This window comes from Lathamus discolor, chromosome 18 (genome assembly GCF_037157495.1).
Source record: "Lathamus discolor isolate bLatDis1 chromosome 18, bLatDis1.hap1, whole genome shotgun sequence".
Classification (NCBI taxonomy): domain Eukaryota; kingdom Metazoa; phylum Chordata; class Aves; order Psittaciformes; family Psittacidae; genus Lathamus; species Lathamus discolor.
Window position 1 is genome coordinate 2,044,384 of NC_088901.1, and position 138,813 is coordinate 2,183,196.

The following is a 138,813-nucleotide window of genomic DNA, read 5'->3' on the forward strand; positions in this document are numbered from 1 at the left end:
AGGGTCAGTGCCAGACGTGGTCTCTGCACCCAAAGCTCACTTCAGCATTGCCCTCGCCGTGCTCCCGGCGCCAGCAGCACCGCGCTGGTGGTGCTGCCTCTCAGGAAGGTGCTGGATGCTGAGCAAGAGGGAGGCTGAGATGAGCTCTGAGGCAGAAGCTCTTCCCTGTGAGGGTGCTGAGGCGCTGGCACAGGGTGCCCAGAGAAGCTGTGGCTGCCCCATCCCTGGCAGTGCTCAAGGCCAGGTTGGACACAGGGGCTTGGAGCAAGCTGCTCCAGTGGAAGGGGTCCCTGCCTGTAGCAGGGTTGGAGCTGGAGGAGCTTTAAGGTCCCTTTAACCCAAACCAGCCTCCCTCATCCAGGCATTGCAGAGCCCCTCCAGCTCCCATGGGCAGACAGGCACCAGTGGTCCCTGTTCCATCATGGTCCCCATTCCACCACTTGCATCCCCAGCAAGGTGCTGTGCCCCCACCACCACCAGCACAGACTTGGAGCAGGCACAGGATTCCAGCCAGACCTGCTCGGAATCATTAAAGCAATGGTTCTGCTCACGCTGCAGTTTTTAGAGATGCTCTTTCATGATTAAACCCCCCAAATCCCTGGACCCTCCCCTCATCTTGTGCCTTCAGGCACCTGGAGGCAGGGAAGTGCTGTCTCCACGCCTCGGGAAGCTTGTCAGCGTCTGAAGGGTATTTAAAGGATACGACTGTACACCAAGAACAACCTGACTGTCATCTCCTGCTGGCCATCAGTGCAGGAGCCACCAGGGACCAGCCTGCCCATCCCAGGGCTCCCTGCCCAGAACTGCTGCTGGACACGGCTCATCAAAGTCACGCTGGAGCAGAGCGCCTGCAGCATCAGTATGGGAGCACAGTGAATGAAGGACTGTCTGCAGCTGCACTTCCACTGGGGATAGCTTCAGGTGCAATGGTTTCAATGGTATCGTTTCCAAGAAGAGACTCCCATTCTCCTGGCTAACCTGAGGTTAACTCGAGGGGTTTCTCAGCAGCAGGCAGCTCATCAGCTCAGCCCCCAGCAAGGACAGCTCCTGCAGAAGCAGGGCCTGCTTTGGGGTTGATTCCCAACAAGAAGCAGGGGGAAGCTGCTCCCTACTCTCGCTTCTCTTGCAGAGCCACCCATGGCAGCTGCAGCACCCTGGTACCCATTGGCCACCACGAGTTTGCCTCCTTTGAAGGGCTCCAAGAGATGCCCAGGTCTTGGGTGAGGTGGGGAGATGCAGCGCAGAGAGGGACCCATCCCATTCCCTCTCCATGGGCCAGTGTGCCCCACGTGGGGCAGCTGCCCCATGAAGGAAGGGCATGAATTGGGCCATCACGGGCCTGGGGCACTCAGGCCATGAGACCCTGTGGCTCCCACAGGCTCAGGAGTTCCCCCTTCCCCAGCCACCCTTATCACAAGCCTAATGAGAGCCTGCAGCACGGAGTAACCAAGTAATTGCACTTGAGGGAGCTGCAGCCAGCCCGCTTCCCAGCTGCTGGTGGGCAGAGTTAATGGAGAGCATCCTCACAGGCAAAGGGGAGAGCTGGCTCCTGAGTAACAACAGCTTCATTGCATGGAGGGGGCTGATCCAGGGCTTTCCCTATCCCACAGAACCCCTGGATCCGTGTGGAGCTGCAGGCTGGCCCCTGGGGCAGCTCATGGCACAGCATGGGCAGCACCAGCTCCTGGAACCAGCCCAGGGCTCAGGCTGCAAGCGGAACCTCTGCCCCTCGGCAGCGGCAATGAATGAGCAGCAGCAGGTACCATTCGCTGCGCACAGAACCAGTTGCTGGGGACATTGAAGAGAAAAAAAGGATCCAATTCAATGAAAATGTAATTAAATGAGTTGTTAATTTAACAACCCCGCAGTGAAAACCCCTAGACCTCTGGAGCCATCCTCCCTGCAAGCATGAGCTGCTCATCGCTCCAGCACTCGGCCTCTGGCACCCTATCCCTTGGGCACATCCCTACCTCAACCTGCTCTGCCCAAAGCTCTTTCCCTAAGGATTCACCCTGCGGCCATCTCCAAGGCATCAATCCCAGAAAGGCCAAATTACAGCCTCTTTGGTAAAGGGAGGGGGAAAAAGCAATGTGCACGCACAGACCACGTTCCCTTTAATCCCCTCAAAAATCCCACTCCCGGTAAACACTTTAAGGAGCTGGAAAATGGGATGAAGATGAGCAGCATCCAGGTGGAACTTCCTCCACCTAAGAGAGCTGAGGGCAGATCTGACAAATGTGTCTGGAGTGACTTGGGAGATGCTGTCTGGGAAGCGGGTGCTCCAGATGGCATCAAGGTCCCTTCTGTCTCTATCGTCTCTGCTTCTGCCGGCTAATTCCTTAAACCAGCATCCTGTGGAAAGGTGCCAGGCATCGCGCCAGCTCCGGAGCTGCAGGACACTAGAAGAGGATCTGCACATTCAGCGTGTAAAAGGAAGCTGGGTTTTGCAATAGGCCCCTATAATCTCCAGAGGTAAACTCCAAGGAGCATTTTAGAGCAGCTTCCTCTTGAGACAGCAAAGCCCTGGCTCAGAGGTGGGAGCACTGTGTGTTGGAGAGGCAGAAAAGCCCCAGCCAAGGCCTGGTCCTCTCATGGATGCCCCTTCCCACGTGCTGCTCCACAGACCTCTCCTGTTACACTCACTGCTGCAGCTATGAAATGCTCTCAGCACCACCACCTCTGCCACGGAACAGTTGCACAAAGTACACACGGGTACGGGAAGCCACAAGCTTTTAGGCACCAGCTGCAGCAGGAATGGCGCTGTGGACACAGGGAAGCACTCAAGAGCCATCCATCGGTAAGATCACAGTGAGAAGCAAGAGCTACCCAGCAACCGCCCAGCATCAGGCAAACCCCATCACCCATCCAAGGCTTCCCAACACAACACAAACCCTGACAGCACTTTGCCCCAATGGCTTCCACAGGGATGGAGAGGGTCGGACACTCAGCAGCTTCACCCCTGATGCCAACACAGCCTGGTCTGTTCCTGCTCATTGGAATCATCTCGATCAGTTTGAACCGGCTCTGCTAATGAGGTTCTAAAGAAGCATTTTTACATGGAAAGCAAGCGCTAATTAGAATGCAAGCCAAGTGGTTCCTGCTCGGAGTGCTCATGCTGATGTGATTTCCACAAGGGTCACCCTCATCCGTGAACTGGCTGATGGAAGTGTTTCCAGCTCCACCACCAAGGCCTGGAAAGGCAGCTCTCCACTCCAGCAGGATCTGTTTGTCCCTTCAGCATGTCCAGGGCTGTATTTACACACCATATCTCAGCAGACACAGCCTGCAGCATCCCAGGCACTCACCATGGCTGCTGCTCCCGATGCTGCATCCCTCGCACACTGCACACACACCTCCTGGCACAAAGTCACTCAGGATGGCAGCTTTGGAAAGCACCAGGAACCTGAATGAGCAACAAAGCCTGGGTTTGCTCCATGCTGATGTGTTCCGGAGGTGCTGACAGTGCCCAAATGTTGGTCATTTTGGCTGGTGCTGAGTACATCACACTGGAGCTACAGCAACCTGCAGCCACCCAGAAGCCAGAGGAAATAGAGGGATTTACAGTGCCTGCATTTCCTGCATGGGAACAAGGCCAGCAGCTGCCTCACCCGCTCTTAAGTGTGGCTCAACCTCTTGGTGCCGGTGGCACAAATAAAGCTGCTGCTCGCAGGGACACTGAGCACCAGCAGCATGGGATGCGCCAGAAGCAGAGACACATCCTGGCTGTGAGGGCATCACCTTCACCTTCCAAATCCCCATGGAAAGAATGAGCTGCTGCAGCACAGCCCCAGCAGCCAGGGAAGCAGCTCCTGGGAGGCCCCTGACCCAGCATCCCTGTGCCTGTGGCAGCGCAGAGGTGAGGAGCACGCTGCACCCTGGTTATTGATGGGGCCAGATTAGCTTGTCTGAGCAGGGAAATACATCACCGGAAAAATAGGAAACATTTGGAAAGTGGATGGCGGGCATGAGAGTGATGAATGAGTCCTGGAGGAGCCTGGTGAAGACCAATGAATAGCTGATGAGCTGAGGAACAAGACAGAGGAAGGCTCGCCATGCAGATCCAGAGAGGGAGCAGAATCGGCAGGGAAATTGCTCGCTATGATGAGAAGTTACTGCGAGTCCCCAGACAGCCTTTACATCCGTGCCCGGGTGTGGAGGAAGCCAGGCATCGGGGCAGCTGGTTCTGGCTCTGCTTCAGCATCAGGCTGGGGAGAGCAGAGCACCCAGTCTGCCTGCCGGGCTCCAGGATGGACCACCCCCATCCCCATCAAGTCACACCTCTATCCTGCAGGATACACGGCAAGAGCAAGGGCTCAGAGAAGGGAAAGCACCCAGAGACCCCTCACGCACACGCTTTGCAGATGACAGAAACTCACCCAGCCTGGTGCTTCTGGCCTTTTACAGCAGAAGCTCCCCAGACAGGCAATTTCTGTGAAGACATCATTTTGGGGGTCAGCTCCGCGTGCATTACAGTCCATTAGCAGTGACTGAGACAGCTGCTCACGAGCAATAGGTACAGAACTACTGCACGGCACTGGGGAAAATCAGCCCCATGTGGGCTTTGCCAGGACCAGGCACAGGCAGGAGTGGCACCAGGTCCTGTTCCCCTGCCTGCAGCAGGCAGCTCAACACACAAACCACACTCTGCACTACAGCAAGACAATGTTAGCGCAGCCCCAGCCCAGCACTCACTTATTAATGCCTTTAAGGAGCCATAGAGCCGGTGCAGTGCTGGCTCCAAGGCTCCCTGCAGTGGCCGGAGCTCGCTCTAGTGGTGGCAGACACTGCTCCGGTGGCTGGGCCACCCTGGAACCAAAGGGCTGGGTCCTGCTCAGCATCCAGAACAAACCTGTATGGATGGAGGCATCAGGGGATCCAGAGTTGCTCAGGACGAGCAGCATCACCAGCAATGCAGTAGTGAGAAGGGTCCTGGTGCGGTGGTTTCTGGAACTCCTGGTCCTGGGCTTTCTGCACGACAGGGCAGTTGAGTCGGGTGGGCTCAGGAATGGGACTCCAGTAAAAACTGATCCTTGCCATGCGGCTGAGCACACATCACACCGCGAGCAGGGAGACCCAGCCTGAGCCATGCAACCAGTTCACCCAGTTAGACCTGGCTGTTGGACCTGAAGAGCCTGACTCTCCCCTCACACTCACTGCTTCCAAATCATTGTTATTTGGATGGTTCCACCCTGCCTTCAAGCTCCTTCACCTCATAAATTCTCACAGACAGCTTCTAGAGGCCCTGAACTGGCAGAACAGTGACAGCAAATTCACTGGGCTGTGGGTTTCTGGGCAGTGTCTTTGTCCTTGACACCAGATAGGGAAAGAGAAAGCAACTCCCACCTCCCTGGAGCACCCACCCTCGGCAGCCTGACCTCTGCAAGGAGCCCAAAAGAAGCTATTTGGAAAGCAAATGACAGCAGCTGCTTGTGGGATGATGGGCTCAATAGAGCCATTTAAAACCACCCATCAAAAAGCAGCGCCATTGAGCCCCACCGCCTCCTTCCCTGCAGGCGGTTCCTGGAGACACCACCTGAATCCTGGGCCAACCTTCTCATGTCATCAAGACTCCCACTCTCTCCACAACACCGCTTATGATACTGTATTCATAGCACGGCTGGTGGTGGAGGGATACAAGCATGATGTCCTCTCCATGGGATACAACGGTATGTACATGTACTCTGCATCCAATGGTTTCTCTTTTGGCTCATGCCACCAGCACTGGAAAGCAAACGAAGACTTTCTGTGCCTCCAACAACCTGACGTACATCCCCAGGGTCAGCCCGGGCTACATCAACACCAGCATTTGCCTCTGGAACAGCCACAACACTCAGAGCAGAGCAAGTGGGAAGTACTATGAAAGCTCTGCGGGCTGCTCTCAGAGTCAGGCCAGAGATCATCTCCTTCACAGAACAGAGTTACTGTTCTCCCTGAGCACCTGAAAGTGATGGACAACGATGTCCAAAAGTAAGCATTTATAAGAAAATCATCCAAGTTGTTTCAAATTAACAGTAGCTCCATTAACTTTACTTTTCAATGAAGGATAAATACCAACAGACACTTCCATCTATTCCCTATTTACTTCCCTGCTTAGCACTGTTTCCAGAACAGAATCAAGAGAGGGAAGTCCACATCTAAAAAACGAAGACCAGCACACCAAGAGCTTGTTTCATTCTTGGTATTAGAAGGAAGCCAGGTCCTTCTGAGCCCTTGTCTAGACAAGGACCATTGGAATACGTTAATTTTCAAAAGCATTTCTAGCTTCATCTCAGTGGCAGGTTTTGATTACATTTAGAACAGAAAGAAACAGCCAGAGAACACCAGGGCTATAACATTGTGAAAGCTCAAAACCATCTTCTCCATCTTTGCTTTTCTTTCAGTGCAGATACAATAAACCAAGACATGGAATAAGTGGTATAAGTGGGGGGTGGGTCACACACACCCCCCCCATCCTGAGAACAGGCTAATGTGCAAATAGTTGTATTTCAAAGGTCTAACCGTGTTAACGAAACAGACAGGTATTTGGGAATGATACAGCAGCACAAGGAGGTCAGCACTCATGTCTGGGTTGGTTTCTCAGACTACAGCAGATGTATGAAGATGATCCAAGGGCTGGAGCACTTCTGCTATGGAGACAGGCAGACAGCTGGGCTGGTTCAGCCTGGAGAAGAGAAGGCTCCAGGGAGACCTTATAAAAGTCTTCCAGTACCTAAGAGGTCTACAAGAAATATAGAGAGGGGTTTGGTCAAGGGCCTGTAGGGACAGGACAGGGGGAATGGCTTGAACCTGCCAGAGGGGAGACTGAGATGAGCTCTTAGGCAGAAGCTCTTCCCTGTGAGGGTGCTGAGGCGCTGGCACAGGGTGCCCAGAGAAGCTGTGGCTGCCCCATCCCTGGCAGTGCTCAAGGCCAGGTTGGACACAGGGGCTTGGAGCAAGCTGCTCCAGTGGAAGGGGTCCCTGCCCGTGGCAGGGGTTGGAGCTGGATGAGCTTTAAGGTCCCTTTAACCCAAACCAGGCTGGGATTCTGATGCTAATTAACAGATACTCACCAACTACTATTTCCAAATTTTCTATCTTTATTAACCCTGACAGAACCCATCGACCTTATTAAACAAGGCCATGAACGCCCATTTCCTGAATGCACAGGCACACGGTGCCCAGCCTCACCAGCTCCTCCGAGCCTGAAGTCTTAAGATGATTCTGGTACCAAGCCATACTTCTGCGTCAGGATTTCAACCGTAGGTGTCAGCGCACTGCGGGGTAAAAGAGAACCATCAGAAAACAGGTTTTTGAAGGGTTAGGCTGCATTTTGGCAGGGGGGAAGCAATCAGCCAGATGCAGAACTGCATTTTGAAGCAGGGAGAACACAAACTCCAGAAACCAGAGTGTTTCACTAGAAGCTTTTAGAAAGGGTTGTCCTACACTGGGAATTTGGAGTGCTCTTTTAGGATTGCTGAGTGAGCCGGTCATTAACCTAAGCAGTGTTAATGTGCAGGTTCATCTGCTACGCGAAAAGAAGCAAACCAGGACCCACTCTAAGTTGAAAGCTTCTTTCCAATTCAAGTGAAGCAGCAGCTCAGATACATGCAGCACAGCGAGCTCACCAGCCAGGCCGAATGATGCTGAACTTCCCCGACACAGATAAATCAACCACAGTTGACCCCAAGCGACACTCTGGGCTCTGAACGTCTCCAATTGGGCCTCCATCGATGATTAAGGACAACTGAGGCCACAGGTCTTGGAATTCCTGGGATGAAGATAAAAGAGATGTGGCAAACAGGCCAGAGGGTGGTTTGTGATCGTGTTTTCATTGCTGGAAGTTCTGGTGTTGAGGGAAAATGGTCTCTCCCCTTGCCTCCTCTGGTCAGCTCACATCTTTGTCATGAACACATCCCAGCTTGATTCCTGAGAGCAGATTTATCTCAGACGTGTAGGGAAGCCACAAGGATTCTTTGGTTGAAGCCTTCTTACCTGCACCACTGTTTAAGGGTGCACAAAAGCAAGCCAGAAGCCTGTCAGGACACTGGGGGCAAGGACGGGGCACCTGCCTGGTGCTGTGCCACCACCAGGGTCACAAGCTTTGCACAAGCTGGTTTCTGACTGCGGGAGCCCGGGGCTCTGACAAACTACCACAAAAACATCCCTTACGTGACAAAACCAACCTTACCGACACCGTCAGCGTGCTGGCCTGCGAGCTGATGTTAGCACTTGTTAGAGCCAGTGGTCCAGAGCAAGCTCGTGCCAACTCCCTGATAAAGGGGTGGTTTGGAATACGAACACCAACCAGCTACGAGGAAAAGAACATGGTTTTACACAGAGGAACCAGTTTTAATCTTGTGCTGCCCAACGTGCTCTTAAAGCTGAGGCTCTGGAGAATGACACATCAAGAAGCACTGAACCAGCAATGATACAAGACGTAAATCAGCTGCATTATGCCGTGTTCAGTAAATCACAGGGAGCACAACAGCACAGGGACCAGCTCTGGGAAAACACCCATCACTGATAAGCACAGGGAACAGACTCGTAAAAGTAAAAACTACCGCAGCAGAAGCACAAAACACCGTCCCTCGAACCCAGCTCCACCTCCTGCAGCCAGGACCTACCGATGTGAAGGGATTCAAGTCTTTATTGAGCTCCTCCGAACGCTGTAAGACCAGGGTCACGGGTCCAGGCAGCAGGTCCCGCAGCAGCTCGTCCGGCACATCGACACGGCAGTACCTGCACAGCGGGAGGATGCGGCTTCGCTACGTCCCCCGTGGCCTCGGGCTCGCATGACAGCACCGTGCAAGGGCTCCGGAGCCCAGCGGAGCCGCTCACCCACCTGTAGAGGCGCTCCACGTCCCCGAGGCAGATGGCGAGCGGCTTCCTCCCGTTCCGCCCCTTCAGGCTGTAGATGCTCCGCACGGCGCCGGAGTCCTGCGCCAGGCACGCCACGCCGTACACCGTGTCCGTCGGCACCGCCACCAGCCCGCCGGCCCGCAGCGCACCGGCGGCGGCCGACACCGCCTCCCTCCAGCCTGCGCGACACCAAGGCGGAGGGGGGGGGGGTTAACGATGCCCGGCCCGGCCCACCCGGGCCCCGCCGCGCCGCCACCGCCTCCCCCGGGCCGTACCTCGCGGCTGGGGCTGCGCCGCGCCGCCGGCCGGCAGGAGCAGCCGAGCGCTGCGGGGGCGGCCCAGGCCCAGGCCCAGGCCCGGCTCCGCCGCTCCGTCCCCGGCCAGCGCGACCCGCGCCGCCCGCCGCATGCACGGCCCGCTTCCGGCCCGCCGCGGGAGACGCGCTGACGCACTTCCGCCGACGTTGCGGGGGCGGGCTGCTCCCATGGCGACGCGGGACGGGCGGCCGGACGCGGTGAGGGAGCGCGGCGGGTGCCGGGTGCGGGCCGGGGAGGGAGCGGAGGGCGGCCCCGGGCGCCGGCGGTGACCGCTGTGTCTGCGGCAGGGGCAGCTGCGGGGCCTGCTGGAGGCGCGGCAGCGGGGGCTGCGGGACCTGATCGCCGCCTGCGAGCAGCTCAGGGCGGAGATGGACGCGCTCCTGGCTGAGCTCCGGCCTCCCCTCGGCCCGGGGGCCGCTGCTGGAGGAGCCCGCCCGCCTGCCCCTGCCCTGGTGCCGAAAGAGCCGGAGCAGTAGCGAGGAGCCGCGGCCGGCGCTTCCCGCAGCTGTGGCCTTGGAGCTCCTCGGAGCCTTATCTCACTGACCTCACCCTGCAGAGCAAAGCGGGGCGGCCGCTGCCTGGAACAACGGTGGCCTTGAACAGATCGCGCCGGTTTGTCCAAGCATCGCCTCTTCCCTCGACGGTTCATAGGATCGGCACTTGGGAATGATCCACTGCACGGTGGGGAGGCTGGAGAGGAAGAAACGCTCTGTGTTGCGGGCAGAGACTCGGTCCTGACGCTCCCTGCAATCCCAAAGGCAGCATCCAAGACATGCACAAGCTACAGGGGGCCCAACTCTGTTTTCCTTATTGACACTATCTTTCCCCAAAGCTCCTCTTCTCCTTAGTGGGGAGCACTTGCTACCTAAAACTGTCAGAGCTGGAATGCTGAATCTCTCATGTTAACCAAAGGAAGAGTTGCGTTTCTCCCTGCCCCTACAGTGTCGGCTGGCTCCTGCCAGCTCATAGCACCTGCTTGGGTGTTTGCATGAAGGGGACCAAGCAAGGCTCTCCCCTCTCTATAAATGAAGAGCAACTTTAACAACTTCTGTTCCAACTCCTGAGCGTATGGAGTTCATGAAGGGCATTGCAGGTGGGGAGGAAATACCTTCACATCCTGACCAGTTCCTAAGGGGGCAGGGGAAGGATCCTCATGCATCTCCCCAGGAACTCATAAATACTCTTAGGAAAGACTATTGTAACACAATGTTTAAATAAGCATTTAATTAGGATTCCATTAGTATTAATATTGCTTTCAATTCCAAAAAAGTTAATTTCCACTTCTTTGCAGATATTTCAAAGTACAATATTAACTTCATACAAAATGAGCAATTAAGCAAACACCATTATTTCACATTTTACATTCTTCAAAAAATACAAATTCATATTTACTCTTTGTTTGGGGGTTTTGGAGATGCTCTTCCTTTGGAAGTACTGTACCTGTAACTAACATCTTCACATTGCTCAATGTAAGCACTTTTTTTTTTTTCCCCATGTTTCATAGTTAAATAAAATCCTTTAATACCCATACACACACTCTTGGAAAACTGGGGTTCTTTTATTTTGCCATCTCCAAGCCCACTGCCCAGCTCCTCACGCATGTCAAACCAGAAGCAGTCAGGAGACAACCTATGGTTCTCCTATAATTCCTGGGCTTCCTAATGATGCCAGTGCCAACTATGACTTGGGTAACGAACCAGGCTCGAGGTTTGCTCATCCTTTCCCACCACACCGCTCCGTGTGAAACCCAACTGCAACTACAACTCCACAGCAAGGGCCAGACCGATCGCTCCGGTTCAGTAAGCAAGTGGAAGGACACAAAGCTACACAGCAAGAAATACCAGCTACTGTAACTACGGTACTGCAAAAAACAGACCCTGGTTTCTGATGAAAAAAGATCATACGAAAAAAATCTCCTGTTTTTAAGAAAAAAGTAGAAACTGCATTTAGTTTGAGAAAGTGTACACTGCATAATGAACCAAATTTTGGCCAGCTTGCACACCACCAAAAGCATGGTGTGGGATTTTTAAACTAGTTCCAAGAACACACACACTTCGACTACGTACACAACTACATAAATATCCAGTTTCATTTGCATTTCTCAGTGCAGACACAGAACCCGACTTTTAGAACAGAGGAAATACACCAAGACGAGACGCAAGAAAGTTAAAAGTTCAGCCCTGTCCGTAAGTATCAACTCCAGGTAACGCTTATAAAAACCTTGACATTGGTTCCAAAATATGTCATGGAAAAAACAGTGTACAATTAAAACCTATGCCATCAGAAATCTGCAGGGTTTATTAAACACATGCTTTGCTTCTTGTTTTTGCCTTACAATACAGACGGACTCTGCCTAGCTAGCTCAGGTCACTAATGCCAACGACTATGCACTCAAAGCATTCCACAGAGACAAGTGGCACTGTCCTCGTTACACAAGGAAGAGGCTGAGGCACGGGGCAGTTACATGACTTGCCCGAGGCCCTGCAGCCAGCCACTGATGCCACCATGACCCTGTCTGCTCCACATCACAGACCTGGCTGCCTCTTGTTTCAGTTGCCAGCCATGCTCCCCCCAAACCAGGAACAGCTTTGCATCACCCATCAACTCCAAGGGCAACTACACTTTAACTGATTTCCCCCAGCAGTTCCATAGCCAATGGGCCTAATTCCTTCTCCAAGCCTTATTCCCAACCGGTGCAGGAAGAGTACTGTAAACAGTTTTAACAACGTTGCTGCAGTTCCAAAAAACAATACCTTGGATGGCTGCAGAGGCACCATCCCCCATGAAGTAAGGCAGATAACACGACATCAAAACGATCCTGAAGACTTTAAAGGTGCAACATGCCCATTTCAGAACAGCTTGTCACTTCTGCTCACCCTCATGTGGCAGAAGGGAGCGGAGGACGTGGGAAGGAGGGTGTACACCAAGGAGCTTGGCTGTGTCCAACAGAAGTGAAAAGCAGCCCACCAGAAAGCATGAGAGAAAAGGCCTGCTACAGCACAGTGCTCTCAGTGGAGTATTTGCATAGATTGGACATTTGCTAATGATGCATAATTTAGTTTGGGTACAGACAGGGAAGGGCAAGTACATCACCAAGCCCGTTACTACACATACTCAGTTAGACAGACACAGACAGACCGACCACATGGGACAATGATCTTTAGCTACAAGTATTGCACCAAGTTAAGTGCTCTTCTTTGCACACCCCTGTTAACTTTTACTCAGAGCAAAAATAAACTTTGTGAAAGTATATATACAAAAGAAATTGCAGCAATTGGGTTAAAGATAAAATAACCTAAAGTGCATTTTAGATACCAGTATGAGGTTCTGTGAGCTAGTCTTTCTGGGCACAGTCAGCGTTATACAAGTGCCCAATTCGTACTTTTGTTCTATATAATTCAGTACCAGCATTTAAACAGTGCTGATTTTCCATCCCTCTACCATCTACAAGCATGAAAAACAACTTCTACAGCCTTCAACTGTATGCCAAGTCTGCTTCCCTGGGTCACTGCCTGGTGACTGGAGTGACCGATGTTGGCAATTCGACCCATTCAGTATGTTTAAGCTTCTGCACCCATCCAGAAACTGTACAGAACCAAGAAAATCCCCAAAAGCCACAAAACAGCCAAACCTTTAACACAGAAGGACCCCGAGCAGTGCAGCTTTGCTCTCTGACTGATAGGTGAAGGGGTTTGTGAAAGGTGGATTTTGCAGAGGGAGGACACGCTGTTCTGAGGCTCCAGCGTATTAACAGAACATGTCCCATCCTGGGAACCCAGTGTCTTACCAGATCTACAGCAGCAGAAACTCTCCCCTTTCCTTTAACAATGTTATTGTGAATACGCGAAATGCTGGGGCAACAAGGGGAAGACATTTCTGGCATTGAGGACTCTCAGGGCAACTGCCCTCTCTTGCCAGCTACTGATATTCTGCTCCCTTTGAAGCGCATTAACCACCACCCCAGCAGTGCAAGGCCTGAGGATGCAAATGTCTGCTGTGAAACACATCAGCTACATACAGCATGGGACACTCTGGAAAGCAGACCATCAATGAAGCAACAAAAGCACACATCTGTACAACACAATCAGGTGGGATGTATAGACCGTGGCGCAGTGGCCTATGCAGTCACAGAATCATCACACTGCTCTCGCTTCATTACAACGTCTAATTAGTTTCACCTAAATTGCAGCCTGTCTGATGCATGTACAAGAGGGTAACGGCAAAACCAGTGCACCTAAAAGTCAGCATGAACTTGGAACACATTGCTTTTCCTAGAACACAACAAGAGAAAACAGTAGGTGTGAGGAGAAAACAGCAGAGAGGTTAGCTGCTGACACCCACCCAGAGAGGATGGCAGCAGCAAGGTGCTGCACACAATCACACTTCCAAATCAGCTTCTGATTTCAAAGCCTTTGGTAGATTCTTTTACTCACTTCTGTCACAAAGCAGTTTCTGAAGTTATCGGGCCCAGTGGAAAGGTGGTTCAGGTGAACTAAGTCACGAGCAGCAAAAGCAGCACAGAAAAACACCTTCCTGAAGGACAGAAAGGCTCAGAAAATGCTAAATCCAGGCCACATCTGGTACCCTTGTACCCATCACCCCGCAACTCCAGGGGAACCTGCATGCTCCTGTGTTAGTGGAATTTCTCACACACACGCATCCACTCACCCTCAAACACAAAAGGCCTCCCTGCAGTGGCCTGTGCCCCACAGGGACACCCCAACACAGCTCCAGGCACCACTCACACTCCTCCAAAGCAGAGCTCTTCACTGGTGGAGATTACCTCTGCGAGGACAGCTGAGCCACACAGGCTTGAGACTGTTTCTTTTGTGTTCTGAACAGCTCTTGCTGCCATGCAACCAAACTGCATCACAAAACTAAGATGTAGGAGGAAAAAAAAAAACCAAGGACCACTATCTCACTACCCTCTAGGGATTACCATTACAAGAACCAAACCTAGAACACTCTTAATCCGCATTTCATGGATGCAGACCTTGTTGCTGCAGGACCCACATTCCCACTGCAACACACACCAACACAGAGAGGAAATAATCAGCATGCTACAGTTCCACTGGTGACCCCAAGCTCATCACTGCAGTTACCAAAAGGGAGCACCTTGCCCTAGCACAGTAAGATGACACTTCCCAGGCACAAAGCCTTCTTGGCACAGCCTCTCCTCCCTCACATTCACCTTAACAGGATGTAGCGTCACCCTTCTGCATTTCACAACCGGGAGCTGTCAGAGGTGAAAAGCCAATTCCATCCATGCTGCTGCAGCACGTTCACTAAGGCTACACAAAGCACATCACCAGAGGGTCAAAAAACCTGCTCATCATCCCACATCCTGGGGAGGTCTGGCTGCAGCCAGAGGGTTCTCCCCCCAGCAGGTACAGACAGCAGCTTTGATCAAGTACAAAGGATGAGAGACCTCTATCCACTGGGATTTCGCATTCCTAAATTTAGTGCGCAGAGACACTCCGCATTAAGTGGCTTACAGTCATTATCTTTGTATCTCACTAATGACAACACTGTAAACTGAATAAAGACTATTTAATATTCTTTCCTTTAACACAAAAGGACTGACAGCCAAAGCCAGAAAGATGGATAGAACACTATAAAATTACATCTTTTAAAATAATGCAGCATAAATAAACCATTTAGAATGAGACTGCATTTATTGCAACATTACAGGCTTTTTGGTGGAAGGGGGGGTTCGTGGTTTATTTACCCTGAGTAGGTTAGAATATAGACTTTCAGTTTGATATGAAAAACTACTACGTCGTGTAACTTCTTTTAGTCAAGAAATAGCCCCGTGCACAAAAAGCTGGCATTGCAGTAGGTTGGAGGCAGATTCAGGCAGGAATCATAGAGCTTAACAGAAAACAAGGGAAGCATTTGTGGACAGCTGAAGGATAGACCCACTGAATTCAAACTGAATTTCGGCTGAATCATTCTGAAGAGTTGCTCTTGACAAAAGATGAGAGTAACCAGCAAAGGCACCATGCTCCTGATTAAACAGTCACGGGGATTAAGAGGATGACTTGGTTCAGAGCCAAAGAAATCAAAAGAGCAGCAGGCACTGACCTGACTACACCTGGGACTCACTGCATCCTTCAAAGAGAGGCAAAGGAAACAGACTCTTGAGTCTGAGTAAGCAGGGGCTCCAATTGTGTTTCCACCTTGTGAAACAGTGTCTGCCACCACCCTTTGAAGTCCTAATGCAATTAAATGAACAGATCCATCAGGAGCACAAGGTACTTGTGCTCTTTTGAAATTAACTCCCCAAAAGCTTCTGTAGGCTTTAGTAACAGCGTTAGTACAAAGCTCCCAACTCAGTGGTGCGACAATCACATTCCAATCAGATTGCAGATAAATCATCTTCTACAAGAATGCCATTTTCTACTACAGCAGATTCCTTTCCTGGGCTCCCCTTATAGTGCATGGTTAGTATCAGACAAAAGAGACAGAAGAAAAATCATAGACCCAAGGAGTTGTAACAAAGACCCACTTGCTGCCAGTACCTTAATCCCAAACATAAGCGATGTGCAATTGGAGACAAACTAAACCCCCCCTTTTCTTTTTAGAATCTTTTTGCACACGAGTAACCTTAACTTCTGTGTTCACATATGACAAGCAAAAGTGACAGACAGTGCAGCCAAAACAGTTCATATATAACTTAGCTTTCTCTTTTTTTCTTAGTTTTTTTTTTTTTTACCTTTTTTCTTTTAGATAGATTCTCAAAGATGGATGTACCTGGGACGTGACTAAGATGACATCTGTGAAGCAGAAATAAGCCACAAAACTTCCACAGAGGAAGGAAAAAGAATTGATCCTTCAGTTTCTGCTTCTAAACGAGAGGGTTTTACCCTCCAGGTGCAAAGGAAAATCTGGAACATCTTCACTTAGAGAAGCTGTTATTCAAACCCATTTCTTCCTCACCCTGCAGTAGTGCTTCAATTGGAATTATATCAGATGGGGTTTCAGGGCTTTGGAGGGACAGGAAGTCCGATACATCCATGGCACTTAATGTTTCAGTCTGTGAGTCTGGAGGGTTAACTATCTGACTGCTCTGCCCACATGAAGGAGAAGAGGAAGAAAAGGTCTGAGGCTGCAGCTGGGGAGCTGGCTGCTCCAAAGCTTTTGAATCAGGTGAGGAACATTCCTTCTTAACAGTGGCTTTGTCCTTGGCAGAGTCTCGGCAGGCACACTGACACTGGCAGGCCTCCTCCTGCTTTATAATAATGACAGGAACACTGAGACCAATCTGCTGAACAGGGTTTCCTGAAGGTGAAACAGAGACAAAACACAATGGAACTACATCATCTCACAGCAGGGAGAGACAAATCCTCTTTGTTAAATTAGACTGTATGCGCCTTGCAGCAGAGATCACAGCTCACCTTCTCCAAGCACGAAGAATAGCAAAAAGTAAGTAAGAAAAACGTGGCAAGAACTCTCTGCTGATGAACAACCTGCTCAGGTTGAACCCACGCTCAGCACACTATGCCTTTTCTCTGACAAGCATTAGAACTTCCACAGCATCAAATCTAATACAGAGTGGCACTCAGATACCCCAGTCCCTATGTACCGATCTTTGAAGATGATTGTACAACATCACACCAGCGATGCTGCTCCTTAACACCAACACAGGTATTTTCCTGTTCATTTTCCCTAGTCTGCTTTCCTTTTCCAACTTGTTTCTCATGCTTCCTCCTCACTCTTCCCATGTTGCTCTATCTGCTTGGCTTCCTTTCTTTAAGATTTACAGTTTAAACTTACCTGATCTCTCTTGACTCTGATTCATCTTTGCAATATAATAACATGGTGTAAGAACAGAACTTCTATAGTTGTTTCATTTTGATGAATCTCATACATAATGCTCACTAAAAACAACTGCTATAGAACTGATGAAGTTTACTCATTTATTACCTGTTCCATGTCTTCTTTCAAAAGACAAGAAGACATATCATGTCCTTGCATTTCTGTCTTTTCCTCTACATAAGTTCCATTAAAATACTACTTTTATGAACGCTGGATCAAATTTATGATCTAATTCACAAGTTGTCACAGAAATAACTATATGACAGATCTCAGCACAAGCCTCTGAGTGCATGGAAAACCTCAGAAAGGTAGAAATATGAAAAGATTTTCTTCAACGTTTCTAGAAGCAATAAATGCACCACAAATGCTGGTCAAGCCAACAATACCACAAAGAAACAGAGAAAGAGAAGTAAGTTCAGTGTCCAGCTTACCTGTGTTGCCAGCTACTGGTAATGCGGTGGTAAAAAAAACTTTTTCTACCACTTTTGGAACTTGTGGCTTTAAAGAAAAGGGAAAAAGAAGAGAGAAAGTGTGAGTTCATTCCAATCCCAATTCTATTATTCAAATTCTAAGCAGCTTCAAGCAAAAGAAACAGCTATGAACATATTCCAAAGAGAACACACAGGAAACTAATCATCAATTATAACATTTAGCTAGGTTCTGTGCTATGTTCTGACTATCCCAAAACTCAGAGTGTTATTTCAGAGGTCCTAAAGATTGGCAGCAATGACCCCCTACACCACAGGCTTGTTAACATAGCTTGTGGGTTCTGACAACTGAATTCAACAGCTACTGCGCTTGCTCATCCTGCTTGTACCCACAGCCATTGATGCTTGACCATTTTCAGCTATGAAGGCCCACAGATGGCAATAGTATCCTGAATGATGAAACACTTTTAGTCTCAGCTACCCAGATTTAATGGAGAACCAGAAACATTCTGTTTTCCCAGAAAATTTCAGTATCTTTATCAGGCTACACCAAGAAAAGACAGATGACAAAATGCCTAGACACAACTTTAGAGTCTTTTGTGCCTCTGCTTGTCAAAAGTAGTAGATTTAAACCCACATATATTCTCAGGCCATGTGGCACTCTGGCTGACACCAAACTGATAACTGCTGTGCCAAGCCTGTCACTGGGGAAGAGATTAAAGATCTCAATCTATTTTCTATTTCCTTATCTCTTTTAGGAGCTGCACTGGGGGCATATTTATATATATTAACATGATAAGCATTATACAACACTGCATCCTGGTTTCTTACAGTTATCTTACAGTTACAGGGTTGATCCTCTTCCTTTTCAAAAGGACTCTAGGAGGAAATGAGATGATTCCAACTGCATGTAGTGGACATACTAACCATTTGTTCTTGGCTTTGAGGAGAACCAGTGGCACCATTTAAGATCCATTGTAAGTTTTGCTCTCCCATGACAATGCTGGACTGCAGAATAGCAGTGCTCTGAGAAGGAGTAATTGTTATAGTTGGATTACTGGTCAGAACAGAGTTCGCACCAACAGGCACAGTCTGAACGACAGCTGGCAGGGGCTCAGTGGCGCTTGATGGTGTTGGGGCAGATGCCCCAGCAACCACTGAAAGTCCTTGCACAAGGGGCTGTGGTGGGGTCTGAGTATGCTGCAGGAAGTCTTGGTGACTGGCTGCAAACTGTGTGCTGTGAGGAACAGGCACTTCTGGGGATTGTAAAACAGTTGCAGGATTTCCAAATGCAGCTTGCTGTGAGCTGGTTCCTATGGAGGAGGGAGCAGCAGGGGCTGCTGAGGCTTGTAGTGCTGAATGTGAAGGCTCAGAGATGCCAAGCTGCAGTACAAGTGGAAGAGACAATGACGCCGAGTCTCCTGCAGAAGGCGGAACAGCAGTGACAGAGTCTGCATCGCCATTGAAACCATCAATCAAGGCAGCTGCCAAAAGAAACATGGAAAAACAGAAATACATCACTTCCCATAAGATCTGATTTTTCAATGAACTTAGCAGAAATCCCTCAGCTAGTTGCTAAGTCAGGCATTATCACTTCCCATCTTCAGACAAGTGCTCAAAACCATATAACACTACGCAGTGAAATCAAAAAGTGGGTCCAAATTTAGGAAGCCAGTAACACTCACTACTACACACAAGCTGATCGGCCTCATTAGCTCCAAGAAGCCTTTTTATCAGCCAGTTTGTGCAGCTACATCAAGTGAGGAAGCTTGAAAAAGCACTTATGTGGAAAGCCCCAGAGCATCAGTGTCAGCATTGTATGACAGCATGCTGTAAATGCTCTGTCAGTTCCTCCATCACCATCCCAGCACAACACCCTCTATGAATACATTTCAATACTGAAGTTAAAAGTTCTGTTTGCTACTTAAGAGTTATGTGGGGCAGCAATCTTCAATGTGAAATGCTAAGTACAGAAAAGGAAAACTGTTAAAAAGCTCTCCTGAAATAGCATAGATACAATCTGTACCTGTCTGCTGAGAGTCATCCTGATTTGCAGTGTGATCTGGGCTCTGAAACATCGACTCAAAGATGCTTGCTGGTGAGATTGTGCTAAGGTCTTGTCCATGTGTCTGGCAAATAGAAAATACAGAGGAAGGCATCAGATAATGTTCCATCTCAGGTCTCCATAAACTTGGAACAAATCCCATTCAAGTAGTGTACGAACGTCAGAAATACCTCTCCAAATAATCAGCCACCTTCAGGAAAGGCAACGTATTTCAGTTCCCTAGTGTAAAACACCACTGAGCTTTTACTACCTACAATCAAATTTACCAAATGCTCACAAAAATAAGTCATTGAAAAGGAAAACACATTCTTCTGCATCCACACTTCGTTTAACCCTCATTTCTGTCAGAAACAGACATTGATTTGTTCTTGGCTATTCTGTGAAACCTTTTCTGGAGCAGAAACAAAATGGCTCCGCTTAGATTAGATCCCAGACTATGTACTGGTTGTCATCCACAGTGCTCTAGGATATATCAAAGTACTGCATGCTGCTTCCACATCAAAACACAACAGAATGACCCTGTCTCCTTAGTGTTCAATTTCACTGTGTCACATTTAAGGTCAGTCAAGAGCTATCAATAAGCAAGAACACTGTTATGGTAAAATCAGATGCAGAACCTTTAAAAACCTGCTTGAATTAAGCACTGCAGTACTTTGGAGGAAAATCTCTCTCTTTCACTCAACTATGCTGAAATATTGGGGGTTTTGTTCCAACATTCCCAGAAGAACAGCCGTAATATGTCTGTCAATTTACAGGCTCAATAGGGTGTGTAAAAACCACATTTTTGTCAAGATTGAGCCTCCTGCAAACTCCCACGAGCCACAGGAAATAAAGCAGCAGCATTCAGTACATCTAAACCAATCTCATCCAAAGTCACGTATGCTGTGGAAGAACTCATCTCCTCCATCTGCAGTAGCAAAATGAAAGCCTGAAGCAGAGCCTGCTGGAGGCCCAAACAAGTGAAATAGAATCCACCAGCCACACATATCTACTCTGCTGAGTTCTAGTTGACAGGACAAGCACCCTGCCAGAGAAATGCCAAACTCAAATGATGGGTGAGGCAATTCCAGGGCAGTAACTCACTGGATTAGAGTTTTCCCGCAATTCTGAATCTGTCGATATGAGGCTTAAGTCACTCAGACAAAGCGAGTGGCTTGTATCCTGTAAAGAAGAAAAAGAGATGAAATTACATATTTAGAAGTAGCATCAGAAATGTTTTTTTCATTACTTGCTAGACATACAACTCTGCTTAGGCAGATTTTTTACCCATATGTGATCCAAATCTCAGTTCTAAACTCAAAGAAGCAATATTACTAAGCAAAGGAGATTCGGCAGCTATCAAGGATTCTTAACATTGTTTGCACATTGCTTCCAAGAATTTAAACAACAAATCAGCCTATAGAAGATAAAAAGTTCAGCTTTTAACAGTTAGTATTTATTTCACTTCACATACTTGTTACATAGTTCTGATCAAAACGCAAGAACCTATAAGGAAAGCACGATAACACATCTAACTGCCTATAAACTCATGTCAGTATTGGACATATTCAAAGCAGGAGCAGCCCAAGCATTAATTTTGGAGTGATTAAAATGAACAGACCAATTTAAATGAGCTTTTCTAAATAAAACCTGCTCACCAAATACCATGCGGGAAGTTTGGGAAATACTGATCCCTCTGTTTATTATCAACACGCTGTCAACACGGCATTTGAGAATAAACCCTACACTGCCACCCTGAATGCCAGCAAGTGCAGGACTTAACCTGAGTTCTCAGTTCAAAACAGAGGCATCTATGGGAGACAGGGCACCAAGTACTCACAATTAGCTTTGCAAATCCCAGTCTTAAATATTTAAACCTTTAGAAAGTCTTACAAGTCTTAAACCTTTAGATCAATGAATTTCTTCCCCACAGTTATGTTTTTATCTCCACCTAATACAGAAGCATTAGGAAGAAATGCTACTAACCTCAGACACACTGTTATTGGGAAGTGCATTATAGGAATGTCCTTTCTCATGACCTTTCATGTGACTCTTGAGACTATACTGTGTACTAAAAGTCTTCTCACAGCCATTACTGGGACAGAAGAAGGGTTTCTCCCCTGTAGGCAGGGCAAAACACATGTAACAGACTTACAAACATTATATCAGACACGTACTTTCAAAGCACCTAGGAGATTAGTAATATTTCATACAAACAAGATTATTTAATGCCACATCATGCATTCAGCATTCTTTGGAGTCTTGCAGAAAAAGCTTCCATTTTACCACGTGAATTGACACAGGAGCGTGACGCTTCATTTTGATGCGTCATTACTGATACGTTTGTGAAACATGTTAATGAAATTCAAGACCTGTCAAGCATACAGGGAAGTGCATAAATGGAATATCAGGAACTGCCCTGACCTGGGTGCAGGAGTTTGCACTTGGCCTTGTTAAACTTCATAAGGTTCACATGGGTGCACTCCTCCAGCCTGCAAAGGTCCCTCTAGATGGCAGCCCTTCCCTCAAGCATATCAACTGCACCACTTAGTGGTGTCAGTGTGGTGTCACCCACATATTATATGTAAGTATAAATACATACTAGGATTCTAAGAGTTAATATAAACTGATTAAGTTCAACTCAGGAAGAAACAAACCCTAGGGACTTACCAGTATGTGTCCTAACATGTGTTTTAAGGTGGTGGCTTGCAGCAAAAGCCTTCCCACAGCCGTCATGCTCACACCTGAAAGAGGTGTCAGAGAAAAGATAGCATCAGGCTTACCTGATAAGTTAGTTACCACCTTAGATCATGCTTTGCAATAGTCCCAGGACTCAGAAAAGCAGGCCTAAACTAATCTGTTTTAATAATCAGGCGTCTCCCAACAGCTCCTGTGCATGCTACACAGACCATAGCAGGGCTTTGAATAGAACTGTAAAATCCAAGCATGAAATCAGCCTTTGCAGGGGGCCTCCTTCATGGAATAAACCCTGCATCACGGCGGAGCAGCAGCAGTATGTTTTAAGAACATGCTCACTGTGGCACACATTTAGGTTTGAAAAATAGCTCGACTATTCTTGTCTTCGAAGACAGTCATTTCACCCACTTCTCCAGGCAGCTGAGGGAGCTCTAGAACAAACATGCTCAAATGCCAGCCGCCTTCAGCTCTTTTCTCCCAGGAACAGCTTCTCATTCAGGACTGTCAGAGCTGCCTTTTGGCACAGGCAGTCCATTACACAAGTCCCACAGAGGTAAAAATGGCCATCCAAGGACCTACCGAAATGGCTTTTCTCCTGTGTGTGTTCGAATGTGCTTCCTCAGGTCGCTGTGTGTTGTGAAGTATTTACTGCAGCCTTCTGATTCACAGTTAAATGTCTTCCCTGTGTGAAGCCTCTGATGTGCTTTCAACCTAAAAAGGATACGACCAAAAACCCTGGATTTTACAATTCAAGACTATTATAATATAAATAAGCCAAGTACGTCATCATAGATTCTGTCATCCTACTCTTGGCACAGCATTTCCATGTTTTGGGAGGATTTATATTCATATCTGTACCTGGAAGAAGTATAACAATTTCAAGGCCAGGTTGGATGGGGCCTGGAGCAACCTGGTCTAGTGTGAGGTGTCCCTGCCCATAGCAGGGAGGGCTGGAACTGGATGAACTTAAGGTCCTTTCCAACCCAACCCATTCTATGATTCTGTGATCCAGACACAAACAAAAAGCAGATGCAACCTGCAGAACAACAGCCACGTCTATGAGAGGAATTAAGCAGAGGCCTCCTACCTGTACAGTGTATTGAATGCCTTTTCACAGCCCTGCACATCACATTCGAACGGCTTCTCCTTAGTGTGCACTCGAACGTGGATTTTGAGGCTGTAGGAGGTAAGAAAGGCCTTGCCACAGCCTTCTTGATTGCAGACAAAAGTGTATTCCCCACGATGGGTCTTTTGGTGAGTGCGCAGGTTTCCAGCAGTGCTGTAGGTGCGTGGACAGCCCTCAAAGGTGCACTGGTACCTCTTTACCTAAGAGACAAAATGCTGCATGCTTAACCATTCTTAAGCATTTCTGGAATCCAGACAGGGTAGGTCTGCAGTTAAACATCAAAGACAATGGAAGAGATTTTGACCCCAAAGGAAAAAGAACATTTAATGATCAGATAACTCAGTATTTCTGCTTCACCACCTGAGGAAGGGGTAGCACGCGTCAGAAAGCAGGCTGACCTTATAAAATAATCATCTAATAGAAGAGGGAGGAAAGGAAAAAAGTGATTTGAAATGTTTCTAGCTAAAAAAATCTACTAAAACAGTAGGAAAGGATGCTAAGAGGCTATCAAACCTATCCACTATTCCCATAGAGTGCCTGCCTTTCACCTGGGTGCTTCCAGCAGAGCTGCTTACCTGTGGAAGAGGACAACAAGGGAAAATGTACATGCACAACCTCACCCTCAAAAGCACAGCCTTGTGTGCTGAACTTCCATTAACACCTTGAATGGGAGCTACGGTTTTCACCATCTCCTATGGCCTACCCATCAGTCCATTTACTACTTCATTTTATCTCAAAAGCAGCCTCCACTGTGCTTTGTTGTTCTCTCCTGTGGTTACTGAAACAGGCAATGTCTGAAGTGTAGTGAATCCATTGGGATTTCTCAGCCAGCTATCTGGATCACCAGGAAGCAATATTACACTGAACTTGATTTCATTGCCTTCCAGCTACTGCAACAGGCAGAGAGACCATGCAGAAGCTTCCAGTGTGCCAGTCCTAACACTTAATTAAATCTCATTCTCTCTTGTGAAGTAAAAGGAATGAGCCATCTGATACACTTGAATAAAATTAGCTTGAATGTTAATTATCAGCCTTTCATTTGACTGTTACAGTTGAGAAACTTTAACATCTAAAAGTGATTACAGAGCCCAAGAGAGGACTTGGCAACTCACGCTGGGTATAATTTGGGTTCTAGGCAGCTCTCCACAAGGAAAGCGAAAGGCTCTCAGTTACTTCCAACCTGTTCTGTAGGGGACAAAATTGCCAGTAGGACCCCTTTAAAAATGCTTTATAAAATCTGAGTATATAGGAGTTGAGTAATCTCTGCTATAATCTCTTGTTGATAAAGTGACAAACAGCACCATGAAAAGCACCATACAGAGAAGGAAACAGTGATTCCACTATAAAGCAACTTACCCTTGGTTTATGCCTCAAATGAGGTAAGTTATCACTAAATACTCCAGTGTTACAACATCATTTAGAGGTTCGGTTGTGTTGAGTCAGCCAAAACCCAAGAGCAGAGACCAATAAGAGACAGCCACAAGGTCAGAAAGTACATTTTATTACAGGAGAAGAGGTACATTAACTTCACCAGCCATCACCCGATCAGTCCAATTCACCTATCAGGGCTGAAGTCAACTTCCCTGTTCCAGATTTAAGGCAGCTGGAAATTAACACTTTCCATGCCACACTACAGGATGTTCTCCACTGTAATCCCCATAACGCACAAGCGATCTGAACTACCTAAAAATCAAGTGAGGAGTCTGTGAAGCCTTCTAGGTGTTTCTATTTCGATCTAGAAAGTGATTTAAAAGGAGAGAACTAATTCTAGATGAAGGATTTGGTTCTCAGATGCTAATGCACATCTTTAAAGGAAAATGGCAGGACCACTTTCAGTTTCAGGGCCTGAAGCAGGCCAGAAGCCTTGCAGCCCTTCCCCTTTACTCAAAGGCCGAGTCTGTTGTTTCCTAAGTCATTTTGAGAAGGCTACTGCAGACAGAAGCAGTGCTACCACCACATTTTAGGCAAAATTAAAGCAGTAAAGCATTTAATTCTCTTTTCCCATTAGGAACATTAGCACATCAGACAAGCGCTGATCATACACATAAATTATGTAGCTATTGACCACGAAAACCTCACGGTTACAGCAGTAAATACTCAAGAGTATCCCTGTACACTTGCAGCAACAAAAGAGGCACACGGCAGCCCAGGAGAAGCCACAGATGTGTATGAGGAGTACAGAAACAAGCTGCTTTGAAGACAAAGGACAACGTGCTGTCTCTCCCAGGAAGATGCACCAGGGGGAAGCTACGAAAGCTGTGATTAAGCATTAACTTAGAAGTAGGAACTAATTGTCCAGTAATCAAAAGAGTGGCAAAAGCAAAACCTGCCACACTGTGCCAAAGTCTACTTCAACTGCTCAGTTTGCCCTTAACTCATCCTGAGTTGAGGAGAGTCCCCTGCAATTGCTCCTTTTTTCTATGTTATCATTGAACAAAATAATGCATTTGAAATACAAGACTCTGATCACGTTTATTCTCACCCACAGAACTACAGTGAGGAACGCAGAATATAACAAGAGGAAGTTGAAGGTAATAAATGCAGCGTAAAACTATCTTTTGCTTCATAAATGTCTAACACTGCCCTGAAAACTTAAGACTTTAGAAGAGTTCTCTCAGGTGTTAGAACCGTGACAGATGCTTTCAAAGTACCAAAGAATTGGACTTTCAGAGATGAGCCAAACATCTGAGGGCTTTGGAATGTTTCCTTCCCCATCTCCAGACAACCCACCAAGCATCTGGAAGAGCAGGACCAAAGAGGGGTTTAAAGACTGAGGAGTGCCACCTATGCTTATTTCCACTGCAACTCAAATAACAACCCCTCCACTCCAGAAAACTAAATCAAGACATGGAAAATAAATTCATTTCATTAGGAAATTCCAGGTCCTACCAGCTCCCTTTTTTAATAGGGGAGGTGATGGAATAAAATCAGTTTAATTGCATGTGCAGTCACCAACGCCGGTTTAGCCAGTACACACTGTTCTCAGACACTACTGATTACAAGCTTATTATCCTACAAAAAGAAAAGTACTGACGTGACTAACATACCAAAATCAAGTATTTAAGCAGCTCAGAACACAGGATACAGCAGTTGCTGATCTGAATAACAACCGAGCAGAGTTCCTTACACTGACATGGGCTTATTGGACAAACCTCAATCCAGAAGTTCCATGATTACAGAACCAACCTCCTCCAGCCCCGTTTCCTCCTTGCCAAGAGAGTGCTAATGAAGCTTCCCTGCTAACCTGAATTATTCAGCGTTCAAACCCAGCTTCCTTTCTTAGCAAGGGTCTCATTTCTGCCATCCTCTCTTACACTCAGTATCAGTTACACAAGCAGTTGATACTTCCACCACTGACACTAGCAGGGACACTTGTACAGATCATCCTTTATTTAACTAGGAAGGGCCAAAAAGGGAGCACAAAGTCATCGCTGTGTTGATATTTCAGTCAGCTTCACATTGCTTTTGCACCTAGAAAGTGAGAACGCCAAGTACACGCCCTCAGCACTTTGCATGCAGGTAGAATCCATTAAGGAACCAGAACTGAAAGTAACTGCCATTTTATATGTGTAAGCTGACTTAAGAGTTCAAACAAGAGCAGATGCTGCTTTAAAGCTTCCCTTATTTCCCTCAGTTTATTTTCACAGTTCAACTACCACCACCAGCCTGGAAGTGCAGCCAAGGCCTCGAGAACGTGGTTAACCAAGAAAAAACAGAGTTTGGGTTATCTGTGAGGACACAAAATAATCACCCAACCAAAAGAATAATAAATGTCCACTGAAGTTCCACCCACCACTAACACAACCATGGTTTCAATACCATGCTCTCCTGCTGTCTATCATGTCCCCACATGTCAGAACGTGCTTCCTGACCACTTCGCAAGCGAGCAGCAGGATATCTGAGTGAAAACTGATGACACTCGCAGCTTTTTCCACTGTGGGCAGCAGCTCTGCCTACCAGCACAAAGCATGACTACCACTGAGTATACCATTGGACCTAATGGAGTGTAATTCATTCCACCCCACAGTAACCTTTAAGAACAAGGGAACCTTCTGACTGCCTCCCAGCAAACAGCTTTAGAAAAGCCCCACATCCTCAAAGCACTTATGGCACCAGGTGAAAAGCACTCGCAATACAAATCACATTCAGAATCATATTTAGCTACTTACTTCTTTAAGCTTGGTTTCAGGGCATTCAGACTGCAAAGTGAGCGTTGCTCCTTCGATATTTCTTGGCATAGGAGTTGAACCAGGATTTATTGTCAGGTGAATCTGATCTGGAGAAATAATGTGTTGCACGTAACCCTGGGACATTCCTTCATGATCTGCTATTAAATGAAATCCTTCTTCATGACCCTCTGGTAAAAAAGGCAAGTGATCACCACACTGCCCTTCATCCTCATCATCTTCCAGCACGCTGTGGTCCTGCTCTATCAGAACAGTCGTCCTGTCATAGACCGTCCCAGACGATGAAGAAACCAGCCCGTTTTTATCAGCAAACCTCATCATATTGTCATCTTGGGTTAAATCGTCTTCCTCCACTTCGTAGTAGATAACGTTGCCTTCGGGACTGTTCTCCCCCATGGCTCACCGCCTCTCAGTGCGATATCGTGCACTTACACCGGAGCGACTCATCTGCAACACAAGGACGGGCGGGGGGGGGGGGGGGGAAGTCAGGCGGCTCTGCCCCGGCCGGGCCCGCAGCGCCCGGGCAGAGGCCCCGCGGCCCCGGCCGCACGCCCAGCCTCAGGGCGGGCGCTGCTGGAGGCGCCGGGCCCTGCGCCACGGCCCCCGCCCGCGGGCTGGGGAAGGTGCCCCCTGCCCGACCGCGGCGCTCCCCCCGCCCGGCCCGGGCCCGCACCGGCCCCGCCGAGAGCCGCCAGCGGGGCCTGCGCGGAGCCCCCCCCGCCCCAGCCCGGAGCCGCATCCCCCCGGCCGCAGCCGGCCCCGCCGCGCTCACCGGGCTGCGGGCAGCGGCGGCACCTCCTTCCCCGCCCCGGCGGCACCATGATCACCAGCGCACTCACTTCCGCTTCCGGCCGCGCGCCGCCCGACGGGAGCGCCGCGCCCACCGCGGGGGCTGGCGGGAAGTGGGAGGGGGGGGGCGCCGAGCGCTGAGGTGGCGGCCGGGGCGCGGCGGGCGGCGTTAGCGCTGGCGGAGGGCAGGAGCGTTGAAGGTGCTGGATAACGGTGGTAACGGATCGGCAGCGCCGGGGTACAGTCACCCGGGGGAAAAGGAGCTGCTGGGGAGGGTGCGGCGGAGCCCCCAAGGATGCTCAGGGGTCTGGAGCGTCTCATGAGGAGACGGTACTGGAGCTGGGGCTGTGCAGCCCAAAGAGCAGCCTGAGGGGGGATCTCCTCAGCGCACATAAATCGTGGAAGCAGCCGCGTTGGGAAAGCCCTTGAAGCTCATCCAGTCCAACCGTTCCCAGCACTGCCAAGGCAGTCACTGACCCATTGCACTGAGGCCTCGTCTCCATGGTGTGTGAGCACTCGCAGGGCCGGTGCCTGCAGCCCTGCCCTGGGCAGCCTGTTCCAATGCTGAGCACCCTCTGGGGCAGGAATTGTTCCTCAGCTCCATCCAAACCTGCCCTGGGGCAGCTTGAGGCCGGTTCCTCTTGTCCCATCCCTTGTTCCTTGGGAGCAGAGCCCAGCCCCTCCTGGCTCCATCCTCCTGTCAGGCACTTGTAGGGAGTGATCAGGTCCCCCCTGAGCCTTCTCTGCTCCAGACTGAACCCCCCAGGGCCCTCACCCGTTCCCCATCACACTTGGGCTCCAGGCCCTGCACCAGCTCCATTGCCCTTCTCTGACCTCACTCCAGCCCCTCTATGTCTCTCTTGCAGTGAGGGGCCCAGAGCTGAGCACAGGATTCAAGGTGCAGCTTCACCAGTGCCCAGTGCAGGGGCACAATCCCTGCCCTGGCCCTGCTGCCACACTGGTGCTGATCCAGGCCAGGATGCTGGGGGCTTCCTGGCTGCCTGGGCACAAGCTGCTCATGTTCAGCTCCATCAATCAGCACCCCCAGCTCCTTTTCCTTAACTCGAAGGTGGATGCCAGGAGGATGGAGCCAGACTCTTTCCAGTGGTGCCCAGTGACAGGACAAGGAGCAATGGCCATAAACTAAAACACTGGAAGTTTCACCTCAACATGAGGAAGAACTTCTTGCCATTGAGGGTGGCAGAGCACTAAACCAGCCAACATCCAGAACAGGCAGATCAGCTGATAAAAGGCACTGAGAACTCTTTATTTAAATAACACAGGCTTAAAAGTCTGAGTTTTAATACAACATAAATAAAATACAGTGTTAAGTATCAGCTTTTATATTTCTGCTTGTCTACGTACAGCTTATTTAGAAATCTTATATACTTTACATCTTAAACAGTGACAGCTGATTCTAACTCCCTGCTCAGTGCCTTTCAAAAGCCATAGATTGTATAAAATACTGTGATATGTATTAAAAAAAAAGCCAGTAGACTGTACAACCCCAATATTTTTACAGTAATTTGATACCTAAAAATACGATTAGCTGCATCTGAGATTCACGGTAGATTGTCTTCTCTCAAGAGGAACTGATGGATAAATTGCTGAGCTTTACTCTTTTCAGTTATATCAGGTGGAGGGTGTCCAGGAGGAGGTCGAAGTAACAAGCCACCAAATATACTGGCTGTATTCATAACAGAAAAGAGAAATCAATAAAGCAGACAGGAAGAGCTGCTCAGCAGCAGGGCAGCAAGGGTAATTCCCCCAACCCCAGTCAGTCAGAGACAGCACCTGCCTTCAGAATGGGGTAAGATAAGGCTAGTGACCCACACACCTCACTTAGGCTGCTGCAGTGACTGGTTTTCTATGGACTGCTCACTGCTATATACTTCAGAGCAGTGAGGCCACGACTGTGCTCACATTTGTTACACCACTGCCCCCCTGCTCTGAACAGAAGGGGTATTCTGCTCTCCTTACCGAGAATATTCACATCCAAATGATTTTTCCCTGAATTCTTCAGTAGTTCTCGTAGAAATGCCATGAGATAGTCAAACACATTCTTATGGCACGCTGGCAGGTTAGAGATAATCTGAGGAGGGGAGAAAAAACAGCATTTACATTGAAGACACAGGAATGGCTTAGCAACATCTATTACCAACACCACCTTGTCTGCCCTTCATAACTAAAAAGCACCATTCCTGAGAGCAAAAACTAGGCTGGGCATAACCCAGTCTGCCTGCCTTCCCTCTGGAACTAGAGAACAGTGAAGAGAGCAATACCTGGCAGCTCTGAGGGTAGTTGCTGGCACTCTCCAAACAGCTGCTGTAGAACCTGGAGCAGATGACCGGCTCAGGCAGGCTTTCCAGGAAGAGCAGCAGGGCTTCTGCTACCGAGTGGTTGCTGCCAACTGATCCAAAGAGGGTTAAGGAAGAGGCAAGTAAGTACACTGTGATCTGGTTTGGTCACATTTCTGCTGAAACATTAATCTTTGCCCAAGTCTCCAAAAACCTCTCCTATTGTTCACAGCTTTGAGTTACATCACTTCACATAGCAAGCTGTTTCCTTTGGCAGTTGGACTCTTACATGATTCATCGACACTGCAAGGAATTAGTGGAGGCATTAGTACTGACAACAAGGAGTAGCAGGAACTGCAGAGCTCGATTACCCCAAGACAAGACACAATGATTTAAAAACCATAGTGGAGCACAGCAGATTGATCAAATCCTTTCCAGCTTTGATCACTGAGGTGTAGTGAGCTTTACCAGACATCAGGCTGAAAGGATACGGAGGGTATCGTGCATTCCTTTGTCCAAACAATCTCGGATTTGCTCAAATTCAGATCTGAGGCCTGGTTGCTGAAAGAGATCCTCCTGCAAAGACCAACAGTCATTCTCAAGTGAAATAAAAGTTATTTGGATAAGTACAGCAATGTTGTTGTAATCTGGCTGGAAAAATCTAAGTTGTTAGGTATCAGCACAAATCTCACCATGAGGACCTCTAGAAGGGCTGCTGTGCAGTAACAAGCAATGCAGGAGGGAGGCTGGTGGTGCAAGCCACACACAGACAAGGTCACCAGCCTGAAACGGTGCAACCTAGAGCACCAGGACCACTTACCTCAATGTCCTTTATCTCTCTCTACCATTGGCCACAGTTCACAACGACTGCTATTACCAGTATCTTCTTCGAAACTAAACCTAATGTAAACCAGTTATTTTGAGTTTACAGTATGAATGCTGCCCACCTGCTGGGAAGCGTTGCGGTACAAGTGATCCACCATCATCCACAGCTCTTTTGGGATGTCCATTGGCTTTTCAGCTGGAACAGCATCATCGCTCATTTCTAGTGGCATCAGGGTCTGAGAGAAGGAGGTGTGGGGAGAGGGGGAAAAAAGAAAGGGAGAAAAAAGGCAGCTAGCCAAGTTCTTGCTAATACTTCAGAGTTAAGACTTGCTGAGAAACTGCAGCTTCACTCACAACTTCATGCAAGACTAGTACAACGGGCACATTTGTATCTGAAGTCCAGACAAAAGAAACAAGCTGCTCTCATAACATGCTTCATGTGCACTTAGCTCTATAGAAGCATTACATCATGCCTCACATCTACACACACATCTCCATTCCATGCGGAGAAAGCCAAAGGCTTGGGGAAAAGATCCATATTTAGAAGTTGCACACCTTTTTTAAACATGCAGGCAGAGCAAATGGATCTTACTTCCAGTGCTCTCTATATGAAATGGGTTGGTTCCTCCACGTGAAGAACTAGGGCAGGGTGTGCAGACGGTGCACTGGAGAGCACAAGCTGCATCAGCATTCTCAGACTATGGACCAGGGAAGTGGAAGAAGGCTCTTTAAGGATAAAGACTTAATATCTAGTTTAACGGTTCTTGTGGGTTCAGAAGAGAATCTTGTCTGAAACTCACAAGTTTCCAAATGGATTCTGCTGACATGTCCTGGATTGGTTCCCTCATGTGACACAGCGTATGAATGGGAGACCCAAAGCAACTTGGCAAGTAGTTGCCTGTTACAGATAGAAAATAATCCTTCCCCCTGTTCAGGTGCAAGACCAAGATATCTTCAAGTTTTTCCTCTCCAGAGTTTAAGTGTGTAGCTGTAGATTTATTAACAAACACCTCCAGCTCAATTGTGATCTCAGCATCTGCCAGAAGACAAAAAACCCAACATATTTCATTACAAAAAGGTATTAAACCAATAAACCTGCAAACAGGCAGAGGAGTCTCAAAACAGCAGAGAGAACTAAGACAAAAGGTGACAACAGTAGCTCATTGGCAAGAGATGAACAATGAGGAGCTCACCTGAGAGCAGAAAGCCCTTACTGGGATTAGCAATGAGCCACTCCTTACTGTAGCTTTCCTCATCTGGTTTGCTGATAAATTCAAACTGGCAGGGCACTTGTCCATTGCGGATTGTAAACCTCTCCACCTGCAGCTGCATGTATTTCACATCCTCAAAATGGAACTAGAAACAAATACCAGTCACCATTATCAGCCAAGTCCACCTTGCCAAGCACCAGCAGCAATTCCTGTCCTATGGTTTAATCATTAAGCAGCAAAATACTCAGATTAACCCCCTTGCTCCTGCATCCCATCTCTTCCAGGACTACACAGGATTAACATTTGCTTACTCTATATGCTGTTACCTGTATCAGTGCCCTTTAACTGTATCAGGGCCCTTTAAAACAAACGTTCCCCTCAAATAACCTCAATGAAACCTGAGAACAAGATAACTGAAGCTCCAGATGTATCATTTGCTTATCTTTTGTAGGCCCCAAAACAAAGCAAATGCCAGGTTTGTGACCTTCTCCAAATCCTCCAGAATTTACATTTTATGTTTCAAAGAACAAGTCAGAGCAAGGGCCACAAACTGTCCTTTTACTCCCACCCCACCTCAAGGAGCAGCACAGCCTATGTTTCAGTCTGGTACTGTGGATGGAATTTACCTGCATCTAAACAGAGACTACTATTTCTAGGGCTTGTAAACAGAGACCAGTTGGAAGACACATTATTATTGCTCTTTGGAACCAGACCCCATGGTCTAGAATCCATCTTCTACCAATGGAATATGGTTCTGGAGTCTAGGGAATCACAGCACAGGAACATACCCTACCTCTCTCCGTGAAAGGGTCACCGAGGGAATGTTGGCATTCTCCAGCTTATCCAAGGAGCGCACTATTTCCTCGAAGGCTTTTCGGTAGAGCTCCTTATCCACAACTTTCACCTGAAAAGGACACACACTGCAGCAACAGCCACTGACTGCACCTCTGTGGGAGAGCTGTAACACAGCTGGAAACATGAAGCAATTTGATTTTAGCAGCACACCAGTGTATACAACATGTGTAATGAACAGAGCCACCTGGAGCACTCACACTCTAAGATCCCCCGTGGATCCAACAGTAAAGGACCTTGCCATAACTAGCAAGTAGTAGTAGAGCAGCTCTTGTGGGCTTTCCTTAAATAAAAGCCTGAAAACACTCTGCTGTGTTATTTGATGTAGAATTCCTGCACTGCAAGTTTCTATGTTATTAGGAAAATAACAAAAAAAAAAAAAAAGGCAAAAGAACACTTCTGAACAAACACCTCCAGATATTCATGCATTATTCTGCTTCACTGAGTCATTTAACACAACCCTGGCTTGCTAGAACCACAGTCCTACCTCAGTATCTTATCTACCCCACCTTTTAAACCATTGTTCTCTGTGGATGCCATAAAAGCAAGAGGAGAGGGAATGTGGCAGGAGAACCTGCCCCCTCCTTCCTGCTCTCTCCACACAGAGCACAAGGTCAGCAAGTTATTTCTTTCAGCACTGATGTACTTACCCCAATTTCAAACATGGAGCTAACTGGCTTATGATCGCTGATCTTCAAAGCCATATGGCTGCGATAGCTTAGCTGGGTGATGTTCTGCCCTTTCCAGAGTATCCGATCACACCAGGCTGGAATGCGACACTTCTCACTACAACAGAGGTCCAAATGAGTTTCCGGGCACAGTGCAGGTGGGGCAGCAATGCAAGGCACAATCCTGCTCTCCCACAGACTTGGTGTTTTGTTGATGTGGTGTGGAGCTAGGTCTCTATCAAAGTTGTATTTTCTACAGTTGCTTTTGCTAGTTATAAATGTCTACTATTAGGTATCTCTGTAGCATGCTTTACTTTCTACTTCTTTACTACCTCTAGTGGAAGGTGTCCCTGCCTGTGGCAGGGGGTTAGAACTGGATGAGCTTTAAGGTCCCTTCCAACCCAACAGCTATAACCTCAGAACTGCTCCTGTTTATAGCCATTAGCTCTGCAATTCTTTTTAGCTTTATTTCCTTTGGTAGCATCACACATGAGGCACCCACCGTACCTTGTGTCCCAGTCATCACAGCCAGCATCATATTTGTATGTTGGCTGGAAAGAAATCTCTCCCTCTGTAAAGCCTTCAAAGGCTGCATTTGCATCCATTTGCCTCTTTAGCTAGGAAACAAAAAAAGGATAAAAAACGTATTTTTCAGTAAGCTCAAGCACAGTTCCCATATGAGGTAAAAGGGAGATATCCAGCACTGCAGTTTCTAACTAGCACCCTCCAGCACCACCTGCAGGTAGGTGAGACATCAGTACCTGGTCATACCGGCAAAGCTCTAGAAATGCCTTCTCATCTACCAGCTGCTTCACTTTTGCCACATCCAGATCCTCCAGCCGATAGTTGAGGTCACCCAACCATAGAATCACACTGAAAGAGAACGTACACCAGAAGTCTGCACAGAGGCCTGAGGATGTCCAAAGCACAAGCGGGCAGCGCCGCAGCCGTGCCTCAAACCACCCAGTGCCAGCAGGAGCTCTTCAGCAGGATCAGGTGGATGCTTCTCCATCAGAGAGAACAAGACTGAAAACTTGAAAGAGAAGCTACGTTTTCTGCCTTCGCTGGGTTTAATTCCTACTCTGCATGCTTGTCACTAGCTCTTAATAACTGGTACTTTTAATGGTCCACACTCATTAAATCCCACAACCCGCTTGGGAAACTGATGCATATTATCACCCCATTCCCACTCCATGCTTGAAAACAAAAGAACCTGGAATAGCATAAGAAGGCAAGTGACTTGTCAGCACTGTATGGGTACCACTCTCAAAACCAGGCTTATGGTAAAGCATTTCAGGCCCCTGCAGATCACTGGGCACCCTTTCTTACAACCCTGCTGAGAGAACATCATGGCCCAGTACATTCAGATGGTTCTTCCTTGCCACATGCAGCAATTCCCAGAGACAGGAAGCATACTCATGTTTGCCAATAGTGAGAGGGGGCAAATCTGGATCCGACTGGCAGAATTGCATCCGAGAGCAGATGTCTTTGAAGTCCTGGTTCCTCCGCTCGTATTCCTCCATGTGAGCTGCGAGGTGGGAATTCACAATGCACACACTAGTGTTATGGAACTTAAACCTTATGGCAACACCACCTTTGTTACCCTGAAAGATAAAGACAAAGACATTGGTCAGAAGCTTCGACGCAACAGATGAATCCACAAAGGAGTTACTCGAAGTGGCTAAGCCAAAAGACATTGAGGCAGATGGTTTAACTGCAGAGGAAGGAAAAGGCTGAAAATGCTACTGACAATTGGTGCATGAACTGAAGCCAGTAACTCACATGAAGGTTGCACACAGCAAGCACATAGAGCTCAGTTTCTCAGGAATTAGCTAACGCAAAAGGAAAGTAAAATCACTAAGATCTGCTCCATTACTTCAGCAAGTCCTGAAACCAATTTAGCCACAAACTGCATCTTTTAACACAAACCAGAAGAGAATTGTAAATGGAGGGGGAAGCCATGGCTTAGCTGGTCAAGCCCACCACTGACAAGGTATAAAAACTACAGAAACTACATTCAAAGGGCATGGATTTCATTCAGTGGTGTGGAACGTGCAGGAAGTCCTCCTCAGGAAAACTGATCTGGATAGACACGTTCGCGTTTCTTCTACTCATGTCTCCCTCTGTTACTTGCTTTGGGCAGAATCACAGCCAGCATCAAAATCATGTGAGAGCCAGGCTCCACAGAGCCCAGCATGTGCAATCAGGAAGAAAAGACCTTCAAAGATTCTCCCTCAAGGTCTTTGAGCCTTTGCAAGCAGAGGGCAATTCCCTCTGGCAACACCTGGAGCTGGCAAGAGGACAGGACTAGGTGCTTCCAAAGGCAGCTGCATCCCTCAGCTGGAGGAATAACCACTACATTTAAGGAGAGGGGCTCTCCAGGGCTTTTCTCCATCTCACACACAGTGGCCATTCTTACCATCCTCCCCATGATTCCAGTTCCCACAGTCTCAGCTTCCACCTCGGAGATGTTCAAAGCAAGTTCCGCTTTCACATACAACAGAAGCATGATTCCCACGAGCCGCACAAGTTTCACCTGAAAAACAGATCCTGTTCCATTAAATACTTGAATGGGAGAAGTCTGGAATGAGAAGGAACGTCACCCCCCAGTCCAGAACACAGGTCACCAAAATACAGATGGAGAAAGAGAGAGTTCCAGGCTCATCCAACAGAGCAGCTGGGCCCACAAGCGCTCCCAGCAGCACAGCACAGGGAAGAGCCAGGGACCAGCACCCCAGTAAATGAAGCTAAAGCCCAAAGCAAAACCTCCAGCACAGGCACAGCTCACGGAAGGAGCTTCCCTTCAACAACAGTGACAAGAAACAAGAAACCTAAGGAGCAGGAGCCACAACATAAGTAGCATTCCTACCAAGATACCTTCACAACTCATTCCACCATGCCCTGTGGAGACAGACATGGAAGAAGCTAAGATACTTCTTATTCTCTTCCCCCACAATAGCAGGGGCTTCCTTTATGCATGGATGCCTAGCTCTGGTCTCCTGTCCTGCCCTCACCTTGGTACCCTGCACAGCAACCCTCCCTGCTTCACCTTCAGAGTGCTTCTGCCTGACCAAGAGCTATAGACAACAAACCTCTGGATGTTACAGCAACTGAGAACTAGAAAAACCAACGAGAAAAGAGGCTCATGTGGAAATCAAATCCTCCCAAAAGCCGCATGTACCTTTGCGTATTTGGCATCTGGGTGAAGACTGTCAGTTACAGCTTTAAACCACTCTTCTTCCTTCGGTGTGTCATTGAAAAAGAAGGCTTCTTTACTCAGATCAAGCTCCTGGAAACTGTGTTAAGAGGAAGGAACCCATGGATGCATGCACTTGTTTATAACTTTCCAACCCTTCCCTCTGGGAAAGAACTGAATCAATTTATACACACTACATTTATAACTGAAAACTCGAATTCAGTTATGCAGATTTTAGAGGTATGTTAAGTGTAAAAAGCTCAATTACTATCAGGATTAAACTAAACGGCATTAAAGATTTTGGAACACTGCAGTGCCAGAATTCAAGCACTAGCAGATTTACAGCCCTTCCAGGCTATGCAAATACACACTCTAAAGCTGTGCAATGGAGTCAGTGCAAACATTCCTCAGCTGTAGTGTCTTGGCTAAACCTCCATGCTACCAATTCACAGGCAAGCAACCCATAGTTAAGGTGTGGAAGGATGGGCCAGAAAGAGACACTCACCCCACACAATAGATGTCTGGAGGCTCAGCATCACATCTCAGCCAGGACTGGAGGCTTTCTTTGGGTGACTGACCATTCACATTGTAGGTCCCCACAAAAAATCTGCAAACAGAGTCACTAAATCCCAGCACTGCAATTGTAGAGCTGATGGAAATACCCCTATTAGTAACCCATGTAACTTAACAACTGATTAGAAGTAACATGTTTCCAGAGGGGAATTAGGAAAATGTGACAAAATTTAAAGCCCTAAAATGATTTAATTACAGCAGCATCTTTACAGACAACATGCATATTTACATGTAGTGTAGAAAAGAAAGAAGACTACATGATAAACAGTGAACAGAGCAGTGAGAGAAGGCCAGAGGTGCACAGAACTGATGCACATCCAGACACAGTCTGAAACAAGCACAGGAAAAAGGCCATTTTCTCAACAAGAACAGGAGGCCTCGACATAGACATGAATGAAATTCTTCTCTGCTAATGCCTAAGTGAGGAAAGCAGGCTCTTCTGGGAAGTATGGATCACACTTTTCTAGTGTACATCAAACCTAGATGAAATAACAGCTTATGCTAATAAACTTACACCCCACAAGAAGAAGTCCTTCTCAGGAATGACCATTACCTGAAGTTCTGGATGTATGTGTAGGAACCCTCCTGTTGTAGAAGCTGAGATTTAACAATAGTATCTCGTAGTCCGAACTTTGGCTCTGATAAGATTGAAGCCTTATCTGACACCATGACGCTGGAGGACCGCACCATTTCAGTTGTCACTTCAAGTCTGGGTTTGTTTTGCCTGGAAACAAAAGCAAAACTGTGTGATGAAACCCAGGATATACACACACCCTGAACAGCTTCCTTCTGCCACCACGGACTTGATTCACACTTATCTGTTTCATGGACGATAATTGATGTTTGGGATAAGCAAACAAGACCAAAAGGAGCATTTCTTGTATCTATAGATAAAACCAGCGTAACTGAAATAACAAATGGTTTTCACTAACGTGGTGCAACCTGTTGGTTCACAGCAGGCCTTACTCATACCTCAATGTTGATACAAAACCTGTACACCTTCCCTGCTTCCTGGAGCAGGGAGATGCAAATCTCCTCTCCTGCTGCCCCTGCTCAGCCCTTCTGACCTCAGCAGAAGCAAAGCCTCTGGTGGAAAACTCCCAGCTCTGCCTAGAAAGGAGGCGGCACAGAATGGGTGGAGGTAAAGCTGGTTTTATTTAGTATCCCATGGCTCTGCAAACTCCTTTTGCAATAGCACTAATGCCACAGCTTGGGAGTTCCCACACCAAAAGGATGATGATAAGAATTTAAGGTCACCAAGTCGCACACCAGTGCCAAGGACAGCACACAGGCTTCGAAGGATACACAGCGAGGTCCACAAAGTCCTGGGAACTGGAAAATGAAACTGTGACATTTTAAGAGTATATCTATGGGACAGGGTGGCCCTAAGCCAAAGCTCTCTGAATTCCAAATAAACAAGGCTAGCGGCTCCTGTTCTACTAAACTTCCAAACTATGCCCAAATAGGGGACTAGCAGGACTGTCCCTGAGAGGCTGCACTGAAATTCCCACTAAAGCTCTGACAGCATCCTTGGGCTGAACTTTCTCCTCTCCTAACTACAATCTGCAGACTCTAATCTCAAACAGTTGACAACTTCTGCTCTAGATTCCACCCCTCTGGGGACTGCAGCCGATGCAGCCGCTCCCAGATGGACCCAGATAATGCAGCCACAAGATTGCTCGAGCACTGGCGTGTGCACAGACCTCACGTGCTGCCACCAGAGACAAACTTCCCCAGTTGGTTTCCCACTGAAAACAAGGAAGCAGAAAGATCGCTGCACTTTTTCTTTCTCTAGACATCAAAGCATCAACAACCTGCTCATCGCAGTTAATTCCATCTGCATGCAAGATTACCCAGAACTTATATGTATTTACTGTCACTCTACAGAGATCCTTTGTGGAGGAGAGCCATAGCTAAACCAGCAAAGAAACATTGCCAGCACATTGACTCCTCACTAGACCTTCCACAACGAGCTGACGTGCACAACTCTCCCTCCAAGTGAATGCTCCCTGGCAGTGTTCAAGGCCAGGTTGCAGGGCTTGGAGCAACCTGCTCTAGTGGAAGGTGTCCCTGCCCATGGCAGGGGGCTGGAACTGGATGAGTTTTAAGGTCCCTTCCAACCCAAACCAGGCTGGGATTCTATGATTCAACTGCTTCACCAAAAACTACACAAAAAGAGAGAGATACCATACCCAGGAGCACTTCTATCAGTGCTGTCGTAGCTCCGGTTCTGGGTAACCACAGGCTTTTTTCCGTTCTGTTTGACACCTTCAGAACCAACCACTTCTGCAAAGAAAAACAACAAAACCAAAGAGTTTCACATTTAACACAAAATGGTCTTTAATTTAACAACACACTCATGCACACACTGGCAAAAATCTGTCAGCAGAATATTAGATCCATGTGGAGAAACAAAGCACCCCGCAGCCTCTCTCCGTTACCCGAGAGATCTAACTTAATGTGACAGAACTCTTCCGTGACAATGCAGCTTCCCCTCTAGAGGAAGAATTGCCACTAGGATGTGGTGGGGTCACAGAGAGCAGCTGAGCTGGTGGCTCTCCATCAGAGCTAAGCCAAACCAGGACTTAGCAGCACAAAATCCAAGGCTTTATCTTAGGAATCTAAAAAATGTAGGTTAATAACAGGGTTTTCCTTTCTGAAGGAAAGCAGGAAGTACAAAGAAAGGAAAAGGAATTAAAAACAACCCCCCAAAACCCACACTGCCATTTAAAGGGTTTCTACTTATCTACATGCAGACAGCAAAGCACAAGCATCTCCCTACTGAAGACCATGTAGAACATTCATCACATGAGCCTACTGTACCGCAGCAGAAACAAGTGCCTCAATGCGAAACAACCACCTCAAGATGCTGCCACTTAGCACACAAATCTAATGATCATAGAGAAACTGCTCTTAAGATTCTAAGGTTCCAGTCATTGAGCTGAGCTGCTCTTTCAGTGAGCACAGCCCAGAAGAATTAAAATGTTATTGTTGTCATAATACACGCTCCAGGACAAGAGCACAAACCAGAAATAGAACCTGAAGTACTTTTACTGAGGCACTCAGGATATAAACAACTTGACAAGAAGTGGCCGTTTCTCAGCTTGGAAAACCTCTTCTGCCCAAGAGCCCTCTGAAAATAAAGACTGTGTAAGAGGATTTATCAGAGCCTGGCTACAGAAGAGCCCGTGACTCAAACCTCATTACTGATCATGCAGCTCAGAGATGTGCTGCGAAACTCGGTCTTGGTGAGCTGGGATGGAGCTCACCACAGTACTTCATACAGGCATTAAATACTGCACCAGTGCTGCCTGAGCCTCTGCAAGCTCTCTGAGTCTCTGCAAGCAATGTAGAGAGATAGGACAAGAGCTTTAAGCTAAAAGAGAGAAGATTTATTAGAATAGATATTAGGCAGAAGCTCTTCCCTGCGAGGGTGCTGAGGCGCTGGCACAGGGTGCCCAGAAAAGCTGTGGCTGCCCCATCCCTGGCAGTGCTCAAGGCCAGGTTGGACACAGGGGCTTGGAGCAAGCTGCTCCAGTGGAAGGGGTCCCTGCCCATGGTAGGGGTTGGGACTGAAGGAGCTTTAAGGTCCCTTCCAAACCAAACCACTCTAGGATCCTACGATTTGTGTCCTGCTCAGTGCTGCTGACACAGCCACTACATGATCCACAGATCACAGTCATGGATCACACTTTTGCATTTTAACCTCATGAGCAGAAATCAGTTCCAGCTAGGATTCTCCTAAGAAAGTCACCATGGAAAAGGGCTGTTTCCCTGGGACAAATTTATATCTAGATACAGATAGCCAGAGGGATCTGTGGGTTAGCAAACTGAAGTGGAATATTTAGCAAGGTAATGACCTTGTTCAGTAATTGAACTGGGCACAGAAATGAAGAGCTATATGCAGAGAATACAGAACAGCAGGAAGTACACGGTCTGAATCAGGCAGGATTTGCAGCTAAAGGAAACTGAAGCAGGAATAAAGATGCTCTTGTTAAAAACATGCACTGACATTATAGTGCCACAGCAGGAAAATGTATTGTACCTTTTAGGTAACACAGAATTTGCACTTAAGTGTTCAGAAGGGAGAATTAAATTAGCCCTGCCATTGGTTAGATGAGCCTTAGCCCGTCTGCTCTCTCCTTAACAGAAGTGTAAGCAGCAATCCATGCAGGACTGGGCTACTCCAGCCTGGAGGGAAGTTTGTTCTCTTCAGGGTTCCAAATGAAGCAGCACCACGTCTGTGACTGTGACTGCACAGAGACAGGTTGCTGGGTAGGGGCTTTAACCAAAATTGCAAACAGAAACCATACAAGGTGAAGCACATTTAAATCCCTCCACAGATGCACACTCATTCACCAGCCAGCTTTAATTCATAGAGGAGGTAACAAACTAATATAACTTTACTATCTATCAAGTTGCACCAGGGAAGGTTTAGGTCGGGTATTAGGAAAAATGTCTTCACCAAAAGGTTTATCAAGCACTGGAACAGGCTGCCCAGGGCAGTGGTGGAGTCACCATCCCTGGAGGTATATAAGAGCCTGTGGATGTTGCCCTTAGGGACATGGTTTAGTGATGGACTTGGCAGTGCTGGGTTAATGGCTGGACTCGATCTTAACGGCCTTGTCCAACCTAAACAGTTCTATGATTCAACTAGCAAATGGCAGTATTTATACAGTATTTAAATGTGCTTTGATTTGCATATCAAAGTTGCTATCTCAGCATGCATGTTAATTTAAGGACAGAATGAGACACAGCTATTCCTGGAAGACAAACCTCATTCTATACTGATTTATGTTCCGAAAGACCCCAAAGGATGGCAGAGAGCATCTTCCTCTGCTAATACAAGAGGAAAGAACCAAAACCAAACCAACCAAAACTCCTGGTCCAAAAAGCCTGGACTCCTCTGACTCGAGATCATGAAATCACAGAATCCCAGGTTGGAAGGGACCTCAAGGATCACCTGGTCCAACCTGTCTGGGCAAAACATGACCGAGACTATCGTCCTAAACACAATGAAGCCTTGAAAACGCAACTTGGCCAAAGCTCAGAGGTACGATTTGATAGGGGAACTACTTCCCAAGGAGCTCACCATTCATAGGGTGTTACTGCGCTCTAGAAACAACAAAACCACAATAACAAAGGGCCGGGGTTGTGTTTCGTTCAGCCTGTTTTGCCTCCCAAGATACGCCCAGGTCTCTCCCAGCCGGTTCCAGGCTCCACATTCTCACACGAGGGGCCCGTCCCGCACTGCAACCCCCAAGTTCGCCCCTTCCCTCCTCTGCTCTGACTTCGAGGAATCGCTGCGGTGCTCCGCGTGTCCCCACACCTGCGCTCCGCAAACAGGGAAGCGGCCGCCGGGCCGAGCCGAGCCGATCGATCCGCACCGGACCCACCGAAGCCCCGGCGATCCGCGCCGCGGGCGTCGTCCCCCGCAGAGCGGCCGGGCCGTGCCCGAGCACCGGCGTTCCCCGCATAACTCCGGGCTACCGGTCAGCGCAGCTCCCCCGCCCGCCCCGCTCCTTCCCCTTCCCTTCCCTCCCCGTCCCGTCCCCGGTGGGACCCGCGCTCACCTCGGCGGAGCCGCCCGCCCGCGGACATCGCCGCTGCTCGGCGCCGCCACCGGCCCCGGCCCGCCCCGGCTCAGCACCGCCCCAGCGCCCGCCCCGTTCCGGCCGCAGGCAGCGGCGGCGGCTCCGAGCGCGCCTTCCGCGGGGGTCGATCCAGGCGCTCGGAGCCCCGTGCGACGGCGCGGCGGGAGCGGAGGCGAGCCCCGGGCGGAACGGGGTGAGCGCGGGGCCGGGCAAGCGGCAGGGCTGATCCTCGCCTCGGGGGCGGGCAGGGCAACGGGAGGACAGGGCGAGAGGGAGGGCACACGCCGGGAGCTCTGCTTGGCCCTCTCCGGCTCCAGACGAGCTCCGGTGCAGCCTTTGGAGAGCAGGTACCGGCATCTGCTCGGCGAACACACCGAACATCTCTGCCGAGCTGCGTGAGGAGCCGCCACGCTGCGAGCTGCAGCAACTGTGTGCAAGTTTCAGGCACCCCTCAGCAGGGACCAGCCGAGTGCCTGCACCTCCATCTGCCACCAGCCCCGAGGGTCACATCCAGCCCAGCAAGGGGATGGCTCCATCCAGCCCAGCAAGGCTCCATCCAGATGGAGCTCGTACCTTCCCGGCACCGGCTGACCTCCCGCAGGAACGCGCGCGTGTGGGAACCGAAAGGCAACTGCACCGTGAATTCATCATCTTCTGAAGTGATCAGGACAGTCACGTCACAGCCTGAAGACAAGGGGAGAAAAAGAGCTCCTGGGGTCAGCCCTCAGCATCTGAGCATCTCCTGCGCTCTGCAGCAGCAGGTTAATGCATGCAGACTTAGCAACAAGCCTCTCCAAGCCACATTTTACATGAGAATGCCATTTAAAACCGGAAAAGTCAGCATTTATAATAATTTTTACCCTGTTCATTCAGTGACAATGATTAATCTTCCAGCAGCAGTTTAAAAGCCTCTGGAAAAAACATTCCTTTGGTTGAGTGGGCGGGACAATACTTCTTAACATGAATGAATCACAGCAAACAGCACCCCAAGACCCCCAACAGGAGCCAGACAAGATCCCCCCACTCCATAGTCCGGACCACCAGAGCCCCTGCTCCAACCCCATGGAGTGCATCTGCTTCAAGGGCCCAGGAATGCTCAAAACACCACAAGAGAACTCACCAAGGACGTGAAGGTCAGTGTCAATTACAACTGCAAACATAAAACACAGGTTTGGTTACTAAGCAAGGCAAGAGGTTCGCAGCCCACGCTGATGCGCTGAGGTTAGCAAGCTCAGTAAGTTCCTCAAATCCCAAGTACTCCTGGTATGCACAGAGACAGGCAGAACAAACCTGCTGGGGCTGGGAAGGACATGGGGCACTCTGGAGTGGAGAGCAATTCACGTAGCAGGACCCTGGCAGTGGTGTGCACAGCACACAGGAGTCACCAGGGATTACAGAATGAATTAGAAACGTGAAAGCTGAATAGATCCCAAATGTCATTAAGTAGAACAACAAACTATGAACTCTAAACTCTTCTTTGGAGGCGGCCGCTAAGCCACCCAAGTGTGTTCGTACCTTCTTCCACTGCAAAGCCCTCTGTGATGGGGATGACTTTCTCCAGGCAGACATCCTCAGCCTCGATGGCCATCCGCCGGTGAGTGTATATGTGGATCCTGCAAGCACAGAGCAGACACAGAGGCAATGCCTCCTTGATTCTGGCATCGCTGCAGGTACAGACAGATCCCAACCCACCCGGGAGCACCTGTGAGCACAGCCACACGCCAACCCCAGAGCAGTTCCGGACTGTGCAGCCAGCCACCTGCTCACCCATCATCTGAATGCGAATGAATTGCAGGCTCGTGGAATCCCAGGCTGGAAGAGACCTCAGGGATCTCCTGTCCAACCTTTCTAGGCAAAGCATGGCCTAGATTCGATGGGCCAGCAGCCTGAACAGCTGAATCATAGAAGGATTGGAAGGGACCTCAAAGCTCCTCCAGCTCCAACCCCTGCCACGGGCAGGGACCCCTTCCACTGGAGCAGCTTGCTCCAAGCCCCTGCGTCCAACCTGGCCTTGAGCACTGCCAGGGATGGGGCAGCCACAGCTCCTCTGGGCACCCTGTGCCAGCGCCTCAGCACCCTCACAGGGAAGAGCTTCTGCCTAAGAGCTCATCCCAGTCTCCCCTCGGGCAGGTTCAAGCCGTTCCCCTTGGCCTGTCCCTACAGGCCCTTGTCCCAGGCCCCTCTCCAGGTTTCCTGCAGCCCCTTTAGGCACTGGAGCTGCTCTCAGGTCTCCCCTTCAGGAGCCTTCTCTTCCCCAGGCTGCAACCATCCCAGTGCCCAGTGCTGGGAAGCCCAGCACTTCCCTGGCGAGACCGCTCCCGTGGCCGAGTGTGCGCGACTTCCCTCTCGCGTCCCGCAGCACATCCCCAGGAGCAACCTGTGCCAACACCCCCGGGCCCCCCATCTCCATCTTCTTCAGAGCCCTCGGAACGAGCGCGTTTGTGCCCTGGCCGGCCCACCGGAGCGCAGGGCCCGGGCTGCCCGCAGTGACCACCCGCAGCACGGCGCCTCCGCCGCTGCCCAGCGGCGGCCTTCGGGGGCAGGACGCGGCTCCCAAGCGGCCTCCGAGCCCCGGAGCCCTCCCTGTACCCCCCCCCCCCCCCCCGGCGGCCTTGTCACCTACGCGAGCCCGCGGCGGGTCTCCACCAGGCCCAGCAGCCGGCTCCCCGCGGACAGGACGCCCTGCACCGCCTTCAGCTCCGCGTCAAGGAACGGCCACGGCGAGACGGGGCCCGGGGCCCCCCGCCGCAACCCCGCTGCAAAGGATACGATCCGGCACGTCGCGCCCGCCGCCAGGCTCTCCTGGATGACAACCGACTGGTCCATGCCCGACCCCGCTCGGCACCACCGCCGGGCTCGGCCCACGGGCCCCCCCCCCCCCCGCCACCACCTCAGGCGGGGCCTCCCCCCGTGGCGGCCGTTACCGGGCCCCGCAGCCGCCGCTTTCCGTTACCCCGCCGGAAATAACGGCACCGCCCCGGGAGGGCCCGGCCCGGAGCGGGGCTTGGCCGAGCGGCAGCTCCCGGCCGCGGACTCGGGCCCTGCAGGCCGGGACGGAGCCGCACCGGCGGCTCCATGCAGCGGAGCGGGCAGGGAGGGAGCTCCGGGGCAGAGCAGGGCCAGGAGGGCTCATTCCCCGGGAGCACCTTGAGCTGGTTCCTCGCTGCACTTCAGGACCCGGCTGGCGCAAGGCTGCTTGTTATTAATTACGATTACATTAATAATGATGGGACTTAATTAACACCGAGTGTGTGAAGCATCACCAGTGTTCTGCATGGAGGTGGGGGAGTTTGGCCAAAGTCAGGTCTTCCCACAGATGTAGGAGCAATAACCAAGATCGAGGGATCAGGAAACCCCGGCGCAGTCCCCATTAACGTAACTGCTCCCATCCCTGTGCTCCAGCAGCCATCCAGAATGGACGAGGGACAGCAAAGAGGCAATGAAAGAACGGGCTGAAATAGTCACTGTCAACCCCTGCTCTTACAAGAAACAGCTGGGAGCTGGGTTTGAGACAGAAAACCCCTTGGTTTGGGCCTGTTCTCACTGCTGTTGGGGCCTGAATTCCAAACACATCCCTGTGCCGTGTTTGGGATGCACTGGACCCAGGCCCTGCGATGTGGAACGGGCTGGGTACAGCTTCTGCGACCGGCTCCCAGCCCACAGCCCCTCAGCAGGGCTGGCAGAGCAAACCCCTTCCATCAGCGAACCCCCCCACCCCGTCCAGGCCCTCCCCTGGAGCCCCGGCGCGCTCAGACACGCTCCAGCCCCTGACCAGAGCTCTGTATTTGTGCAGTCCCGGAAGAGACAGCGGTGGCGGAGGACAGCGGAGCGGGAGCGGGCACCGACACCGGTGCGTGCTGCAGCACAGCAGCTCCGGCTGATGCAGGAAGAGGCTGGAGGTGGTTCACGTCATGGCTCCGCTCGGCTTTAGCAGCAGAGAATCACAGCGGTGAAAGGGGATCAGCTACAACAGGAGATGCTTTGAGATGAATCCCGTTTTCCTGCTTCACAACTGGAGAGGAGACAGCTCCTATTTTCACCTACCCAGACAAGAGGTATCCCAATACCAGAGCAGTTTTCAACTAACAAGTAAGAGGATGCTGGAAAGGCCGCGCTGTGAGCAGATTAGCAACTAAAGCAGGCTCTGTGCCTTCAGTCAAGGCAGAACTTTCTGGGGTTTAAGCAGGCTTAACCCCATCCTGTTCCTGCGCCCAAGGTCACTCATCCAGCACCCATAGCCCCAGCTGCAGCAGCTCCCAGAAACCCTTTTTAGCTTGCAGATCTCCCAAGCCTCCAGGTTTTTGGCAGCACAGGGACCAACGGCCCTTTGCAGCTTCCTTAGTGCATGGATTAAATGCTTTTCCTCCGGCTACACTGGGGGAGTCTCAATTACAGAGAGTTAAAACTCACTGAATGTAAGATGCCAAACAGGACGTGGGGCTCACCCATCCCGGGAAGGTGCAGGATTTGGAGTGGAGCTTAGGGATGAGAGGTGGGATTTGGGAATCAGCATCCGGGGCCTGTGCAGGGCAGCAACGGAGCCAAGCTCAGGGGCCTGGGCTTGCCCTGTGGGCAGGAGGCACCTGCACAGGGGAAGAAGCAGCCACATGCAACTGGGCCACCTTGGGACAGGGATGGAACAGAGGGTGTTCAATAGCGGCCTTGGCTGAAGCCAGGGAGAGCAGGGATGCTGAGGAGCACTGCAGAGCATCCGGGCTGCTGCTTACCCCCAGAGGGAAGCAGAGCCCCTGGAAGTGAGGAGAAGAACCACCCCACACCCCATGAGCATCAAGAGCGGGGCCGCAGTCACCCGCCCAGCACCGCTGACGTGGACTTTGCCATCCAGCCGCAGGCAGCTGGCTCTCAGGGTGGCTGGGCAGCACTCCTGGTAACAGGCAGCCTTCGTCCCAGCAGCACAGACTGGTTTGGCAGCCTTGCAGGCTTTGCTGCATCCCGCCATGTAATTCAAGCCCATCTTCTTCATCTGGAAGGAGGAGAGAGACGTTAGCCTGGGGGCCCGGCGAAGCTTTTAGTGTTCACATCACAGGAACCATGCAGGCTCCTGGGCTCTCCTGCCCTTTACCTCACAGAAGTCCTGCCCAACACTGCATCTAGCAACAGCCTTCTTGCCTCTGAAACATCCATCCCCGTGACAGGAGAACGCTGCGCACACCTTCCCCTACGAGAGAGGAGCAGACACTGTTCATTCCTCAAGCAGGACTCCCAGGACAAGCGCTGAACTTTAGACAGCCCTTCTTTCCTAAGGGCTCCTTCCCAAACCCCTCTCTGTTCTGCCTCAGGCATTTTAGATACAGAGATAAAAAGGCAAACAGCACCCATCTGACACTGGAGGAAGCCTGAGTGAAACACCGGCAGCGCAGATGAGTTTCAAGCCTCCTTTTCTTTCCTCTTCAGAGGCCTCTGCAAAGATAAGCACCTTCCCCTCCATGCAGGTGGTGGAAAAAGGCTGCAGTGCCCCATCGGTCCCTGGGGCCGCAGGAAAGGCTCCATGCAGCCAGCTCCAACTGCTTGAATTGATGTAAGCACTGGGCTTGGGAGCAGGCCCGTTTGACAGGGCTCATGATGGACTCTCCTCTTTCAAAGCTGATTGAGGTTCCCCTTCCAGAGGCTGCTTTTGACCCCATAAAGCAGGTGCAGGAGGGGTGCAGGCAGCTTTTGACCCCATAAAGCAGACCCAGGACCCACAGCCACAGCAGCATCTGCCCGGCTGGTACCTACGTTCTGGGGGGGAGCTCTGGAGGTGGTGGTCATCAGTGGCGTGGTGGCGGGGGGCAGGTCACCTGCAGACACAGACAGAGCCCTGTGAGGCTGTGCCCAGCACAGAGCCCATGCAGAACCCTCCACAGCCACACACGGGCCATTCACCACCATGGTTCACGTGCGGAGGAGATGCAGTGATGCAGCCCCAGCTCTCTGCAATGGGTTTTACCCATCATCAACTCCCTCCTCCACAGCAGGATTAACCTCAGACCATTGCCACTGTGGGCACTCACCATAGGAGCTGGCGTTGAGCTGCAGGCAGAGGGAGGAGTTGCAGCAGTCCAGGGCACACTCCCGTGTGCTCACGCTGCTGTTGGTCCTGCACATCCGCGAGCCACAGGCACTGCTGCACCTGGCTGTGTAGTTTGTGCTGGAGAAACGATACAGCTGCAAGAGCAGAGTCAAAGGAAGGAGGGTGAAGAGATGCCTTTATGAAGGAGCAAAAGTAACTGACAGGCTGCCACAGAGAGACAAGGGAAACAGGAGAGTCATGGGTTGTTGCTTTGGAACTGGATGATCTTAAGGTCCTTTCCAACCCAAACCACTCTGTGGTTCTGTGATTCTATGACACAGACTAACAGGGTACTGTGCATTCCCAATATAAAGAAAGAGAAAACAGACTTTCCCCTCTCACAGCCCCGCTGCAGCTCCGTACCTCACAGTAAGTCTCATTATGGCAGGTCACCGTCTCGTTGGCGTGGGCTCCATCCTGGTAACACCTCTCCCCGGAGCACTGGAAGCTCTGGCAGGTGAGCTGGAGCTGGAGGGAGAACGCACCAGGGTGTCACCCTGCAGCAAAGCCTCCTTGCAATGCACCACGGTGCTGCCCCCAGCCATGGCCTCGCTGTCTGCAGAAGCTGCCTCCATGCACCCACCGTGCCCGGGGTGCTCCCCTTCCACACAAGGGATGCTCTCATGGGACTCCTGGTTCTCATGAGAGATCAGTTGGGCTACAGACCGTGTCCATGGGGCTCTAACAGCCTGGCCAACAACCTTCTTGCCATTCCTTTACTTACCTTCATTGCTTCTGTACTGTTCACAGAGGCATTGGTGGCCACCAAGGCGTTGGGGATGGTCACCGATGCGTTGGGGACCACTGAGATGCTGGGGGCCACTGAGGCTTTGGGGACCACTGAGGCGTTGGCAGCTGCCACCAAGGCTTTGGGCACCACCGAAGAGTTGGGGACCACCGAGGTTTTGGGAACCACCGAGGCCCTGGTGGGGACCACCGAGGCGTTGGAGACCACCACTGAGGCTTTAGGGGCCGCTATGGTGTTGGTGGGCGCCATCGAGGCGTTGGGGGCCGTGTTGTGCTCTGGAAGACAGAAAGTTCCCCTTGGTGAAGGAACCACCACCAGCCTCGCCCTGCATCCCTTCCTGAACCACGGCACAGCCCAAAGGGACCTGTGGGAAGCATCAGCCACGTTGTGGTTGGGGTGTGGATGGCACCCAGTGACAGGATGTCCCCGACAAGGTCTGTTTGCAGCCCAGAAGCTCCAAGTAGCTCCCAATAGAGACAAGAAGCCACCAGAGCAGCACTAGGGATATTACATCGGCTTCTCCAACCCCCTTCCAGCCATCCTGCATGGGAAGAACAGGCTTTCCGGGGTCAAAACCTTGGCGAAAGGATCCTCAGCAAGGCTCCATCCTATAGAATACAGCGTGGAGCGGACAGGGACAAAGTCCCCATCGCACCACATTGCCTTTGCCCCGCTCCCCACAGAACCCCCCCAGCTTTCCCTTGGGGTGCAGAGCTCACCTGCTGCGGCAAGAGAGTCCTGGACGCAGAGGTGCAGAGCCAAGACGCAGAGCAGCAGGCCTGGAATGGAGTGGGGATGGCTGAGGCCACCGCTTCAGCCACAGCCCAAGGAGCCTCCCAGCAGCACAGGATGCTCACCCCAGCACAGCCAACCCAGCCTCCCCGGGGCAGGGAGGTTATGGGGAGCCCCACAGACACACCAGGGACCCGCGGTGGTTGCAGGGACCAGCCCTGCTGCAAATCCCTGCCCAGAGCCCCCGGTGACAGCAGCCACCCTTGTCCCAAGGAAGCCTCTGGCAAAGCCTCCAGCTGGGATGGATTCCCTGGGAGCACCAGACGGATGCTGCAGCAGAGTCCCTGTTACCTTGAGCAGAGGGGATGAGCCACGGGTGCCCTGCCATCCCCATCCAGCAGCAGCTTCTCCCAGGACCTGGCAGGAAGAGGCAGGCTCAGAGCTGGGCAGCAGGAGAGGCCAATGCAGTGGTCACTGCCCTCATGTGCTCCCTGTGGGTGCCCAGGACGTGGCTTGGGATGAGGTGGCAGAAACAAACAGGACAAGGTGCTTAAGAGAGACTTTTCCTATCGAGTCTGTTTTCTCATAGGATCCCAGAGTGGTTTGGGTTGGAAGGGACCTTAAAGCTCATCCACTTCCAACACCTTCCACTAGAGCAGCTTGCTCCAAGCCCCATCCAACCTGGCCTTAAAGGAACCATTCTCCTAGGAAATTCTACAGCCTTTATCCCAGACACCACGGGACACCAGAGAAATCCATGTTGTTCAGTGCTCCATGTTTGGTCCTTGTAGTGCAGGCCGTGCTTTTCAATCCAAAGCTCCTGGCAAGAACACCCACTAACAGCACCTCTGCAGACTGCCATCCACGTCCTCCCAACAGGCTCCCAACCCAGAAACCACCTAACATGTAAATAACCAAGTAACTCAGCACTGTCACTGTGCCTGCTTGCACTTAGGGAGCAAGAGGAAGGTGCTTTGAGCCTCAGCTGCAGCAGGAGGTGGTTGAACAAGTGCAGAAGGGGCCTGGGAGGGTGCCCCTGGGAGCCACGTGCTCCCGTTGGTGTGGTAACCCTGCACCAGAGCTCGCAGCCAACACGGCAGCTGCCAGGAGCACGAAGCAGCTCCAGATGATGCTTGGCACCGTGCAGCAGTTGACTGATGCTCTGCAAATAAAGATGTGGTCCAGCAGCAGCACCCATCATGGGAGGCTGAAGCTTTCATGGCTTCACTGAGGCTCTTCATTCCAAGCAAAGAGAAGACAATGCAGGCTGGCAACTTTTAGCTTCCAAAGTGGGGCACCCACCACCCAGACCAGGTTTGGACCTTACTGAGCTGGGCACCACCCCAGCACAGCCCAACCCAGCTCAGAGCAGGCTTAGGAACAAACCCCCACGAGCCACAGCCGCATCCCAGGGCAGGGAAAGGGAAGAGCCCCCAGCACTGACTCACCCTGTGCGGCTGCTCCTCGGAGCTCCAACACAGCGGGGAGAGCCTGCAGCCACTGCCAGCACTGGAGAGCCTCTGAGTACCACGGAAGCACCAGCCCCACAGGCTGCACCCTGGTGCCAGCAACCAGCTCCACCCCTGCCAACCACCCATCACCCAAGGGAAGCGCTTGTTCCCTGCGGCTCCTGGCGATGCCAACGGCTCTGCACAGAGACCACAGGGAAAGGGAGCTCGTTTTGAAGCTAGAGGCGTCACCACCCAAGGCAAGAGAATCCCCCAGGTCTTTTGAGTCAGTAACAGTGCTGCAGAAGTGACCCCAAAGTGCCCACCCAGCCCAACCTAAACCAAGCTCAGTGAATTCCCTAAAAACATCCCAGTGGCCAAAGCTCCACGGGGAGGCAGCCCGAGGTAAAAGCAGCAAGAAGGCAAATGCATTTGTTTCGCAAAGGAGCCAGAAGGAAACCATAGGATTACAGCAAGACACAGGACAGTTACTCCTGTCAGCAGGCAAAGTCCGTGTGTGCTTTATAGAAAGTCAATTCTCACCATAAGTATTTCCATCAGCATGGGAATAAGAGAGAATAAATTGCTTCTGACAAGTCAAACTGTGTACAAAGCGTTTTAAACCCACCGCAATCAAAGCTCTTCCTCCCAGCATACGAAAGGAAACAAAGTTCCTCAGCACTTCCTACATTAAAATTGGTTTATTTTTTCATGGTTTGCTTTCTTTTACTATAAAACAACGTCACAAGTCTGCTTTTCACACGGGCCTTACTAAAAGTGATCCTAGAAAGTATCCTTAAAATCTCTATTCATGCACATACAAAATCAGGGGCTGAAGAGTCAGAGCTGCTGACGCATCTCCGCTTGCTTTGCAGGTGTGAAATCCTTCACGTGGGAAAAGCTACAGCAGCCCTTGACGTTTCAGGTCTTCATAGGTCTTTTTATTCACCACGTTCCCACTGGAATCCTCGTATTCCTCCTAGGATGGAACCAACGGTTTAGAGACACCTGAGGCTGTGCTACAGCATTTAAAGCTCAGCTCCAGCCAAGAACCTCCGCACATGAAGGGATGCAGTGGATCTACCAGCAGGCCCCATGAGAAGAGCTTTTCCTGAGGCAGAGTAATTACAAGCTGTAGTACAGGCTGTATTTCATAGAACCATAGAATGGTTTGGGTTGGAAGGGACCTTAAGCTCATCCAGTTCTAACCCCACTGCCATGGGCAGGGATGCCTTCGCTTGCCCTGTATACTGGTTTGAGATAGACTATAAGGAAAGGCACTGGTGTAAGTGAGCACACTGCTCACAACAGCTCCTTCTCCTCACAAAACAAAGAGGACATTGGGACTGTAAAGCAGCAGCATATTAAAGGATTCTTACACAAAGGGCTTGAGCCTGTGCTCTCTGGACCACTCTCCAACACAAGAGGCACTTTCCACACAGCACCACTACCAGGAGCTGTGCAACGAGCACAGTTCCTGCTGCTCTCTCCAGTGTGCAGGAGGCTCTTAGAGATTCATCTGACAGAGCCAGAGGGTTCAGGCCAGGTAAGCTGGGGGATCCCACACACACAGGACCAGTCACATCCAAATGCCTCTGTCATGTCTCACCTCTGTGTCAGGCTGCCATCTCTCCGAAGCCTTCTGTTGTTTCAGCTTTGCCCACACTGTAAATACAAAAGTCATATAGGATCTGATGCCATTTCCCTTGAGATACTGGTTTTTAATCTGGTCAAATACACAAAAGAACTTTTTGCAGTCCAGGAATATATTTAATATCCATTACAAATTTATGGTTTACTGTGTGGTTCTCTGAAAGGCACAGAACCAGAGCAAGGCAGGCTTCAAAGGGATCATTCAGGATGGGACACAAGATAAAGATCCAAACCCACTACTTCAGAGATACTGCTCCAAAGGTAATAATAGCTTTTTGGGAAATCAAGGCTTTAATAAGTTTCTTCTAGGCAAGAATTAATTTACCTCCAGGAACTACAACCTGTATTTGTTAACCTAAGTGAGGCAGACTGAAGAAACAACCTCTGCATGAGACAGGCACAGCCCCCTCAATCCATCAGCACAGATGCATTGAACTGTAATCACTGACAGCCCTAAGGACTTGTGTAGGCTTGCAAAAGCTGCCCATAGGCTCTACCAGTTCCAAAGGTTTTTTCTGGCTTCCCCAGGTCATCAGGAAAGGGCAAATCTTTGGCAAGAGCCAATAGAAGTGTTTACAGCACACGCTCTCTGTTGTGCCGTCAGTACTTACATGAGACTGCATCCTCAATCTGTGTGACATTGGCAAAATGCGCAGTGTTGGGAATTCCCAGGCATCTCATTCCGTGAGCATGTCGCCATTCCTGGGGAGAAGAGATGGAAGTCAGTGTACCGGAGGGAATGCCACTTCATCTGCGACGCCTGAGACTATAAAGACACACTAGCAAGTACTATCAAAAAGCAAATCTAAACAGAGTCCGAAAAACCTTTATTAAGGTATTTTCCTCTACTTTATAGACAATCAGTACAATAGAGGCACTGTGCACAAACCAGACCTGGATACGGGAATTAGGTGTTCAAACAAGAAGGCACTGGACAGAAACTGGCACAATACATCCTAGTGGCACAATACAGCTACACAATGTATAGTTCCAACCATAGGGCCCTTCAGCATCAGCCCAGATCCACATTTTAGCAGTGGAAAAAGGGCACCTGAGCACTCCACTGACTTACTACTTCTTATAAAGATTATCTGAACCTGGTATTGATGTTTCTGTAGCAAAGCATTACTCACTGCAAAGTGACGCTGAAAAGCCTTGGGCCCTCGGTAGGTGTAGTTACCGCAAATCTCACAGTTGTAGTTGATGTTTAAACCATGTAATTTGTACAACCAGTATGGGATTGGCTGGCAAGAGAAGAGAAATGGGGATTAGGTCAAATAGCAAGGCAGGTTCAAACAGCAGGACAGTGTGGAGACAGTGACAGCTCCCGCTTTTCCAGCGCTGTTACCTTGCCATCCCAACCAAGAGGCAGGTTTTTAGGATTATAAATGATTTCATTTTCTTCATCTTCACTCTCACTCTCACTGATCTGCTCTTCCTCCTCCTCCTCCCTCTCCTCCCCTGTCCGTGCTTGCTTACGCTGCACATTCTCGTGGGTGAGGTGTCGCTGTTCCTATAAGAAAAGAGAAGGAATTGTTCACAGCTACAAAGGGCAGACTCTTGCAGCACGAAACACGTCTTCAATGTACAGAGGGAGGGGAATGGAAAACCAGTATGAAACAGAGAACTCTCATTTTACTCAACTGGAGTTTTTAGTATACTATTTCCTATTTACAAAGAATAGAAAACTCATACTACCACTGGCACTTCCAAGGGGACAAGCTAACACCAGCAGCCACCCTGCTAAAAGCAATCACCCCAAACTGAAACAAGGAGTTAGGGAAGCGGAGGCAGAACAAGTAAGGGTTTGCAACACCCTGTGTTTTGGACTTAAAATGGCAATTAACTACACTGATGTGGTACACCCTCAAAAAGACAAGCCAGGCTTCCCCAGAACATGCAGCCTCTGGGTGTGGGACAGACCCAAGACATGCCTGTTCCTAAAAGCCTGCAAAGTAATTATCTAACGGAAATATAAATGTAATTCATTATATTCTACTTACTGACAGAAAAAGCTATCTACTAAAATGCACTTTAAAACTATGGATATGAAAAGAACTCTTCTTACTGCCTACGAAAGCAGTGGGTACAGATGTGGATGACCTTTCAGTCACTGTTTGATAGCTCTGAAATAAAACCCTCAAAGACAGAATAAAATCCTTACCCCAAGAACTTCCACGTACTCATAAATCTGAGCTTCCAGGAATGCGAGATCTTTATTTCTTTCAGTGTCTCTGGAAATAGATAAAGGACCTTAATGAAGCCCATTCTGGAAGTGCCAACATCGTGTGTGCACCGAGGTCCTAAAGACAAACTTGACTTGTATACAGCAAGAAAACAGAGACAAATAGCAAATAGCTTGTGGAAAGTAAACTGGACACAAACTCAGCTCTGGTATCTTCCCCTTGGGTCAGGACTATGTGGTCCAACATAAAAAGCTTCTAACTCTCCAAGAATCGATCCATCACAACCATACAAATGTGGTGTCTATAGAACACTACTCATGGCAGTGAAGAGAACACCCCCAACCTCAGAATGACCTGTAAGAACTCACCTTTTGCTTCCTTTTGTCTTTGGATTCTTGGCAAACAAGGAAGGATCAAGTGCTTCAAGGGATTTGCCTTTAGTGCTGAAAAGTCTCTGGGCACGCTCTTCCAGAGTACTGTGGAGAAGCAGGGAGGAGATGAGCCCAAACCCCAGTTTTACATTCCCTGAGAACTATTTGTATTCATGCCTCAAAACTCTAAATGTAGCTTTTAAAAGATCATGAGATTCCCTAGTATCTGTCTTCATGCTAAGCCAAATTCTTTCATCTGAGAGACTCCAGTGTAGGACACTTCACCACAGTAAGTACATCACTGTATCCCCTGACTGGTTCTCCATGCTTTGTCTTTCAAACATCACTGAGGTAATTCTTGTACAACAGAGATGACAAATCAAGTATCCCATAAAGGAATGCAAGCCAGGAAAACCTCAAAAGCTGAAAAGGAACTATAAAAAGACTGCAACTTACCCACCACATTTTAGTCCCAGGGCCAGTAAAGCTGATTTTAACCTGTCCAGTCCCAGAGAGGCCAATTCCTGTGCAATTAAAATCACAACAGAGGAGCCATTCACCAAACACAATATGGTTGTACATTCATTTTAACTCATTAAAGAACACAACAACCAATGACCAGCGGAAAGGACTGCCAAGGGTGCATCACTCCTCACTGAAGAGTGAGGATGTGACAAATTGGACCAGATCTTTCAAGTTACATTCCCCTAATAGGAGAAATTAAATCATCCGCATAATCCAGGTGTTATCCAGAGAGCACAGAGCCAGAGAAAAGCACAGCAAGTCAAGTTATGAAAAGGAACGAAATGATGAAGCTTCTACCTGCCCAAAACACAGCCCTAGTGCAGAGCACTGAGAACTTACCTCCCAAGAGGAAAATGCTGAGAGGTCCAGGTGGGCTCCGGCATGAGTGAGTGCACTGCTGGTCTCTTTCTGCCAACATAAAACACATGCAAGATCTTCATGACATCCTACAACACGAGTTCATGCAATATTCTAACCTCAAGAAAAGCAATTAACTTCACAGATACAAAATCTCCCACTAAACCAAGCAAGGGAACAATAGGAAAGCTACAAAATAAGCAAAGCTTAAAAAGGTTTCGAACCAGTTACGTCGGGTTTCAAATTCAAAGTAGTATTAAGTTGCATCTTTGTGATACACAACCACACACCTTGCTCTCAGACTTAACCTCAGTGCTGACTTTACACAAGTGATTCACATTCACAAACGACAAGCTCTCACAGGTACAGCAGCATTCACAGCGCTCAGTGACTGCTCACCGGCCAGCCAGGGAATGTTCCATTCTCCCACTTCTTCTCAAACTCAGTCTGAATCTTCCCAAAAAGCTCATTCTGGTCCAGTAACGGTTTCACTCGATCCGTGTAATCCTGTAGGTACTCAAGCAGCATCTCAAGGTACCTGGCAGAGTAAGCACAAGCACAGGTCAGTCAGTAGCAACCTCTAACATTTAGCCACCTCTTTGGAAAGTAATCACCCTCTACTACTCCAAAGGGAGACCATCAAGAGAACGACACATGACTTATAGATGCAGCAGTTACAAGGATAAAGCAAGGTCCTTCCACAACGCAGAACGTGGCTTTCCACAGTGCTGCTGTGCTGCACGTTCTTCTCAGGACTCAGACTGAGTTACTACAGCTCAGTGACTCAACTCACACGAGTTAAGGTTGACTGCTGATTATATTCTTAGCAACTGTGCACTTAAGCAAATTGCTTCTCATCAACTGTCGTAAAAGAAGCAGGTAGGAAGGCTCACCTCTTATATTCAGCGTTTTTTCTCTCCTTGGGAATATCGAAGAGTTGGTCAAATGTGGATAAGTAAGTGATATAATCCAGTTTCTAAAAGGAAAAAGGTTGAGTCAGGCTTTCTACACATGCAGCCAGATTAACACCCAGTTTCCAGGTACCAGGCCAGAAGAAAAGCTCGAGTTCATGCCATCGTTCTGGACTGGAGAGGCCTGGGGTTCTCAGGGTGCTAACACATTGCTCTACACAACTATCAGCACTCAGCAGCAGAAAACAGAAGCCATCACAACATTAACAACAGAGATACCAACCGAGAGACCAAGACAGCAGTCACAAAGCAGCACTAAGAATTCAGGTGCTCTCAAGGTATATGTGGAACAAAATGACTTTGAAATAGCTACAAGGAAATAAACCTACCTCTGATGATTTCAGGTTGATGTACTTGAGATAACAATCATGCAGATCCAAGTACCGTCCGTACCCTTCCTCATCTGTGAACTCCACCAGATCTGTAGGGAAGATCATGAAAAGCTTTATTATGAGCTTCGTTTTCTGTCCTTATTACACACATACTTTAGAACCTGAAAAGGATTAACCCTGGATTAATCTGTGCTTAAGGGATGTAAGTTAATCACACATCCGACAGCTTCTCTGTGTAAGCACATGAGAACATTCCTCAAGAGGAAGAATTTCAATGACAAGAGTTTCCAGAAGTCATTCCGTGAAAGGGAGGTGGAACTCCGAAGTGTGCAAACCAGATCAAACAACTCCTCAAGTAACACCTCCCAAGCACCACGTTTCAACTGGCCTCATAGAAAACTACACACTTACTCTGAGCCTCTTCACTGGGGTTGTCTCTGGCCTTCAGCAGCTCCTCAAACTCCACCGACATTGGAACACAGATCTTCAACAACAGGCAGAGGTTACACAAGTGCCAGGATAAAACATACACAAAGCATCACAGGCTGCAGACAAGAACCTGCTCAAGGTGCCCCAAGCCTTTCTTCACCACTGCTTCGGCACAGGCTGAAAAATCTCGGCAGCAAAGCGTGCCTGAGCACACAGAGAACACATCGGCATCTCCTGCCTTCTACCCACACTGCTCGCACAGCAGCTTACCCTGCCCCTGAAGCACTGCCTACCCGTCACCATCGTTTCTCAAGCAGCATTTTAGTGCTCTTAGCATCGTGTATCAAGGCAAATAAAGCGGAAGGAAAAGCCTGCTGATCGTAGGGGTGAGGCAAACGGAGCGCAAAGCTCCCGCTGCTGGAGCAGGGAACCACTCACCTCATTCGGGTGCTTCCGATGGAATTCCTTGATTTGCTTCAGCCTGTTGTAGAACTCTGCGAATTCGTTGGGCCCCGAAATGGCGCTGAGCTCCTCCTTCCGTAAGCTGCGAGTACACGAAGGAGGGGCAGGTTAGGAGGGGAACCGCACTGACACTGTCTTTTCCCAGGTCTAGTGCTGCATTTTGATCCCATGCTGCAGCCTCCCCTCACAAACGTCGACAGCAACTCAGAGCCTCCCCATTACCGCAGGGAACCAACAAGGTGCCAGTGTCCAGCATGGACGTCACCAATGTGCAACCCAGGGCCCGCTCCTGCAGGTTTGGTCGCCAGAACTCGGGCCCTGCTCTCACAGACCTCAGAGCAGCTTCCAGTACCTGAAGGGGGGCTATAGGGATGCTGGGGAGGGACTCTTCATCAGGGACTGCAGTGACAGGACAAGGGGTAACGGGTTCAAACTGAAACAGGGGAAGTTTAGATTGGATCTAAGGAGGAAATTCTTTCCTGTTAGGGTGGTGAGGCACTGGAATGGGTTGCCCAGGGAGGTTGTGAGTGCTCCATCCCTGGCAGTGTTCAAGGCCAGGCTGGATGAAGCCTTGGGTGGGATGGTTTAGTGTGAGGTGTCCCTGCCCATGGCAGGGGGGTTGGAACTGGATGATCTTGAGGTCCTTCCCAACCCACGCTGTTCCATGATTCTATGTATTTCCAACTGACTTCGAAGAGCCCCCAGGCTCTTTACACCCGCTCCCGCAGCAGAGGAGGCCCCGGGGCAGCACTCACCCGTCCTTGTCGTCATAGAGGTCCCTCAGGTTGCCGCTCACCTCCATGTACCTCTACAACACAAAAGCAAACCCCAACCGATGCCACCAGGGCCGAGCCCCCGGCAGCACAAGGCAGAGCCCGCCCCAGGCCTGTCCCGGCCCCGGCGCACTCACGTCCTGCATGGCCCGGGTCCGGTGGTCAGAGTTGATCTGGTCGCGGAGCTGAGGGGAGAGGAGCAGAGGGTGAGGGCGGGCAGGGGCAGGGGCAGGGGCAGAGGCAGGGGCAGGGCCGCGGCCCCGCACGCACCGTGGACTTCTTGGTGAGCATCTCCTTGACCATGACGTCCATGAGCCGCTCCCGCTCCTCGTGGTACCGCCGCTGCTGCTCCAGGATCGTCTCCATCCTCCCGCGCCCGCCCGGAACCCGCCGCCTTCCTCTTCCGCTCCCGCCTGCGCAGCGCCGGAAGCTTCCGGACGGGCCTTGCGGCCCGGAGCGAGGTTCCGGCACCGGACGGAGGTTCCGGGCCCGGCGCCGTGGAGCGGCGGGGGGGGGGGGGGAAGCGGGGTCCGTGGCGCCGGGAGCCGGGCCCCGCAGCAGGGTCCGCGCAGGGCTCCGGCTGGGCCCCCATGGAGCAGCCCCGTGCCCGCGGCCACCACTGCCTGACCCGGGGCACCCGCAGGGCCGGTGCCCGCAGCCCTGCCCTGGGCAGCCCCTTCCAATGCTGAGCACCCTCTGGGGCAGGAATTGTTCCTCAGCCCCATCTAAACCTGCCCTGGGGCAGCTTGAGGCCGGTTCCTCTTGTCCCATCCCTTGTTCCTTGGGAGCAGAGCCCAGCCCCTCCTGGCTCCATCCTCCTGCCAGGCACTTGTAGGGAGAGATCAGGTCCCCCCTGAGCCTTCTCCATCTGACCCCCCAGCTCCCTCACCCGCTCCCCATCACAGTGCTCCAGGCCCTGCCCCAGCTCCGTGCCCTGCTCTGCCCCCCCCGGGGGCTGCGGTGCCCCCAGCCCCTGCAGCACCGACCCCGCGGCCACAGCCCTGCCTCCGCCCCGCAGCCGCACCGCCGGCGCCCGCAGCCCTGGCCGCAGCCTTGGATGCTGATGGCCCCCTCCAGCTCCGCCCGGAATGGCCGAGCAGGGGGTGCCCGCATCCTCTCGTACCCCGGCGATGCATGGCCCCCGTGTTCCGTGCAGGAACGGGGAATGACTTCAAGCCAAAAGCTGAGTTCTGGCACACAAACGTGATCCTGGCCTGGGAACAGCCAATTCACTGCGGAGAGAAGGGCGCTGAAGGTACCAACAGTGCCTTTAATCACCCTTCAGGCTGCCCCGGAGGGCGGCAGCTCCTCCTCATGGATGCCTGTCTAAAAATAAAGAGGGAGATAAGATTCTGAACTTCGTGTTCTTCCCCTTCCCTTTGCGTGAAACCTCATCCCTGGAAAGGGAAGGAGCTGAAACCCAGCAATGTCCCGTCGGGCCGCAGGGCCTCTTTATCTGGGGCTGCCGGCATCAGGAGGGTCAAGGTGGGACAAGAGCAGCCCCTGCGTGACCTCCCTGCGCCTCTCGCCGTGCATGGTGCCCCTCGGCGCAGCTTTGTGCCCACGGGCCTGGGAGGGACAGCACAGTTTTCCTGCAGGGAATCCTATGGGATGCTCCTTCCCCACCTCCCCAGGACCTTCACTGTGGGACAACCAAAAGAGACCTGGGGGATGCCTGCAGGGTCCAGCCTGGCTGTAACCACAGCCCTCCCACCCCAGGGGCTCTCCCACCATTATGGAGCCTCCAGCCCAGCGCCGTCAGCCTCCCGGTCACCTGGAGGGATGCAGAGCTCCATGCGGAGAGCTCAGACAAGGCACGGCAGGGGCACAACCCGGCTGCTGCCCGGAGCCGGGTGCAGCCGCGGCTGGAAACGGGGCAACCACCAGCAGGGAGCTGGAATCAGCCCTTCCCTCCCTCCCGCCCAGCCGCAGGCAGGAGCAGGTTTAGCGCTGGGGCCTCTTTCCCCACCCCAGCCCCGGAGTCCCAGCGAGTTCCCTGCTCCCACCTCAGCCCAGCCCTGCTCAATCCCCTTTTCCCGGCTGCTGCAGAGCCGCACGCTGGGAATCTCGGGGGATGTTTGTGCATGACATCACCCTCCCCCTCCTGTAAATGGGGCTCTGCGCCCTGCGCAGCCCTGACCCATTCATGACAGGGATAAAATCCAGATGTTCCAGGCTCCGTGCAGCTGGGTCATTTCCTTTTTTGGCTAAAAACGTGAGGCTCTGGAGGCTGCCTGAAAGAGGAGCCCGGGGGCCCTTTGTACAGAAACCCTTTGTGGTTAATCCCTGGGCCCGGCGCTGCAGGAACAAGGGCCTGCGGGGCACCCGCTGCAGCAGGGCTGCGGCTGCTCACTCACCCTCCGAGGCCAAGCAAAACCGGGCGCAGGGCAGCGACAGCAGCAAAGCTCTTCCTTGAACAAGCCCGTTTGCTGCCAGAGCAGGAGCCTTGCAAGGAGCCAGGAATGTGCCAGTGCCCTCGTTGCCCGCTGCGGTGCTGGAGCAGCACCAGGGGAGCAGAGCGGGCGCTGGGGGCCAGGGCAGGCAGGCGCAGAGGAAGCGGTGGCATCCGTTAGTAAATGTAAAGGAATCTGTGGAAAACAGTTTCAGATGTTCGGGAATCAACGGCTCCGTGGCTGATGCAAGTGAGGAATGAGCATGCACGGCTCCGGGGAAGGCTGCCAGGAGGAGACCACTGTTATCCCGATGGAGATCACAGCAGCTTCCCCACCAAACCTCCTCCGGAGAGCCTCCGTGTGCGGATGGGGGAGTGCGTATCGCAGGGGCAGGGAGCCCGTCTGCATCACGGTGGGACGGGATTCCCTATCACAGTGATCCAGCCCAGCTCCTGCGGCAGCGCAGGATGTTGAGCCTGACCCAGGAGCCAGCCTGGAGGCATCGGCCGCGTCCTGCTCAGGCCTGTCCTGCACAGCAGCAGGCACGGACACACAGGAACCCACAGCGGGAAGAGGGAGCTGCTGCTTCCCTGCCATAACCCACAGGGCTGGTACTGATGCTGGACATGGTCTGGGGGAGGCATGAGCACAGAGGGGGGGGTCACCATCCCCAGTGCAGGGTTAGGGGTGAGGACAAGGCTGAGAGCTCTGCCCTGTGCCTGCTGCTTGAGAAACACATGAGAACAAGTGTCACTAAAGGGGTTTATTATTATATAAAGCCATAGGAAATACACGGGAGGCTGAGGTTTAGGATACTTCCTTCTTGAGACTGCTCCAAGCTCCTCAGAATAGCAGACACACAAACTCTGATTTGCCTGCATCAAAGCTTTCAAACAAGGGTTCAACAAGGGTCTGAATACAGAGTTAATAACACTTCAACATGCATAACATCTGAACAGGTTTTTCTGTTCCTAAGTGAAGCCTGAGGGGGGTCTTGCCCCTTCATCCTGCAGTTGGTTATACAATGACAGATATTGATGACGAAAGAGTACAAAAGGGAAAAACCCGAACACGAGAAGATGCTTTCAGAAAAGTACACGGCTGTCTAAGCAGGAAAGCAGGGTCAGCAGAAGCGCCCCAGCAAGACAGAAGCAAAAGGGATGCAGGGACAAGGCAGGCAGGAGCATCCCACTGAAGGGGGGGGGTTTAAGGGGCCCAGGGCCAGCTCAGCCGTGGGGCAAGGACAGCTCGAGGCCTCGTGTGGGTCTGGGATGGCTCAAGATGTCCCATTTTGCAGTTAGGGCCAGCGCAGGGACCTGGGGGATGTAAAACCCCTCCTCAGGGCAGCCCAGGTGCCACCTCTGCTTTAGGACCCAGCGAGGGATGAGTGTGGCTGAGGGGAGCTGCTGCACCCTGCCCATCGCAGGGGGGGGACACAGCCCTGGCAGGCTGCAGGCACCCTGACTGCCCCCCTGGCTGCCCCCCACATTCCCAGTCCCTCCCCTCCAGTGCTCCCTCCCAGCACAGCCACAGCCCCGCAGAGGTCTGCAGCGTTACCTGTGCTGCAGGCGGGTGGGCTCGGCAAGGGGATCCCCATCCCATGGCAGGGGGATAAAGCCCGCGGTGCTCTCAGCCTTCAGCACACCCTTCTCCAGGGCCCAGCCAGGCACATCGCGGGGCTGCTCCATGCACCAGCTCAGGCACTGCAGCGGCAGCCTTGGGAGAACCCGGCACAGATGGGCACGGGCAGGGAGGAGATGGGGCTGAACACCCTGTACCTGTGAGCGATCCCAGCTCCTCATCCACACCTGAGAGCTCCTCCGTGGAGCAGAGCAAAGGGTCTGGCCTGCAAACAGGGAGGTGGCTCCAGCAATCCCGAGCTGGCTCCCGTCTGGCAGGACCCGTGCTCATCTCCTGGCCACACTCCAGCCTGGTGTCCCCTAAGCGTGCCCTTCATGCCCAGGTCACCACAGGGCAGCCACACGTAAGCCGTCTATGATGCAGGCCAGCAAGGCCAAGCTGCACGGACCAGGAGCTGCTGCCTTGTATCGCACAGAGCAAGGGAAGCACATGGGGGAAAGAGAGAAGTCAGCAGTGTGCCAGGGGAGCAAATCCATGCTGCCAGCCTGCGGAGCCAGCAGCCCAACGCTGAAGCTGCTGCTGCCCTTTGCTCGGCTGGGGCCCTGGGCTCAGCTTGTGCCTGGTCAGACAGGAAGCAAAAGGAAAGAGTAAATAATGGAAGGGGGGGGGGGATCTTGAAGCTCCTTTTCAACTTTATTTAGCTTTGGCTCTGCACAGAGCCATAGCATAGCGTACTCTAGCCTTCAGGAGGGGCACAGGAACCCCCTGAACACACCGTGGTTCGGGGTCAGCCCCCATCTCCTTTGCCTTGTGCCTGCCCCTGCAGTGGTGTTGGGGTGATCTGGCACAAAGACCCTGAAGAATAGAGAAGGCCCCTGCCCCACGGTGTCCTCGGAGGCTCATAGGTCGCTGCTGCAGTCGCGGCACAGGATCTCATCGTTGTCAGGGATGAAGCCTTTCCCCACCAGCGAGGTGTTGCAGCGGGCACAGTTAAAGCAATTGTGGTGCCAGTGACGGTCCTCAAAGGAGACGTATTTACCACCACCAAAGCCTACAGGAGGGGCAGAGAACAGCGTTAGAACCCATGGGGATGAGCTTCCCACACAGAGCGAGCCTTTCCCTGGTCATCTCCGAGTCAGGCCTTCGCCTGCAGCGCTGCACTGTGGCACCCAAACCACCCCAGCGTCAAACACACCTGAAATACAACTAGCACTCTTGGAGGGGAGAAGAGGACCTTGCAAGGACAGGGAAATCCCAGGAAGAGCTCTCCTGCCACCAGCCCCAGCCCAGGCTCCTGCAGAGGCTCTGTGGCAGCTTCCTTCCTCCTCCAGCAGGGGCTGGACTTGTGGACTGTGACCCCCTTCTCCCAGGGACTGGGACAAACTGATAAGGGCCAGACGGGAAGCGATGTGCCCAGGAGCTGCCGGGTCCTCAGCCGGAGTCATCCTCTGAGTCACCAGCTGATGAATGCCTTTGCCTGCCTGCCCAAGCAGCAAGAGACACAAGCTGCAGGGGGAAAGGTCAAGGGGAGGAGAAGAGGAAGGAGGCCAGACCCTCCCAAGGGTTTCTGCAGAAGAGGACCCTCTGCTTCCCCTGTCGTAGGCAGGTACGAGAGGTCCAGGCTCCCCTGCAGCAGTTGCTGCCCCAGCTACGGCTGGAAGTCTCTGGCTTTCCCTGTCTATGAGCAATCTTTCCACAGGGCATGGCAACTAGCCTCAAACAAGGAGAGATGGAGACACAAGATTACGCTGAGAGAGGTCATTTTGGGAGCCTTTGGGAGGCTTAAAGTGCCTGGAGACCCTTGAGCAAGCCTGCATAGTGGAGATGTATATGAGCATCATATGGACATGGGTGACACGTGCACACAAGAGGGTGCACCCAGAGAAGTCACCACATGTCTGGGCATCCAGATGCCCTGAAACAGGCCAGCTAGGTCATGCAGAAGTGCCCTGTCACCAGAGCTGTTCTGCTCACCTGTGATGGGCTTTGTGCAGGCACTGCACTTCTTGGCATAGAGGTTCCCAAAGCACTTGATGCAGTAGGGGTTGTCATCCTGGGAGGTGAACTGCTGACCAGCCAGGGGGGTCTTACAGCCTGTGCAGACGAAACACTCCTTGTGCCACGGCTCATCCCGGTAAGTCACTCCTCCCTTGGTCAGGGTCTGCAGGGAGGGAGCACACACTGCTGACACATGGGGGTGCTGGAGCCTGAACCCTTCTCTGGTGAGGCTCAGACAGGAGCAGGGAACATATCCCTAGATCCAAGAACTCGGGGGCTATGGGCTGTTGGGTCACACATACCTTTTTGCACCGAGTGCAGCGAGGAGCAAACTTGCTCTCGTAACAGGGCACACAGTAATAATCCTTCTTGTCTGGGATGAAGGAGCGTGACCCGATGGGCTGCTGGCAGCTGCTGCATATGAAGCAATGCTCATGCCAGGTTTGTCCGTTGTACTCCAGCTTACGGGATCCTGCAGAGAGAGTTCACAGTGACAGGAGGGAGCAGCACTTGCACACACATGGGCTGTGAAGTGGCCCTGCACACCCAGCTCTGTGCCTGTCCGCCCTGTGGCAGCACAGGACCGCAGGCAGCTGCACAGGGACACCCTGCCCACCCCACAGCCCCGAGGGGAGGGCTGCAGGAACATGCCCCCAGCACCAGCACACAGGCCAAGGCAGAGACGCCTGTTGTAACCTATGTGTGAAGATGGTGCCAGAATAGCCAAGCAAAGACACGCCTTTGCCTCAGGCCACCTCCAGAGACGCTCACACACCTTCAGTCATTCCTTCTCTCCTCGTCAGCACACACCAGGAAATGCCCAGGAAACCTTTTGTTATCTCCCCCCCCCAGCTCACTTCCTCATGGAAACAGAGGAGCAGCCAGACAGGGCTGCTGTGGTGATCACAGCTTGGTAGACAAGCAAAGTGCCAAGGGAACAGAAATTCATCTCTCTGCCTTGCTGCCCTAGTGTTGGACCCCCCAGCCCCACCACTACTGAGACCAGGAGCCAACTGCAGTGCCAGACTCTGCCTGCTCCTACCTGGCATGACTGTCTTCTCGCAGGCAATGCATTTGGAGGAGAACTCGCTGCAGTAGCAGTCATTGCACAGCAGCTCCTCTCCTTGGCAGGTGAAGGGCTCATCAGCCAGGGAACGGTCACAGCGGAAGCAGCGGAAGCAGTGCTCGTGGTAATGACGATCCTCATAGTACAGCTCCTGGGGAGGAGAGCGGAGGTGAGGAGGGGACCCATCACCCAGGGACCACCCTGCCCCGCCGTGGGGTCCCACACTCACTCTGCAGTCGTGGCCGATCAGCTCTTTGCACTCATCACAGGTGTTGGCAAAGTGGGCATCGTAGCAGGGGATGCAGTACGGGCCGTTGTCCATCTGGATGTACTTGCGCCCATACAAGGACTCCTTGCAGTTGTCGCAGTCAAAGCACTCTGTCATGGTGCCAGTCTGAGGGCCTCCTTCACCTGCTAAGAGATCAGCAGAGATGCTGGGTCAGTATCAGCTTACACTGCCTGAGATGTCCCTGCACAGCCCTGCCATCTCCAGAGGACAAGGACCATGAACCCCTGCGCTGAGCCAGCACCAGGCCAGGACACAGCCCTGAGCTGCTGCGCCTGCTCCGTGCCTGTGTGCACTTCCGAAACAGCCTGCATACAATCAGGGCCTGGGATGAGCCTTGCTTTAGGTTTATACTGAAGTTCAACACTCGGAGCACCACTCAGAGAAACCTTGACACATGAGCATGCAGCCAGAAGACAGCTCCTCACTGTCTGCCTCCTTGCTGGGAAGCACAGTGTAAATGAGGACCAAAAGAGACAATTTGCATGCATTAAAAGCTTTAGGTTTGGCACTGAAAAGAGGACCATGCACACGCTGTGTGGGTGCACATCCACTGTCACATCCGAGAGCCAGCCACCTGCAGGGAAACCTGCTTACCAAGACACCAGCATGGCCCTGGACCAACAGCAAGATTCCTCCTGCCAGCCTGGGAGCTGATGCTCTGCCCGATGGGGCTGTCAGGAATTCCAGTTCTGGAGCTTCTCCAGGACTTTCAAGCAGCTTTCAAGGAGCAGGAAGCAGGCACCCCACAGGGCCGTGCCCAGCTATCCCAGCAAACTGCTTTGCACTCCTTGCTCCATCTACAACCACTCTTCAAGGAGAAAGCACTCAGGAGGACCGGTGGTTTACCAGCAGCAGAGGTGCTGCGTGCAGATCAGACATCGCTCATTGCTCCTGGTCTCCCTCCGAGACAAGAGGTTTGAGGAACTACTTCACTTCCTTTGGAGCACGAACTCCAGAACAAGAGGATCTTCCTTCTGTTTGCTTTAGCCTCGTTATTCCTAAATATGGAGTTTTCCACTTGCAAAATCACACCCTGCTTTAACACAGGTTGCTGTCAAGTGCAGACAAGCCCGTGGAATTACATCGGAGCCATCAGCAGCAGAGTGCCACACGCTGCAGTTTTCTTCGTGAACCCACCCACTTCAGAAAGAGCTGTTATGGCTCAACCTAGCATTCAATGGGACACAAAGCTCATGGCCAAGCTCTGCGCCTCCCTGGCCATCTCCCTTAGGCTGGGAGGCAGCCTCCGGGACAGAAGCCGACCCAGACAGCTCTGACTCATGGCCGCGAGCTCCCCAGGGCTATTCTTGGTCAAGCCACACAGCTCCCAGCTGTTGTCAAGCCTGGTATGTGCTGATAGGCCTGGTGGTGAATAAACCCAGTGTTCCCACACGGCTACGTGACCAACAGAGGGGGAACAAGGTCCCTTTTCAGACACTGGTGACCCAGCTGCTGCCCGCCCCGTGCCCTGCAGTGTGGCAGGCTGCTGCGCGTGGCTGCGGCTGCAGGAGCAGCTCCGTGGCGTGCCCCTGCGAGCAGCGTGGCCTTGGGGCCATGGCTCCACCTCCAGTGCCCCCATCCAGCAGCTCCAGGCTGTTGCCAGCTGATGGGTGCCGAACTGGACCCGCTGCCCAGCTCTGCCCTCCCTCTGGGGCATCCCATGAGGTGCTGACCCCATTGGGCAGCAGCTCCAATGCGCCCCCAGCACCCTGCGTGGCTCCTGGCCACTTCTCACCCACCTCTGCCACCCCATTTGCCTTCACTCCCTGAAGCTGCCTGGGACCTTTCTCCCTGGCAAAGAATGAAAATCAAATTAATAACCCTCCTCCTCCTCCTCCTCAGCCCTGCTGAAGGGAACTTTCCAAGGTGTGTCTGTAATAAAAGGGCCTCTAATGAGCACTCCTACCCTGGGAGTGACGGTACCGCTGGAGTTGGGAGCTGCCGTGTTTGCTCAATGGGCTGTGCTTTATCTCCGCGGTCCTACAACAGGGGGTCAGGGGACATGAGAAAACACAAGGGAAGGCAAAACAACTTCAGTGGAGAAGGCTTGGATTTCCTTGGTGACACGGACTCGGCCTCCTGAGCGCTGCTGTGCCTGACACCATCCATCTGTGAGTGCCAGGCCCCAAGCTCAAAACAAGGGACAGCACTTCCCTGGGTCACAGGGACGGGAGGTGAGCAGATAAACCCAGCCAGTGCTGAACCACAAACCACCCTGATGAGGCAGGTGCTGTCCCCAGCTCCACATGCACCCTTGGGACCCAGTGCCAGCAACCACAGGAACACTATGGGTGCGAGCACCAGCTCCACAGCGAGTGCTCAGAACCTGCTCTCCCAGGGCAGCTGAGCTGTCACCATCATCAAGCCCAGGATTAAAAGTGACAGGACAGGAACACTTCAATCCCAAATGCTGTCACCCAGGCTCCTGGCAGTGCCAGGACTCATCTCCTCCACCACCAAGGGCCGCTGGCACTCCTGAGCCCACCGATGCTCTCTACCAGCACTCACCGGCAATACTGGAGGTCCCTCGCAGGATGCGTGACACAGAGGAAGCGAAAACCATATGATAACGTGGAAGACTCTTGCTCGCCCCCAAAATCTACCTATACCTGCTGCATGCTGTGTGAGCCAAGCTCCAGCTCCCAGGCTCTGGAGTCAGAGCCCCTGGCCAATGCAGAGCAAGTCCCAAGAGTGTGACGTGGCCGAGACTGCCGTGAGAGTGGATGGGATCAGACTCCAGGATGCCTCTTCCACAGAAGAAACGGAACAGCCCCAGGAAGTTTGCTCAGGGTTATTTGTACTAGATAAGCTGTTTGCTCTCTTTGTTCTGGTCTCCCATGCAGTGCTGGGCAGGGGTGTCAAAGCCCTGTGTAGTGCCAAAGCAAACTCTGCATCTTCGCACACCCCCACCAGGACACAGCAGTGCCTGAGACCAAGTTCATGGACAAGAGGGAGGTGGGACAAACGAGTCGGGAATAAAAGAAATAGTACAAAAGCTCCCAATTCTCACTGTGATTGTGGTGAGGAACCTGGAAATTGTCTCCATTGGGGAAGAAATGCATTTACAAACCCCTTTATTGAGGCTCAGATTGAGAAGTCACAATACAGGCAGTTACTATGTGCTAATTCACATGTGCTCATGCTACTTTGCAGTCTGCCCTGCCCTGTAAACATCAGCTGTGATCAAGGGTGATGTAAGTAACGCCTTCAAATACTAACCAAGGTGTTGCCCTGAAATGATGGGATTCCGGTTGCTAAGAGAGCCTTTGCTTGCCCATTACTGCATGGCTGCGGTCCCTGTGGGACAAGGAGCGAAGCAGGTCCCTCACACATGGGGACGATGGAACTGGGTGTGGGGTATTCTCCCAGCTGTCTGAGGGCAAAAATAAACAACAGATATATGCCTGCCAGCTGCCTAGCCTTTCCCTTTGACAGATATAGCTGTGCTCATTGAAGAAAGGAAGTCCAGTTCCTCTCCTGTGCCCATGAACAGCTTTGGGAACAAGAGCTCCTCTCACAAACAACATTTAAAGTGCTCCGGGATGCAAATCTGATCAGTCTGGAACAGAGCTCAGAATAGCTTCACGTATGGGAAAGGTCAGCAATTTGTCAAGGACACCCTGCCCAGTCCACTTTCTAATTAGAGAGTAACATGCACCTAACACCACCCCGGTGTCATTGTCCACAGCAACACAGCAGGTGGCTTAGCAACAGCCCCAGGAGATGAATACATTCATTTTGGTGTCCATAAACTGGGGAGCTATTATGCAAAGGAGGCAGCACAGAGTGTCCAGGGCCAGGCTTTCTGCTGCACGCAGTCACTGAAGGGTTTCACCTCCCTTTTGAGACGATTCCTGCTGCAGGGAACTCCTCCAGGGAGAGGTCTCATGTACATGGTGAACCTACAACCCTGGGCAGCTTCACACCAGGTTGGGGTTTGTTGTCAGGTCACAACCAGCTCCACTGAGTGATCCTAGAGCAGCCCATAAGGCTATTCTAGGGAAACACTAAATCTTTTCAGGACACAGGAACAGACCTGCCTTTAACTGTTGGGTTCCTGCCTATTCTCTTCCCTGGGTTGCTCTGAGCACTGCTCGTGCAGTTGCAGCTCACACCTAAACAGAAGAGACAGCACAACCTTGCTGGGACAGGCGAGTGTTCCCCATGTAAGGATGAAACCGCCCAGGGACAAAGCTTTGGAAGATGGTCCTCAACATGCTCCAAGGTCAGAGGAGGAGAAGAACGCTTTTTGTTCCCGTTGGCTTTCCAGAACCATTATGGGTCCTGGAATCTGCGTGAAATTGTTTGTGCCTGCCTCTGACCCTAAAAGGGAAACCAGCTGCTTGCTCTGAGGAGCAGCTCCAGCCCCTCTGTTCCACTGGGAATGCTTTCAGTCCTGACACTGCTCCTGCGGATCTGCTCACGGTCACCGCACACCCCAGCCCAGGCTCTCCAGGGTGGTGCGGACCAGCTCCATAGGCCACCATGCACTTCCTCATGCTGCTGCCTCTCTCTGTGCCCTCTTGCTCTGCTCCCAAACCCATGAGCACAGCTGTAGACCTGGCACAGTGGGAACAACATCCCCCATCTGCTGTTAAGGGAGATCCTGCTTTCAGGTGAGAGGCTGGAGGCAGCTTGCCAGAAAGGTGCTGAGTGTTTCATCAGCACAGCCCAGCCTGCACAGAGCAGTGTTGCATCAAGCCTTCACCCGCCTGCTTGGAGCACCACTGAGTCACTTCCTGCCCTTGGATCTCACCTTGGATCCATCTTCCAGCACTGAGCCTCCCCATGGAGACCTCGGAAATCTCAAGGATGAAGGGCTGCTCTGAGGGGGGTAAAGGCCTTACAAGGACCATGGGCCTCACCCATGGGTAGCTCCCCCATCCCCAGCACAGCAGGAGGATGCTGCAGGTCATTTCTTCAACACACAGGGAAGATTTGGTTCTTACAGGAGGAGGAGGAGGCAAATGAATCAGCCACACAGCCCCCACCTGCAGCACTGGGATGCTGTGCTTGTGCATGCACCAGGCTTGCACCACAGTTGTTTGCCCAAGCACGGGCAAACCAACCTCCTGCTCAGGCTGCTCTGGGCTCTGCAACAGATTTAGTGAAATGGCTGGCACAGTTGTACGGAAACACCCTGCATTTCCAATTCTATTGCATTTCCAATGAAACCAGTGCTGTCCGAATCACCCTGCTCAGCAAAGCAGGCAGCCTCCTGAAAATACCCACGACATTGAGAGGAACAAGTAGCAGAAACTGTTCAAGCCTCTGGTAAGTGACAAAGAAGACCTAGGTTGTTGCACGAGTTTAATACAGTCTTAGGCTGGCAAATTGAGGGTTTCCTAACGTTCAAGAAAGGACCTCTGAGGTTTCCTCTAACCAAAGAGCAAAACCGCATCATGTGGACTCCTCCTGACAGCTCTGAGGACAGACCATGATGAGTGCTAAAATCACAACTGTCCTTCAGATGTCTGCTCTTCCCCTTAAACCAACAAAGCCTCACCTGCCTGCAGCACACAGCCTGCCCAGAGGCGCTGCAGGAAGCACTGCACTGTTTGCACAGGCTCAGACATCACACCCGGTCCAAGGTGAGCAACGGCAAACGGCCACGGCGCAGGGCACGGCCACCACGTTCTGGAGGGCGCGGCAACACTGAGCAATGCCTTCACAGGCAATGCCTTCTAGGAGATGCTGTGAAGGGCAGGTACACAGAGCCCAGTCCTGCCCAAAAGCAGCTTCCTGCGGGGAGGAGAGGCTGAGTAATGAGGTTACACATGCATTGAGGATCACCTCATAGAGACAAAGGCCAGCTCTGGTAAATGTAGTACGAGGTGCCCTCTGCCTCAGAAAACAGGCAGAGGCACAGGATGAGAGGCAGGAAGCATCTTTATCACTTTATCCATTAGTGACATGCCACAATTACATGCTAATGTTTATTTGCTATATCAGCACTACTCTACAGAGGAGGAGGTGATGGGATGCATCTCCAGGAGGCCAGGCTCGCTTTCACGCTGTCCTGTAACACCAGCAGTGCTGATCCTGGGAGGAAAATGACCACTGGTCTAAGACTCAAAAGATCTGCAAAGCAGCAAGGATTTTAAGGTTTAACTTTTTGAATTATCAGAAATGATCGGCCACATCTCTCAGAAAGGCCAAAAACAAGAGACCATGCGCAGTCATCTCTCTGCACATGGAAGTAATTTTGGCCTCGATGTGCATACAGACTCCACTAGATATGGTCTGCAAGAAATCTTGACATGGACGCGAGGCTGTCCGGAAGCCCAAAACTCTGCTGTGGTTTCAAAACACCAGTGAGTTCACAGACCTTTTTCCTCTAAATACTTCATTCTGTCTCCCAAGATAAGGGAACATAACCCAAAACTTTTCCTGTGTGAAAGGAAAACCTGCTGCTAATAAGTCAGGCTCTCACAAGGCAGCATCCCCATACAAGGTAATAGGACAAAGCCCAAAGCAGTATTTGTGCACACTGGGACTTTTGTCCCTTCTCTACCCTTTAAAGAAAGAATCTCTTTTTAATGAGGCCGCAGTTGCAGGGGAATCCAATTTTCCATGCTACAGTGGAAAACCAGGCGCATTTGCCCATCTGAGATTCAAATTGTAGTTTCCTGTGGCCAAGACCTTGCTTTTTTTGCTTTTCAGCTGCTTTTGTCCCTTTCCTCCTCAGATTCGCCCTGTCCGAGCAGGTCCTCTGGATCCAGCTGTGAGCTGAAGCATCTGCACAGGGAGCATGAAGATACGTGGTTTGGAGGAAGAGAAACAGACCTGTTCAAACACAGCAGCAGCGAGAAATGCCAGGCTTCCCATGGGTGCTGGTCACCTTCCAATATCCCAACCAAGGGACAGCAGAGTGCAGGCTCACAACAAGAAAGGTAACAGGAATTCCAGGCCTCCCTCTAGACTTATTTTCTTTAGGGAAAGTTAATTCTACCAGGGTTAAAGAAAGAAGCTTAAGAGCCCCTTCTATGGACCCATAAAATGGAAAGCTCTGCCCAGAAGGAAAGGATGCAATGATTTAAAAGTCATTACTAAAGGCAAGGGGTAATTAACTATTTCAGGTTCTGAACAAAACCCTCCCTCTACAGAGGGCAGCTTGGACCAAGGGTGGCACCAACGGCAGTGGAGCGGTTGGGCCACATTCAGAACAAGCAGCCTGTGCCATTCTGCTGACATTAAAACTGAATGTTTGCTCAAGAGATCAGCTGTTAATCTCCTTCTGAATGTATACAGAGCAAGCAAATTCTGCATGCTCAACAGGAAGTCTGGAATTGAAACCATTTGGGCAGTTTGGACCTGTCAGGACTCAAACAGACCACTGAACTGAAGGAAGAAGTGGAAGAGGAGTAAGGTACGGATGCATCAGAAGCCTCTCCCAGCCAAATGAAGTCCTTTTTAAGGATGGTTAAGGAACCTCTGGTTTAAAAATGTGCCAGAAGAGATTCTGGCCAGTGTCTGAAGAGGCTTGGGAGGAAGGAGAGACTGCCTGCCCCAAGCTCCACATCACAGGTACTTTCCCCTGCCACGTGCAACGCTGGCCAAGCAGGAGCCTGCTGCCAGCAGTAGCTTACACAACACAAACCTGCTACTGAAGCTCATCACTGCTGCAGAACAGCAGCTGTAGACATGGCCAGGGTGACCGTAATAGGAAGAAAGATGCTGGAGCCAAGTTTCAGGGAGTGTCACTGATCACAGGATCAGAGGAGTGAGAGTCATGGTCCAGGGAAGCTCCCATCGGCTTGTGGTGCCTCAACAGCCCTGGCACAAACACCATCAGCTACTGGGTGCTTGACAGACTACACCATAAGAGTATGCCAATGTCCAGTCCACAAATTCCCTTAGTTTCCTCCTTCCACTAGAAAACTAGGCGAGAAGGAGGAACCTGTTGCTTGTGCACGGCTGAACAGGCCTTTCAGACATACTGAGCAGACCGTGCATTAACCATCGTCCTACTGGCAACAAACAGTAATGCAAGAACACAAAACAAAGCCTAGAGATAGTCATCAACCATATAAAACAAATTAATGGGCAGTGGCTGGCCTCCAGGCCCCGCATTTTACACCAGGTTTAGGCAGAAGCTGATCTGAACAGTGAAATGCCTGTTGCTTAGCACGGTGTAATTTAGCTGTGGACCTTCTTTGCCTGTGTCATTATGAAGTGATGGGCAAGAAAAGGTGGTGGGAAGGGATCATAACTGGCTGAAGTTTCATCAAAAAGTAATGTGGAGAGTATATATAAATGCACATGAAATTAGAACTTGGCAGATGAGGTGTTTCATGGTACCTGACTGTTGTAGCATGTGTGGTTTTTGTTGTGCTACAGCCTCGTAACACCACACATCATGGCAACTACAACCGTGCATGAGGAACAGAGCACTGCACGAGGTCAGCATTCTCCAGCAACAAACATCTTGACCACAAAGCTCAAAGGGGAAAATGCATCCATGCCCCAAACTCAAAAGGCAGAACTCGGTCACAGAGCCTAGGATGCCATAACCCTTCCAGATGCAGAAACCCACAGTGAGATCTTTATAATGCTCTGGCTGGTAGAGAGGGAAAAAGGGAGTCCCGAAGAATAAGCATGTTGTGAGGATTATAATCTAGCAATGAAAGTTTAAATTTAGACTGGATTGCTTTATTATAACCCAGCAAAGTTGGCCCAGAGCCATAGAAATGCCTGACTGCTTATCCAACTGCACAAACCCAGGGCTCCGGCAAGAGCGTTTCAAAATCTCTTTGCCCCATGAAATAAAGGTCATCCCCAGTATGCCAGAATTCGAACATGAAAGCATGACAGGAAATGACTAACTGCACACTGAGGCCAATTTACCTTCATCTTAGATCTGCTCAGCGCACAAGAATCCTGCAATTCAAACAGACATCACAGCCTAAATGCAACAAAACCAAGCTGACTGCTCTGGCTGCTCGGTCTTGGGGTCTGTACATCTCAGTACAGATCTCACTGCGACCTACTGGAATTCCACTCTGTTTTCCTAAAGGTCTCTTACAATTCTAGCCCTGCGCTGTAGTTTTCACTTTTCTTCTAGGCAGCTGTTATTTAAATCGAGGATGAAGCCATTCTTCTTTCTAAGGCAATACATAAGTTAGCATGCACAAAGCTTTTCACCCACCCTGAATAAAAGGTACTTAGATTATACCTCTATTTTGCACATAAAGGCAATCAAGGGGCTGCTTCAAGTGTGCTTCTGAATGAGCACATATGGGAGCTTGTGGGCAAGCTATAGGATGCTGTGATTGTGCACATGTTTTGTGCTCATGTGCTGCAAAGCAAACCTGCTTGGTCTGATCCCTTACTGTCTTCTCCAGAAAGCCTGACAGCTCTTTGCTGATTAAGGCTCTGCTCAACTTCAGGGCTTTTTTAATAAACAAAGCAACTTTGACTTCCAGTAGCAGGAAAAGACACATAAACCAGACATGTTTCATTTAATGCATGCCTATTGCTTAAAGGGCAAAGTGCATTTTTTCACCAAATTTGGTCAAAATACTCCCTTTTCCAACTTGATTCTTTGCCCCCAAAACATGAGCGTTGATTCTATTCTTGCAGCTATACTGACTGAGAACGGTAACCTGCATTATAATCCTGGCAGTTTGGTGCCTTTTGGGTCTCTCCACCTGCACGCAAAACCAGCAGAGAAAGCCAGGAAGGTGACAGGAGAGATGCCTCTCCCTCCATCCTACCACTAACCATGGGCCTCTCCACCTGTCTGCATGAGAAGTAAGGACAGTCTCAATCTAAGGTCCTTTTTACAGCTGCTGGTGTCCCTTGCAAGCAAAGGCAATTACAGCTCTGTAGCCTGCAGCATGTGAGCAGCTTCTAAATCTGGGGAAGGACTGAATCCTGGCAAAGGCAAATTGTCTCAGGTTACCATCCCGAGAACTGCTTGCCTGTGGTCCGAAACAAAACTAAGATCATTTGTTGCCTGGGAGATGCTGTTATGTGCCAGCTGCAGCCCTCCTGAAAAAGGTATTGCTCTGCAAGGACAGCATAGCCGAGCCCTCCGAGCACCAGAAAGCACACAACGGGGACAGACGGGATCACTGGGAGGGGAAAACAGCCCCTGCTTTTAGCCATGGCCTTGCCAACATAGAAGGGAAACAAGCTTCCTTCTTTTGTGGCTGAAGATTTCTCTGCTAGGTGATGCGGTCATCCGGTGTCATTCACTTCAGTGATAGAGAGCCAGTTATCTTCAAATCAGGCTCCCTTTTAAAGCATTTCTCACTGGCACCTTTAAAACCTGCTCTTAGATACCACACATTTTGAACCACAGACATCATAAATAACATCAGTTGTAACTGTCACATATTTAATAAAACACCTCTAAGAAGTAACAACATGCTTTCCTATTTCTGCCGTGCTGCGTCACCATATTTTGAGCTAGAGTGGTACCCATACGGGAAAACTGGTGCCACATCCAAAAAGACTAAGTGGGAACAGCCATTTTAAGGGGCACAAATGCTCAGAGAACTGACAAATGCCTTTATATCATGTATTTACCCCTCGGGTTTGCAACATCTATGCCCCTGCCCACTGCATGGGTCTGCCTCTGAACTGGCTGTTGCTCAGCATGAAAATCTGGGCAACGTGGGACACTGCTGGTGATGGGTGGCACAGTAAAGCACGAGTGCTGGCTGTCCCTAAAAACTCCCAGAGAGAGGAAAAGTACTCCTTCACAGAAATAACCCAACAGACGAAGCAAAGTAACATTACAGAGCCCCTGTTCCAGGTCTGTGGCTCATTTGCAGAACCTCATTCTCTCATTCAGATCTGAGATTTACAAGGAAACCTACACAAAACAGATTTGTCACAGATTAAAAAGGCACCGAAAGGTCAGAATTTTAACTAATAGAGGCTCCTCTCATGACAACTTTCAGGTAAAGACCAAGAAGAGTTGATGTTTCAGCCCCTGAAGCAGCAGATACAAAGCAATGCCCCACTTCTTTGCTGCAGAGAAGGTGCTTCACGCTCATCCACTGAAGGAACCAACAGCAACCTGCTCTTTGACTACATTGAAAGGTCTTCCAAGGCTCTTTTGCATGCACATGCAGTTCAAGGATCATGGGCTTTACTGCAACAAGTCACCACCAACTCCCTAATAACCCTCCTTCAGTTCTCTAGACCAACCAGAACAAAAAAAGCCCTCTATTTCCAAGTGGTTTGTCCCACATTGGCAAAGCCCAAGACACAAAATAGACCAGTTCTCTGTTACCTTGCATTGTTGAATGCGATGGGCCAGCGTAAAACCCAACAGTCCCAGTAGCTCTCCCAGTGACTCACAGCACAGACAGTCGGAGCAGGTGCCACCAGCAAGAGACTCTCAGTGGTAAATCATCACTTCGCCAGCAAAACCCTCAAGTGCTTGCCCAGAAACAAAGCAGTCACATCATAAACCAGAGGGTGACATCAGTACAGGGATTGCATTTCCTACAGAGGTTTAAATGTCACTACTTGTGACTGGAAATCGGACACTTATATTCAAGTTACTCTAAATTTGCAGAAGACACGGAAGAATTGCGATTCTGATTTTGTGTAGGTACGGCTCACTTCCAAATCCTTTCTATTTCTCAATGTCGTGATGACAGAAAAGGAAAGAAAAACAGAGAGCAAGCAAAACTTGTAACATAAAGTGAAAAGCAAACGAACATCAGTTTAAGGCTGCCTTACCAAGTTGGGTGTGAATGAGGTGAGCAGCAGAACTCCTTGATTTCCACTGGAAAGGGTCAGTGTGAGTCAAACAGCTTGATCTACTTGGGACCCAGTTACTCAAACATCTCTGGATTTCGCTCTTCCAATCTTATTCAAAGTTCTGCTCTACATCTTCTAAACTTAAAGCTCTCAAGGATCTGAAAGCACTTATTTCATCATTCCTTAGTTGAGCCACAGAGTACAAAGACTCTTCATATAGACACATATATACACACACACATACACAGCCTGTGCATATGGTCTAACACCTTCACCAACCTGAAGTGCATTTGTGATTTTCCACACACAGCTCTTCAGGCTGTCCAAAAGCAACATATCCAAGACTTCTACCCAAGCACAATGGGTCAGATTTAATCTTGCTGTGAGTTACATGATGTTTGCACAGGGTTGAGAAATACTAGAAATCAAACTGCTCTTGGCTGAGTTACATGCAACATTGCGTACTTCTTGATATTAATGACTCTTTAGTAAGTACTGCCATTACTCTACATATTCCAGAATACTCCGAGTTAGGCATGGCAGCAATTTTCTTGGTATGAAGTGTTCCCTGAGTTAAAGGTAGCCACTGAAATGCCTTAAAATGTAAAGGCTGACTTTTCTCTTCGGAAATTTCCCTGTGCTGAGAAAAGAGGCAGATGAGAATAACTAATCCACATTTAAGGACACAAACTAAAGATTAGTTTCTTTACTTGGAAAGTAGTTTAGCTCCTTGACTCCCTGCTGCAAACAACACAAATAAGATGATCCAGTGCAAGAGCATAAATGAAAGGGCACTCAGTTTCCACAGATCCAACATCCCGTAACTCTCATGGGATTGTTGCTTCCTCAGTTCCATAACGGTTGTCACCAGGAAAAAACATTATTTACCCTTGTAATACCTGCAGGGCAGGCAGTTATTTTATCTCCCTTGTGGGATTTGCACCTCAGTGGGTTCTGGCACAAGGCAAGCTTGGGAGAACTAAAAATGGAACCAAGATCCAAGTCCCTGTCCATCTTTCTTCTTCTGAGATGCAGCACATATCCCTGCAGCCTGGAAACCGTGACACCCACTAATGCATGTTATAGACCTGTGTCCACATAGATTCCACAAACTGAGCTCTGTCACAGGCATGGAAAAAAAGGAAGGAAGAGAAGGATGATAAGAACATGAGCTTTAAGGTCCTTTCCAACCCGAACCATTCTATGACGGACAGACACAGTACTGCTCAGTTATCAAGTACAGTTAATCCAGACTGCACATCTTTCAACCAAGTAACACCATGCCTTTGCTAGTTGCTCCTACTATTTAAACTTTAGGCTTTCAAAGTGAGTGCTCTGGGTTGGAAGAAGGCACTGGGGTAGTGGAGCACCAGGAGTTACACATCAATTCAAAGTGATTAATCCTGAGGAATAGAAAAAGCCATGTTTTCCTCAAATGAGAGGAGCTGAATTCCAAGGTGAGGTCAAAAGTCTGGCAAGAGTCAGCAGTTTAGGCTGGTACGTGGGATCATGCTGCTGACAAAAGCAGTCCTTCCACTCGGAAACATTTCGTGAGCCACATGTTTTTTGTTGCTGTTCTTTCTTCACCATCTTCCCATCCTAAGCAATACCTGGGAATACTGCCATCAGATGTGGATCTCGGGGAGGAATTTTGGTCTTCAACCATGCTGAAATTAGGCCTTTCGGACATTTAATATTATTTATTCAATTTCATTTGAAGAGCCTTAAAAAAAAGACCTTTTCCACCAAGAGTCCTGAGTTAGGATAAATGCTGTTTTGGTGGAAAATAGCATGATCAGCAGCCACACAGCTCTGACCTGCAACAGAAATTACCTAACCTCTGATACACGCACATGAGGGAAATCCTGTGGGCTCGGATCGTTCAATAAGGTTGTTTTACACTTAGAGGAACACCACATGTCCAGAATGGGCTCTCAGCTGCTAAGATACAGCCTGAAAATCAACTGCTCCTTGGTTTTACAATGGGTTTTTGCGTTCTCTATTAAATAAAACCTCCCAAAGCCCTCAGGAGGCAGAGCTCAGCCTGGAAAGGATTTTGATGGTTACACTGTAAACCCACAGAAAGCAGGGACCTAGAAAGGAAACAGCTCATTATAGATGAAATCTTGATCCTAGGTTCTGCCCGAAACAACTGGGATTATTAATCCAGATAAGCAAATTCCTGGTGCTGAACCCCACTCCGATATTTAAAGCAATTCAGAGAAGATGCTGAGTAGTCCCTTTTCTCCTCAGATAACGACATTGGAACTGTATTCATCGGTGAATTTCTAAGTGAACACTTGAAATCTGGGTAAACAAATTCAAAATATCAAGGCCATATTTACATTCCAGGGTAATAATTCAATATTTAACATCTCCTGCTTCCAGTATTCTAGGGTTTTCTATGCACCGAAGCATTTAGCCATGTAAAAACCAGCTGTAGCAGCTGGAAGACATTCATTGGGGCCGCCAAGATTAATTAGTTTAAAAATACATTACTAAAGTGTTCATTTTATTTCCAAAAAGCTAACCCTGCTGCTTTCAGCTCTATTAGGGGGCTTGGTGAATAATGCTTATGCAATGTTCTCAGCAGGAGGGATCAGATGCCACAGTTTCACAAATGCATACAAATATCTTAACTAAAACAAGTCTTGGATTTCGGTTAATGCTCCTCTGGACTGACTCAAGTAATTATTCACAGCAATATGAAAAGCAGCTTGCAAATAGTTTCTTCTTTCTCCTCTACACCCAAATGCCCAGTGCTGAAAACTGCTTTACAAAATCACTGATGAAATCTCTCTTCATACCTGGCATTCACATCCCTGTGTTAAAGAATGATAAAACACAACAAGGCTCTGTGCATGCCTTTTCTCTCCAAGAAGTTCCTGCATAATCGTAACACAGCTTTTGAAAAATCAAACAAACAAGAGTCAGAGCTGAGATTGTAACAGAAAACAAGGGTTCGATTTGGCTTAGCATCCACAGGGATCACTTTTCTGGCCAACAGTTTGCAAAGGGTTATTTATGGCTAGCCATTTTTTTGCTGGAAGATGCTGAGGTTTTAGCAGAGTTTCTGCAGAGTATGCAACAGCATTCAGCATTTGCTCAGCTAATGAGTTAAATCACTGCAGCTCTCCGATGACTTGAAGATTATGGGTGTAGGAAAAGGGAATGCTTGGCGAGGGGAACTTTCAGCAGTCACCACCAAGCTGCGGTTAAAACAGACACCAATGACTCTATTCAGCTCCCAAACCTCAGACAGTTTCCATTTTCTCAATAACAAAGCATTTTTGTGGAATGAGGTAACAGTCTCCATCTGCCAGGTTCTAACTCTCCACTAGGATTTCTCAAGAGCGTGGCTGAATGAGGGCTGGCCAGAGGAGCCCAGGGCTGCACAAGGCAGGAGTCCTTCCTGCCTGGGAAACAAAGGGACAAAGCTGACCCAGGACAGACCTGGAGAGGAGCCTCTGGGATCATCACAGGAAATCTGCTGGGAGTTTGTATCAAAAGTAGCCTCAAGGTAGCTGCAACCAGTTAAGGAGAGTGCAAAAGGCTGAGGAAAGTGAGACTTTGCACTAACGATGGACTGGGACAGGCAGGAGGGAGCAGAAGATAAATGGGTGCCACAGGTTCAGTGGTCAGCAATCCATCATAGAAGTGTCAGGAGCACAGAGCAGTGTGATTTAGAAGTGAACAGAGGTCTGTGAGCACACAGTGCAAACAGGAATACCTGAAAGGCCGTGCAGCTGAGCCAGAAGAGTTACAGCCTCAGAACAGAGGTTGGAGGTGGTCTGGGGTTTGTTCTTGCCTTGGTTTTGTATGTGGCAGCCTGCATCTTGGCTTCTTAATTCCAGGGATGCTGAGCACCATTCCTTTGATTTCAGGCAAAGTCAGCTCAGTCCCTCTGAAGAGCAGACTGCTCATTTAGATTCAGATTAAGATCCTGCATCCTATTGGAACCCCACATCCAGCCCTCATCTCCTTCTGTAAGCAGCTCAGACTCTCAGCTCCAGGTTCAGCACATCTCACCTGCCTGCCCTGCCAAAGGATGAGCAAACCAGAACACCACAACCCCAGGCTCACTCATGCAAATAAAGGTAAAAACCTTGGAACGGCATGGAGAGGTGAGGCCAGCTGGAAAGAGCTCGGAGGAAAACGTGGCTACACAGCACGTAACATCAGGAAAGGATCTTCATGGCGCATGTGGGATTTCTGATCCTTTTTTTTTTTGTCCCTGCATATATAAATCTTTAAAAAGCAACGCAGGAAATTCCCCAGGACACTGCAGCAGCTGGTGCAAATGGATGCCACGGGCAGGTCACAACATACAAGATCCAACTTAGTTACTACTTTGGTAAAGAGTGCTGCCAGGAGCAGTTATTCACACCATGTGGAGCCCTCGTTGCCTGTGTGACAGAACACATCTGACTACAAATTCTGAGTCAAATTTATAGTCAAATGTCTATTCAGAAGGACAAGAAAACATGTCTAAAAAACCCATCTGATGGTATTATTTTAGTCTGGTGCATCAAGTTGTGTATTTACAAGGACAACAACAAGGATTGTCAAGCAGAAACTGCTCCAAAGCCATTTTTGCACAAATTTCATTGAAATTTGCAATCAGATCTATGATACTACTGCACTACAAAGGAAGAACCAGTGAGGAGGAAGATTTAGGTGTAGATAGTCCTGTTTAACATTCACCAGAGCATCAGTTTTACTGATCTGCCACAAAACTTCATAGCTGAAGACTCAACCAAAACAAATGCATTTAACCCTGGTGCTATTTAGTCTGAGGGAGATGCTGAAATCTGTATAGTCATACATATTCATATGCACTAACAAGCAACAAACTCAAAAACACAAGATGCAACTGGAACTCAGCTCAGCTGCAACCCAAATTGAGAGAAATCCCACTTCCAAAGATGCCAGCTCTCTAACCATCAGTCCTTATTTCTGCAGGTCAGGCACAGCCTCCCAGACATGCACTGATGCAAAGCAAGGGGGAGCTTTTTAACAGGTTTTGACAGGGTGCCCAGAGAAGCTGTGGCTGCCCCATCCCTGGCAGTGCTCAAGGCCAGGTTGGACAAGGCTCAGAGCAAGCTACTCTAGCGGAAAGTGTCCCTGCCTATGGCAGGGGGTTGGAGCTGGATGAGCTTTAAGTTCCCTTCCAACCCAAACCATTCTATGATGATTCTATGAATATCAGAAGATATGGGGTGTACTCACACCACTGCTGCCAATTTCCTGCATGGCCTTGTACAACTCCCTTCCCACCTCTACATCCCGTTCTCTCACCTAAAGCGAAGGCAGTTTTTCAGTTGCTTTTCTGAAGGCATTCGTGTTCCTGTAGCTTTTTTCTCTTGAAGCTTCAAAAACGTTAGTATTGACCCCCTCACTCTCTAGTTCAATACCACGTACCCAGCTGGATACCTGGGGAACACAGCTGCCAAGTGGCATACCTTCTTTCCCAGCCAGGACAACCCATTTCCCAAGCCGTTTTTCTTCCTATGAAGAATGCTGCTGCCAAATCTCTAACGCTAGCCTCACTGCAAGGTCAGCCAAAGAGAACTTCCATCAGAGATGAGCTCTGCTAGAGAAGGCTCCCTGGAGATCGTAAGAATAGTACAGTCAAGCCCAGATGGCAACAACGTGCAGAGCACATTTCCAGCAAACAGTGACTGGGCAGAGGACTATGCAAACTCAAGTCCATCCTGAGTTCTGCTATCTGCTAGCTAAGCGCTCAAGTCTAGGCTGAGGCCTTTGGGAAAGGTCAGGGTGGATTTACAGGCTCTGGAGATACTGCTTTTGTTCTCACTCTTTGCTTCTCAGTTCTTTCGTTAAAAGATACTAATCTCTCTGTAAGGCAGCTCTTTGGAGCCAAGAGTTTAGATATTATTGCAAAACATATGCTTAAAAGAGACTGGAAATGATGTTGGCAGTGTTACAGAGGGGAGCGAAGTGCAGCTTTGGGTCAAAACAAGAAAAAATAAACCTAAGCTAGTAAGCAATTCCCATGCGATGGTTTAGGAGAGCCAGCAAAGGCTTCTTCTAGAAAGAAAACAATACTGTGAGAACGAAGCTAACAAGAGCTGGCTCTTGGAAAAATAAAAGAGGCCCGTAATGAGCCAGAGTATTGCCAACAGCACATATCCAAGAGAATCTTTCTGGGAAACCGACCCAAGTCATTACACTGGAAAGCCCTGTGGGACGAGGGACCTTGAGGCTAAAAGCTGGCAAATTGCTTCATCAGTTAAGGTTGGTCCCAATGTTTTCTCCTGTGTAAGAATAATTTGTTTTAGCCTACAGGTCTCTACAGAGCAATGGGTAAATTCAGGCTGCTTCCTCTGGGAAGGGAAACGGAGTGCTTGGCAAAGCCCTGCCCAATGGGATGTATATAGGTTTCCCACCATTGACATCCCTTCAGCCCAACACCCAGCCCAGTGCACCCAGGCTGTTGGCTTTGCTTCACTCCCATGCACCACCGGCCATGGTGCAGCAGGCACATCATGCTGATGGACACCTACCCCAGCCACTTTGGTCAGTCCTCCACTGCAGAATGTGATGACTGTGACTCCACAGAAGCATCTTTTGGGGCCTCATTCATCCAAAATGGACAGTTAAAGCAATTACTCTGATGCATCTTGTTTTCCAGAGGGGTAACGAGACTTTGTTCTATCTCTCCATTTCCAAGAGATCTGTTAATACACCATGGAATAGGTATGCTGATGCAGAGTTGTGTAGGTAAGGCTTTTGTATTCAGCCTTCTCTTTTATTTCCAGCCCAACCACTCATAGTTGCAGGAGTGTACAGATCACAGAAGACAATGAATGTGATCCCTCACTGCGCTTCTCTGCTGGCACAGAACAATCCGGCATTGGCAGGGGATGTCAAGGTGCTGTCTAATGACTTTCCTCCCCTTCCAACTCCTTTTCTGATTCATGTTGCCATCTTCCTTGCAATTGACCTAAATAACATGTTCAGGCAGCGCTGGAAGTGTTTCTGCCTCATACTTCAATAGCAGCAAGATCTCCACACTTGGAAAGGGTAATTCTTGGGAAAGTCACACCTCAGGTCGCTTCAGAGCGTCCTTCCCGGGAAAGGAACAGAAGCACCCTGTCTTGTCTCACTTCATCTGTAAGACTTCCTGGCTACAGGAGAACAAAGGTTGCCCAGGAGCAGAGAAAACACATGCTACGTCTGTGCCCAAGCCCCAGCAAATCCGAACAGTGTGGGCAGAGTATTCGGTTACCTCATTTCCAGGTGTGCTGTCAGCATGAGCCATGACTGGCTTGGGATGAAAGAGGGAAAACTGTTCCTAGATCTGGACTTGTCTGCATCGTTTATGGTAATTATTGCCCAGCAGCCTTTAATCCTTTAATGTCATATCACACTCTCAGCCCTCAGTTTCTCTATAACCTTTTGATCACCGCTTGCTGTTCCACTCAAGAGGAGGCTGGAAGATGGAGTACAAGACCACACTATCCCAGCAGAGCCAAAGCGAAGAGGAGAGCTAAGAAAGCCACTACAGAAGAACATCAGCAGGTCAGCCATTATCAGACACACAGTGGTTATGTATGCTAGCAACATAAAAGCACTTAAACCAGCCATTACTCAAATAGTAGCTCTCCAGCTATTTACTTCAGCACCTTTTATAACATAAAGCATTCAACACCACTGGATCGCAGGAATACAGGGACAATCCAACCCCTGTTGCCCTACAGAGGCTTCACATAGAAAGACTTCTGATCCTCTCCCAGTCTCATTCTTTCCTTTACCATAAGTTTAGGCACTCCTGATAGCCAGTGAGATATCTCACCTCCTTACAATCCCACAGAGACTCCTGGGCTCAATGTTATCTTATAGCAATGGGCTTCATAGCTGTGTGCTGAGTAAATGGAAAAGCAAAAAGTCAACTGAAAATGCATTGATTGCCAATAAGGAAATAGACTGTGAGGAAAGACAGGAAGGTATTTCAAAGCTGCACGGACTGTCACAGCTCTCAGATGAGGTGGTTCTAGTATGTGGTCTTCACACTACACCTTGCAAGGCAGGCACTAGATCCTCAGCAGCCTAACAGATCCCTTTCCAATTCAAAAGCTACACATAAATATAGCTCCCTTTGCACAATAGAAAGGAAGTTATACTTGATCTGTATCACTGCCTTTCCAGGTAACTGAGCTTCAAAACTGAAGCAGAAAAGCTGCAAGCAAAACTCACACATCTCTGTGCCACAGCATGCCTGCTTAGTCCACAATGGCTAGTCTCTATCTGTTATCTCTACATTTTTTATTAGCTCATGTTTACTTTGGCCACACATCCAAGCAGTCACTTAAACAGAGTAAGAGAGGGAAATCTTGGACTCCCAACAATGGCCACGCAGTCTAATCTGCCACTGGGGACAATGACTTGACTCCTATTGGCGTTTAGTGCTGGCAGGGTCAAGTGTAACATGTGCTGAAGGAAGCACTAGGGAAGCAGATCTGCGGCCGTTCCAACCACACTGAGCACTTCCTTGAGCTATTCAGAGGTCCCTTTCCCCCTCGTGTGTAGAGAAAACAGCTCCAGCTGTCCAGTCACCTGCACTGGCTTCTCCACTCCCTGGATTTATGACATTGGAGGCTGCTAATGGCTCCAGGTTAGATACAGCACATTCCTCTGGCTTACAGCTCAGGCTTAGTTCACAACTAAGTTAGGAAGCAGTTAAGATTATGTCCTTGGCAGCCTTATATTTGGTGCTGGAAGATAATTTATGTTCCTGAACAGAACCGGCACTGGGCAGGTTGGGCATAAACACCAACAAGCTTCCATCCAGCACTGACACCAATCAGAAGGGTCCAGAGTTAATATTCACCCCCGGTGCTGATTTAAGAATTAGTATTTTATTAGTTGAGAAGTTCAAAATACTTTGCATAAAATCACTGCAACTTGCAGAGGACAATCTACTGTAATCAGAGGCAAATAAAAAATGATGTGAGTTAATGTTGATGACCACAGGCCAAATGAAGGCAAAGCAAGGCTGCAGTAAGAACAAGACCATAAATTGTGGGATTTTTATTACATTGCTGTTTGGATTTTATGTTAAAACATTTCTAAATAGCTCTTGATTAACTATTAACTTAGCCCTAATAGACATGGCCTTCCAATTGCTCCCAGAGTAATATTATCCTCTCAGTGGGCTCCTGTTGAGCAAGGGCAGGATCATTTGTTAAACCCCTTCTCCATTTAGCAAATATCCACAGACACGAAGTGAGTCACTGAGCAGAGGCAATTCTGCTAGGATGAAATACAGGAAGGTGGAACCCATGTGGCATTCTTCAATTTCCCCTTTCCTTTCACAATCAGCCCCTTGATATTTTCTTCAACAGGAAAACTGACACTCCCCCTCCTTGTAAACTGCTGACAATTGTATTTTACACCTGGCAAAACCAGCGCAAAGAGGAAGGAAGAGAAGAAACAAAGCCCAAGGACTTTTCTCAGCAACTACATCTCTGCACAACAGAGCAGTTTTCTTTCCAACTGCAGCTAAAGAGCCACCACTTAATGGACAAAGTCTAGCAAGTACAGATGAGCCTTCACGGGAAACACCACCTCCCCTTCATGGAATGACACAACGGGGAGCTCTGCAGCGGCTTCACGGCAGCTGCTTCCCAGAGAGCAGCCAGAGCTGTCAGGGTTGGCCCAAGTTCCACTGAAACCACCACAGCACGTGCAGCTGAACCCCTGTGCTTGCAAAATCGCAGCCCTCGTACTCCAATGTCCTAGCCTTTAACAGTTATCCTAGATTCCTGGCAGCACTCTGAACATTACATAGTACTGGTAACGTTTCTCTGTCCCCTAACAATTGGTCTCTTCCCTTTCCTACATGCAGCTGGGGTCTATTGTTCTACCTGTCTTTTTTTTTAACCAGAGTAAAACATTTACATCTGTTTTCATGACCTCACCAGGCAAAACACTGACAAGTTCTCTCTGACTTTTTCCATTTTGGCCATCGAAACTGCATCTCTTTCAGCAGAAATAGTCAAAGACCCCCAAGGAACGAGGTGTAGCAGCTTGAGCTCTGCAGTCGAATGCTGAGCAAAACTGCAAATGGCACTGCACCACCCTCTCCCCAGACCAAGGTGGGTGCTCTGTGGTGGGCACAGGCAATCCAAGAACTATGGATACCAACCGTGGATACTGATTGCTAAACACCAGAGAAGTGGTTTCCTTACGTGAGCGATTACAAGAAGTTCTGGAGCTGTTTGTTCGGTGGAGAAACTTGGCTTTTATTCAGACCCGTCAGTCCCCAGGTTTCCATAAACACCTTTTATGCCTGTGGAAAACGTCTTACACAAAAGGTGAAGCAGAGGCACAAGGTTTATTATGCCCATGTCTCTCTCCAAGGCTGTTGCTGCAATCAGGGCTCTTCGAGCATGAACACATGCAAGCCAAGAACAGTGGAAATCCCACAGACATGAACAAGGACCGCAGCAGGCACCATGAAAATCTTGTGTATCAGTGCCGTGATTACCATCAAAGTCCTTTGCCAGAGAGATGGGGTGGGAATCACCTGAGGACTAGAAGGAATTCATTTATCCCTTTTACCTGCTGGCATTTCAAAAACACCAGCAGGCCACGTAACAGCATCAGCTCAGCCACAATTAGGAACACAGCAGAAAGCATCTTGCAGTTGAGCAAGTCCTGGCTCGGAACAGAACCAAGTGTTTCCACAGTTGGTGCACTGGGAATTTCAGTAACCTGCCCCCAGAGTTTTCCCTGGCTCTATCAGTTAAGGGTTCACCTCTATCTTAAAGCTTCCGGGTCCAAAACCCAAAGAACATCACTGAGCTCATACCCCTCCAATATCTGTTGACCAGTGAACACTGCCCATAGCCACACAAGGCTGGTACTCTGTGTCATCAGGGCAACCACAATGACACGGGCCAGGGAAGAGCCTCCTGCCTTTCTTCCCTATGATGATCCTGGGTAGTAGGGCCACCCCACTGACGGGCAGCATGGCTGTTTCAGTCTGCTCTAAACCCAACTGCAGCGTAAACAGGAAGCAGAGCTGACAGCAGACGGGCTGCAGATGCTTGCAAACCCTGCAGAGGGAATGGCAGAAACCTACTGTCCTCCCAGAGACCAAGGAACCAGCCTATCTCCAGCACACCAGTCCCTGCTCAGCTCTTCAGTGCTGTTCTGCAGGCAGGGGAGATGCACAGCTCTTCCCCCAAGAGGCACCTCAAAAACATCCTGCATTGAGAGACAGCGGTGCTCCAGCAGTGGTGGCCATGGAACTGTTCACAGGGCTTCCTGCTAGGGAATTCTGGATATTTCCAAGCACCACCCTGCCTTTGGTGTGCCCGCACCACTCCCTATGTGCAGGTTTAAGGAGTCCTTATTCCAAAACATGCTTTTTGCAGCAGAGCACCCACTATAATTAGTGCCCACAACAAACTACACTGCCTGTATTTTTGTCTCCTGTGCTATGCCACCAGTCTTAAAAGCATACGAAATTACAGACCTAGCTGGGAAAGAATTAAACCAATGCTCACAACTCTGTGTCTCTAAGGAAGTAACCAAGAACATGAGAACCAAATGGTCTCCATCCTAGGAAAAGGAAGGAAAATGGCACAAAACTAAGACAGGAGAAATGTCAGACTTCCCCTTTCCTGCTGTCCTGCCTAGCAGGAAGTCAAACCACATTTTGACAAAGCAAATTAGGGAAATGAGGCAGTTTCAACACTGTTGTGAACATCAGAAAAAGATTACTCATGCCAGAGGCAGATATTTAAATACAGGAGACTCCTAAGGACATATCCAAGAAAACACTTCTCAAACATGAACAGCAAAGGGAATATCTGACAATCCCATGCCCGGAGGGGCTGGAAGAGCCACAGATTTCTAGTGCTTGGTCCAGGAGTCTAAAAACTAAATCTCCCTGAACTGTTCTCTAGTGGCGTGAGCTGCCAGCAGCATCCTGCATCCATCAGATGGGCCTGCTCTGGGGCTGCCTTCCCTCTGCTCCAGGGAGAGGTTTTCCACTTTGGGAAGATTTCTTTATGATTTTCAAAACTGGGAAACAGCGAAGGCATTACATTCAGCTCTGAAAGGATGGAGACCACAGTATCAAAGCAGTATTGTGAAGATAAGTAACCAACCACCAACATCCACCATCCACTTGAGCTGTGAGTCAGCGGGGAGTAATTCCTGCTAACACACTTCACCCAGGGTAACTATAAAGTGAATTCTCATGGAAGAGTCAAAGTGATTAATGTAACCACAAGTACCAAACACCAACTAAACTGGCAACCAAAACAGAAAACATCACCTGAAAGAAAACGCAATCATCTGAAACAACACTGCGCTTAGTGAAAACCCCAACCCGTTTTGAAGCGATGCTGAGCTGGTTTTTAATAGCGAGATCCAAACCATGACTGCAGAGTCTTTGTTTAACAGACACACAAAAAGCAAGGCTTGGAGCAGTCCTTCCCTGTACCCACCCTGGGATTCTCTGGGAACACAGCAACCATTTAGGATGTGTTGAACATTTCCCTGCGCTACGTTCGAGCATTTGGTTTAAGTTTACTTCCGAGTTTATTGGTTGGGTAAAGTTTCAGAGCTTGCTTAATAAAACACAGCTTAAGCTTTGCAACCGCGCAGCCCGGGGAAGGGACACGGCCGAAAGAGCGGGGCTTCCCTTTCAGAAAGCGGTACGAGCTGTGCTTCCCACCCAAACCCGACCGCGGCTCTCCGGGCGAGCGGCATCCCGGCTACCGACCAGCCAACCCGCCCGGGGTCCCAAGGGGTTCCCCGGCCGCGCGCGGGACACCCGCGGACGGAGGCACCGTCCCCTCCAAACACACAAACCCACTCCCCCAGCACCGGGACAACCCCCGGCCCACCCGGGGCTGCGAGGGGCGAAACGGGCGGCAGCTCCCACCACCGCCGCTGCCCCAGCACGGTGCTGCCCGGCCCGTCCCGTCCCGACCCACCTGATCGACGTTCACGCTCGCTCTCCCGGCGATGGGCAGGCGCGGCTCAGCTCACCACGGCTACGCTCCGCTGTGCTCCCCAGCCCCGCGGCACGGCGCCCAGCCCGGGGCGGGGCCGAGGGGCGGCGGGCTGGGCCGGGCTGGGCTGGGCCGTCCGGTGCCCGCCCCGCACCAGCCCACGCTCCGAGAGCCGGGAGGAGGCTGCGTGCAGCTGGCGCCGGGGGTCCGCGGGATGGGGGAGCGGCAGCTGCAGGGTGTCCTACCCCCGACCGGGAGCTGCTGCCCCGCAGGGGAGCCCCGGTTTAGGTCCCCGGCCCCACCGAGCTCTCCCCGCCACCTCCGGCCCTGCGGGCTTGTACAAGCCCTACGTGGAGCACGGCAGGGAGCCCGGCGGCCCCCCCATACCGGTCACCGCGGCTGCAGTGCGGAGCCCGGCCCGCGCAGACCAGCCGCACCAGGGCCGCTGAGGGCGAGCGGGAGCTCGGGTCTCCCGCGGGCGACCCTTCCGCCGAGAAGGGCCGCAGGTGCCCGCTCTCAGCCGGACCCTCATGGCCGCGCACCGGAGGGGGGACCCCCCCTTCCCGGGAAGGCCGGGCCAGTCCGACCCCTCGGCGGCGGGGCCTAACCGGGCACGGGGAGCGCTCCGGGCCGCTCGGCCCCGCTGTCGCCATGGAGACGGCGCCATCTCCCGGCGAGCCTCGCGCGCGACCTCTGACGCCGAAGCTCCGCCCCTTCCGGTCACGGCGCAGCGGCACCACCGGGAGGTACCGAGACGCCGGTACCGGGAGTTCGAGGCCTGAGCCCGGCGGTCGGAGCCCGCCGCCATGTCGGCCGCCTTCAGGAAAGCGTCTAAATCGAAGCAGCGCCCGCACCGCGAGCGGTCACAGGTCAGTGCCCCGGGCCGGGCCGGGCTGCGCCGCTGCGGGAGCTACCGGCGGTGGCGGCCGCTGATGCCGGTCTGTGCTTCCCCTCCTAGCCCGCCTCCCGGAGGAAGCTGGGGCTGCTGGAGAAGAAGAAGGACTACAGGCTCCGCGCTCGGTGAGTCGGGGCGAGGGAGTCCGGGCACGACCGGAGCGTTGGCTCCGGGTGGAAGGGCCCGGGACGGCGGGGCCGCGGGGGGGAGCCAGCGCTGGTGATCGCACAAGAGCCGGTGTTCCCGGTACCGTCTAGCACGGACCTTCCGACAGGCAGGGGCTGCACCCGCTCCTGTATCCCCCAGGCTGAGCCGGGGGAAAGGGAACGTGGAGGGCGAAGGCTGCGAAGTCGTTCTTGTGGTTAATCAAGACTTACAAGTGTTATGTTCCATCATTAATGCCTGATTCTGTAGATCCAGGAGGCCCGAGCAGCTCGGTGAGCTTCGCAGGATGGGTGAATGTGTTTCCATGTCCTGTTGTTGGACAGTGTTTCCAGTTTAGTTAAGGAATAAACCGTAAAGCTCAAGTCATTTGTTGGTGTCTCAAAGATCTGAGCATCACTTTGAAGGACTCAGCATCTCATCAGGGACTGTGAACATGGCGAAACTGCTGAACAACATCTATGGGTTGGGTTGGTTTTGTTGGCTTTCTCTCCTAGTGACTACCACAAGAAGCAGAATGCCCTCAGAGCGCTTCAAAAGAAAGCCCTGGACAAGAATCCCGATGAGTTCTACTTTAAAATGATAAATGCAGAGCTGAAGGTGAGAAACTAAACTGCCTTCAAGCAGGGTTACACTCAGTTGCTGTGAGTAACATCATGTTTTCTCTGCCTTGTGTTGGTTTTCATTATAAACTAGTAAATAGATTAGCAGACCTGCTTTGATGCCTATGGAAAGCTTGAAGAACATGAGGGACAAAGGACAAAAAGGATCTTTTGGGTTTATTGTTAGGACCCATAGCTGAACGGTATCTATGTGTATGTGCCGTATTCTCTGGTTTTAGGATGGAGTTCATATTAAAAAGCTGCCAAAGGATGAAGTGACTCCCGAACAGGTCAAACTGATGAGGACGCAGGATATTAAATATGTGGAAATGAAGAGAGTGGCAGAAGCCAAGGTAACACTTCACTTCCTTTTAGTGTTTGCTCAGGATTGTTCTTTTGATTGTGTTGTTGGCTGTTGTATGTATGTGTAGTGAAATCTGATTTGTGTAATAGTGGAAATGGTAGATGGAAACGTCAGTGTGTATAAAACCTAAAGGTAAACGTGGCAAATTTTTGTGTACATTTCAGACATTAGACATGTACTCTTTCTTCTAATATTTATAAAGAATTGAGAATTATTGTTACAGAAGGGAACTGAATGCAGTAGGCGGTCAATAAACAGATATACAACCCACTTCTGGACATGCTTTATGCTCTGATGGTGATCCACACACCATCACTGCAGGTAATAAAGAGAAAGCTTTGGATTTGCCTTTATACTTTTTCTAGTGATTTCATGGTGATCATTCCTGCTTCGTCTGCCATATAGATAACTTACTGTTGTGAAAATTGATTTGTGCCTATCTAGCTGGGTAATACCAGAAATTACTGTTAACCTCTACCCAAAAGGTTATGAAGACGTGACATAAATATAGACTTAGGTGTATTTCCAAAGATTAAAAAGAAAGGAAGAGTTCTGATTCTTGAGAAACGAACAGGGAGACATTATTTACCTTGTCATGGATGTTTGGCAAAACACATTAACTTCCTTCCTGCAGAAAATCGAGAGGCTGAAGTCGGAGCTCCATCTGCTGGATGCGGAAGGGAAGAGTCCCAACAAGCACGTGTTCTTCTTTGATACCAAAAAAGAAGGTAAGATGCTGCGAGGGCTGCAGCTCTGGCCTGGAGCCAGGCTGAGAGAGCTGGGCTGGTTCAGTCTGGAGAAGAGAAGGCTTCTTAAGGGGAGACCTTAGAGCAGCTCCAGTGCCTAAAGGGGCTGCAGGAAACCTGGAGAGGGGCTTGGGACAAGGGCCTGTAGGGACAGGCCAAGGGGAATGGCTTGAACCTGCCAGAGGGGAGACTGAGATGAGCTCTTAGGCAGAAGCTCTTCCCTGCCCTAGTGGAAGGTGTCCCTGCCTGTGGCAGGGGGTTGGAACAGGATGAGCTCTAAGGTCCCTTCCAACCCAAACCACTGTAGGATTCTGTGATTTAAATGGGTTGTAGCAGAAAACTTGTTCTGTTATGTTTTATTGTAGCTGTTTAAAGTATAATGGTGCTTTCTTTATGCCATTACAATAAACAAAGATATTATTTTTCCCAAGAATAATCATTTGGTGCTCTAGAAATCTCTTTTGATTACTAGAGAAGACCTCAGTTCTGCAGGAGCTATGCTGCTGGGACTTCCGTCACTGACAGCTCTTAGGCTACATGTTTGGAAGGTTTGCTGGTCCATGGGAGTTTATTCCTGACTTTCTTGTTATTTATAGTTCAGGAGTTTGATATTGCAACTCATCTGGATACTCTTCCGGAGCTCGTAGATAGAGTGTACAACCGACCAACCATTGCAACGCTGCAGAAAGAGACACTGAAAGGAGCTACTGATCCTTTCCACTTAAAGGTGCTGCCACTATTTCTATTGTCTTTTTCTTCATGTTTTAATCTTTTATATCATAAGCTCTAAAGAGGATTCATTGCATCATTGTGGAGGGGAACAAAGTTTTTGTGTTGTCTTAAAACTTACGTTGGTGACACAAGGCTGTGATGGATGTTACTTAATCATCAAGTACCTGGAGCCTACAGTCAAATCTTCTCCTGGACTGACATGGAGAACTTGTTCACTGGTAGCCCAGTCCACTGTGGATTATAAATCAAGGCTGTGACATATAAGCTAGAACAGAAGAGTATAGATCTGATTAGGCACTTTCCTTGGCAAAACTGATGTGTTACTCCTCTGTTACATGGCATACACCTATAGCACTATCTTTTCATTAGATTGCTGCAGTTCTAGGTGTGATTTTTTTGCAGCATCCCCTGTTAAATATCCTCTCACACATGTCCAAAAACCCTTTCATCCCTGAATAGGGATGTGAAGAAGCTTATTCCAACATAGATGCTGCTATTGTTAGGTTTCTGATCTTACAGTATTTTTCAGATAGGTTCTGAGCCTGAAGTGGCTCAAGATTCAGGATTTGACTCTCTCCTTTTCTCCTTAAAAACCTTTAAGCTATAATCTCACTTTCCAGCTTTCTTAATATAAAGTGTTTCATGACTCTTCAGGTTGCATTGCTTATGCAATCCATTTGGATTCTGATGCTTTGTTATCACAACATTTCTGTCCTAGAAGTAGCTACACTCAGCTTTAACAGTGTCCCACTTAATTGCTTTAGAACACTGGGCAGTGCTATAAGCTTGATCTGGTCTGTGTAAGGTTAAAACCACCCTTTCAAATTGCCAATTGGCAAATTGGTAACCTGTTTTTTTTCCTAATCAGATGTCAGATAACAAACACCCTGTGGTCCCTCTCCTCCTGCCAGCTTTCTCAGTTTGGCTTGTCAGGAAAGCAGTTGGACAAGTCTCAGACTGACAAGTTTTCTCCTCTAAATGTTTTGAGTCATATTGTAAGCATGTTGGGATTTGTTCTCCTTAATTTAATTACTTCAATCACACCTGCACTAATACCATTTCTGTGCTGGGAAAGCCATCCACTCGCAGGAGGTGAACGTGACCAAACAAGTTGCATTTTGAGAAGCCTTTCTGCAATTTTGAGGCATTTCAGGAATTGGTCTCAGGTCTTTCCTTTTATTTCTTCTCCTCTGGATAAACTGGGCTTTTGCTGGGGAGTTCAGTATTCTCCTGCATTTAACATTGAAATTAAAAGGATTGAGAGAAATGAAATTCCAGCCACGTACTGAACAAGGTTACACAGCATCTAAACTAGGTTTGAAGAGATTTGGGGCTTTATGATTTAGGAGATTAAAACAAGAACAAAGAATGAAGTCCTAATTAGAAAACCTCAAAATGAAGGTGTTAAAAATGGTTCTCTGGACTCCAGCCACCAACTGAAGCAGCATTCTTTAATATGATGATGCTTTTAAAATGTACTAAATGCTCGTGAGGTCTGAGTGCCTCAGAATAGGTCAGTTACAGACCACAGTGTCCCATTCCTTTCTGTCTTAAAACAGCTTCTGGTTTTGTTCCTCCAGAAATTAGCCCAGCAAAGGAAGAATCAGTACGACCTCCTGAAGCAGCGCATCGAAAGAGAAAAAGCCATGTTTGTTGTTGCGCAGAAGATCCAGACACGTAAAGATCTTTTGGTGAGGGATTTAATTCTGGTTCTTTGAGTCTGTTTTGTTAAGGTTCTTAGGTCTACTTTTGTATGTATGTGTGTGTCTCTTCACTCTGATTTTATACTGACACTTCCAGATAACTCCTAAAAGAAGTAATCCTCTTTTAGTATGGAAAAAGCGAGGAGATGAAGCATTCCAGTTGTTCCATGGCTAGGAAATTATATCTACTAGTCCAAGTCTTACCACATCAGCAGTTTGTGAACAAAGCAGATGGTGCCTGACAACCTAAAGGTGGAAAGAACAGGCAGAAATATAATTCCCAGCTAAACAGTTGGAATTTTTCACTAGTGCCTTGTCATTTTTCACTGATTTTCACTAATTCACACATTTTTCACTAATGCCTCATCAGTCCCACACAGGGATTTTCTTGTTTATCTGAGGCTGGGTGGGTTATTTTGTCTTACATGGCAACAAATATGGTTTTCTTGTTCTTTTCTCCAGGACAAAACTCATAAAGTGAAGGTGAAGAAAGAGACAACAACCAGGCCAGCTATTTACAAATTCAAATTCCAGAGGAAACGTTAGCCATTCCATTGAATAAATGCTACCACCACCTTTGCTTAGGAAGGAAGAGGGTTCACGTCAGGAAGGAGAAGTGAGACACCACATCCCTTTGTTTTTCACTGCAACCTAGCACATTGTTAAATCACTGTGGGCCTGCGGTAGCCATAAATATATTGTATCTAATGAATTGATTAATAAATCAGAGAGTTTGTTCTCTTGGTATTTACAGTGGGAAGCCACAGGAGGTGCCTGAATGGCCCAGTAATACACACCATAAACAATCCTTGGGAAGTCAAGGTCGAAGTTAAGAGCCTGGGAGAAGGGCTGCACTGGGCTTGTTGTGCTCAGCTCCATGGTCCATGATACATCCAAAACCAGAAGAGATTTCAGGTCAGCTCTTTAGCTATCTTTTCAAGCAGGTTAAAGGTGAATTATTACCGTTCTAGTCACTCCCCCCACTCCAGAATCCCTCTTAGAATCTTAATTCTGCTTTATCTACACAAAGTGTTTCACTTCAAAATGTATGAGCTGAAGGGCATTGCAAAGGATGAATTTCTAAATTCAGGCACCACATTAGCCAAAGATTATTCTGGAAGGGTGCTAGAACCAGGGAACTGTTTCTGCTGACAAACACTCCTTCCAGAAACTCTGAGTAATTTTCACTGCTGAGGAGCTGTTTGTGCTCATTGTGCTGCATGATGGGGCAGTGCTGTGCCATGCTAAAAATACTAGTGTTGCCCACCGTGTTCTAACAGAGGCGATACTGAAATGGAGAGACATACCGAAGGCAGCTGTCCTTTTTGTTGCTGTGAGCTTGTGGGAGTGCTGGTAGGTGGAAGGGGGTTTCAACCCAGAACAATGAAGACGCATCCTTGAGCGTCCTGGAGCAGTTCAGGCAAGTTGGGAGAGCCTGGGCGTAAACATTCCTTTTCTTATCTCTATCACTTGTACAACCTCTGCCAATAATAAGCACATGCCCATGCAAGATGGTAAAAAAAAGATGCTCTTCCCAAGCTCTTCCCACTTTGGGAGCTCTCCTGGGTGAAACACAGCTTTTTACGTGCTCAGCTGCAGGTTGTTCCTGCCATTGCAGAGATTCCCAAGCTGGCAATGATGGGGGAATTTTCTCCTGTGGAAGGATTAAGGGAAGCAGTATACTTTGCTCCCAGCAGGGAGTAGGGAGTGCTGAGGGTGAGGTTTTGCCATGTCACCATTCCTGGCGTGCTTCAAACCCAAAGGCCAGAGGGAAACTGAACACACCGCATAGGAGAACGCCTCTCCTCCTCCTTCCTCACGGGAAAACGAACACGCACGACAGAAACTTCCAACGCTTTTCCCTGTGGAAGTTCCCTCTCTCAACGAGAAGCCCCCTCTGTGCTGCGGAAAGCGGTGGCAGGGCCTGGCCGGCAGAGGGCAGCAGCGCGCCGCGGCGGGGCCAATGCGGGGGGCACCGGGGCCGGTTGCGCTTCCCCGTCTCGTTTTTAATGGAACCTGAAGATTTGGTAAGGGAAATTCCTTGATTTTGAAAGCTCAGCTCGGCAGCGATGGGAGAAATACAAAGAATGAGAGGAGGGAGAAGCCAGAGCCTCAGAAACCCCGGGCTCATGGAAGAAACCCCCTCAAGTTCATGCAAGAAACCCTCAAGTTCATGTATGGTTTGGGGACCTTGTAATTGGTTTTAAAACGTACATGAAGGTCCCCACGACACTGGATGTCTTTGAAATGAAATCTCTTCGACTGAGATTTGAATGGATAAATATTTGCTCCTTATCCCTGATTCATTTTATCTGCATCGAGGGGGAAAGGACAGGAAGGAAAACCAGCGATCCCATTGGAAGACCCTCAAGGAATTACTACAGCTGAGAGCCAAAAGGTAACCCCACCAACACCAGCTACCCAGCCTGCCATTCCGAATGCCTGCTGCTCCTCTGACCCCATTGGTAGAACAAGTGTTGCAATGGACACAAATGACCTAATCCCTGGAAAAGAGCCATCCCTTCCCGGTAAAGGAGCAAGACATTATGGGATACAGTAGGTAGCTGCTGGGCTTTGAGCAGTCCAGTGCTTTCACTATGGAAAATTATTGGTTGAGTGCCATACCGCTTACTCTCCTGGTGGTAGTTTGCATCCCCACTGCAAGCTCAGCTACACAAGAACCTCACATTCACTGAACAGCGTACGAGAAGCAAAAGTGGTTCCTCCTCCGAGTCACTTTTCCTTGGGAAAACCAGCAAGGTCTTGATAAGAGGAAGCCGGAGCACAGTTACCTCCGTGGTGTTGCACCGAGCAGAATTCTTGGCCTCAGAAGCCAAGGTTTCCCATCCAGTGGGCTGGGGAGCTGTTTAGCACCTTGTGGCCACAACAGACTGCAAAGAGGTGCCAGCTCGCATGCACAGTCACTTACTCCTGCCTCCAGCCTTCAAGGATTTGGTGGATGCTGATCCCTGAACTTCCACCTGCAGCTCCCAACAAAATAGTGCACGACCTCAAAGAGTTAAACCCAACCAAGCTCTCCCATTGTGTTGCACAGTTACTGTGGCTCAGCATCCGGATAAACACCTGGGCTGTTGATGCTGAAAATGCCATTGCAGGTTAAACACCACAGGCCAAAGCAGTTGATTTGAGACAATAAGCAAGGATAAGGAAGGGTTTATGGCCAGGTTTGAATTCTGAGCTTCACAATTAACCTTTCGTAGGAAAGTTGGGGGCTTATTCACATAGCAGCTGTGTGCACTTACACAAGTTCCTGTTAGTGATGATTCCACATGTAAAATAATGAGAAGAAAAGGGGAAAATTTCTGGGTGCAATCACAGAATGACTTCAGGCTGCCAGGGGAAAAAAGCCAGTGTATCAGGAGGTAATGCTAGAAGTATCATAGAATAATAGACTGATTTGGGTTGGGAAGGACCTTAAAGTTCATTCAATTCCAACCCCTGCGACGGGCAGGGACCCCTTCCACTGGAGCAGCTTGCTTCAAGCCACTGTGTCCAGCCTGGCCTTGAGCACTGCCAGGGATGGGGCATCTTACAGGACTCTCATGAGACTTCATCTGGAGCACCATATGCAGGTCATCAAGGTTCAAGAAAGATTTAGTTCACAGTGGGACACATAAAAACAGCCTCTAAGATGCAGAAGGGCATTGAGAGCATCTTACAAACAGGACTAGGTACACCGCAAAGAGCCAAACACTTCCCTTCAACCTTGCTCCTGGTTTGACTCCCAAAGCCCTTAGCTTATCTCCCTCACCCTGAAGCACTGCAATGTTTCTGCAAGGGCCTCAGAAGAGTCAATACCTTAGAACAAAACACCCAGCCCGCTCAGCCGCAGCGCAAGATGTAAAGCGAGACATTGGTGGGATCTGCCATCCTCTAGCTGGGCCCTGGTGGGGGAAGGACAGAGAGAAACAGCCCACAGCTATTTTCTGCTTGTGATAATTATAGCATCGGAGGCTGAACCAACAGGTTCTTTAGCAAGGAGATTCCCTGCAGCTTGCAAGATACAGATATCAAAATACCCCCCAGATTCACAGCTCGGGTTTCAGGTGACTCACAATAATACCGTGCCGTATAATAATTTCATGGAATTCCTTGTTCAGGCTGAAGAACTCAATTGATAATGACTGTCTATAAAACTTAATAGCAGGCTACATTGAAACACTTGCAGGATTATCTCTAGGCAACTGCACCAATATATTACTAGCCACAGAACCATCACAAGCCCTTGGGCTTCAGGGGTGATTTCCTATAGGCCCTGTTTTCCAAGCCTGAACCAGACCGGAGACTGGCACAGCGGCATCTCTTGCCCCATCCCTGTTGGAAACCCCAGAGCTTTCCTCACTGCTTTCCTTCAGCAGAGCAGAGAAGCTTTGATCCCCCCCATCCCACCGCCGTGCCCGTGTGTGCTGTACCATGCCATGAGTCCACTCACCATGAGCCCAGCTCCCGCTCGCCATCCCGATCCCGAGGTCGCCAGCAGGATGGTGATCCCGGCACGGGGCAGTGGTCCAGGTGTGGGATTGCAGCCATGTCCAGCTGGCTCTGACTGTCACCAAGACCCTGCTGTCCTCACAGCGAGGTTCAGCTGAGGTGACTTGCCCCAGGGCACCGAGGGGAAAAGGGTGCTGGAATTCCTCCGCTCAAGCCAGCTTCGCAGCAGGGAGTTGAAAGAGCAGGATGTAAATCGGGAATGACTAATGGCTGCCCTGAGCCTCTCTGAACATCCCTTTTCCACAGGCTCCTTGGCCACCCACACCTTTCCTCACCTGGCTGGGAGCAGGATGAGGGCTGCAAACAGCTAGGAACAGCCTGGGCACACGGTATCATCCCCATCCCCACTGCCACGCACTTGGATGCAGCCCCCATTTCCCTTCAAGCAGAACATTCCTGCCCAAATTCCATCACAGAGGGATGCAGACAAATACCTGCTGCTGCCTCTGTGGGGGGACGGCAGGCATCAGAGCAGACCCAGTACTGTACAAGGTGAAAGCAGCTGGTACTTGCTGTGCCATCTCTACAGTTACATACCCAAAGCCTTTAGTGCCTTGAGAGCACCAAGGTGAGCAGTGTTGCTTTGAGCAGGTAGGAGCCCATTACTCAGTGAGATCATATTCCCCGGCTGGCCCTGGCTTGGCAGACCCAAAGACTGAAATAGTAACTTAGTGCATATAGATCATGATTTACTAAAGCACAAGCCCTGATGCACCTTTCTAGGGAAGCTCTAATTTATTATGCATTGTCATTAGCTGCAGCAGGGCCTTCATTAGAGCTAGAGTTAAGGTCTGTTTTGGCTGCCTCATCAGCATCAGTGAACTGCGTCCCTGCGAGGTTTGATACAATTTAATTAACCTAATTAAAAGCTCTGATTGCAGAGATGATTGGGGTAGAGCCAGCAGCAACTGCATATTTATAACAAGCTGGAAGGTGTGGGACCGGAGCCAAATGATATGCATCTCTAATGAGCTGGTGCTATTGAAGTGTGGATTTGGAACACTAACATTTATTTTTGGCAACAATGGCCAGTTTATCTTCATGATAGAAACGATCACGGCTTGATCGCATCTAGCACCCTGCTCCCTGGGCTTCTCCAGCCCCTCACAAGCACCCCACAACCCTGCTGCACCTCAACACCTCTGCATCCAGGCAGCCGCAGCACCCCCAGCTCCTGCCCCACATCCCACAGGACACAGCACATGCGGCATGCACAAGCCCTAACCACACACTGGCAGTCCCAGATAAGCCAGGTGGAAGATGCCAGCAGGTTTTCCTTCCCTGGCCACCACTTCCTCCTCCAGCCCTCCCATTGCACAGCCAGACTGGGCTCCTGGGACAAGGAACCTACCTCCATTACCCCTCCAGGCACCAAATACTCCATGCCCGTATCTTCTGCTGGGCACCAGTGCCCAAAACCAAAGAGCAGCCTGAACTGAAGACCTATTTATCTGCACCCCAGCAGGGGCTTTAAGGCTCCTGCTGCCTTGGCTGATTGGGCTGCTGGAGGCTGGGTAAGTACCAGCACCTGCCCTGGTCCACCCATTGCAATGAGAACCTTTCCTCCTCCTGTTTACAGCCAGAGAGACCCCCAGCCCTTTGCAGTTGTGTTCTGAGTGATGCTGTGTCAGAACTGCGGGCTTCCTGGCAGCAAAGGGCAGGAAAACCTCGTTTCTGAGCTGCAGCAATGCTTGACAGAGGAGATGACAGCAGTGACCCCTCTCTCCCTGTGTTTAAAGACTACAAACTCTATGCAGACCCAAGTGCTCTCAACTCCTAGGACCCACAGGGATGTCCCGGTGTGGGGCCCAGAGCTGTGCTGTGCCTGGTGTTCACAGCCCCACTGCCTGTGTAGGAGCAGGACCCTGGTTCCCTGCAGCCAGCACCAGTGGGGCTGCTGCATCCTTCACAGGACCAATGGCCTTAACTGCCCTGCCCCATTGCCCTTCCCGTGGGGATGGGTGTCCTGGAGCGGGCAGTGAGGCAGCAGCATGGGTCCGGGGGTGCTCCCTGCACCCCAGTTGGTGCTCCCAGCCCTGGTCTTCCTCTCGGAGGAGGATCAGGGTGCTGTGGGGGTCAAGTGTGGCCAGCAGCACCACTGGGACACCCTGTGCCTGCCGAGCCGCTTGGAAAATTTGATCCATGCTAATTATGCTGGGGGAAAAAAAAAAAGCCCTTCTGATAAGGAGTGTGAAATGGAAGCGTAGATAATGCTCAGCTCCGAGTGCCATCAATCTTTAAAACTGGAACAATAAGGGAAAACACCGCAGGGCATATGAAGCAAGGTGTGATTCACATCTGCTGCTCCGCGGCCGCCGCCTGATTTATTGGCACAAGGCAACTTTCCTGCACTGTTTCAACAGAGCTGCATTACATAACCCCACAGACTGTTTTGCTTCCCTTTTATCAATCAAAGGATGTTTAATGACCTGCGGCCCTTCCCTGATACAGCTCGGGAGCGCAGGAGATGGGACCCCCAAAACATGATGGGGAATGGCTTGAACCTGCCCGAGGGGAGACTGGGATGAGCTCTTAGGAAGAAGCTCTTCCCTGTGAGGGTGCTGAGGCGCTGGCACAGGGTGCCCAGAGAAGCTGTGGCTGCCCCATCCCTGGCAGTGCTCAAGGCCAGGTTGGACACAGGGGCTTGGAGCAAGCTGCTCCAGTGGAAGGGGTCCCTGCCATGGCAGGGGTTGGAGCTGGAGGAGCTTTAAGGTCCCTTCAACCCAAACCAGTCTCCCCCAGTTCCCAGCCTCTCCAGCGTCACCTCTTTCAGCCTGGGTGTGATACTGACCCGTGACAGCAGGGATGAAGTCCACAGCTAGGATGCAGTGGTGGGGCAGGGCACAAGGGTCTTCTAGGGTCCAGACTGCTCCATGCCCTGTGGACAGGGGGATGGAGGCTCCTCTCCATCCCTGCTCTCACTGATGCACCACTTGGAAGCACCCAGGGTACCTGTCCTCTGCCTGCGCTGCGGACACACTCTAAGGCCGAGCTCTCTCGGTCACCCAGCAGTCCCACATCTGTCTGCACATTTGATGCCTTCATTTTCAAAAGGCTTTCTCTGGGATTTACTTTCTTTTATTTAAATTGTGGAGTTGCTGAAGTGACCTTTTGGCTGCCTCCCATTGCAGGCCCACAAAGACCTGTGGCTTTGAACAAGTTCAAAGCTTCGCTTCCCTTTTGGCCGTACCCCTCAACAGAGCCTTCGGATGGGTTTTTCCTCCCACAGTCCTGAAAAGCCGTCATCAGAGACACTTCCCCTCGCAGGCTCTCTCATATTTACACTGACTTTTTGAATAGATAATAAATTCCACCTTTCTTTCAGCCTTTTAGAAGCACACGCTCCTCACAGGGCAGTTGGAGGAGGCTGCTGTGTGGAAGCTGCCTTGGCAGGCTGGGAGGACAAACAGAGCTGGGGGGAATGCAGATTGCTCTGAACCACATTCACTTGCCTGTCTGCAGCTCATGGCACCATCCTGGGGCAGCCACAGCCCCGGAATGGCCCCGCTGAGTCCCACATTCCCTGCTCCAAAAGAGACAGTCCTGAAAACCTTCCTCCCAGTCCTTAGCCCAAAGCTGCTCATCCCGTTGAGCTGGAAGGCAATCCAGATGCAAACCAAAATCCTTTTAAAAACTGTCCCATAGAATGCCAAGCATCTTCTAAAGCCTGGCCACGGGCTTAACTGCATCAAAATCATGCGGATGCTTTTTGTCAAACCCACTCTAAACCAGGCAGGCAGCAAGCAGCTCACAACCCAGAAGTGTCATAGATGCACTCGCAGATGCTGTCCGTAACGTTGCTGATGCCAGACTGCGAGTCCAGGAGGGACTGTCACATCCTGTGTTCTGATGGCCCGCCTGCTGCCATCCCCTGCGCTTCACCCACGGAGCCCAGGCTGGGTCCAGCACCTCCAGCTGGGTTCTGCTGTTTCAGGCTGGAGGAGGCTGAGCCACAGCAGCCTCGAGCAGGAGGTTCACCCCTGCCCAAGGCTTCAGTGGCAGCAGAGAAGTGCTGAGGGGAAAGATGCTTGGGTGTCCCCAAGAGCAAAACCGTGACCCCAAAGGCAGGACCTCTCAGTCCTTGGCATGTTACTTGGATGTAAACTCCTTCCTCGCCTCAAACCTGGTGAACACATAAACTACAGATGGAGGTGAGCAGAGGATAGGCAGAAACGCTGACGGAGGCTGCGGGGTACGCAGTGCCTCGCTCCATGCAGTATGAACGGCCTTTGGGTAAGGTACAACCTCCCCCTGCAACAACGCACATCAGCCCGACTGCTCCTTAGGGCACGAATCCCTCCTGCAGGGCTGGCTGCAGGGTGAAGCCACGCTGGGGAGGGTGGCCTGAAGTAGCCCCTTAGGTGGGCCAGCGATGCCAAGAGCCGTGATGCACACAGCTGCGCAGAGGGGCACATACTTTCGGCCCGTGTTGCCCTAACAAACCAATGTCCCGGGATGCAGACAATAATGTTTTTATGAGACTCTAACTTCTAAACTCAAACGCCCTTTGTAGTGGACTAATAGCCAACACGTGGCCCTTCGTCTCATGCTGAACTTTTGTGGTCCTCCAGGGGGGAAAAAAGGGCCCTGGTGAGCATTTACACTGAGCACTTTGTTCTCCCGGAGTTGTAGAGCAAAGAGAATGATGTATTGAGAGCCTCGGTCCCTGCCAGTTTGGCTTCATTTGTCCTTCTGAACTTGCCCTGAGAGATAATGTTTCCTTCTAATCTGCTGCCGTCCACCTACAGCAGGGACCCAGTGAATAATTCTCCCAAACAAGCCTTTATTCTTAAGTCTCTGTCTGGCCCTAGCCCTTTCTCCCCCCCTTACAGAGTGATTGTTGTGTTCATTACATGATAATGGCCCAAGCTGTATTCCAGCCCACACTTGCCATGGCCACACAAACAAGGTTCAGGCTGCGCTGCTCCCAGGATAATGCTGCTCATTTGGCATTATTGGAAAGAATGTGCCAGGCATCTGAGCACCAGCAGCTCCCCGCCTGCGTCACATCCCAGCCCTGACACCGCCTGCACCCTCCTGCAGCAACCAGCACAGCCCCCAAAGGGCCGAGGCTTTCTTCCACCCCTGGTAACAAGTGATCATCGCACTCCTATAGGAAGAAGACCCAAGGAAGAGGAAACGAGGCTTGTGAGTCTCTGGTTAATGGGACGAATCTGTTCTTTTCTGTTCAGGTATTTACGGTGCCCTTTCACAACGATGTTTTAATAAGCCTGTGTAAGCTTCACAAATTGCCCTTTGTATCTGGAGGAGATGGGAAGCTCCAGGGGATGAGCAATGTACACGCTGAATGCACAAGAAACCCATTATGTAGCCTGCTCCTGGAAGTCACTCTCTAGGGATATCTGCAATGGGTGCCCCTCTGAAAACACCCAAGGGAGCTTCCTCGGCTGTAGAGAGATATTAATGCTTATCAGCGCCGGCCTTTCAACGGGATAAAGCTAAGCCGAGGTCAGACACTGTGCTCAGACACTGACAGGGGCTTTGTTCCCAACTCTGCTCCTGAGCTTAAGGAATGGCCAAGGGTCACCCTGCTGCCTCCCAGGAAGGCTGGGGAAACCAAGGCCTGCAGATTGCACTGGCCTCAACCTTGGGGCTGGCTGACAGCGTGTTCCCCTGCTGCGGGGGGGCTGAGTCAACTCATGCCTATTATTTACCGCTAAGTAATGGCTCAGCTCAGACTGACATTTCCATCCCATGCGAGTGTCCTGCAGCCTGTGCCAGCCACGTATGGCGAGGCGGGGTGAGCACCTACATGCGGACATGAGCACATACGTGTGCATGCAACTGTGCTTAGGAGCACGCATGCAGCGGTGTGCGTGCTGCATGCAATCTGTGCAGGCTGCTCCCAAACTTGTCTATGCCTGGCAGGAAAGGTAAGGACAAAACCCTCTCATGTGCAGGTTCACACACGAGCATGTGTATGCAGAAACATGCAAGCATCCACCGGACCCATTCACGCTCAGTGGGGGCACAGGATTCCTCACAGCTCAGAGCTCAAAATCCTCAGTGCTGTGCACTGCAAACCCCTGTCTGCCCCAACCACCCATGGATACCCCCCTCCAGCCCCATGGCTCAGACCCTGCCCCTTCCCCAGGGAGCTCACAGAGCGCTCCAGTGAGTGTGAAATATCCCTGCACGGGACAGCCTGTTCCAAGGGAGCAGGAGCTCAGAAAACCTGCGCAGCAATGGCCGTGTCCTTTGTGCATCATGAGGATGGACTCCTGCCAAATTCCTCTGCACCCACTGCCTCTATTAAATGCGTCAATCACTTCTTGGCAATCCAAGCCCCAGAGAGGAGCTGAGAGGTGACTTGGGTTGCTTTTATTTAAAGGTGAAAAGTACCAAGCAGGAGGTGAGCTCTGCCTGCACGGAGAGCGGGGCTGCCGAGCCCTTCCTGCTGCCAAAGGGACGTGGCAGCAAGAGGCAGACCTGCGCGTGGTCATGGACTCCTCAGGCTGTGAAATAACCCTGATGCAACTGCCCAAGGACAGCCCGCAGACCCTCGTGTGGGGGTGACTGGGAAAGCTGATGGGGGGAGCATCAAGGTGAAGGGGATGCAGGAAAGCCCATGCACCATGATCCTAGTGCTGGTGGGCAGGGGATGGGGCAGGCAGGGAGCAGACAGCATCACTGCCACTCAGACAGCATCTGCTGGCTTGGATGCTCCCAGCAGCATCCCCACCGGCTGTTGGCAGCCAGCACTCAGGGGCTGGAAGGGAACTGGTTGCCCTTTCTGGGGCTGAACCCAGGGGAGCAGCCTGGGTGCTCATCTCCCCACCCTCAACCGCAGCAGCAGCGGTTGGGGTGCTGGGTGGGAAGGTGCTGGAGGGTGGTACCAGGGCTGCAGCAGGGCTTTTGGGAGCAGAACAGGAAAGTCCGGGTGACTCAATGATTCCTGGCACAGGGCACGGCTGGTGCCAGCCGAGCACAGCGGGAGGGAGGAGGACGAGCAGGCAGGGATCCGTGGGGCTTGGGAATGGGGACAAAGGGCCTGGGAACACTTGCTGGTGCCCACCTCGGCACCGATGCTGATGAACGTGCAATTGCATCCAGAAACGCCCTCCCTGCATGCGGACACCAGCGTCCCGAGGGGCTCCCCCCTGCCAGGAGCTGCTCCGCATGGGGCATCGTGCCCTGTGCAGAGCCCATTCCTGCTCCGGGAGCTCCTGGAAAGCCACCGCACCCCCGCTCCCATGCGGGCAGCTCCCATCTCCTCGCCTGCTGCTCCTTCCCTTTGCCTGCTCACGTAATCGCTTTGATCTTCACTCCAGGGGCTCCCTGTTAAAAATTAATGCTTCATGGATGTTGCTGCCCATAGCCTGGAAAAAAATGGCTTTTATCCCCCAGGCAGTGCCTCTGCCCAGCTCCTGCAGGACTCCCAGTTAAACAGATGGGGACAAAACCTTCTGGGCTCTTTGTGCCTTGGTTCAGAGCACGACGGGACCTGTTGCTGCCCCATGGAGCTGTGCTGAAGGGGGGCAAGCTGTGACCACACCACAGTGCTCAGGCAGGCTCTGCCAGTCCCTGGTGCCCGCAGCCCCAGGGCCCATCCACATCGGTGAGAAAGGGCCCACAGCTGGGCTGCTGGGGCTCACGCCCCTGCAATCAGCGGAAGGGGCAGTGCAGGGTGGGATGTGCTGTGCCCTCCATGCCCTCTCGATGGGGTTTTGTCCCCAAGTTCCTCTGCAGCCGGGGCCCAGCAGCTCAGTTCTCTGACCTTACAAGAGAGAGATGCGAACAGCAGTGATTCCCCCAGCACCCTCATGGGCATCCTCAGGCTTTGCTCGCAGTGCCGGGGGTTGTGCCCCATCTCTTGAGCTCCCCGGTGCTGGGGGAGCTGCTCAGTGCGGAGCCTCAGGCAGGAGCAGGGCTGAAGGCACAGCCCCAGGCGAGCAGAGCCTGGGAACGGTCCTCGCTCCCGTCCTGCCGGCTGTTTTGGGAGGGAAGGGATGCGGCGCCCAGGGCAGCAGGCTGGGCGCAGCAGGAAGTCGGGCTTGCCGAGCTGGGTGTGTAGCATGTGGGGATGCTTGTCTGGGCTCCCAAAGCATTTTCCAAACACTTTAATTACAGTGATTTATAGGGCAAAAGTGTGGGGGCGAGAGCTTGGGAAAGGCATCAGCAGGTTTGTTCCGAGGGCTCTAATCAGAGGTGATGGGGCGGGGGGGAAGGGAGGGTACAGCACCGGAGCACCTTGAACTGCAGCATCAGGACAGGTTTGAAGGATGCAGGACCTCCCAGCATGCCAGGGATGTGCTGATGGCATCCCCGCGGCCTCCGTGCATTACATGCTCCTATGGGAACAGCAACAGGAGTGTTACCAGAGGTCCTGAGCCTGTCCCCTGTGCTGCTCCCAAGCCAGGGTCTGCAGCACTGGGCTTCCCAGGGATCCTTCCCCACCTCTGGTGGGACTTCACACAGCTGTAATCAGCGGGGCTGCAGCCAGCCCCACGCACAGCACAGGCAGAGGATGAACACGAGGACTCGTGGCACCTGAGGGGTTTTTGTGGACAGTGACCAGGAAAGGATCAACAATTCAACAGCAACTCAGCATTCACAGGGTCCTACAATGGTTTGGGTTGGAAGGGACCTTAAAGCTCATCGAGCTCCAACCCCTGCCACGGGCAGGGACCCCTTCCACTGGAGCAGGAAAGAGCTTCTGCCTAAGAGCTCATCTCAGTCTCCCCTCGGGCAGGTTCAAGCCATTCCCCTTGGCCTGGCCCTACAGGCCCTTGTCCAAAGCCCCTCTCCAGGTTCCCTGCAGCCCCTTTAGGCACTGGAGCTGCTCTAAGGTCTCCCCTTAAGGAGCCTTCTCCAGGCTGACCAGGAGCTATTCTCTTTCTGGTATTGCCATGAAAAGCAACAACCTCTTCAATTCTTGTTCTGCCCAATGCTCTCTTCACCCCCACCACATCACACACACTCACACGCACCCACAAACAGTTTTGTGCAGCTCCCTGGCAGCCAAAGAGCCCCTGGTCCCTGCAAAGAGACAACATCTGCCCCAAGCCCAGTGAGCATTGCGGGGCAGCAGAGCCCACTTGGGAACCTCAGCCCCGTCCTGCCTTGCTCCGAGGATGCTGTCACTGCTGCAGAGCCCTGGTTACACCGGAGCAACCAGGAGTTATCTCGGGCTGCTGCTGGCACCAGCCTGGCCCTGGGCACAGCACGGGGGCTGCAGGGCTGAGCCATGGTGTGGGGATGTGGGCAGTGCTGGAGCGGTGGCTGTGACCCCCCCCCGAGCCCCCGCAGGATGCAGCACCAGCAGCATGGCCTGAGCACACATCACCCTGCTGCAGTGCTGCTTCTTGGCCTGTTTGCTGGTAAATAACCTTTTCCTGTCCTTTTTGACACTGATGTTTATTGATGCCTGAAATCCCTCACAGCCAGGTCTGCCCTCAGAGCCGAGGTGCTCCGCGCATCCCATGGCCAGGAGTGGGGAGAGGGGCAGAGCCAGCTCTGCTTCACCAAGATGCCCACAGCCTCCCTAACAGCTCCCAGGCATGTCAGGGTGGATGCTGGCAGCGTTGAAAGCAGGGGAATAAAAGAGGGTGCTTTCACTAAACATACCTCTGCTTCCTGAGGCAGCTGCTCCTGGCTGTGCAGGCAGTGCTGAGCATCCCCAGCCTCGGCTCTGTGGTGCTGGTCCTCTTTCCTAGGAGCGAGCAGCAGCCCCAACGGCAATGTTCACCCTCAAGGCACAACGTTAGTGTGCATAGAGGGCAAAGAGAGACAAGCCTGTGTAGCAGGATGCTCCCTGATCTCACCCTCAGCCCAGAAGCAAGGACAGGGAGCACCAGCCAAAAGGGACCAAACCAAGAACTCTCACCCAAACTCCCATCCTGAGGACACTGCACTAAACCCACACGGACACCGGGTGGCAAAACACCCTGCCCCACCTGCGGAGAACCTGCTGATTAAGGGATAAGCAATCACTTCTCTACCCACAGCCTCATGTTATCACTTAATTGAATGCAATTGATTGAGAAGCTAAAAGCAGCCTTGGCTTAGAGCATTGCAGATGGTGCCTGGGAGCAGGGCAGCATACTGAACCCTTAAAAGCATTGGCATCAAGGGCAGCCACAGCCTTGCTCTCCTAAAGTGTCTCACACATCATTATCACGAGCAGGGCCCAGCAGCGGGGCGGTTCCAGGGCAGCGTTATCTATCATGCTTCAAGTCTGCACAAAAGCCTCTTATTCTTGCCCCCTCTGCCCTCAGTGGGCAGCCTCTGCGCCCACAGGGATTTCAAGGGAAGGAAGTGTGCATCTGCAGGGCTCTGTGGGGGCAGCCTTGGCTCTTTAGTGGTCCAACCACTGGCCCACACTGCTGGGAACGGAGCCCAGGAGCTGGTATGTGCGAGCGCTCAATCAGTGCTGGAGAGGGGGACATCACGACTGGGGGCAGCCTCGGCTCACCGGGCTCTTGTCTTTCTGATCTGGTTGCGTGTCTTCAGGCGCTGACATCCCCGCAAACTTCATTAACTCTGCTACTTTCTTCCCCACTAATTAAAAGCAGATTACAGCTCATGCACACCGCATGCTTCGCGGCGAGAGCTGCCTGCTTTGCCACTCTGCTTGCTGGAGCCTCTGTCACCAAAGCAATCTGTTCGGCCTGGTGAGCTGAAAAAGGTCTGCAACCCTGCAGAGACCACGGGGGTGGCTGAGGACCCGGCTGGATGGAGCCTCTCCTGGGCTCAACTCTTCAGGTTCATGCCAGGATCCCCCAGGCCCAAGAGGAAGTGCATCAGTGCGGCATCCCAACAGCCTCACCATAAAGAGCCTTGGGAGAGCAGAAGAAGCACCCCATGCCAGCCCCTGCCCCCTATTCCCTTGGCGATGCCATTACATGGGGATTATTTTCCTTAGGGAAAGGGTAGAGTTTCTGCAAGAAGACAGGACTTCCCCTGTGGCCCCTGTGCTGGTGCTGGCAGGAGCCACATTTGGAGTCATACATCATCAATGGAAGGTATCTAATGATCTATTGCCCTAATACATCACCATAGCAACAGTGCTCTAATAATGTATTATTCTAATGTGTTACCCAAGCGCGTGTTCCTCCCGATGATGTATGGCTGGGATGGTTGTGCCCAGCCAAGCCCAGATGCAACAAAGCTCTCCTGCCTGCCAAGCACCCTCCTTGGAGCTCAGGTGTGCTCAGCCCTCCTCTTGTCACACTGGGGCAGCCACCCGTGTCCTGGGCTGCACCCCCAGCAGCACAACAGCGCTGGCACAGGGTGCCCAGAGAAGCTGTGGCTGCCCCATCCCTGGCAGTGCTCAAGACTGGGCAATGCCTGCGGAGTTTGCTCCCACCCTCATGGGCATCCTCAGTGGTGCTACCTCGGCACCCAAAGGAGGAGGAACTGCACTGAGTGCACATCAAGGCTCATGGCACTGCACGGCGCAGGCAGCACACACCTGAGCAACCACCAGCATGGTCTTCCCCTTGTGTCTCACTTGTGGAGCTCTACAAGACGATTTGCAAAGCATTCCTTCCCTGGCATCTGCAAAGCGCAGGAGGGGAAGGGGCAGGCTGGTTTGTGCCTTTCTCCAGCCCCTTCCAAGGTACCAGGGTTGCGCAGCCCCTGGGTTTGCTCATTGACAATGAAAATACCAGCTGGAATTCTCCTGCCGCCCGTTACAGGGGCAGCATTGTTTGCAATCCACACTATCTTTTTGACCATTCAAATGCCATTAATTCAGTCACCCCAATGCGTAGGACAGTTATCTGAAGTGTTTTCCCAAACAGCTCAGTGACTATAGAGCAACAATTCATGGCATTGCTCGGGGACATCTGTGCGAAGCAGCGCGCAGCAAAGAGCCCGCGGCCAGCTCAATGCTCCCTGTGTGGACCCCGGATTCCACAGAGGAGCAGGGAAGCCGGCGGACAGAAAGCCTGAATGAATGGCAGGAGAAATCATTCCATCTATGCAAGTCCATGCCAAGCTCCCCGTGCAGCTGCTGTCAGCTCTGCCCCTCTGCGCTCACATGGAAGGGACGTTATTGTGCGCGGAGACCAGCGGCTGCTCCCTGCACGGGGATCGCAGCCACTCGTGTCCACCATAGCCCACATCAGGGGCAAATCCTTCCCAAGCACTGCACAGGGAGCCAGGCTTAGTGGGGGGCTCTATAGGATAGCACTCGCTATCCCTCTGCTCCAAGATTCCAAGGCCTTGGAAGCACCTGAGGGTGAAAGCTAACAACCAGCTTAAAGCTAATGACACCTACGTCTTATTCCTCCATTGACCAGCAGCAGCACTTCAGTTGACCAACCTGAGCCCCAGCCTGGCCAGAGTAGGGCTTGAGTACACGTGGAGCTGCTCCATCTCCCCAGGGCTGTATCACTGTCCCTCTGCTGTGGACAAGCCTTCCGTATGTGGTGGTAAGAGATGCAGGATGCTTCCCTGTGCTGCCTTTGCAATGCTCCCGAGCTGCACCTGAGCAGATTCCAATCTCTCAACATTCCGAGGGGGCAGCAGTGACAAATTACAGCATCTGCAGCAGAGAGAAAGGGAAACAGAGGGACCGAAGGAGGCATGATTGTGTTATCAATAATGTTTCCAATAGCTGATGGATGAGGACACCCAAATAACTTTTAAGGTTTCAGGAGAAACCTTCCAAATGGCAGCACAAAGGCAAAGGATGCATCAATCCAGGGGCTTGTAAGGGAGACCTCCGGGGATGTGCGCAGCAATGCCAGGCGCAGGCAGTGCTTGTGCTCAGCATCACGCTGCAGACAGCCCATTTAACAACAGACAAGAAGGGACCTTTTCCTCCTCCCCGTGGATACAGGAGCAACCCTGAGAGCTTCCCAAGAGGGATAACGCACAGACACGCTGTCCAATGGGACTCTTCCAAACTGCTGCTGTTTTTCCCCATCTTCCCTCGCCGGGGCTCGGTGTGAACGGTCACCAAACAGCTCTGCAAACAAGCAGCTGATTGAAAGCTGCCGACAGAGCCCACCGAAAGAGTCGGGAACATCAAGGAAAAGATCGCCTCTGGATCCTTCGGAGCACTGAATGTGCAGAGCGGACCCCCTGCTTTAACGACACAGACACGTTCCCTGCACCAGGCGGGGTGCACCCCTGCATCCCAGCCATAGCAGGAGGTCCTGCTGACAGCTCAGTGCTGCCATATGCCAGAGCCAGCCTCGGAAACGCTCCCGATGCTGCAAGCGTTACAGACAGCATCGTTTTGTGCCGAGCCCTGGCACATCTCCAGGCTGGGGTTGCAAGGGATAATCTGCAGATTGAATGTTAATGAACGTTATTGCTGGTATCCGGGAGGGCTGCGCTGAGCTCACCCCGTTTCCAATGGCACAGCTTTAGTTCTCCCTCCACACTTCCTATACCCAAGAGAAAGGGCAATTCCAGCACAGCTGATGGTCCAGGAAGCTGGCTGAAGGCACATAGGAAAAGGGGATCCTTTCTGTGCCCAGCAATGTCGCTCCCTCCTCCAGCTCTGGCGCTTCCAATACTTAGCTATGGGATCATTATTTCACCTCAGTCCCACCAGTGCTGCCTCTTGCAAACTCACCGTGCCTCAGGAACCATCCCGCAGGGGCTGTACCTGGGGGTCGGGAGCAGGCATCGAGGGCATCTTAAGTGACATCAATCTTCCCTTAGCTCTTTGGGGAGAGGCAGGCAGGGAAACGCTGCCACTTCTGCAGCCCTGCACCACGCTCCCTGCTGTGACTTGGGAGCCTTTTGTGTGGAAGATCGGCTCACGAAGCAGCAGCTTACCTGGAAAAACCGGGTCGGGATGCTCCAGTGTCCCTGCACAGGCCAGTGCCCCGCTGGAGCTCCAGCGAGGACCTTCACCCTCCCCACAGGGCAGGCTGGCTCCCGGCCCCTCGGCAATGCACCGCAGCCTGCCGTGATTTATGTGGCACTTGTACAATTGATGCGCTTTGTGCCTGGGGACAGTTAAATGGTAGCTCTGTCATTAGTTTAAGCAGAGGTTAAAGGTGATCAATAACAAGGGTTTCATGCCCAATTGATCACCCTTTGCTAGTTATTTCTGCTTTTTGCTTCCCATCCCATGGTGCTTTTAGAAATAGTAATTAAAGCCAGAACAAGTGTTCCACTAAGCCCAATATCAAACACTCCGGGTAGCAATCCAATACCCTCCCTCTTCATGCCGCTGACCCCAACACCAGCAAGGCTGAGCCAGCCTCTGAGGCTGCTCCTATCCCCCACAGCCAGGGCTGCGCGGCCGGAACCCAGCACATGGAGATGCTCGTTCCACTGGAGCAGAGTGGGAGCAAACCCCCTCCGTTCGCACCCACCAGCCGGGGAGCATCTCCCACTGCTACAGCTCCTTTGGCTGAGGTCCTGGCAGCAATCCATGGAAATTCAGCCTTGCAACATAAGGGAAGATTTACTGCATGGCTCCTTGAGAGGCAAAAACAACGGGAGAAGAGAAAACCACCCCAGCACTTTCCTCATCATCCTCGAGGAAATCAACACATCTGGGAGGAAAATCCAGGGGCTGCAATACTGGTTTAGAGGAAAGCAGCAAATCTGACAAGCCCCCTCCTGGAGCGCAGCTCCCACTGCCCGAACTGGTTTATTTGAAGAGAACACATTATAAAACAATATAAAAACAGATTATTCATCACCTGACCGACAAAACCTCTCCCAATTTAAAGCTAATCATACATTTAAAAAAGTACATGGAGCCATCTGATGCAATGGCCCGACTCCTTCAAGCCAATGAAGGCCAGGTTGGACAGAGCCTTGGGTGCCATGGTTCAGTGTGAGGTGTCCCTGCCCATGGCAGGGGGTTGGAACTGGATGATCTTAAGGTCCTTTCCAACCCTGACTATTCTATGATTCAATGGCTGCAAAAGATGCAGACACGGACATCAAATTCACTTCCCAGAGCTCGGCTGGCTACAGAGTTAAGATCCAGCATCATCTCCAAGCTGCGCAGCCTCTAGGGTGAGTGAGAGGCACTGATACACTGAGCTGCGGGCAATGAAAAACTGCAGGACAAAATTCCACAGGGAAAAGAAGGAAAATCCCTATGGTGAAGTGAAAAAGCGCCCATTGGCTTTCCCATACCTTTTATCATGGACTGGGTCTGGTCGGAAGGGACCTTAAAGCTCCTCCAGCTCCAACCCCTGCCCCGGGCAGGGACCCCTTCCACTGGAGCAGCTTGCTCCAAGCCCCTGTGTCCAACCTGGCCTTGAGCACTGCCAGGGATGGGGCAGCCACAGCTTCTCTGGGCACCCTGTGCCAGCGCCTCAGCACCCTCACAGGGAAGAGCTTTCCAAGATGATATTTTTCCTACCAATCCCATAGCGAGGTGCCTTTCAAGGCCCTCAGCTGCTATGGGGACAGCTCCCAGGACAGGGCGCTGAGCAGCTTCAGCTCCCCATCCACCTTTCTGACGGAACAGTGTTCCGGAACACTGTTCTTTGGCTGTGTCGTCCGGAATCTGGCAAAGCAGTGGAACAGGACTGCCCCTGTGGAGCTGCAAGTCCATGTGTCCATGAGGAAACAGGGCCTTGCTGCTGGAGGTGTTGCACAGGTGCCTTCATCCGGCAGAATGCTCCGGAAGAGAGGTGGAAAGGAGGAAAATGAATAAAAACGCATCTTCAGCTTCGCACGGACACCATTCCCCTTGCAACAAACGCTCTCAGCAGCGGATGAGCCAGAGCACCCATGTAAGTGAACCACTTAGGGGAAAAAACGCTCATTTTGACCACCACCAAAAGTAATGTGCTATTAAGGAACATGAAATATTCCTGAGCTCTGATCCAACATGCACATTATACCTGCTGTATACATACATATATATATATATATATATATATATACACACACATCATGTGCTTTAACGCTGCCTTGTCACTCCATGCCCGGCACAGTGGGTTACATGGAGAAGCCGGATCCCACTGGTTCCAATTGAAACCAGGGGGAACTTCCATGGGTAGAGCTTACATGGAGGAGGAAGGAAAGCGCCGGCCCAAGGGCAGTGGGCTGCAGGTGAGAGCCGTGCGCGCACCCACGGTTACCCTCAGCACCAAACACCGAGTGGGAGAGATGCTGAACGCCCATAAATCAGCTCGGCAGAGCGCAGCAGGAGCTCCCATGAACGGCTTAATGAGCTCCTTCCCTGCGCCTTTCCTATGGACACACGTACATGTGAAGCAGAGGGATGATGCTGAGCAGAGCCCACCTCCTGTTCACTGATGTTAAGCATGGAGAAACCCTGTTCTTTGGAGCTGCCCGCGGCAGGAGGGTCTGCTGGGCCCTGGCCAGCATCTCTCCAAGCAGCAGCGTTAACCTCAGCGAGACCAGACACTTGTCTATGGACATTCGGCATTTTAAACCAAAACCAAGCAAGCCCTCAGCTTGCTCCTGCCCCTGCCTGGAGCTGCTCTGCCCGGATGCATCCCGCTGGCAGGAGCCACCACACTCCTGTCCTGAACACATGTGCCAAGCTGCAGGCACCGGCTTGGAATCTGCTGGCCAGGATGTGCCAGTTTTTGACGACCCCATCATAAGAAACACCACAAGGCAGCGAAGGAGAAGCAATTCCACAGCTGCGAACATCTGGGGGGCACAACCCAAGCCTGTTTCCGATACCTGTGAAATAACAAGGCTGAGTTTTCCCGGCGCTGATCCGGCTCCAACCAAACACCAGCAGCACTAGTACACAATCACAGTATACGCAAAGAACACTAGCACAGAACTGAAACAGATACTCAACCAGAGGGTGCCGGGAGCTCTTTGTGGGAGAGAGAGCAAGCAGGGATGGGTAGAGTTAGGAAGGAGATTCCGAGGTGCTAACGCTGATGCTCTGAATCGACATGAAAAGAGCTGAGCGCGGTCCCACTGCTGCTTTGGCTGCGAGGGGCCCGTTTGCACCGCGGCCCTGCGCTGGGGTCAGGCTCTGGGGGGGGGGCAGTGAGCAGAAGAGACCGGATTCTGTTGGAAGTGCAAGATGAAGAAAGCATCAATAATTACGTGTGACTGTGCCCAGCGAGGCGAGCCGCTGCGCCGCGGCCACTTCTGCGCTTGTCACAGCGCGAGCGCTCCCTGCTCTGGCAAGTGGCAGCGACGATGGCCTGAGACAAGAAATGGGGAAGGGAAGTTGGGCACTGGAACGCAGCAACCTTTTCCCAAGAGCACGGGAAAGCTGAGCAGCGACCGTCCTGCTTTTGAAACGTGAAAGGGAAAAGAAAGGGAAGCGAGCCCCTGCTGAAGGTTGTCCGGGTCCTGCAGAGAGCGGTGATTTCCTAAAGCGCTGCTCACCAGGGTCTAAAGCAGCAGCAGCCTGGGCCCAGGCAGGCTGCTCGGCTCCGGGAAGGAGGCACCGCACAGCCTGCGCCCCGGTGTGGGAAGCACGGAGCTCAGCTCAGGGCTGGGTTTGCTCGGTGCCGACTGCTCCAGCTGGGCAGAGGCCCCTCGGCCACCACCTCAGCTCTCCTCACCCGCACAAGGTTTGACTCCACGCTGCACCAGCCTCTCCGGCCCGCGCACAGTGCCCAGCAGGGGCAAGGCAATTGGGTCACCACCAGCCCAAGTGCAAGTGCAAAAGTGATGCTGCACATCAGCGGCGCTGCTCTGAAGAGCACCTGCTGAGGCCAAGCAGTGTCCAAGAGCAAAGAGCTCCCGCAGTCCCTTTGCCCTTGAGTTACGAGGATTTCGCAGCAGCACAGACCGAAACCCCTCTAATATCTCACGTAAGTCTTTTATCTACACTTCCTACCTTGCACATCCTACTATTTACTTTGTGCACATCTGCTTTACTGCACAGACATCACAGTCCTGCCTCCGTGTGCTTCACTCCTGGTGTAGTAGGATGAGCTCATACCTCAGCGAGAAACAACCAGCACCAAAAGAAACGAAAGCATCTCCCTGCGGTAATTGCTATTTAATCCTTGACCAAGAACACGAACAACTTACTCTCGGAGAGGCAAACCTTTGGGGCATTTGGTTTTCAGAGCGGCTGAGCACTGCAGGAATAACATCTAGAAAGTGTGCTCTATTTCTGCTGCTCGACAGCACGAAGGAGCTAATGCAGTGGGGCTGCCAGCGCCTTATCCAATCTGACAAACCCAACAACCCAAGGGTGCTCGTCCTCCCCAGCACTCACTGCACATCTCATCCATTACGAGAACGCAATGTGAACACTGACCCTTCCCTTTTAAGTATCAATACAAATCCTGTTTGCCAGCCGGGCTGGTTTGGAAGAGCTACAGAGAAGCTCAATGCGAAGGAGAGTTCGTTTCTTTAAGGACCACAAAACAAACCCTCTTTTGTTCGTTCCGGATTCGGTTTCTCCTTCCCTCGAAGCCCGGCTACCGCACAGAAATCCCTCAGCACAGGCTGCAGTTACAGCCTTGCCGAGCACCAAACACAACGTGCGCGTGAAACACACAGGAACCCAGCGCGGGGAAGGTCTGCAGAGTCGAGAATGAATTTCAGTGCTTCCATAATACAGGAACTCAAACCCTGAATCCTCAGGCTCCTTCACTGGAGGCGATCGCTTCAGCTACGGCAGCCATTCAGCTATGTAGAAGTGAGTAAAGAGGCAGTAAATACAGCCGAACTTCGGGAATTCAGCACCGCGACACCAGCTCCAAGTCTGAGCCTTTCCACAAAACCCAGCCTCCTTACAAGAAAAGGACTCTTAAGTCTGGAACAAAAGCTGACAAAACACACAATGCACCCTGAGTCCTTTAAGTGAGATCTCTTATTATGCTCTGCATGCCAAGGGACCTTATTACTACACTAAACCGCAGCATTTGCTGGTTTACTTGTACCAAATGCGAACCATTTCTCTCCGTACTTTTGAGCGTCAAACATCGCATTTAAAGAAACAACTGCCCAAAGTGACTTTATTTCAAACCCTCGAAGATCGGTTTACCCGAATCTCGGAGAACTGAAGCATTTTGTATCAGCTGCTGTGGAACAGCCACACGGAGAACGGGACAGTTTATAACGTTACCTACGGCAAAGGCAGAGTTAAATCAATTATTACACCCCTCCCAAAGGCACCAAACGCACGGAAATCAAAGCGCAGCAGTGAAGGATTCCCAGGGGTTAATTTCCAAGGGTCGGTTTTAGAGGTGGATTTTTAACAGATCAAACGTATTCCACAATAATTCCGTCCCAGTTCCCGTGCAGGCAGCGCTGCCACCACAAAATCCCTTTCCAACCCGCTCTTTTATCACATCTGTATCAAGAGGCAAGCGGGGAAACTACCGAGCGCCGGATGTTCAAGTGCATTAAGTTCTCTACACATAAAAAAGAAAAGAATTTGGGGCTTTACGACGCGATTTTGACCGTTTCATCGCTGCAAGAGCTCTGCATGGGCACGCGTCCCAAAAGTTCTCCCAGCACACAGAACACCGCGGCAAGAAAAGGACCCTGCAGAGGCAACCGCGGTCCTCACATGCGACTTTTCCTGACGTCTGCTGAAAGGGAAGAGGTTTAAAGCAGAGCTGCGAAGGGGTTCTTGCAGGGAGAGAGAGGGCAAGGAGTAAATCTGCAGCCTTTTCTTGGTGTAAGCACGAAGTATGAGGGCAGGAAACCCCGGAAGGGAAAACCGGGGGGATCGGAAAAGCGGAGAGGGGTTTGAGCGGAAAGAAATGAGGAGTTTCCTCCGCTATACCAACGCACATCCCTGACCCGGGCGATAAACGGGAGGGAAGTTGCGTTTCGAACGTTTCCTGCTCGCACCGCAGACCGCAAAAAGTTACGGTAAAGATGGGTAAAACACCGTAAAACCACAACCTCCGCGCTCCAGGGCTGCTCCCGAGGTCCGAGGCTGCGTTTCGGCCGTCCGTGCCTGTGCAGACCGAACGCAAGACAACGGAGAAGTCCCGCTGAAGTGCCGTTACCGGGGAGGAGGGACGGGAAACGCCGCCGGGCTAAGGGGGAGCAACGGGGCACCCCAGAGCTGCCCGGCCCCGGTTGGGCGCCGGCAAAGACGACACGAGACGGGTTCCTGGGTAAATGGTTTATGTAAGTAATAAAATATTTACTATAACATAAATAGAAACGTACCCTCGCAGTCTACATTGGTTTTGCAATAAAGATACAAACGAAAACCGAAACCCAAGGGGATGGGACCGGACCGAACCCACCAACGGGAGGGAGAGAGCTCCGCGCACGGTTAGAAAATAAATAGAAACGGGCCGGGAAACGGTACCGAAGCGTCCTCCGGGCGAGCCCGGGCCGGTTCGGGGGCGCAGGGAATAAATTAGAGATCGCAAACCTTTGGCTACTGCTGCTGCGGCCGCGGCGGCTCCGGCGCGACCGGCGAACGGGCGCGGAGCGGGGCGCGGAGCGGGCGCGGAGCGGCCGGGCCAGTCTGAGGAATAAATTAACGCGCGACGCCCGCGGCCGCTCCGCCGGGGCCGGTGCCGGTGCCGCGGGGCCGGGCAGTCACTGCACGGCGCCGGGCAGCGCGTGGTGCAGCGGCGACGTGTCCGCCTGTGCGTAAACGTCCTCCATGGGGGGATGCGGGGCCCCGGCCGGCGTCATTCGCTTCTCCTTCTGCCGCCGGTTGCAGAACCAGACCCGCACCACCTCCTTCTCCAGCTGCAGGGAGTCCGCCAGGGAGGTGATCTCATGCGCCGAGGGCTTGGGGCACTTGAGGAAGTGGTTCTCCAGGGCGCCCTTGACGCCCACCTCGATGGAGGTGCGCTTCTTGCGCTTCCGGCCCTGCGCCGCGATCTTGTCCAGGTTGGTGGGGCTGCCCGTGCTGGAGTCCGTCTCCTCCAGCCACTTGTTGAGCAGCGGCTTCAGCTTGCACATGTTCTTGAAGCTCAGCTGCAGCGCCTCGAACCGGCAGATGGTGGTCTGCGAGAAGACGTTCCCGTAGAGGGTGCCCAGCGCCAGCCCCACGTCGGCCTGGGTGAAGCCCAGCTTGATCCGCCGCTGCTTGAACTGCTTGGCGAACTGCTCCAGGTCATCCGAGCTGGGCGCGTCCTCGTCCGGCGGCTCGGGCGGCCCCAGCGGAGGCGGCGGCGAGGCCGCCAGTTCGTGCGCGCCCGCCTCCTCGGCTCCCAGCGGGTCCCGCAGCCCGTGGTGCAGCGCGGGCGCCGGCGGGCCCAGCATCCCGTTGAGACCCGCGTAGGGCTGCGCGTAGAGCAGCGGCTGCCCCGACGGCGGCGACATGGGCGGCAGGTGATGCGCGCCGCCCTGCGCCCAGCCGCCCGCCGCGCCGCCCGCCGCCGGCTGGTGCACCAGGTGCGGGCGGTGGTGGAAGGCGGCGGCAGCGGCGGCGGACAGCTCCTCGCGGGGCCCCGCCGGGCCGCCCTTGGCGTGCTCGGCGGGCGGGAGATGCGCGCCGCCGCCGCCGCCGCCGCCGCTGCCCCAGTCCGTGCCGGCGCTGGGCAGCCACTGGTGATGCGCCAGCCCGACGGCGTGCCCGGCGGCGGGGGCCAGCCCCTGCAGGTACTCGTGGTGCATCATCTTCTGCACCTCGCGGTACGTGGTGCCCTGGTGCAGCCGGTCCCCGTCGGGGTGCATGAGCGCTGCGGAGCGCGGCAGGTACTGCGCGGCGGCGGCCATCCCCGTCTGCGCTGCCCCGCGCCGCGCCGCGCTTTAGAGCCCCGCGCCGGGGCGCCGCGCTCCGGCCCCGCCCCCGAACGCCATTGGCCCGCCCGCCCGCCGCCGCCGGCCCGCGCCGCTCCGCCATAGGGCGCCTCCCGCCGCCCCGCGCTCCCCTCCGCCATTGGCCGGCGGCGGGAGGCCGCTGCTACCGGATTGGCCGGCGGAGGAGCTCGGCGGGGAGGAGAGGGCGGGGAGCCCGCGTGCAGCCCGCCGGCGGGGCGGCCGCTGATTGGACGAGGGAGGTTCATTCATGCCGAGCGGCGATCGGCCACATGGGCGCGGGGCCGGGGCGCTCGGGGGCACGTGCTTGGCGCGGCAGCGGCCCCGACGGCAGCGGTGGCACCGCACGGGATGGAACGGGACGGGCCGGGATGGAACGGGATGGAACGGGACGGGCCGGGATGGAACGGGATGGAACGGGATGGAATGGGATGGAATGGGATGGAACGGGACAGGATGGGACGGGACAGCGCAGCACAGCGCAGCACAGCACAGCACGGTGCAGCACGGCACAGACCAGCACAGCGCAGCACGGCACAGACCAGCACAGTACAGCACAGTGCAGCACAGTGCAGCACAGCACAGTGCAGCACAGCACAGCACGGCACGGTGCAGCACAGCACAGCACGGTGCAGAGCCTGCCCAGCACTGCCACACCAGTCTGCAGGGCTCCAGGCTGCGCCCTGTGCCCTCTGCCCCCATGGTTTTGGGCTGTGTCAAAGCAGGTGGAGAATGCAGCCTCCTGCAACTGCTGTGCAGGGGTAGCTGCATGCCCATGGCCAGTGAAGCCTGTGGTAATCAAGAGCTTCTCAAACATTAAAATCCCTGATTTACCTTCCCGGAAAACCCGGCCCCTGGACCCTGGGAAGGTGGGAGCGCCTTCCTGAACACAGGACAAAGCACCAAGGGCCAAGAAATGAGGATCTGAGATGGTTTGGGCGTCATGGGAAATGTGGGTCTTGGAAGCAGCCTCACAGGCAAGTCTCTGAGCCGGTTTGAGGGTTGGCACAGGATAAAGGGTGGAGGAGTTTGTGGGAACAGACAATGACAACAAGCAAAGGACGTGTCTGGCAGTGCTGGGAGAGGGGCAAGGGACACATTAATTAACCCAGCTCCAGACTTCATTTGGGGCTTGAGGCCCAAAGTGAACCAGGATGGGCACCAGGAGCATTAATCACTTCTGAAAATTAATCTTCGCCTCTGTGCTCCTATTTGTAAACTGGCAGCAGAGGCAGTGACCTTTGCCAAGGGCTCGGGTGAACAATGAACCATCGGATCAATACGTGTACGAGTGCAACATGTCAATGGCCGCACGCAGCGCCCTGCTCTGTCCCATAGAGAGGAGACGCCTGGGCAGGGTGGCTCTCTGCTGTAAGGGACGTTCATTGCTACCTCCTGAGAGGTTTCCCACATCCCTCCCCTCTGCATTGAAGGCGCTTTCCCACTTCAGTGCACACCACCACCCAACGCAGCAGGAACTGCTCCTGCCCTGCTGCAGCCGAGGGCTGAGCTGTCAGTAGCAAGATCAGCCTCTGCCCATTGCAAGGGCTCAGGCATCACCTCAGGGCACCGGGGAGCTGCTGACTCACGCAAGGAACAGCTACCAGTGACTTACCCTGCTGCTGGCAGGCTCAGGTTTGCACCGTCCTTGCCAAAACTGACCAAGTCGGGATTGAACATCCGCAGTTTGGGCTGCGGGATGATGTGTAACTGGTTCTTGTCACTGAACCCGGCACCTCTTTACAGGTACAGAGCCTTAGGAAGAGGCTGGACTTAGCAAGAGACATGGGTTTCATAGATCATGAAGTGCAGTTTGGTAGGAGAATAATGACCCTTTTTGTTCCCGAGGAACCCTCCGCAAGCCCTGCATGTGTCTGTAATGAATAGAACCCTTTCGGATGACGCCGTGACATGCTGTAAAATATCACACGTGGTGAAGCATCTTCTGTGTATTCTTGTCCGACCTAGACTCGTATTCATGTCAGCTCCCCGTGATGCAGTGCCACAATATTCAAATTCTGGGTAGCCAACTGCTGTTGATATTTATATCCCTTTTTAAGGGAATCACAATGAATAAATGTGCCCAGCTCTAACTTTATGCAAAATAAGCTGTGTGTAAATCAGTAAATCATTAACAGAAATGAATCATTCCCAAAGGCTGAGGACGGGATTTCAACTTTATCCGTTTATGTATTTAGGAGTCACCAAAGGAGAAAACACATTGTGTGTGTTAGTTTAGGTCCCCATCACAGCCTGTTTACACAGGAGTATTGGTTTATGCTCGATCAAATGATCTTTTGAAACCAAGGCGTTGTGCACAGTCTGTGCTCTGGGCTTGTTTTGCTTGATGCCAGTTGAATTTCAAGACTGGAAACAGCAAAAAACAGAGGGAGATGAGAAATTCCCATTTAACACCTTCCTCAGCAACTCCAGCTCCACAAGTGAGAGCCAGGTGGCAAAATTTCCTCTGCTGTAACAACGTGCAGGATGGAAAAGCAGAGTGCTGCCCCTATGTAAGCCTTAAGGAAAGGTTTCAGGTATGTCCATACAGGTGCTAACTCCAAGAGCTGGCCAAGCACGTTTGTGTTCCTGGTGTCCCTGTCGCTATTTCAGGATGCCATTCCATTTAAAAAGTATTTGTATTCTATGTACTATTATTTTTCCAGGGCTGTGCCATCCAGCAAATCCCTGCAGGAGGGCATCCAGGTTTCCTCGCAAAAGCTAGTTCCTTCATTATGCCTTCCCAGGAATATTGGCATGCAGTCCATTCCCTCTTCAAGGAATAAACAACCCCATGGGCAATGTTCGATGTGATTCATTCTGTGCGATTGTGACAGCATCAAAACCTGCCTAACACAGCTGGATCCGAGGCTGGTGGGAGGACTGAAGTAACGAGGCAAGCTCGGCACGTAGGGAAGCGGAGCCTGAATCCCTGCAGGGATGCAGCACGCGCTGTGCTCCCGTGAGTGCATCCAGGGAATGGGGATGCTCAGGGTCGCCGTTGCATGCGATTGCTCTGTGACAAGGGGGCTGCGTTGTGTCAGGGCACCATGGCTGGATGCCTGTCTCAAAGGGGATGGAGGAATCTTCCCTACCAGTTTTCCACTGGAAATGTGAATTCCAGTTCCCCCGCCACTCCCCTCCTGGTCTAGGTTCAGCTCCTGTGTGTGATGCACATAGGGGCCCATGCTTGACACCGCAGTGCCAGCAGGAGAATCCATGCCCTGGAGCAAGAGGGGCTCCAGTTTTACTGGGGTTGAACAGCCCCAGCCTGCTCTTCACACTGGTACAGGCTGGTAAAGCTGTTCTGGAGTTACCCTGCACAATGACAGGTCTACTAACACCTTGTGAGTGTGCAATGTCATGCCCTCACTGGCTGGACAAATCCCAGCTGACCCAGGAAATTCACATGGGCTGCGGGGGCTTTAACCCACCCTGGGGTTAGGAGTGCTCTGTCTTCAAGGCAAACCAACAAAGACATTGCTGCATCTACCCCCAGGTCAACAAGACTCCTCCCCAAGACACAAATCGATTTGAGAAGAGGATGAGCTGGCTTCTGCAAGCTGTGGGTCCAGGAGACACAGCAAGCGCCAAACACCAGAGGTAGCAAGAGGTTCTCACCCTGCAACTGCATGCCCTGGAAGATGAGAGGAGTCCGAGAGTCAAGCCTTCTCAGAGTAAAAGTGTGAAAATCCCCTGAGGAAAGGCAGCATCTCCCCAAATCCTTGGCATTTTGTCTCGACGCCCCTCCTCTAACGCAGGTAACAGATGGTTGACAACTGCTGCGATGGCTCTTGTCTTGTGGCAAAACGTTCTTTTTGCTTTGCTCATTTAAACTTGCAAAATCCTTAATTCAACGAGTGCCAACGAACAAGTTTGTGGCTGGGACAGCAGTGATTTTAACCACAAACCAGAGAGGAAGAGCAACAGAATGAATCGTGGAGCACAGGTAGCACCGCAGTGCGAGGTTTGCTCACTAGGACTGCCCTCGGTTGTATGTGGCCTTGTGATTATTTGAAAGATGTCCAGCAATACGTTCTCACAAAGCCCAAATGAATGCCAAAAAAGATGCTCTTGTGATCTTTTATTGAATCAAGGAAATTTAGCTTAGGCAGTCACTAAATTCCTATTTACACAACAGCCCTTAATGGCTCCAGAGGAAGCGCTCAAATGTATTCGGCAAATAATCCCTATTTATGAAAGCTCTGTAATATGCATTTACATAATCCCCACTTTAAAAAGCTGTATCAGCTCTAAAGTTCTTCAGCTCAGAGATATGCCCCAGGGGATTAAGAGTACCAAGCAAAACAAAGGGAAGTGAAATGTACACACGCACACATCCAGAGACACGCACCACGACCTGTGAGATTAACAGAGGCAGGAGGAGGTAGTGATGACATAGCAGCCTTCCTCACCGCCCTCCACCTCCAGCAGTGTTTGTGCCATGAACACAGGCACAGGTACAAGTCTATGAGTGGCTCAGGGTGATTTTGAGCCCCTGCATGGTACCACAGTGTCCCTGGGCTTCAAGTCCCTCTCGGCTTCCCTCACCCTCTTCCACAAATACCATATAGGCTCATGGTACCTGCTCACTACCACAATGAACCGCATGCTTTGGGATGTCTGTAGCAGCTTCAGGAAGCAGCTGACTTGGCATGAAGCTGGTGGGTCGCACGTTTTATTCCTACTCAAGATGACTGGATACTTATTAATATTCCCATGTGATGGATGTGGCATTTTGCTGTCAGAGGTGCTGTCCTTGAGATAAGAAGTATGACAGGGTATAGATCTGCACCAAGCATGTTAATGTTGCTCAAGGGTTTGAATTAGGAAATGCTGTTCTTTACCAGGGAAAACAAGCTGCCCCTGAAAAGCTGATTCTCCAGGAGAAATGTGGGGTTTGGACACTGATTTGTTACCTTCTTTAATGTTACCCTGGTTTTGATTAGGAAGGAAATGTGCTGACTTGTCTGATGAAGCACCAGTTCCACAATTCCGATGGCTGGGTAAAGCATGTATTAGATTCAGTCAAACTAAGAACGTGAAAATGCCATTTCCAGCTGCAGAGAACACCTTCACTGCCTGTACATTCTTTACCATGAGTGTGTCTTTCAAACTCTTTCATTAGCATTTCTAATAGAAATGAGAACATGGAAGCACAGAAATGTTGGTATTTGCCTTCAGCAAATGCCAGCATTCAAGTGATGGGGAGCTTTGCCTGCAAAAAGCTCACCCTTTCTGGAGCTGCTGGGTTATCAGCCAGCTCCACAGATGCTGCAGGCACCAATGGGAGCAATAGCCAGTGCACAGCTCTACACTCAAGCCATCTTCCCACCTGGACCGCTCCTTCTCCAGAAGCCAAATAGGACTTTCCTGGTTTGCTAGCATAGGGCAGGGCCCAGTGACCCCTCAACTTCCTTCTGCCCAGCCCAGGGGAGCACTGTCCTGCATTGCAGCCTGTAGAGCTCCTCACCTTAGAGCCAGGCTTGTCCCCTGAGTGAGGCTGGTGGTAAAGGAAGAGCTCAGCACTGCGCTGCATCACGTCCCTGAATCACTAAGCATTTCTTCCCAAAATAACACAAAAGCTTGGTAATTCCACTCTGTGCATTCCAAGCTCTGTTCCACCTTAATAATGAAGCTTTTGAGTTAAGGTTTCCATTTAATGAGGCTCTTTGCAGTTTACATAAAAACCCCACATGAATAAATACTGAGTTCAGAAAAGATAAGACCTGGGGATGAGTTTGGCGGGGGTTCAGCAGGAAAGATTATGCATACAGCAGATAAAGGTGTCTACGGTTGTGCTGTCGCTTGATCTTGTCAATCTAACACCAACTCGAACATGGAGGAGAAGCAGCCATTATTCCTCGGGAGTGCAGTAACGGGATCTCAGGAATCACCACACCTGGAGCTGGTCAAACTCAGGGGCAATCATGTGCTTGTCCCTCCAAATCAGTGGTGATTACAGTCAGGGTAGCAATCTGCAGTCTGGTTGCTGGGAAAAGGGAATTGCACGGACAATGGCTCATATTTTCATTTCCCAAACAGATTTGGAGCTGGACGTGTGTGTCCCTTTATTCTCCCTACTCCACACTGATCAACGATGCACAGTTCCAGGACTGGTCTTTCAATAGCAATAGGCGACACTTCCCAGGTTGGCTCCCCAAAATGGGCTGTTTTGAGCAATACAGATGCAGAACGGGGAAGCAGAACTGTTCCTTGTGGCAAGGCTGAGGTGCAAGGGCTGGGAGACGAAGGGACAAATCCCTGTAATTTTGTTGTTACTACAAATTATGCCTTGTTTAAACTCTCCACCTCAGGCTTTGATCTGTTATACTGGTGCTAATCCATGGATCTACGCTTTGCTAGTCTGGATTCAAGGTGGTATCATTCAGCTCGTCATCAACACCAAGAGCCCTCCCTACCCTCTGCCTGCACTGTCACGCTATCGTAATCTTGGCACTTACTGTGACTCATCACAGGCCCTGTTGTGATAACTGAGGCAGAGGACAGGAGTTCAGAGGGAAGGAAAACATCCATTTTTAATGACATCCACCTCTGAGGTGATCATGTGCTTCTGGAGAACAGCAAGCAGGCACCAGCCTCCAGCCTACCCGTCTCTGCTCTTCCCTGCCCGCGTTCTTCTCACACCAGGAATGGTGGCCTGGCAGTGTAGGCTGAAACTCAGCAGCAGGAAGAGGTGATGTTGCTGGTGGCTCTTCACTGGTCTCATTCTCTCCAGAGAGAGGGAAGTGGTGAGCAGCTGGCGCGGAGGAGCACGCCCAGGACAGCATGTCACGAAGTGTGGGCAGTTTTACGAGGATGATGCCACCAACAAATTTCCTTTCTCCACTCCTCTTTTTGAGTCAAGCTCGATGACAATAGCAGACCTGGTCAGTTCCAAGACTCATCTTTGACCAACTCACCCAGGAACTTCTCCTTGTGTGCTTCTTCCCAGCAGTCTTTTAGTTTCTGTCCTCCCTTTGGCCATCTCCTTACCCATGTAAATTATTCTATTAATCTCTACTTCCTTCAGTCCTGTAGAAAGCCCTCATGAGGCTACTGTGGGGGGGGTGTCCAAATCATAGACACAACATAACACAGCTAAATGTGTGAAGTCTTATATGGCAGACAGTGATTTCTTGTGCGCACAAACAGTAACGAACCGAGTGGGAAGAGCAGGGGCTGTAAGGGACAAACCTTTCCTTCCGTGATGCTGGACCTGTTCACACTATTCCTGTTGGGATAGGAGGAGCTGAGGATGAGGTGCCTGCTCCGTGCTTTGGCAGGAGTTTCAATCTGTGAGTCATAGCTCTACTGGAGCTGTACCAGCCCCTTGGCCAGACAAGCTTTGCCTTCATTAACTCTTTCCTGCAGGAGAAGCAGAAGCCAATTAATTACAACTTAGATGTTATTCCATTAAACTCCTCGAAGCTCCAGGGGAAGAGCCTTAAGACTCTACTCTGATCCTGTTGCCACTGACGCCAGTAAAAAGCTCTCCACAGACTTGGACGGGAGGAGGTATTAATTCCACGCCTGCTTTCAGCCTGGAGCATGGCCACACTCGGTGCCACTGCCAGGAGGGCTGTGCCTCTGAACACAGTCCCTCTTCCCCATCAACACCTGCCTTAAGGAGATGCATTGTCTGCAGAGAACGATCTCTGCTGGTTCCGGACAACAGACCGAGTGGCCATCCTCCCAGTGGCCATACATTGTAGTTACCACCAAAACCTTGCTCCCGTATCTTACCTTAACCATTCATCCTGCTGCTCCCTCTAAACAAACAACCCTGAGCCTTTCACTTTCCAAGCTGAACAGACTTTAATTAATTGGATTTTCAAAGGGTGATCATCACCATCTGAAATGACAGACTTCAGATCATTCCCAACACTTACGGTTTTGCTTCTAGATGGGAACTCTTCATGAGCAGGGATTAAGTCCCAGCTCCACAAGGCTGGTTTTAAGTGGGCAAATCTTAGAACTGTTCCACAATCTCCCTTTCATAAACTATTTGTGTTCAAAGAAGTCAGAGGACTGAATGCAGGTTGCCTGTGTCATACTGGACTGCACAGTTGACAGAGCAGGAATTGATCCTACTTTGTTACAAGAACAAGATGAATGCCATCATCTGGTGCAACGTTACAGTCATGTCTTTGCATGGGGTCTGCTGCCATAAAGCCACATTCTCTACAGTGCATAAGCAGCTAGTTTTTTGTTCACATGGTGTGGAATAGGTACAGCTGATAAAAGAAGTGTATTATTTACACAGCGTAAAATAGTGCCATTGGTCTTCTGGACATAGGACAGCATAGTTCAAAGTCAAATTTCCCTTTCCTCTTGTGTTGCAAGTAGCTGGTTGGCGAGGGCCCAGCACTTCTCAGACTGGTTACAGGACTGCCTCATCTGAGCTCTTATCTGTGCCACAGCTTGTATTTCTTGTATTCTGTTTAGCTGCACCGTGGGCCAGCGAACTCCCACTGCAGCCAACAGGCCCTCGAGATTCAGTGTTTTTCTCAAGTCATGGTGCAGTCACGTGTCCCCTCTTCACTCTTACTGCTCTGAACACTTTTCTTCCTAGTCCTGTTTATTTGGGTCACCATTTCCTAGGAACTCATCAACAAAACTTAGCAGCAGCGCAGGAGAGGTGCTTTGCTCTTGCTGTAGTCCGCAGAGGTGGTAACGCTCTGGTGGTGGTCACGTCACGGAAGCGCTCAGATGCAGGTTCATCTGCTGATGTGCACATATGTCCTTCCTAGGGAAAGGGGCAGTGGATTGAGGAGGGCAAGACCCTGCAAGCCTCTGGCAGATTGTTTCAGTCAGTCAAGGTGGATCTAAAAAGAGAGAAGAGCTCTCAATAAGAACTCAACGAGAAGTCACAATACAGAACAAAGTGTGAAAGCAAAGAAAACCAGGTTAAACAGACATCACATTTCATCTTTATTTCTTTTCTGTCAATCGCTTTTCTATTGTCTGGTAAATTCCCTTTCAGGGCAATTCAGGATTGTTTAAGCCCCCTGGATGACCACTACCTCACAGTGGGATTCTTTAATACCCAGGGTCAGCTTTCCAGTGGCTGCTGTGCCTCACCTCAGCTTCAGTTGTTTCTGGACAGCTACAAGCTCACAGAGAAAAAAGTTAACATGTACCAGCTCTGATCTGGGTTCAGTTTGTGGTTCTGCCAGTTCTGGGTCCAAGAACAGAGTATTTTTGCCCATGAGTTTTTGTGTGCAGATTTCTACATAAAGAAAAAGAAGCTACACTGTGCAAACATGGCTCTGCAGAGCAGAGTCTTAAAGAAGGGAACTGATACCTGCATCGACTCAAGTGGCCTGTGCACTTCATTTCCTCCCCTCTTTCGTTCAGTCTCACAGTGTATCACAACCCATTTGTCTACAAATACACGTTCAGAAATGCCGTATTTCTTCAGTTCAGCTGTTACAAACATGTTCTATGCTTCAGAACAAAGAATGAGCATGAAGGCTGCCAGGGCTTTCTACACATGACTGTCACTTCATACATATACAGAGGAAACACATGAACTTCTTTAAACTGGACAACATATAAAGTTAAGATCCATTGAAACTAATCAAGAAAAACACATGTAAATAACAAAGCTTCCAAAGCAGCTACTAGTTGGCCACAGAGCTGTACATTTTAACTCCTTGCCCATCACTGATCGCTTGGGAAGACTCAGCACTATCTGCAATGCATGTGCACACACATACAAGAAGCCAATTAAAGCAGCCACGGCCAGCGTTCCCTCCTGACTTCCTCATGGATGCATGCAGCTTGAACAGCTTAATGAGATGGGACAGCCAGAAGTGCATCACTAGGCAACACGGCACTGCTGGCCAGCCTGACCCCGCAATGGAGGGGGCTGGCAAGAGGAGCAGCACGCCTTGGCCAGCATCAAGAACCGAGCTGCAGAGGTGGAGATGCAAAGATGTCAGGAGGAAATCAAGGGAGAAGACCCTCATCTACGGACCATGCTAACAGAGGGATGGGCAGGAAGCTGGAGTGAGCACTGCCGGCACAGAGAGGGATGGTCCTGCCTGAAGCCTTGTGCTCCTCCTGGGAGACTGCATGAGAGCAGCTACCTCCAAGCACGTGGGAAAGGTCCTCGCATGCAACTACATTATTGCCAACTGTTAGGAGTACCTGGGTTTGCATTATAGTGAAATGAAAGGAATTCAGCTCCTCTGTTCTCTCGGGGCTGAAGCATGCATGTGTCCCATCCTGTGAGTCTTCACTGCACTAGCTCCTGTGGGAGTGATCCTCCACTTGCATTTCAGACACCTGTATATCACAAGAATCATAGGTTCAGGGGCTCTGCCCATCCCTGAGACCACGGTGAGCACCCTTCCTGCAAGCCTGCAGTGTGAGTGCTTTCCAGATGTTAACAGCTGCATACCCACCATCAGCTAAACGCACACAGAACGACTGGCAGGCTTCAGGCATCTGGTACAGATTTTACCCAGGTGAAGCAAGGCTGACAAACAGTAACACTTGGAGCTATCAAGTGCCTCCGACAAAACACAGCTGCTTGTTCCTGTGTCAGCAGTGTGGGTGCGTGAAGCACTGATGACTTTCAGAGGAGAATGTCACAAGGGATTTCTTTCCCACATTCCTATCCTGAGATCTTAAGAGTCAGGTATAGAAATAAAGCAGAAGAGCATCACAAACTGCACCAGTTAGGAAGCCTTTATCCCCCTCTGCTTGCACTGCTTCAGAGCTACAACGTCTCTCCCCACTTTAGGTAGTATTTTCATTAGATACCCAACCTCTGTTTCTGATTAAATAACTTGTATAATTAGATTGAGACATCTGCTTATCCCTGGGGGGAGAAATCCTTTTCAGCAGTGGACTAAGTCTGATTTGGTTAATTACCTTAGCAGTACTGTATTAATACGCAGTTTCTTGATGGCAAGAAGCTGTGGTATTAGGTTTATTCCTCCTGGCTTTCACAGTACTACAGTAAGACAGTTTAGGGATTAGGAATCAGGCATTGAGCCCAGTATTCCCCTGCTCTCTGCACTCATCTCAACACTCTCCCCTGGTTTTGCTGATTAAAATATTCCCTGTTTTGCTTGCCTGTTGAATGCAGTTTCCAGGTTCTTTGTTTCACATGTAAGGATAATATATTCCCAGTGACTGATACCAAGCAATGCATTCTGGGATGCTTTGGAGTAATTACAGTTCTCAGGCTGCTTTGGAGATGTGGATTTGTATCAACAAACAGATGCATTACTATGGGCACTGCTTGGTTTTTCAGTTCATCCTCCAGAAGCAGAGCAGTCCATGTACAGGCTGGCAAAGCGGAATGGACGCAGGAGGAGAGAAACACGACGTGAGCTTCGGGTCTGCAGGCACTCTTGTTTCCTGGTGGCTGCACGTTTGAACATCTGCAGGCAACTGGACTGCAAAGTTCTGCAACTGCAGTAAAGACAGATTCTGTCCTTGGGACAAGCTTGACCAAAAATGAACCAACTTACGCTGGAACAGAAGCCACTGAGATTTGCATCCAAGCTGGGAAAAACACATCCTCAGAAGTGGGTGGCACTGAGCCCAGTGGGCACCGAGCCCCGAGGTGGGTGCTCCGGAGCTGCACCAGCAGGCAGGAGCTGTCCCTGGGGCGTGCAGCCGGGTGCCTGCTGGCAGTGGCCCAGGGGCAGGCGGCTCTGCCAAGGCCCAGGCTGAGCACCCCAAGGTGCCACTGGCTCCGAGCTCATTATCTAAACAGGCTGGTCCAGGGGCCCAAAGGCACTTGTGGCAACGGTGAGAACTGAATCAGGAGCAAAAGAAAGATTATGCAATAGAGCGTTTTTCTATCAACAGATGGAAATAGCTAATAAGATGTAAATCATCTGTTTGATAACCAAGCTGTTACAGAGCTAGAGATTCAGGCTTCCCAGGGAAACTTCAGTTCTCAGAACCATCTATTTACTATTTATATGACTTGCCAGCCTCTCTAAAGGCTTGTCCTGTTCAGAATGCTGTACAGGCAGCCAGAAGGCGCTTTCACAAAGAATTGTTTGGACGCTTCTCAAAGCAAAAATATATTCAGTGCAGAACTTAATTGTGACGCTAGATCTGTGAGGTTTAGAAAAAGGTGATGGGGATGGAAATCATGGGAGAAGAGAGGCATAGGAAGGTAACATCAAATGCCTATAGGAGGTCAAAGCAATGATACCCTGACCGGCAACGGAGGTGACTGTCAGAACAGCACAAAGCTTGCAGCAATGCCTCTCCAGAACACTGTCCCAGAGCAGACAGCGTGCAGAGATTTCCCACGACAGAAGTGAGGTTTGTTATCCAATAGCTGGTAGGTTTCTTTCTTCCCTTCTGTGACTTTGCCCAGTTTATTATTTATTTTTATTCAATTTATGTAAACCTTCAGCATCCCACCTTCTGCAGCGAAGATTCCTGCAGATTAATGACACACTGTGCAAAGAGCCACCTTCTTCTGTCTGAAGAACCAGAGCCAGTAAGCAAATCACCTCTGGGTGATTTCTTCATGCTACTCACGATTGCAGAGACTGCTATCATTTTGTCCTGCAGTCACCTCTTTGATGCTGAGGAACCACAGCCTATGGAGCTGTGCCTCCTATGGATGCTGTTCTATACCCTTCATCAGTCTTTTTGCACAGTTTTGAATATTTTCCAGGTGTGTAAATGCTTCAACAACCAGCACAGAAAGAGAGTTAAGTAATTTCACCTGATTTCTGTGACCTCTGTTCCCAAGAATACTGGGCCACCCAAGCAGTGATCAGGAGAGAGGTGCCCCCCAGGAGCCAATACATTCAGTTTAGAAAGATTTAAAGGCAGTATAATTTAGGAACCATCTGGGTTTTAACAAACCTTTTTGTTTGTTTGTTAGCATTAACACCTAAAGTAGATCCTTGCTGGGCAAACGGTATGAATAAGCTTTAAAGGAAGGGAAGGAGGCAACCACTGCAAAGGCAGAAGGAGCAGAAGTGTCTCTTACAGCATCACTCAGCACAGAGTGGAATCCAAGGGCTGGCTTCCTGGCAGAAGAGTTCCAGTTTCAGCCAAGAAACATTTCCTTTCCACTCCATTTTTTAGGTCAAGTGAGTAAAGGTTGGATTTTGTCCTGGGTACTTTTCGTTCCTTGTAACTTCCATGCAGAAGCATGAGATAGAACCAGATATATTTCAAACAAGACAATGGATTACCTTGCACCGACGTGGAGGCCCAAGGTGTCTCTTATTTATAGACCTCATTCTCTTGCAGCAGATTTGCATAGCTGCACTCCTGGTGGCTCTCAGGCCTAAAGCTGTGAGGCTCTTGAGTCAATGCAGATACCAGAGAGTGGGATAATCCAGCAGCCAGGTATCACTTCGTGTTATGTCGCATCACGACCTCTGCGTCACTGGACTGAACCAACCTGGCCACAGAGTGTGAAGTGAGCCTGGAAAAAAGTGGGACAGAGGAGAATTTTGCCAGAAAACTGAGACTTCTTGGTTCTGGAGGGGAGAATTCATTATTCCTCGCATCACTTTGGCACTGTGACTGCTCAGCAGCTATAATGGAAACATCCAGGTCTGCCCGTGCTGTGCAGCCACAGTGTGTTTAGGGTAATTCAGACAGGACCAGGCACCTGACAGAGCTCTCATGCACACACTGTCACGAGGAGTAACTTTCAGCCTGAGAGAAAGCAAACTGCTTGGGCAAAGGCTAAACACTCCTGCACCTGGTTTGGAGCAGGGATGTTGCCTGGTGGCAGATAGGTGGATTGCTCCTGTTGTCATCACTGTTAAATGAATTGTGAATGAAAATGCCAGGAGACAGAGTGTGTGTTTGAGGAAGACTTGTCATCTCCCTCACTGGTGACATCCCAAAGGTGGTCCACTGAGGACGAGGCTCACTACTGCATGTAGCAGAAGGGTGTATCTGCTCCCAGGCTCCAGCTCAGACCTGAACACCCACATCCAGGAGCCACTACTGTAAGAGACATGGGAAAACACAGCAAATACCTGTTCCTTGGAAGAAGATGTCACAGAAGCCACACAAAGCTGGTGAGAAGGGGTCAGTGCCTGACTTCAGAGAGCTTCTGCAAGGAGAAATGCTGAATTAAGACACCAGTGGGAGGGAAGTGACTGGCTTGCATAAGCAGTGCTGAGCTGTGCTCCTTGGCATCCCTCCCGTGGCAGCGGTGGGAGCCCTGCTCTTCCTCAGGCTGCTGGGCTGCAGGCAGCACACCAGCAAGCCCAGCCACAAAGAAGGGCCTAAGCAAAGTTAGATCCAATTGCACAAAGCTGGATCATGCATCATAAAACCAGCTTTGCTTCATTAATCCTTTGATTGATTTTAAGGCCTTGCAGACACTGAAAGACTATTAAGAGCTTTGTGCTGGCAGCACAGGCACCATCTCTTCTGCTGTGCTAACCTGACGCTGACTTAACCATAGCCTGAGCCCCTTCCCGGAGCAGGGCAGCCCTTAAACCCTCCATTTAAATGGCATCAACTTTCTCTGTGCCAGAACTCCATCTGGAGGATTTACACTCATATAAAGGAAAGGCCCAACAGGGTGTTAACCCCAGCTCTCCAGTGCTTCCCCCCGGAACACCCGCCTGCACTGGCTGCATCCCCTGCTGAGTGGCACGTTCCATAGCACTTGGGTTTGGTTTGTCCTCTCCCAGGCAGGGTGACATAGGAGTGGGAATGCTGTGGTGGCCACTCTGAGCCCACTGAGGACATGGGGACCCATGAGGATCATCTGCCCTGGAGAGGGACTGCCCTGAACGCCCTGCCCTGCGATCAGCCTCCCTTGTTGAGACTTGTGTGCCTCCAGCAATGGTGCAAACACACTGAGGGGCCGGAGGGTCTCTCATCAAAGCCCCAAGCAATGGCAGCCCAATCGACTTTGTTTTTTCCACTGTAATTTTCCTCTTGATCCTCCAATCTCACCTTAAGCAGTTCCCC

The 138,813-nt window shown here is 51.0% G+C and overlaps 8 protein-coding genes and 2 long non-coding RNA genes across 15 annotated transcripts; 2 read left to right on the plus strand and 8 right to left on the minus strand.

The window, feature by feature from the left end:
* Positions 1–6,363: 6,363 nt before the first annotated feature.
* Positions 6,364–9,246, minus strand: YRDC (yrdC N6-threonylcarbamoyltransferase domain containing). Of its 2 annotated transcripts, XM_065697518.1 has the most exons (7): positions 9,114–9,246; positions 8,822–9,017; positions 8,604–8,718; positions 8,168–8,287; positions 7,605–7,747; positions 7,168–7,253; positions 6,364–6,718 (listed from the first exon to the last, which is right to left on the minus strand). In XM_065697518.1, exons 1-6 carry the CDS (start codon positions 9,244–9,246, stop codon positions 7,190–7,192), a joined length of 771 nt encoding a protein of 256 aa, XP_065553590.1. In that variant the 3' UTR covers positions 6,364–6,718; positions 7,168–7,189. The 2 variants fall into 2 exon arrangements, with proteins under 2 accessions (XP_065553590.1, XP_065553589.1); XM_065697517.1 differs by lacking the exon at positions 6,364–6,718 and having other exon boundaries at positions 7,059–7,253.
* A 54-nt stretch (positions 9,247–9,300) lies between these two features.
* On the plus strand, positions 9,301–10,691 carry LOC136023292 (uncharacterized). The gene is made up of 2 exons (XR_010616546.1): positions 9,301–9,352; positions 9,443–10,691. It is a non-coding gene; the product is annotated as an uncharacterized LOC136023292 (long non-coding RNA).
* MTF1 (metal regulatory transcription factor 1) lies at positions 10,365–28,307 on the minus strand. Its single transcript, XM_065697594.1, has 11 exons — positions 28,228–28,307; positions 27,438–27,902; positions 23,230–23,468; positions 22,722–22,853; positions 22,116–22,189; positions 21,432–21,565; positions 20,550–20,627; positions 19,428–19,530; positions 18,329–18,885; positions 17,405–17,471; positions 10,365–16,436 (listed from the first exon to the last, which is right to left on the minus strand). The coding sequence occupies exons 2-11, from the start codon at positions 27,849–27,851 to the stop codon at positions 16,054–16,056; spliced, it is 2,181 nt and encodes a 726-aa protein (XP_065553666.1). The 5' UTR covers positions 27,852–27,902; positions 28,228–28,307; the 3' UTR covers positions 10,365–16,053.
* A 1,183-nt stretch (positions 28,308–29,490) lies between these two features.
* On the minus strand, positions 29,491–46,334 carry INPP5B (inositol polyphosphate-5-phosphatase B). Of its 3 annotated transcripts, XM_065697877.1 has the most exons (22): positions 46,230–46,334; positions 46,084–46,151; positions 44,976–45,073; positions 44,581–44,610; positions 44,034–44,144; positions 40,059–40,152; positions 38,420–38,590; positions 37,799–37,900; positions 37,279–37,393; positions 36,517–36,633; positions 35,514–35,701; positions 34,859–34,970; positions 34,605–34,714; positions 34,080–34,215; positions 33,371–33,481; positions 32,560–32,722; positions 32,167–32,402; positions 31,489–31,602; positions 31,033–31,117; positions 30,527–30,654; positions 30,225–30,336; positions 29,491–29,931 (listed from the first exon to the last, which is right to left on the minus strand). In XM_065697877.1, the coding sequence occupies exons 1-22, from the start codon at positions 46,284–46,286 to the stop codon at positions 29,807–29,809; spliced, it is 2,583 nt and encodes an 860-aa protein (XP_065553949.1). In that variant the 5' UTR covers positions 46,287–46,334; the 3' UTR covers positions 29,491–29,806. The 3 variants fall into 3 exon arrangements, with proteins under 3 accessions (XP_065553949.1, XP_065553948.1, XP_065553950.1); XM_065697876.1 differs by having other exon boundaries at positions 46,084–46,334; XM_065697878.1 differs by lacking the exons at positions 44,034–44,144; positions 44,581–44,610; positions 44,976–45,073; positions 46,084–46,151; positions 46,230–46,334 and adding an exon at positions 43,440–43,509.
* A 1,567-nt stretch (positions 46,335–47,901) lies between these two features.
* LOC136023503 (uncharacterized) lies at positions 47,902–50,530 on the minus strand. Its single transcript, XM_065698002.1, has 7 exons — positions 50,258–50,530; positions 49,897–50,001; positions 49,475–49,628; positions 49,200–49,261; positions 48,544–48,639; positions 48,188–48,444; positions 47,902–48,043 (listed from the first exon to the last, which is right to left on the minus strand). Exons 1-7 carry the CDS (start codon positions 50,528–50,530, stop codon positions 47,902–47,904), a joined length of 1,089 nt encoding a protein of 362 aa, XP_065554074.1.
* Positions 50,531–53,143: 2,613 nt separating this feature from the next.
* SF3A3 (splicing factor 3a subunit 3) lies at positions 53,144–60,999 on the minus strand. The gene is made up of 17 exons (XM_065697879.1): positions 60,791–60,999; positions 60,658–60,705; positions 60,503–60,555; positions 59,724–59,829; positions 59,268–59,340; positions 58,854–58,945; positions 58,447–58,529; positions 57,953–58,091; positions 57,536–57,604; positions 57,128–57,195; positions 56,669–56,776; positions 56,279–56,348; positions 55,463–55,627; positions 55,248–55,358; positions 54,726–54,816; positions 54,071–54,126; positions 53,144–53,440 (listed from the first exon to the last, which is right to left on the minus strand). Exons 1-17 carry the CDS (start codon positions 60,884–60,886, stop codon positions 53,363–53,365), a joined length of 1,506 nt encoding a protein of 501 aa, XP_065553951.1. The 5' UTR covers positions 60,887–60,999; the 3' UTR covers positions 53,144–53,362.
* Positions 61,000–63,661: 2,662 nt separating this feature from the next.
* On the minus strand, positions 63,662–92,738 carry FHL3 (four and a half LIM domains 3). Of its 3 annotated transcripts, none has more exons than XM_065697500.1 (6): positions 92,546–92,738; positions 67,788–67,969; positions 67,535–67,709; positions 66,795–66,964; positions 66,469–66,655; positions 63,662–65,545 (listed from the first exon to the last, which is right to left on the minus strand). In XM_065697500.1, exons 2-6 carry the CDS (start codon positions 67,941–67,943, stop codon positions 65,394–65,396), a joined length of 840 nt encoding a protein of 279 aa, XP_065553572.1. In that variant the 5' UTR covers positions 67,944–67,969; positions 92,546–92,738; the 3' UTR covers positions 63,662–65,393. The 3 variants fall into 3 exon arrangements, with proteins under 3 accessions (XP_065553572.1, XP_065553571.1, XP_065553570.1); XM_065697499.1 differs by having other exon boundaries at positions 67,788–67,972; positions 92,546–92,737; XM_065697498.1 differs by lacking the exon at positions 92,546–92,738 and adding an exon at positions 70,356–70,587 and having other exon boundaries at positions 67,788–67,972.
* A 521-nt stretch (positions 92,739–93,259) lies between these two features.
* On the plus strand, positions 93,260–98,520 carry UTP11 (UTP11 small subunit processome component). Its single transcript, XM_065697501.1, has 8 exons — positions 93,260–93,432; positions 93,522–93,583; positions 94,118–94,220; positions 94,462–94,575; positions 95,221–95,314; positions 95,929–96,059; positions 97,645–97,755; positions 98,230–98,520. Exons 1-8 carry the CDS (start codon positions 93,370–93,372, stop codon positions 98,311–98,313), a joined length of 762 nt encoding a protein of 253 aa, XP_065553573.1. The 5' UTR covers positions 93,260–93,369; the 3' UTR covers positions 98,314–98,520.
* LOC136023236 (uncharacterized) lies at positions 95,765–98,737 on the minus strand. The gene is made up of 3 exons (XR_010616531.1): positions 98,565–98,737; positions 97,972–98,013; positions 95,765–97,871 (listed from the first exon to the last, which is right to left on the minus strand). It is a non-coding gene; the product is annotated as an uncharacterized LOC136023236 (long non-coding RNA).
* A 23,520-nt stretch (positions 98,738–122,257) lies between these two features.
* POU3F1 (POU class 3 homeobox 1) lies at positions 122,258–123,896 on the minus strand. The gene has a single exon (XM_065697599.1). The coding sequence runs from the start codon at positions 123,829–123,831 to the stop codon at positions 122,701–122,703; it is 1,131 nt and encodes a 376-aa protein (XP_065553671.1). The 5' UTR covers positions 123,832–123,896; the 3' UTR covers positions 122,258–122,700.
* Positions 123,897–138,813: the final 14,917 nt, after the last annotated feature.

Coding starts and splice junctions, on each gene's coding strand:
- LOC136023503 (XM_065698002.1), bottom strand. CDS start 50,530: ATGGCGCCCACCAACACCATAGCGGCCCCTAAAGCCTCAGTGGTGGTC. Junction 50,002..50,257: donor ACAGTACAGAAGCAATGAAG/GTAAGTAAAGGA, acceptor TTCTCCCTCCAG/CTCCAGCTCACCTGCCAGAG. Junction 48,044..48,187: donor GGCTCTGCTTCCCTCTGGGG/GTAAGCAGCAGC, acceptor TCCCCTGTGCAG/GTGCCTCCTGCCCACAGGGC.
- FHL3 (XM_065697498.1), bottom strand. CDS start 70,410: ATGGTTTTCGCTTCCTCTGTGTCACGCATCCTGCGAGGGACCTCCAGT. Junction 67,973..70,355: donor AGGGACCTCCAGTATTGCCG/GTGAGTGCTGGT, acceptor CTGATCTCTTAG/CAGGTGAAGGAGGCCCTCAG. Junction 67,710..67,787: donor TGATCGGCCACGACTGCAGA/GTGAGTGTGGGA, acceptor TCTCCTCCCCAG/GAGCTGTACTATGAGGATCG.
- MTF1 (XM_065697594.1), bottom strand. CDS start 27,851: ATGGGGGAGAACAGTCCCGAAGGCAACGTTATCTACTACGAAGTGGAG. Junction 22,854..23,229: donor GCATTCAATACACTGTACAG/GTAGGAGGCCTC, acceptor TATCCTTTTTAG/GTTGAAAGCACATCAGAGGC. Junction 20,628..21,431: donor CCAATAACAGTGTGTCTGAG/GTTAGTAGCATT, acceptor TCTTCTTTACAG/GATACAAGCCACTCGCTTTG.
- INPP5B (XM_065697876.1), bottom strand. CDS start 46,286: ATGGACCAGTCGGTTGTCATCCAGGAGAGCCTGGCGGCGGGCGCGACG. Junction 44,145..44,580: donor CACTGACCTTCACGTCCTTG/GTGAGTTCTCTT, acceptor CCTTGTCTTCAG/GCTGTGACGTGACTGTCCTG. Junction 38,591..40,058: donor ACTGATAGAAGTGCTCCTGG/GTATGGTATCTC, acceptor TTTTGTTTCCAG/GCAAAACAAACCCAGACTTG.
- UTP11 (XM_065697501.1), top strand. CDS start 93,370: ATGTCGGCCGCCTTCAGGAAAGCGTCTAAATCGAAGCAGCGCCCGCAC. Junction 94,576..95,220: donor AGAGAGTGGCAGAAGCCAAG/GTAACACTTCAC, acceptor TCCTTCCTGCAG/AAAATCGAGAGGCTGAAGTC. Junction 96,060..97,644: donor CTGATCCTTTCCACTTAAAG/GTGCTGCCACTA, acceptor TTGTTCCTCCAG/AAATTAGCCCAGCAAAGGAA.
- POU3F1 (XM_065697599.1), bottom strand. CDS start 123,831: ATGGCCGCCGCCGCGCAGTACCTGCCGCGCTCCGCAGCGCTCATGCAC.
- SF3A3 (XM_065697879.1), bottom strand. CDS start 60,886: ATGGAGACGATCCTGGAGCAGCAGCGGCGGTACCACGAGGAGCGGGAG. Junction 56,349..56,668: donor AAGACAAAAGGAAGCAAAAG/GTGAGTTCTTAC, acceptor ATCTATTTCCAG/AGACACTGAAAGAAATAAAG. Junction 54,817..55,247: donor CTTTTCAGCGTCACTTTGCA/GTGAGTAATGCT, acceptor TCTTCTCCCCAG/GAATGGCGACATGCTCACGG.
- YRDC (XM_065697518.1), bottom strand. CDS start 9,246: ATGCGGCGGGCGGCGCGGGTCGCGCTGGCCGGGGACGGAGCGGCGGAG. Junction 8,288..8,603: donor ACTTGAATCCCTTCACATCG/GTAGGTCCTGGC, acceptor TTTTCCTCGTAG/CTGGTTGGTGTTCGTATTCC. Junction 7,748..8,167: donor CCAGCACGCTGACGGTGTCG/GTAAGGTTGGTT, acceptor TCTTCATCCCAG/GAATTCCAAGACCTGTGGCC.